The sequence below is a fragment of the Lissotriton helveticus genome, chromosome 7, assembly GCF_964261635.1.
Source record: "Lissotriton helveticus chromosome 7, aLisHel1.1, whole genome shotgun sequence".
In the NCBI taxonomy this organism is placed as follows: domain Eukaryota; kingdom Metazoa; phylum Chordata; class Amphibia; order Caudata; family Salamandridae; genus Lissotriton; species Lissotriton helveticus.
The window spans coordinates 68,347,620-68,491,798 of NC_136068.1; the positions used below are offsets into that span (position 1 = coordinate 68,347,620).

The 144,179-nt window shown below is 44.6% G+C and overlaps 1 protein-coding gene across 1 annotated transcript; it reads right to left on the reverse strand.

Annotated features, from left to right (window-relative positions):
- Positions 1 to 3,877: 3,877 nt before the first annotated feature.
- LOC144768077 (solute carrier family 2, facilitated glucose transporter member 1-like) lies at positions 3,878 to 65,091 on the reverse strand. Its single transcript, XM_078651464.1, has 10 exons — positions 64,040 to 65,091; positions 47,631 to 47,729; positions 41,130 to 41,290; positions 40,775 to 41,015; positions 32,780 to 32,942; positions 17,450 to 17,637; positions 14,944 to 15,048; positions 14,246 to 14,347; positions 13,633 to 13,836; positions 3,878 to 7,747 (listed from the first exon to the last, which is right to left on the reverse strand). Exons 1-10 carry the CDS (start codon positions 64,061 to 64,063, stop codon positions 7,511 to 7,513), a joined length of 1,524 nt encoding a protein of 507 aa, XP_078507590.1. The 5' UTR covers positions 64,064 to 65,091; the 3' UTR covers positions 3,878 to 7,510.
- Positions 65,092 to 144,179: the final 79,088 nt, after the last annotated feature.

Here is a 144,179-nt window from a genome sequence, read left to right on the forward strand (position 1 = left end):
AGCGTGCTAACATTCTGAATTTATGGCAAGTAGAAAACTGAAAGTATTTCCTACTGAGGAGACTGTAGTAAATGAGGAAATTAGGAAACTTCATAACAAATAAGTCTCCCAAGATGACCACCAGAGACAAAAGAGCCCAAATGTAGCACAAATATCCCCCAGATGTAGCCAAAGTATAGCCCAATGACAGAATGTCCCAGAGTGTTCTAAAGAACAACTAGAGCGATAACAGTCTTACTTATGACAAAGGTATGGCACACCTTAAGTCATCTTGATTGGAATGAAGTGGTAACACTTAAAACATTTAATTTGCAAAGGAACAAAATGAGGGGGTTCATTTTGCCATAGAAATTATGATTAGTGCTGAATAAAGAAAAATTTGCGCACATTTTGACTTCTCAAATCCTCTTCTATTTCACTAAAAAAATTCTGACTGAAACATGCACTTTGAATACCAGCAGCAGACTTCCCTGGTGAGCACTAGCTTTCCTACAGTGATCTAATGAGCAACTAGAGTGCTAACATTCAGAATTTATGGCAAATGTGTGACACATCTGAATGCCTTCTTGATGGAACCAAAGTAAACAAGCATTGGAAATGCAATAGATCTCGCCCTCGTTTAAGTTAAAGCCATTCTGTTTGTAATGAGGTGGCTTTTTAGCTTAGCTTTTATTAGTATTTTTCAAACTTTCATGTAAATAACATGCATATGTATGCATATATGTATATATGCATTTATATTTGTATTTATATAGATATGCAGATTATATATGTTTATATATGTATGTATATATATATACACATACATATATACAAATGCATATGCATATAGATGCATATATATATGTGTATATGTGTGCGTGTAGAGAGAGGTAGAGAGGTAGAGGTGTAGAGGTAGATGTGTAGAGGTAGAGAGGTAGAGGTAGAGAGGTAGAGGTAGAGAGGTAGAGGTAGAGAGGTAGAGACTAGTAGAGAGAGAAGTAGAGAGAGGTAGAGAGGTAGAGAGTAGAGAGTGAGTAATAGAGAGTAGAGAGTGAGTAGTAGAGAGTAGTAGAGAGAGTAGCAGAGAGTGAGTAGTAGAGAGTAGGAGAGTGAATAGTAGAGTGAGTAGTAGAGAGTGAGTAGTAGAGAGTGAGTAGTAGAGAGTAGTAGAGAGTAAGTAGTAGAGAGCAGTAGAGAGTGAGTAGTAGTGAGTAGTAAAGAGTGAGTAATAGAGAGTGAGTAGTAGAGAGTGAGTAGTAGAGAGTAGTAGAGAGTGAGTAGTAGAGAGTGAGTAGCAGAGAGAGAGAATACAAGAGAGTAGTAGAAAGTGAGTAGTAGAGTGAGTAGTAGAGAGTAGTAGAGAGAGAGTGGTAGATAGTGAGTAGTAGAGAGTGAGTAGTAGAGAGTGAGTAGTAGAGTGAGTAGTAGAGAGTGAGTAGTAGAGAGAGTAGTAGAGAGTGAGTAGTAGAGAGTAGTAGAGAGTGAGTAGTAAAAAGTGATTAGTAGAGAGAAAGTAGTAGAGAGTGAGTAGTAGAGAGTAGAGAGTAGTAGAGAGTGAGTAGTAGAGAGTAGTAGATAGTGAGTAGTAGGGAGTGAGTAGTAGAGAGAGAGTAGAAGAGTAATAGAGAATGAGTAGTAGAGAGTGAGTATTAGAGGGTAGTGGAGTAGTAGAGAGTGAGTAGTAGAGAGTAGTGGAGAATATTCCAAAGTTTGTCACAGCACCACTTGCACAAGTCCAATCAAATCATATCACTTAGAGTCTTTATTGAAGCGCTGAATCTTGATGTATATTCAAATGCTTTTATTTTCCTTAAGTTTATGTTCCACAGCCAGCCGACGCGTTTCGTTCTGTACAACAAAACTTCTTCAGGGCGTTCTTATTTCCTTCAAGTTATGTCGGTATCCTGTTGTCATATAACTAGATATTTCTTCCAAATGTTAGACGAGTCGTAAGTACATTCTTATTCAAAGTGACTAGGTATCAATTTTACCCACACAATTCTGGCAGACTTGAGTAATTTATAGCATCCTCAAAGTCAGTCTTTCAAAAATTTCAAAGTATAGGACATGATAATCCAAATGTTTCTCAAGAAAAGTCATTTTCAATCGTTCGGAATATCGGCGTTTGGGCAGATATGACCCACGGACACGTTTTATGACTTTTCTTGAGAAACATTTGGATTTGGATTATCATGTCCTATACTTTGGAATTTTCGAAAGACTGACTTTGAGGATGCTATAAATTACTCAAGTCCATGGATACTGCTGAAAAACGCCCCCAGCAACACCCATTGCACGCCCCTTTAACGCAGGACACTGCGTTAAAGGGACTGATATTTATCAGGCAGGATTACACCACAAAAAGTGGCTTAGTCCTGCCTGATAAATATCACTCAGTCTTCTGCGCCACCGAACGTCACAAAAAGTGACATTCCGGAGGCGCAAGGGGCTCGTAAATAAGGCCCCATAGGTTTCACACTCGTTATAGTTAGGAATTAGCATTTAAAAAACCTTTGAAATTCACTGAAAAAACCATAGGGGTCACACCAGTTATAGTTAGCTGGACATTTGACTCATACAAAACCATTGAAATTCCCCGTTATAGTTAGTTGTACTCACTGTAACTCGCGCGCCCGCGATCCACTGCTGATGATGTGACATATTACATCATTCATGACATGGTCAGTGACATCACTGATGACATCACTGATGACATCTCGAATGACATCACTGATGACATCACTGATGACATCATCCAGTGAATGTGGTTTGCTTTGATATTTAAATATGTATTATAAATACACTACTTTGCATTGAAGAATGAGTGGATATATAAATATAAATGTGTGGATGGTGGATTTAGTAACAGTGTCATTGCTTGTTTCCTTGACTAATTTGTAGAGTCTCACTATATATAATGTGTAGGTACTAAACTGTGTGAAAGTCTTTATTGTTTTGTCTTAATTGCTATGTTAAAGACTATATTTGTTATTGGTTTCTTAACTGAGTATTTGTATGGGTAAATGAATATCCACGTGGTTTGGTGGGGCAGGGTGTGATTGCCAAAAAATATGTGAATAGTTCATTCAGTAGGTATATGAGGTTAAGACTACATGTTATAACAGTTGTTTCAGTGAGTGTATATGTTTATGGGTGTGGTGGTGATGAAATATTTCTCTCAATGGTACATCTCCATTAAACTTGAAAAAAAAGGCAGTGTATGTGACAGTTATATCTAATTAAGTGTGCCTAAGACTTAGTGATTGTATGAGTCACTATATGGATAACTGTATACTTGTAATCGTGATTTTATAACACACTAAGTGTGAGTTACTATCTATATAAATAGATGAAGTGGTGTTTGTATAAGTGTGTAGGTGAGTAAATGTAAGTATAATCAATTGTTTGCATAAGTCAGAAGAATGTCTTTATAAGTGAATACAATGGGTGCTGGTGTGTAATGTTGAAATAGGCGTACAAGTATATTTGACAGTGTTCTGTTGATTATTCACTGCATATAACACTGAATCTATAGGTAAGTGATTAGATGTGTGTATAGTTCTATGAATAACTGAGTGGGTGTTTAGAAATTTCTATTGGTGTGTCAATGGTTTCAAATATGGTACTTTCTATTTTACAGTGAGTGATGAAAGATTATACTAGTGTGTGATGAGGTGTATTTGATTCTCACATGGATGATGTCATCAGTGATGTCATCAGTGATGTAATTTGAGATGTCATCAGTGATGTCATCAGTGATGTCACTGACCATGTCATGAATGATGTAATATGTGACATCATCAGCAGTGGATTGCGGGCGCGTGAGTTATAGTGAGTACAACTAACTATAACGGGGAATTTCAATGGTTTTGTATGAGTAAAATGTCCATCTAACTATAACTGGTGTGAAACCTATGGTTTTTTCAGTGAATATAGATATAGATATAGCTATGGAGAGATATATACATCAAGCAAAGTCCAACTGTCCTCCCCCTCTTCTGACAACGGATTCAGGCGGCTCTCAAAATTTCACTTATAGTTCTTTGGTAAAAACAAAGAACAGTTGCAGACACATTTTGAGTATCTGCAAAGGTGTATTTAATGTGAACGGTGGCTCCCACTTGAAGTCTGTCTCACTGGCCTGTGAGAAAGACTTTGGCCGAAACGCGTCGGGCGAGAGCCATCGTTCAGATTAAATCCACTTTTGCAGATCTCACGGTTTGTCTGAGACTTTTCTGAGTAATGAAGGACTATAAGTGTAATACATATACATTCATACATATAAATATATTTCTGTGTATGTGTGTGTGTTTATATATATAAAAAATATATAGTCTATGTACATGCTATATGCATTTGATACAATACAGACATTACAGGTTGAAGTAATTCACCAGTGTGAAGTCATTGGGTTGCAGAAAATGTAACTACTGTTGCCAAGAAGGAGTTTCTTTTTCAGGTTCCCCCCTTTCTCTCTGCGTAGTCACTCTGCAAGGATCTTTTTTAAGGTAGAGTTTACATTAGGTCATTGTTTTCCATTTCTTGTGCCTTCTTGCAGATTGATTCATTTAGGAAGAGAGAAACTACAGCTTACCAGCTCAAAGACTAGCCTCCCATTGTGCTGGGTTTAGTTTGCTGTAGTTTGTTGAATACAATAAAAAGAAGAGTTATAAAAAAAACATGGAATTAGTTCAACAAGGCCCCATGGCATATTAACAATGCAGCTTTCTGACATACCCCCAAAACAACCAAGAATATTTTGCCTTACAATCAACTAAGTGCATAAAATATTCATTTTATCAGCTATTTTCTTTGCAGTTTGTGAGCTCAAATCCTTTGAAAAATGTTATTCTAGAATTATATCTTTACCTCACCTCGTTGAACATGCACCAGCTCTTTTTTTATAAATTAAAAACAGAAAAATTATAGTTGTTACGTACACATTTTTGTTGTTTTCATTTCTTAAATCATATTGATAAATGTATGCTAAATTGGAGATCTTGTTACCAATTACACTTCTAAAAAGTCATAGTGCCCAATTGTAACAACATTTAGAAGAACTAGTTGCATAACGTAGGATTGCGCACATTAGCACCAGCAGATTTTAAGGCACAACAAATACAGTGGAAAGGTGTAGTAAAACATCACCACCATTTAAAGATGAAAACATACTAGCACCCAGACTAATTTATAGCATCTGATTCAATATCTACATTCTACAAGTCTTGTGTTACAACCTTCTAGAAGCATCTTTCACTACATTACTTGCAAAGAACAAATATTGAACTTCCTGCATTTCATCAAATGCATTTCACCTTTTAATGGCTTGGTGGACTTCACTACATAACTCTTTCTCACTCACATCTCTTGGAGACTGACTTTGAGCAACTGCCTCTCCTTGAATATCAAATAAATATCCAAAGAACCCTTCTTTTGGAGGAAGGTCTTATTAGTGGGACAAAGGGCTCACAATTGTACACATTTGTGAAATTTTAAAATAAATTGGTGGAGCACGCTCCCCATTGGCCACCGAAGCGTCCAAGGCCAGAGCTGACCTTTATACAGAAAGGAATCTGTTCTAGATAATATTCAGAATACTCTCTCAGATCCTCACCAACGCTTTCCTTTGACTTTGAAATTTAATTGAAGTATTGTAAAGATTACTTTTTAAACCCCTAAATTTAAGGTTTTGTTTCCCTGAGAAGTGCTGGATTTCATTGGCAGACATACACCAAATTTAGGCGCAGGTGGTATCATCTGCTCAATTTTCTGCTTTCTTGCAACTTGACCTTAAACTCAGTCCACACTGGAAGAAGATTCCATGTAGTGGGGTGAGGTTCGGATCAACAATTTACAGAGCTTGAAGATTCTCTGCCACTTGCTATATTTGGTTAATTAGAGTATTACAATTAAAAGGGAAAATATTCCTGAGTCTGTTTATGAAATAATAATGAAATCAGCTAAATTGTGCTCAGATAACAGCAACTTTCTGGTGAATTGTATGTAAGTGTGACTGAGTTACATCTTCATTAATAAAAGAAACATCTCTGGTTGCCAGAATGTGGTAATAAACATCAAGACCCGTAGCTACTAAAGTTTTGACAGGCGTTCATGCAACGCTAATGAACGTAGTTTATTAACACAGTTAATAGACACTATGGGGCATATTATCAAGCAAGGCAATAAAATTATCGCTGCTTTATCGGCAGAAAACTGCCGATAAAGCGGCAATAATGGGCTTGATAACATGCTCTATGGAATTCCAATCGAAGCCCATGTTAGATGTGAAGGTCTGTGCATTTTAGATCTCTCTTCAGGATTTCTTGAACATATATATTTTTATGGCAGTGATTGTTTATGTTGTCAAACTGTTTGTACTGTGCTAAGTTCCTTAAAGAGGAAATAATATTACATGGATAATTGCCTGGCATACATACATCACAGAGTATTTTCAGAGACCAAGACAGCTGCAAGGAACATATGCAAAACTGTATTACATACACACTAGCACAAACACCCCCTACACACACACACACAGAGAGACACGTAAACACCACAGACAGTTAAAATATATCCCTAAATCAGAGGGCACCAGAAATAAGGCAATAGGCATTGCAAATCTGACTATTGACCAGCAGTGTGCTAAGAGAGTTATATTACTACACTGTTATATTGATGCCAATTTCAATCAGCTCTTTTCATTACATCTTCTCCTATAGGCGAGCTGACGAAGTAGGGAGTCGTAAATCAATGCCTCACTCTGTCATTGTAATAAAGCAAAGACGTCTGGTTCCATGCGCCGTAAGTACTTAAGATCAATAAACACCATTAACATTACATCATAAAAATAAAATGATATATATTTTGCAATAAATCAAGTTGAGATCTCTTTCTTTGCAGCTTCATGTCAGAGGAGTTAGTTGACCAACAGTTGTGGCTTTGTTTTTTATCGCCATTTGTATGGAGATTCCAAATCTCTTGCCCTCTGACAATTTTCACAAGGGTGAATGGATGACACCTGCAATCGATGATGTCAAATGCAGTTGTTTTGCATTTGCTCCAACAGATAAATCTCATTTCAAAGGTGCCAACAAGCATTTGCCTGGGAACAAGGCAATCTACACTCTTGGAATGCTGCCCTGCTTCCTTAAAACCCTTCCGAAGCAAAATTTGGATCCTGAGGTTGTTTCTTCTCACTAGTGTTCTTTGTGTCTTCCAGGAAAACATTTCTCTTCTTAAATAGGCCGCAGGGGTCAGAGGAACTGTAAATTTGCCATCACATTCAGAAGCTCTTTTTGACGGATGTATTTGAGATTTGCCCAAATCAGGCAGGAAATCTGTCCCACCCTCCAGAACAGAAACATTTTTAAAGTGTTACATTGGACACTGAGAATTTGTTCTGAAACATGTTGTAATGCATCTTTTCCACCACCAGCCATTTTGATAACATTATTGCAACCGAACAAGTTCCAGCCATTGAAACAAGTCTCTACAACTTTGATGAGGTCATGGTGAGTAGTGCCTCTTCTCACACCGGTGGAGGACATGGTGGCTCCCCATTTATGGCTGGATCAGCTTTCTTGATGTCTGTCAGCTCCTCACCGGGACCTTTCTCCACAGGTTGTTCCGCTGGGCATCTTTCAAAGTCCCGGGAAATTTCTTCAAATGTCCGTCCCTTGGTCTCTGGGACTTTGAAGAATGTGTAGATGAAGAAGATGAGAAGCAAGATAGCGAAGATGATGAAGACATAAGGGCCACAGCCTTCCTGTTTGATATTAAAGAAAAGAAGATGAAACGAAGTAAGCATGTTTGCATGGTGAGGGCGGATTTGCACATTTTATAATAGTTGTCCACCAAGGGTGACAAACACATACTTATCCAATGTTAATAACGAGGATAGGGGAAAATTTGTGGTAGTAGGGAAAACATTAGACGATTCCCCACAAGATAAAACAACATAAATCTAGCTCTCACTAATTTTACCTAACCTTGGGCAATATAATGCCGGCAGGTTGGAGAGGGTTCTGCAGGTCAGACACAGGTGCATCCTCATTTGGCATGCATTAGTAAATCCAAATTCAGAGACACACTCAAGGTATATAACATGGCATCAAGCTAATCCCAACCCACAACTGATGCTAATCACACAGCACACTCATGACTATTCTGGAGAACATTTTGAAGGAAACTCAATTTTTGACCCAAAAATGACAGTTATCCAATTTCATCAAAAGGCTCACACTTCATTCACAAGCACAGGAAACAATTGATGGGCCATCATTCTTTAGCTCACTTCGCCACCCCAGTTTGGACCAAGCCATATATAAATCAGTCTTGGCCCTGTTCCTCATGGGAACAGTCCACCCCGAATTGCTAGACCAGGTCTTCCCTAGTCAGGAAACACACACTGGGGGTGAATGCTTGCATTGTTTAGCATTCTGTCCATCCTTTGTTCCTTTTGCTTTTGTTGCCCTAAGTGGGAAGGGTATGCCCAGACGTGGGTCACATGCTCACTGCACCACTGGATTCAAGCTAGCCCGGATGATGAGGGGTGAAGCCCCGAAACTGGTCCCAGGGTGCTTGTTTCTGGTCCAGGGAGGAGCTGGCTTGGCAGTTCGGGCTGGACTGTTGCTCTGCGCTGAGTCCCACTTTGTTCAACCTGTATGTGAAACCGCTGGCTGCTGTCGTCAGACAATGTGGCTTAACCATGACATCGTATGCCGACGACACGCAGCTGGCGGTGACACTCAGTGGGGACCCTGAGGTGACGGCGCCCAGATTCCGTGCAGGACTAATAGCTGTAGCAAATTGGATGCGTAGCAATTGCTTACAGCTAAATGCCAAGAAAACCGAGGTCCTGATTCTAGGGAAGCAGGCGGAACTTTGGGGAGATCAGTGGTGGCCTCCTGAATTGGGGGTGTCCCCCGTCCCAGCGGCCGAAGTCAAGAACTTGGGGGTCTGGCTGGATTCCAACCTCTCTTTTACCAGCCACACAAAGAAGGTTGCAGCTACCTGTTATGGTATTCTGCGAGGACTGAGACCAGTCCTCAAATTCTTCGACCCTCCTACTCGGCAACTGGTGGTCCAGGCCTCTATTCTTTCTCGGCTGGACTACGGGAGTGCACTGCTGCTTGGAGTTAACCAGGCTGAGGCTACTAGGCTGCAGAGGGTGCAGAATGCCGCTGCGCGGGCCATTGTTGGCCTCCCGAGACGCTGTTCTGTCTCTGCAGTCTTGACCTCCCTTCACTGGCTGCCAGTCAGACAGAGAATCAAATTCAAGGCTCTCTGCCTGACATTTAAGATCCTGAAACTCTCTTCGCCTCCAGCCCTTGTGGGCCTTGTCTCCCTTTATGTCCCCACGCGGTCTCTCAGGTCGGAATCTCTTTTCTGGCGATTAAGCCTAGGTTAAGACTGAGTAGGATGGGAGGTCGCTCCTTCTGTGTTTTGGCGGCTGGATTGTGGAACTCCCTCCCTGTCCATATTCGTGCCCTAAATAGCCTGACTCTCTTTAGACGCGCTATAAAAACCCATCTGTTTGCCTCCGCTGACTGATTCCCTTTCTTCTCAGCATTGATCTGTTGTGCTGTGGTTCTTGACCAGGCGCCAGGACGCCCCTTAGCTGGGGCAGCTGTGCGCCTAATAAAAGTTATTAACATTCCGAAAAGACATGCATTATGGCTTCCTATTACCCTTTATTTAGATGTCTGTGCCAAACGACCTTCTCACTTACCCCCCTCTCAGCAAGAAGTTTCAAAGCCCCCTTGAATAACCTTTTGTTCCTTCTCTTTCTTTAGCATTTAACTTCCCGCACGTTTTGTATTATATCCCATGTTACATAGCCTCTGTGAGTGTACAGTTTAATTGACTAGCCTCATTTGCTTTTTATTTTTCTTCCTTTTTCTTTTTCCTCCCCTGCATTCTTTATCATATGATATTTATTGTGATAACCTAGTTTATTATCCTTTTTGATGATGATGTATTTCATTTTGCTTTTTGTAATATCAACTTTGTTTCTCCTAATAAAACTCTACTTGAACTTAAAAAAAAAAAAGTTATTAACATAACATAACATAACATAACATAACATGAGACACAGTGTCAAGGCTGATTTACATATGGCTGGGTCCAAACTGGGAGTGGAGTGGTGAGCAAAAGAAAGATGGATTAAACCCAGATCCTTGTGACCGGAGATGAATGTTTGCATTACTCAGCATTCCGTCCATCATTTGTTCCTTTTGGCACCTTTCATTCATGGCAGCTTTAAAGATCTTTGTTGTGCTTTATATTATCTCCTTGCTTCCTGCTCAGCCAGTATGTATGTGATGTCAGTATGGAATGTTGAATGATGGATGACAGAGTGAATAGAACGTTAGTGTGCCTGGTGTGGATGTGGAATGACAGTTGATGAGAGAGGGCTGAGCAGTGAACATCCTGTTCCTGGTGGGGTTTTTATTCCTGTTCATCTTACTTGAAATAAAGAGCTTCAAGAATCTACTGACCATTTATCATTTCATACACTACATTTTGGCGACGTTTGGAGAACTCACAGCGTGCTACATCCTATTTACAAGGTACCTTCAAGCAGTACTACCCTAAAGAGAAGAATTCAATTAAGGTAAAGGACTTTTATATTACTAAAGTTTTCCCCAAGCTACCTGGCACTCCAAAACCCCACCAGTGACCCCGAAATCGGTCGCCCTAAACTCTCAAGTGCCAGATCTAGTTCAAAGTCACAAACCCAATGAAAATTGTATGACATTTAAATTAAAAGTACTATTAAAAAGAATGCATAACGAGTAAAAGACTATTAAATGTCAAGTACTACTCTGACACTCGCTTACTTACTAACAAAAAGAAAGGAAAAAACGAGTGGTTTTCATTTAAAATTCAGTTTTGAGGAAACCTGGGAGGAAGAAATTATAAAAGAGTGTCCTATAAGGAAAATACAGTTTGCTGCAACTTTCCATTGGAAAAACGGGTGATTTCCATTAAAAAATTCAATCGAATGGAAGTCTGAAGTTAATTTAGTAACAATAAATGAGCAATCTTACTTTACTCCAACTGCCAACTGCCACGATCTTTGCGCACGGAGAGATCCTTCCACTGAGAAGCCATCCTGCTTATGATGACGTATGAGAATTTTGCCTGCGTCTAGCTGTTGCTGTGTGTCGAACAAGAGGTCGTGAGGGGTACGTGAAACGTCATGACGATCCTTGCCAGCCATCTTGATGTTCGTCTCCATAGTGACAGAAAACAATGCTGCGCCACCCACCTTGTGAAGCGCGTTCTTCTGACTCTCTGCCCGCCTTGGTATTACTCAAGACACAGATCACGTTCTTCTAACGCGCTTCTCCTTGTTGGATGGCAGCACGTCTTCATGCTTGATGCCAATTACAAGCTTGCTCTCACAGGGCGAGGTAAATGAAGCGAATGAACACTTTTGAGTTTCTCGACATTACACGGTGAGAGAAGCGCCGGTTCCTGTTACTCTGTGCACAGTGATTTATTTTGTACACGGACCTCTCCAGTCTTGAAGTGTCGCAGGAAAGAACAAACGTGGCAGGTTCCTCTTTAATAATGGAACCATAATAACAGAGAAATAGTTATTATATGTCTTGGGTGGAAACATATCATTTTCGTGCTGTTTGGTTAGTTTTAGATTGCTTCAGTTAAGGTCTTACTGCCATCTTCTGGATTTAGTTAGTACTACACTAGATATTATTTCAAAGAGCTCATAATTATACATGGAGCTCATACTCATAACTACCTATATGTAATGTTTTAGAAATTTCAGCAATTTAAATAAGACTGTAAAGCTTTAGTAACAGATACAGTTATATCACTAAGACTGCAGTGTTTATAATTCATACACCAATTCATTTTGAGCTGATTTTCTGTTAATAGGGTTGCAGTGATGTTTAAATTATTTATACAGCTATGTTTGAATAATGTATAATGCTATTTACGTTAGTGCTTTGTTTAAAATAATTCTTCCAACCATATAGTAGGTCTGCTATTCTACGTTCATTATTATTTTACAAAATTTTATGCAAGGTGTTTTTACAGCTATTCTTATAATTTAGTAATCCAATAGTACGTATTACGTTTTATGCTTCATACAGTATTTCGAATATGTGTTACTTAAAATGTTTTTACACTAATTCATATAAGTATGTTATATATTTATGCTTTATACAACAATTCAGGTATGCATATGTTTCGTTATATACTTAGTACAGTGCTTCAAGCCGGTTTTACTTTCAATGCTTGGTACAGCAATTCGTATGAATCTGTATTACTCTCAATGCTTGATACAGCAGTTAGTCTGTATTGCCTTTATGATTTAATTTATTATTGTTATTTACATGTTACGAATTTAATACTGCAAATTTAGCTTCATGATATGATGCTTCTTGTTATTGCTGATACTTAAAGTTTAGAGGTTATTTTCTTCGTAGGGTAGTTCAGAGCTGGTCTCTATACTTATTCAGAGTGGGGTGTGCGCACGCCCTTCCTACTGTTTATACCCTACATAATCTTTTTACTTAGCTTCAGCTGTGCCTTCTTGGCAGTGGTTATTCTATACATACATTGGTATTGTTGCAATTTACAATTATAATGTTCCCAAAGGAAGGGGATGTGTTCAGCTATATTTACTTAGGATATATTTAGCCATATTTACTTAATCTATTTCATTCTAGTTTTAATTTAAATGTACTTATATATTATTTGCTTAGGTTGTGTTTACCTATATTTACTTAGTCTATTTCATTCTAGTCTAAATTTAAATATGCATATATATTGCAAATTTTATCTTTCGCAATGTATTATATTATTGTGTTTATTTTTCGTTGGAGAAAAGGAGATATGTTGTGCTTTATATTATCTCCTTGCTTCCTGCTCAGCCAGTATGTATGTGATGTCAGTATGGAATGTTGAATGATGGATGACAGAGTGAATAGAACGTTAGTGTGCCTGGTGTGGATGTGGAATGACAGTTGATGAGAGAGGGCTGAGCAGTGAACATCCTGTTCCTGGTGGGGTTTTTATTCCTGTTCATCTTACTTGAAATAAAGAGCTTCAAGAATCTACTGACCATTTATCATTTCATACACTACAATCTTCTGAAGAGACCCACATATAGCAACTTCAAAGTTACCTCGTGGCTATTTAATTAATTTCCCAATATGACCCACAAGGCAAGGGCAAACTTGATGCAGTTTTGCAGACCACTTGAGGCGCTTCTCCATTGACACCACAGTTAAGTTTCCACAGAACTGCATGTTCTTTGAACAACTGGTCTCTCCTTTTACAGAAAGGCTGTAAACCCACTGACATCCACCATTGCTTTTAGTTCATCTGGTCTCCAGGTACATGAACTCCAAGTACCTACTGGCTGCACTCACACTGGCTGTAAAAGGGCTCTCCCAGAACTCATTGGCTGCACTCACACTAATCACAAATTGAGCAGTGCCATTATGCATTTGCTCCACCACACTGAATATATTCTCAGCTATCCTATTCCTCTTGGGAAACACTAATAGTGACACAAAGCTTAGATGCCCTTAGTTTTACAGGTTTACAATAACAATAAATACACATTCACAGTAAGTGAGAACTCTTTCCAGTTTTTGGAGAACACTGGCTTACCGCTGCATATTGGAAAAGCATGGCAACAAGAAAGTTGGCAGTCCAGTTGCAACATCCAGAGACAGCCATGGCGATTGGCCGCGGACCTTGGCTAAAGAGTTCTGCCACAATGAACCAGGGGATCGGGCCAGGTCCAACCTCAAAGAAGGCCACCAAGCCAAATATCGCCACAATGCAAACATAGCTCATCTGGAAGATGGTCTCCTATTGAAAGAATTGAGAACAACAGGGCATTTTAATAATTCAACGTGGAGGGAAGCAGGATACAGTTTATGAACAACAGGTGAACACACAGGCACACCTCCTGGTGTATCACATCAATCTCAAGTGAATGATGACTAATCCCCAGGAGACCCACCTCTAACTACCTTTGTACAGCCATAGCCCTGTATGTTTTCCCTTGAACCCTTTGGGTATCAACACTAACAGCATCGATTATAGGGTCAGGCCTTTATACTCTAAACTCAGATCTGACCATTAATGATTGCATATGATGCTGTGCCTCTTATGTTATCTGCTTCCTCAGGCCTATCATGCATATTGCTTTCCCCAGCCTAGCCTTCCACTGTATGTGGGTCAAGCAGGTTGGTGAGGTGGATCAAGGAGGCCTCACCTTGAGTTTGAGTGCAATGGTCATCAGGAGGGCACAGAAGAACATCCCACCAAGTCCTGTCAAGTGAAGGGTACGGCGTCCTGCTCGCTCCATCAGAAACAGCTGAATGTAAATATTTAGGAAAAAGACAAACAGGTGTATACAGCATGAATAACTTATGTCAACCCAGACAATACCATATCTTGATGCATAGCTGCCAAGTTTCCAATTTGGAAAAACAATGTATTGACTCAGTTAAGTAGCTCTGAAAATGGAGAGACGACCTTTACTATGCATGAGTTTCACCGCGGTAGGTTTACGTTTCAACGACTTGCGCTGGAGGGCGCTGTAAGCTAAGGAATAGTGCGATTTACTATCCAACACCTTCCCTACTGTACGTAGACTGGTGTTGGAATAGTAAATCGTACTATCCCTAAGTTCAGCGCCCTCCAACGCAAGTCGTTGAAATGACTTGCGTTGTAAAACCTGCGTTGTAAGATACCGCGACCAACATGACCGCGTAGTATCGTCATACATTCCTGAAAATGCGTTCTTCATCTCTTCAACGCTGCAGTCTTTCTGACTACTTTATGGATGCCCTTCTTTCAATGCACCTTTTTTCAATGAACTCATGGAACTCTTCTTCTTTAAGCAGCCCCAACCTTTCCCCGTCATTGCCCAATGGAAAAGATACTGAGTGATTTACAAATAGGCCTCACCGAGACAACAGTGAAGAAAACATTGACAGCTCCGACTCCAATGGTTTCGTAAACTGGGTAGAGAATACCGGCATCTTTGAAGATCTTTGTGGAGAAGTTGAAGACCTTAGAGAAGAGAAAGAAGATATACTGGTTTTCAAGAAAAACAGAACCTAAATCCACATTTTTCATCAATAGATAGATTTTCTGACGCTCAAACACGGCCATAATGCAACCACTCCACTAGTTTGATGTCAAGGAAGAAATGTCATATCTTAGGAAGTGCACTATCAAATCCTATCGCCATTTGTCTACAAATCGTTCAGACTGCTTGAGTTATGGGCTTGAACAAACGAGAGCCAGTCTTAAATGTACAAGGTTTACAACTCAGAGATCTTAAGACCATGGATTGGCAAGAAAACGGCATGTTATTTTTTCCGAAAGCTCACCCTGCTTCCTAACATTCTGTCTTTACATTGATATTGCACTAGTCCCAACTGTGCCTTTTTTAGAAAGATGTTAAGGTCAGTCATCCTAAGGAAGCTGCTGTCAGTTAGGGTACTCAGTACTGTTGTTCTTTTGAGGCTATAGCACTTATGTTGGCCAACCTTTTAGAGGTAGGGGAATAGTCTTTATCATCACCAAGAGGTCTTTATTCGATTTGCATCATAAAAGACAAATACATAAAAAAAACAGTTCATACGCTTTTACATGTAAGATAATAAATACGTTACATTTTAAAACCGTGTTAAGAAAAGTATTACATTTTAAACAATGATATACAAGAAGACCCCTTACTACATAAAAACAATGCTATGTTGGAACTAAAAGTCATAAAAGCATATACAATGGGAACTTCATTTACCAAGATTGTGAATACGGATTGACCAAGCCCAACTCACGAATTTTGCTACAATAGGGGGGGAAGTATCAGTTTTAAGAATCCTAGTCGCTGCAACAGCAGATCTAGTACCTAATAAGCGGCAGACTGGTAAAAGCCAAACTTTTCTGGGTAACAAATACTTAGGGCAGCAGAAGAAAAGGTGTTCAATATTCTCTACTGCTGTTACACAGAAAGGACACTTATCGCTACCACCAGTTGACCAGGAGTGCGTAAGCCCCCGCACGGGTAGCGAGCCTACTCGTAATTGGTGATACAGTTTACGATCATTTGGCTTAGTAATTAAGTCCCAGTAGGCTTCATATTTAGGGACATCCTTTACAACCAAAAATTCCAGTGACATGGTAGGACCAACAACCATAGTGGATCTCCTCTCAGCGATCCAATGCCAATAAATATCTTTAAGTGCCTTTTTTGATGGAAAGGTAGCACGTGCTGGATCAACCCATAACGCCTCCAGGCGCAGATTTTTCAAAAGCATCCTGAGATGAGAGAACCAGGGAACCCTATGGGACCCTTCAAGCCCCCTCACCTCAACGATGGCCTCAGCAAACTGGGTTAATTCAGGTGTAGTCCACAGACGACGCCAGAACGCCAGTGGTCTATACCGTACCACGACCTCGATAGATTTAACACCTAAGTCAAGCTGCAGGGGTAAGCAAGGTGTTGATTGTGGAAGACCAGTTGCCATTCTGAGGAACCTATTCTGTGCCACCCTCAGAGTGGATAAATCACTATACCCCCACAGTTCTGCACCGTAGATAGTTGCAGGGATTATCTTGGAGCCATACATTTTTACCAACGGTGCCAGGGGTTTAGTGAGAGATTTTGCGTGCTCCTTCAATAAGGCTCCCCCAAGTTGAGCATGTTTCAGGGTCATAAGATCCAATTGGGGTTTCCAGCTCAAGTTCTCACTTAATGTGACACCCAGGTATGTAAAAACCTCCGTTTGATCCAAAATGGCTCCGCTCATCGACACCTTGGCCTTCACGGCCTTGGGGCCTCGCAGAACCATAAATTTGGTCTTTTTGACATTCACCTCTAACTCATGCTCGCTGCAAAAACACTCAAAACGGGCCAGTGCGGACTGAAGGCCCTGCCTCGTTTTAGAAATAATAAGAGTGGCGTCCGCGAACATGAGGAGGGGAATTTTCCTTCCAGCAAGGGAGGGGGCGTCCGTTGGATGGTTAGAAAAATACTTAGTCACCCCATTAATAAACAAGGAAAAAAAGGGTGGGGGCCAACACACACCCTTGTCTAACCCCCTTGGCAACTTTAAAACTGTCAGTGACTTCCCCTGGACCACCCCATCTTACTTTGGCATAGGTGTTTGAGTGCAGATTGATCAGCAGCGCCACCAGTTCTTTGGGCATGCCCAAATCCAACAAGACTTCCCAGAGCTTTGTCCTGGGCACTAGGTCGAAAGCAGACCTAAGGTCCACAAATGCCGCAAACAGCATAGTCTTTATAAATTCTTTGTATGCATTCAAGTTAAACTAAGTGGCTAATTACAGATAGTGTTCAGCGTATATATAGATGTGTGTTTGGCTTGGTGTGCCTCAATCTAGCAAGAGGAATAGATCTTCAGGACCAGCAATGCGGTGTATATTTTTGGATAGGACTTACAGCATTGATACCACACAGCTGATGTGAAAGCTGCAGCACTATGGCAATAAAGATGGGTTTCCGGTACTTGCTCAGGCGGAAGAGCTGGATTATAGACACTGGCTTCTCCAGTGACATCTTGGCACTCTCCTCCTTCATCTCTTGGATGTCCTTTGATACATCGTCTGTGCCACGAAGCTTTTGCAGTACTGAGGACAAGATGGTAGAATGAAGATGAATTGATGCGGAGGCTCTCATGCAAGGAACATCAACTTCTCCCTTTCTACTAACTCCATCTTACATGTCCTAGCCAATTTTTTCACTTGCAATGTCATATTATCAGAAGTTCTACCACCCATAATAATATCACCATGATGACCAGAATACCAAATCCCCCCTATTTTTTAAACAGCTCACAGAAGCCCCAGCACCATCAATAATCTTCAAGAAGTTTCAGAAGCCCTATCAGAAGCTTAGTCCTCCTCCACAGTCATCCACCACATACTTGAAGTCCAACAATCCTCAATAGTCTTGCTCTCAGTGTTAGAAACAAACCCAATTAACCTCCCAACATGCCTCTGAAACCCCATTACAGTCAATAATGTTACAACATGTGTCAGAACAGAAGGCCCACCAGATTTTATTATCTTTGATAAGTCATGGGAACCCCCAACACCCTCAATCTCGGGACAGCCCTCAGAACCCACCCTGCCATACTCAGTTATCTGCTGAGAGGCAACAGAAACTCTATCCCTCTCAATAATCTTCCAAACGTTATGGGCTACCTGTCCACATTCAAACTTTTCAAATAGGTATCATAACTACAATCACACTGAGTAATCTCCCATCAAGTTTCAGGCATTCTCACACACTCGAAAGATGTCCAAAAGGTCCCAGAAGTCTGACTCGATTCAATAACCACCAAATGAATATATGACACACCACCACCTTCAAAAATTCTCCCATGAAGCACCATCAAATCTACCACACTCAGTAGTCACCCAATAGGTAGCAGAAGGCTGACTGCCTTAAATTGTTTGCCAACAGATTTGGAGGGTTCACCACTCAAAACAATCTCCAAACAGTCATCTGAAGCCTACCAACCTCAATAATCTGCCAGTAGATTTCAGATACTCCACCACCCTCCATAATCTCCAAGGTGCAATCAAAAGCACAGCCACCCTCTACCAGTGGCTACCAGGAGCCCCAGTACTCTTAATGATTACCAGTATTAGGTCTCTAGAGAGCCCAACACAAGATGGCCACACCGTAGTGTAGCCCTGTGGACCAGTACAATATATATCCATACAATATCCTGCATCTATGCACCAATCTCAGCCGTGAAACCGATGCCCTGTGCTGGTGGTGACTTGCTGTACGGGAGGCAACAAAATAAACATGCCCTAAAGGCGATGCCGCTCTGATAGACCCGCCTAGCCTCCCTGCAGGCTCGCTACATGGCGGCGGCGCCGTGCTGAAAGACAAATCATTCTGCTTGGTGGCAACAGAGCTAAACCTTGTAAGTTGTGCCGCTGCCGATAGACTGCCCCCTGACTGACCACTTCCCGGACCTGACAGGTGAGCTGTGGGAGGCTACGGTGTGAGACACTGGAAGCACGGGGATGGGGGCCCAAAGAGTGAGGCCTGGCTTCCACTGCAGGAGCCGACAGAGCCTGGTGTCCTGCTGTTGGACTGAGTGGAGGAGGTGCTGGCGCAGCGTGCCGCGTATCCTGGGGCCTATAGCCGGGGTCCAGACACTGCACCTCTTAGACATTGCCAGTGGGCTGCGGGCTGCACGAAGCTGAAACTACTGTGAAACGTCAGAGGATCCGCATTCTTGCTGCACGAAGATTGAGCGGGAGCTGTGCGTAGAGCTGCCTTGTCAGATTTTTGCAGCCTATCGCTCTGACCAGGAGAGAGACGCAGGGGAGCAGGCTGACTCCCTGTAGTGTGCTGCTGGGGGCCCGACAGGAGCATACTGCATCCAAGGTCAATACTGAAGAGGATTTGGGCCAAGAGGACATGTGCAATGGTTAGTGCATTTTTTGGGGGTTTGAGGACATTGCTGCCTTGGGCGTTGCAGAATGAACTGCTGTGGGCCCTCCGTGATATTGGACGGCCTTGACTGCAGTATAGCGCAATCCTTGGGCACCACATGCACGTGTTGAGTGTCCCCGCCTCCTTATCTGCTGCTTGTGTACTTGGCGGCCCTCATTGTGGTGTTGTTGGAACAGTACTGAGCGAGTTGGTGGTGGCTGCACTGGGGGGACTGGCTGACTAGGAACACTGGGCCCACTTGCTGCCATACTGCGCTGTCCTACTATATCCTGAGTTGCTGCACTTCCCAGATATCGTCACCCAGTGATTTTTTCTCTCCCCTCTGCCGGGCCCCTCCTCCCGCCATGGGAAGACAGATTAGCAGAAATCTCGCCTCACCTTTGTGCAAGCTGACCCCGCGGGAGACACTATAGAGCTCTGAACAAGAGGGGCCGTCACAGACAGGCAAAATGTTGAAGGCTATGCTGTTGGCCATGCAGCAGAGCTTACAATCGATTAATAACAAAATCGATACCTTGACTCTCAGAATGGATCATATGGCAACCAAACTTGACAAACAGGCGGTGTGCATAACTGAGGCTAAGCAGCATATATCCACGACTGATGATACACTCCAGACCACGAGAGAAACTTGTCTCAGCATGGAGAAGGTGATAGCAGTTATCCAGGCTAAAAACAAAAATCTTGAGGTGTGCTCTTGCAAAAACAATATACGTATTATTGGCCTACCAGAAACCACCAACACGGTGAGGACTGAGCTATTTGTTGAACAACTGCTGTGTGATGTCTTTGGTGCTGATCAATTCCCTCTTATGCTTATTGTGGAGCATGCCCACATATTCTTGGGGACACGGCCAGCTTCGGGGGGGCCCCCATGCCCTGTCATTGCGCGGCTGCTGAATTATCGTGATCATGGCACAGTGCTCCGCCTTAGGTAGATAAAGGTCTATAGCTTAGTCAGTCAGACTATTGACATGAACAGAAACAGGTCTGAAAGGATTAATATATGCCACCCCTACTGGTTGACTTCAGATTAAATCCCATAAACCAAATTTTAGACAAAGCTAATGAAAATTCATGTTATTTTATTTAATGATAGTTTTTTTCTTTTTCTGAGAGTATTATATAGATTATAAATCTCTTATTTTAATTCCATAGAGTATATCATAGTTAAAAATTCATATCAACAATTAAAGAATAGAAAACAGTACAAACAAAACAATAGACATAGATTGATGGAGACAAAGCGGTAGATGGAACAGGGCGGTAGATAGGACAGTGCTCCGCCTTTGCAGGAAAAAAAATGTATCCAACATCAGGGCAATGAGCTTGCATTTTTTCCCGATTGTACCTCGGCAGTCTAGGCTGCAGGACACAAGTTTCCACCTGTGAAAAGTAGGCTACAACAGACTGGTGTAGGTTACGCTGTGATACACCAACAAGGCAGAACATGGACATGAAAGACGGGCAGAAGATATTCTCAACTCCACAAGCAGCCTTAGACTTTTTAAAGAAAGCAGGAATGGACTATCCCGCTTCATCATACAAAACTGCTTGACTGGTAATGGGGTCTAATGGAAAGGTTGGAGAGGGGGTTGGAAACCATGGGTTTGCCTCTCACTGTACATTGTCATGACATATTCATGGCTTGGGTCACTGTCTTGCGTGTTTGAGATTCTGACTTAAATGATATGGGGTGGGTTGGATTCCTTCTCATCCCCCTCCACGAGGCAGATTTCCAGATCTCTATTTGCCCCCCAGAGGGAACACCTCATATACCTATGGGGGCACTTTGTGCATTTTCTATTTCTTGGGGAAAATGTTGTTGTTTATTGGCAATGAGACATTTGTGTACCTGGGGATGTGCCTTTAGCAAGTTGGGGATGCTGAAGTGGGAGGAGGGAGGGAATTTTAGTTTGATTGCAATTGTCCACATAATGTGCTTAAAGGGTGCTCTGTTAAGCCTTGGCTCTCACAATAGTCGCATCTTAGAGTTGACAGACTGGAGACATGAGTGATAACACTGGCCCCACTGCAGCTCCACTTACCCTTTTGTCCTGGAACTTTAGAAGTCTGAACAACCCAAAAAAACAAGACAGGTACTGGCTTATTTAGATCACCCAGATGTGCATGTCTCATTTCTTCAAGAAACGCATCTTTTGGACTATGCAGCAGGTGTGGTGGGTGCACGTTGGGTGGGATACTGCATGGCCTCCAATTACTCCACGTATGCTCGAGGGGTGATCATCTTAATTAAGCAGGTGTACCATTCGAACTTGTACATTCAGAGGCTGATGCTCACGGACTCTCTGTAATCGTTCAGGGCTGCCTGTGCAGCATCTTGGTCACCATGGTGAACACCCATGGGCCAAACATGGATGATTCTGAATACTTTGCACTACTCTGGCGACGGGTGCACGGCCGCCTTGCCCGCTATGACCTTGCTGGGGGGGGGGGGGGGGTTCAATGTATGCCTTGATCTTCGACTAGATTGGTCAGCCACGACGGGTGGGCAAGGTAAACGTGCAGCTCAGATTATGAGAGATGACATGTTGGAGTTTGGGGTGGTGGATGTGTAGTGTGTCTGGCACCCGGAGGTATGGGAAGGCATATACACCCGTGAGTTCAAGGCTTCTGGTGTCGCATAGATTATTGGTTAACTACCAGGGAGGTTCAGACCTGCATGGGGGATGTTCGCCATCTTCCCAGAACAATATCCGACCATACGCTGGTACACTTGACACTGCCCATTCCTGCCCATATTCCTACGCAATTCTGCTGGCGACTGCAAACCACAGCTATGTTAGACACAGTGGTCCGGGGGGGGGGGGGATGTCTGAAAGGCTATAGTGGAATTCTTTCTCCTTAACACAGACTCAGTTGAGTGCACGGGCACACTGTGAGAGGACTTCAAATCAACCATTAGGGGTATCTTCCTTGGGGCACAGGCAATTATACTGAAGGATATACAGACTCAATTGTGGAACACAGAGGAAAAGATCTGAGGGCTGGAATGTGACTATGAAAAGCACCCAAAACCTGGCGGCTATTCGAGAATATGTAACTGCATACAATGAAATGGGAGACTAGGAAGTGCACCACTCGTCGCTCAGGCACGTGCATACAGGGAGGGAAGCAGACCGAGCCGCGCTCTGGTACTAAGCTTAAGAACCCCAGAGCACATTCTCATGTTCTGAATACTGCTAGGTCAGATGGTGCACCATGCTTGGACTCCCCGTCCATCCTTTCAGCATTCCCAGATTTTTATACCGATTTGTTTGGCTCTCGAGGGTCAGCGAATGCCAGTAACGTAGCTTCTATCGCCCACTATCTCTCATTAATACTGACACCAAAACGTTAGTCAAATTACTAGCAATCAGACTCCAGCCCTTACTTACTAATATGGTCCAGCGGGACCAGGTGGGGTTTATACCCACCCGCGAATCTGCTCAAAATCTTTAGAAGCTATTTGCTGTATTGCATTACCTAGATCCCTCTGTGAGGGCTGTCACGGTCATGCTGGATGCTGCTAAGGCACTTGATTCTATTGCCTTGACTTATCTGTTCACAATATTGCAAAGAATGGGAGTCCCCTGCTTTTATCAGCTGGATACAGCTGTTATATACAGTGCCAGTTGCAAGGGTGCATGTTAACAGTCTCATCTCAGACCCTATCTAGATCTACAGGGGAATGGACCAGGGCTGCCTCTGTCGCTGATCCTCTTTCAGAAAAGGGGGTGGTGATGAACAGAGTGTCTGAATTAAGCAGACCACTCTTACCCAGTCCAAAGATCAGGGCTTGATCCATCACCGTTATTTAGCTCACTGCCCCATCCCAGCTCAGAACCTGGCTATATGCAAATTAGTCTGTCCTTGGCCCAGTGCATCATGGGAACAGGGCAGACCAAACTACCAAGCCAATTTTTCACCAGAAAGGAGACAAGCTTCCGGGGACCGGTTTCTGCCATTTCAGGCGTCGTCGGCCCGGCTTGCTTGAATCCTGATGGAGCAGTGAGCAAGGGACTCATGTCTGAGTATACCCTGCCACACCTATAGTGGCCAAAAACGATTCAGAAAAGGGGGTGGTGATGAACAGAGTGTCTGAATTAAGCAGACCACTCTTACCCAGTCCAAAGATCAGGGCTTGATCCATCACCCTTATTTAGCTCACTGCCCCATCCCAGCTCAGAACCTGGCTATATGCAAATTAGTCTGTCCCTGGCCCAGTGCATCATGGGAACAGGGCAGACCAAACTACCAAGCCAATTCTTCACCAGAAAGGAGACAAGCTTCCGGGGACCGGTTTCTGCCATTTCAGGCGTCGTCGGCCCGGCTTGCTTGAATCCTGATGGAGCAGTGAGCAAGGGACTCATGTCTGAGTATACCCTGCCACACCTATAGTGGCCAAAAACGATTCAGAAAAGGGGGTGGTGATGAACAGAGTGTCTGAATTAAGCAGACCACTCTTACCCAGTCCAAAGTTCGGGGCTTGATCCATCACCGTTATTTAGCTCACTGCCCCATCCCAGCTCAGAACCTGGCTATATGCAAATTAGTCTGTCCCTGGCCCAGTGCATCATGGGAACAGGGCAGACCAAACTACCAAGCCAATTCTTCACCAGAAAGGAGACAAGCTTCCGGGGACCGGTTTCTGCCATTTCAGGCGTCGTCGGCCCGGCTTGCTTGAATCCTGATGAAGCAGTGAGCAAGGGACTCATGTCTGAGTATACCCTGCCACACCTATAGTGGCCAAAAACGATTCAGAAAAGGGGGTGGTGATGAACAGAGTGTCTGAATTAAGCAGACCACTCTTACCCAGTCCAAAGATCAGGGCTTGATCCATCACCGTTATTTAGCTCACTGCCCCATCCCAGCTCAGAACCTGGCTATATGCAAATTAGTCTGTCCCTGGCCCAGTGCATCATGGGAACAGGGCAGACCAAACTTCCAAGCCAATTCTTCACCAGAAAGGAGACAAGCTTCCGGGGACCGGTTTCTGCCATTTCAGGCGTCGTCGGCCCGGCTTGCTTGAATCCTGATGAAGCAGTGAGCAAGGGACTCATGTCTGAGTATACCCTGCCACACCTATAGTGGCCAAAAACGATTCAGAAAAGGGGGTGGTGATGAACAGAGTGTCTGAATTAAGCAGACCACTCTTACCCAGTCCAAAGATCAGGGCTTGATCCATCACCGTTATTTAGCTCACTGCCCCATCCCAGCTCAGAACCTGGCTATATGCAAATTAGTCTGTCCCTGGCCCAGTGCATCATGGGAACAGGGCAGGCCAAACTACCAAGCCAATTCTTCTGATCTTTGGACTGGGTAAGAGTGGTCTGCTTAATTCAGGCACTCTGTTCATCACCACCCCCTTTTCTGAATAATTTTGTCCACCTCAAGCGTGCAAGGGTATACTCAGATGTGAGTCCCTTGCTCATTGCACCATCAGGATTCAAGCAAGCCGGGCCAACGACGCCTGAAATGGCAGAAACCGGTTCCCCGGAAGCTTGTTTCCTTCCCAGTACAAGAATTGGCTTGGTAGTTTGGTTTGCCCTGTTCCCATCATGCACTGGGACAGGAACAGACTAATTTGCATATAGCCAAGTTCTGAGTTGGGATGGTGCAGTGAGCTAAAAAACGGTGATGGATCAAGCCCTGATCTTTGGACTGGGTAAGAGTGGTCTGCTTAATTCAGGCACTCTGTTCATCACCACCCCCTTTTCTGAATAATTTTGTCCACCATAAGCGTGGAAGGGTATACTCAGATGTGAGTCCCTTGCTCATTGCACCATCAGGATTCAAGCAAGCCGGGCCGACGACGCCTGAAATGGCAGAAACCGGTCCCCGGAAGCTTGTTTCCTTCCCAGTACAAGAATTGGCTTGGTAGTTTGGTTTGCCCTTTTCCCATCATGCACTGGGACAGGAACAGACTAATTTGCATATAGCCAAGTTCTGAGCTGGGATGGTGCAGTGAGCTAAAAAACGGTGATGGATCAAGCCCTTATCTTTGGACTGGGTAAGAGTGGTCTGCTTAATTCAGGCATTCTGTTCATCACCACCCCCTTTGCTGATCCTCTTTGCCCTCGCTCTGGAGCCACTGGCTTGCATACTCAGGCAGTAACACGCAGCGGTAGTCTTGCGCTTTAGACTTTACCCGCTGGTGATTCGTTATATGCCAACGATTTGACTGATCTCCTGAGGCGGAAAGCCGGGAGCGCGACTTGCTATTTTTTTAACATTTGAGAGTCACGATTGTTTGTGTATTTTAACTCACCCCTCTCCCCCTCCTTCACCTCTCAGGGCACTTGCTTGCTCCTGACCAGGCTGCGCAGCCGATTTCAGCGCTGCCGCGGAAGCTGCACTAAACAATTCTTGCCGCCATCACCGGCAGTCACAGAGGCCACGCCCCTTCCTGAGGCCACGCCCCCCGCCGAACCCACATAAAAGGCGTTGATTACAAACGCCGTCAGATTGACTGATCTCCTGAGGCGGAAAGCCGGGAGCGCGACTTGCTATTTTTTTTAACATTTGAGAGTCACGATTGTTTGTGTATTTTAACTCACCCCTCTCCCCCTCCTGCACCTCTCAGGGCACTTGCTTGCTCCTGACCAGGCCGCGCAGCCGATTTCAGCGCTGCCGTGGAAGCTGCACTAAACAATTCTTGCCGCCATCACAGGCAGTCACAGAGGCCACGCCCCTTCCTGAGGCAACGCCCCCCGCCAAACCCACATAAAAGGCGTTGATTACAAACGCCGTCAGATTGACTGATCTCCTGAGGCGGAAAGCCGGGAGTGCGACTTGCTATTTTTTTAACATTTGAGAGTCACGATTGTTTGTGTATTTTAACTCACCCCTCTCCCCCTCCTGCACCTCTCAGGGCACTTGCTTGCTCCTGACCAGGCCGCGCAGCCGATTTCAGCGCTGCCGCGGAAGCTGCACTAAACAATTCTTGCCGCCATCACCGGCAGTCACAGAGGCCACGCCCCTTCCTGAGGCCACGCCCCCGCAGAACCCACATAAAAGGTGTTGATTACAAATGCCGTCAGATTGACTGATCTCCTGAGGCGGAAAGCCGGGAGCGCGACTTGCTATTTTTTTAACATTTGAGAGTCACGATTGTTTGTGTATTTTAACTCACCCCTCTCCCCCTCCTGCACGTCTCAGGGCACTTGCTTGCTCCTGACCAGGCCGCGCAGCCGATTTCAGCGCTGCCGCGGAAGCTGCACTAAACAATTCTTGCCGCCATCACCGGCAGTCACAGAGGCCACGCCCCTTCCTGAGGCCACACCCCCCATCCCCTGTCCTCTTTCCATAAAATATGTGCCTCTTTCGGACGCGCAGCGGGCGCGCGGTTTGCGCGCCGAAGGCAAGCCCGTCTGCGCCCGTCCGCGCCAAGGTAGCGCCTTGTACCAGCTATGCTGCCAGTTTCGACCTACCTGCTCATAACCAGCTACCTTCTGGCCCTCCCTATTCAAGAGAGATTCTCATACAACTTGGTAAGCTACATGCTGACAAAGGAACTTTTTCTCTGCTACACACGGCCCTCCCACGAGCTGATTTTCTGGGCGATGATTTATTAAAATGTGGGCTTCTGAATGTGAGGTCCCTGCCTAGGCACAGCACTGAGATCCAGCTATTGATTGAAACTCATGAATTAGATATTCTATTCATGACGGAAACATGGACTCGTCCTGACTGCCTGGTCGACCCCGGCTTTGCATGCCCTGCTGGGTTTAAATTTGTACACACTCCTAGGACTAGTGGGAGAGGTGGGGGGGGGTAGGTGTGATTTTTATTGCATCCTGTAATATTAAGGTCTTTGTTTTAGATCCAACTGAGGGCATTGAACTTTTAGGCTTATCAATTCAGGCCCACTCCGGGACTATTGTTACCGGGGTACTGTGCTATCGCCCCCAGGTGCGTTTAGCCTTCAGCAACAACAAACGCTACTGGCTACTCTGACTAACATCGCACTTTCCCATCACAAGCTGATTATTCTTGGGGACTTTAATCTTTGGCGCAATGGCGCCCTTGACTCAGGTCTTCGCAATTTATCTCATTCCTGCGAAAGCTTCGGCCTCTCCCAGTTGGTTACTGGAGCAACCCATAAGGCAGGACACCTTTTAGACCTGCTGTTCGCGGCTCCCCATCTGGTGGCGATGGGGGAAACCTTACCTATGGTGTGGACAGACCACTCACTTGTCAAATTTTTCATTCACAGGGACGGTGGCCTTTACAAAGCGCCTGTGTTGACTCGGAAATTTAGTTGCCGAGATTGGAGAGCCCTTACTCGTCTGCACTCCCTTGGTGAAGTGTTCCAGGTGGAGCAACTCTTTGATGAGGACAAGCAAGTAGAGGAAAATTACACCTCACTATGCTCCGGTATCACAGCTACTCTTAACGTTCATGCTCCTCTAAAAACTCGCAGCTGTAAGGGTAATGACTCCGCCCCCTGGTTCAACGATACCTTAAAAAATCTGAAGCAGGGTTGTAAACAAGCCGAGAGAAGGTGGAGACGGGATTACATAGAAACTTTTAAGGAGGCGTGGAAAAACAAGGTTCGTGAATAAAGGATCCTGATTAAGAAATCAAAAGCTGAATACTATTCCTCTATGATTTGTAGCTCCGCCAATAACTCTAGAAGCATTTTTAATATACTGAATAGTGTTACTAACCCCGAATGTGCCAAAAACGCCATCATCCCGTCCCAAGAACTCTGCGAGAAACTTGATGTATTCTTTAAGGAAAAAATTGAACACATTATTAGGGACCTGGAAGTCTCTCCGGTTTCCGGCCCTCTTTCCAACCTTAGAGTGGGGTCCCTAGTGGACCAGCTGGCGCCGGATGAACTTTTACTTGAGTTCCTACCTCTTACGTACGAGGCCTTTAGTAAACTAGCCAGTGGGATTTCCTCCGGATCCCCCCTAGACCCTGTTCCTCATAAGATTTGGAAGGAATTTGAGAAGGAACTTTTCCCTACACTCCATCTAATCTGTAATCAATCCCTGGTGACTGGTACCGTTCCAGCTCAATGGAAGCGGGCGCTAGTATCTCCTTTGCTAAAAAAGCCCTCTCTCGACCCAGATTGTTCTAAAAACTACCGACCCATCTCCCTGCTACCGTTTCCAGCCAAGATTGTTGAACGGTTGGTCAGTAACACCCTTTCCAACCATCTGGAACGTCATCAACTTCTTGATGTTGATCAATTTGGTTTCCGGCCTGCCCACGGAACCGAAACCGCCCTAATCACCGCTATGGACGAGCTTCAGAGACGTGCAGACAGAAAGCAGGCAGCGTTTCTGATCCTGCTTGATATGTCTGCCACCTTTGACACGGTGAACCATAAGATTCTGCTGAAACGGCTATTTGAGGCGGGAGTAAGAGGGTCGGCGCTGCAGTGGTTCCACTCATTTCTGCAAGATAGGCAGCAGGCGGTGTCTATCCCCCCTTTTCAGTCAGCTTTTACTCTGATTTCACATGGGGTTCCCCAGGGCTCAGCAATCAGCCCAATCCTTTTTAACCTTTATCTTCGACCCTTTATCACACTTATCAAAAGTTTTAATATTAAGATTGTCAATTACGCTGACGACACGCAGATGATCCTGTCCTTGGAAGGTGAGGATTCTACTTCTGTGGAGGTTTTCCACAACTGCCTGCGTGACATACTTCGTTGGCTAAAGGACAACTCCCTCCAATTTAATGCGGGGAAGACGGAGGTGCTCGTCAGCGCTGTAACTAAGATCCCCTGGCCACTCCCAGATAACTTCTGGCCCCCAGAAACAGGGACCATAGTCCGTCCGGTGGAATCAGTTCACAATCTGGGGGTCATGCTGGATCACAGGCTCAGTATGGAGACGCATATACAAAAGGCCACTGCCTGTTGTTTTACCATCCTCCGCTCCCTAAGGAACTAGGCAGCTTCGTTCTTCTGAGGCCAAGCTTGCAGTTGTTCCCAGATTCAGGAAAGTCAGAGCCGGAGGCAGATCCTTCGAGGTTGCAGCTGCCAGACTCTGGAACACGCTCCCGGCCGACATTAGGCATACCACTCAACTTCTCCCATTTAGAAGGATCAAAACCTGGTTATTTCCTACGATAACCGCCTGATAATTCACATCCCTGTGATCATTTCCTTCCTCATCTGATCTAGTCAGCGCCAGGATGCCTGCAATGGTGGTAGTGCGCTTAATAAATTCTTAAAATAATAAATAATAAATAAATATGGTGCTGTATGTCAGCGACCCAGAGGTTCATTAGACCTAGCTCATACCTGAATATTTGCAAGCAGCACTCTGGGCTGAGCATCAATTAAGGAAAGTCATATGTCTTACCCCTTACTGTCACCACTGCCCAATACCCTATGGAGTTTCCTCTTCAGTGGTGTCTTTGAGTTTGGGTACATAGAGATCCAGACCTTGTTGTGAGGTATAATTACGGCAGGACGATCTCCCAAATGGAGGATCGAGTACGGAGGTGGTCGAGATTGCCTGTATCCTTAGCAGATCTGGTAGGAGTGTTAAAAATGGTGATATTGCCTCAGCTTCTGTACATGTTTATTAAGGCCTTCTTCAAAACACTACAATCCACCCTTATATTGCTGGTCTGGAAAACCGCGGCGAATAGCATGGCGTCAACTCACACTTCCTTGTGACTGGGGAGGGTTCAAGGCCTGAATCTCCTCCTTTACTATCTGTGAGCTCAGGCTTAGCATGCACACTACTGAGTGCACGCCCAATGATATACTCCACACTTGGTGATCAAGCATGATGATGCCTATCCTATGCCGCTCTCATACCTGCTCATGCGAGGGGGGATAGAGCTGCTACCGGGTAGCATTAGTACCATCAGCTGTATTCTGGGGGCTTGGCAAGCACTTTACAGGTGAGCAAGTAAACATCCTCTCCATGCCAGATGCATTCACTGGCTTATCACCCTGCCCTGTCCGTTATGCCTCAGCCGAAGGTGTTGTCGCTTTTATCGGTGGTGGGACTCTAAGTGATGGGGGACGTATATCCGGATGATCACTTTGTTAACTCTCGGATCTGCCGCAGAGAAGTCGCCGCTCGTCTTTCTTGCACTTTACTTATATGAGGTTACGGGATGCCCTGCATGTACATTAGCCATCCTTTCCCCAGAACCTCCTAATTTGCAGTTACTTCAGACTCTGTTGACCAGGTACACCCTTATCACTTGCCCTCTACGAAGAGGCACAGGCTGATGAGGTGTAAACCACCAGTGCACTATTAGACAAATGGAAGGCTAGATACATCACTCACCGAGTCTGATTGGACTTTTTGCTGTGCATTGATTGGGTGGCTCACTGCCAATGGAAATTTGCGTATTATTCATTTCAAATTTTTGCAGCAGATGTACTATACGCCTACACAGCTGGTCAGATTTGGGCTTAGACATGAGGACAAATGTGAAAGATTTGGCGGGCCAGGTGCTGACTTCCTACACTTATCCTGGGGTTGCCCCCCTAGGACCAAATTACGTAGACACTGACTTCTGTGACGCTGGAACCTGCACCCTACAACCCACGCTCATCTGTTGCTTTATGTTAAGCCTCGGCAGCCCTTTAATCGCAGGGTGTTTGCTGTTACTCTTTCGCTAGCTAAGAGACGGGTGGCAATTAACTGGGGTGAACAAACATATCCAACACTGGAACAATGGTTCAGAGATGTCGCCTACTGCAGAAACCAATTGGAGACCTATGCAGAAGAATTGCCAAGCACCTCACATCCAAGGACTTTTGGGCACCCATGTCTGCATAACTTTTGACATTGACTGAGAAGTCATAGGTGGGGTATGTCCCAAGGTATGATGAGAATGTTTCCTAATGTCAACACTGCCTGTGCTGTTTTTCACTTGTTATAACGCGCAACAATGTACGAGTATGTAGCTATGCCATTTACAGGGCTGTTCCGCAGTTGGGCAATTGTGTCTTGTTGTTTTCTGTATGTTTTCTAACAAAATATTTAATAAAAAGCTATTTAAACAATGATTACCAATAATTATCAGAAGTCCCAGCACGCTTTTTAACACACCAAAACGTTGTCTGACCCATACCACCCACTACATTCTGATACATAACAGGTGTCCCACATCCTAAATAATATTCTGACATTGGTGCACCCCACCATCACATTCAGTAATCTCTTGACAGTGTCAGAATCCAAACCTCCTTCAACAACTCCTGACAGCACCTATACCTCTGCTTCCTTCACTGATATACTACAAGTAGTGCAGCGGCCAGCACCTTCAAATACTCTAATTACAGGTATCTGAAGCACCACCACTCAGAGTAATCTCTGGACAGAAAAGCCCAATTGCTTTCAAACGTCTTCTAATACACCTTCGATAATCTGCAGCCGGCGGTCTGGAGCCCTCCACTTTTAGTAAACCGCATAGTGGTCCAGGGGTCTGCAACCTTCAACAATTTCCTGACAGTAAGTCTGCCTTCCTGGATAATCCCCTGACAAGGGTCCAGTGCTCCAACACCCTTAATAATCTGGGTAGTTCAGAGTCCTTCCACCTTCAATCGACTCTTGACAAGGGTCAGGAAACCCACTACCTACGATAATCTCCAGATATGGGTATCGATAAGAATTTAACAGCAAACAGCTGAGTTTGTAGTTTTTTACTGTTTTGGCGAGCTCTAGAGATCCAATTTAGATTAGGACAAAGTTTCCCTATTTTGATGAGACAGTCCTGTCTCACAGTAGCGGCTAGTGTTCTCGAAGAGTGGGGAAGGGGAGAAGGGGTCGGGGGACGACAAAATTAAAATTAAAATGAAGAAAAAAGTACCGGTAGCCGGCCCCATCGCGCACTTCCGCTCCTCTCACCCGCAGGCACAAGCTCCCAGACTCCACTGCGGCCAATCCTGAAGCTGCTCTCATGCTGCTGGAAGCAACGTCAGGATTGGCCTGAGCGCTCTGAATTTGGGCTCCCAGTGTTCCTGTTGTGTCCAACACGGCAACGCAGCTCGGGTTGGAGACAGCTTCAGTGTGCATGATGGTTTGGCCGGCCTGAGACGACCAGCCAAACCATCATGGGCACTGACAACTGTGCCCACCACTCCTTCTGCAGCCTGTCCTCGCCCATGGCCCTGACCCAAGGACTCGGCAGGAAAGGAAAAATAAAACAATAATAAAACGAGTCTTGAGGCAGCCGACGGGGGAGGGGGGAGATGCTCTTCTAGAAGCAGTTTGTTCTTATGGCCTTCAGCTGTGGCCCACCTTTCTGCCTGGAGTTTGACAGGGGCACTGCCCATAGAAAGAGACTGAAAACCTCACGTACTGGCCTGTGCTCGCTCTTCCTCCTTCTTCATGATGAGCAGGAACCGAGGGCTCTCCGGGCAGAAGGGCAGCAGAGCGATCTGTATGAAGGCCGGGAAGACAGTGAGGGCCACAAGAAGGGGCCAGAGGCGCTCAGAGCCCATGATGGCATCCATACCGAAGACCTGCGGAGAGGATGGGCAAGAGAGGGAAGGGGAGGATAGGGGGTAGGGGGGTAGAGGGGAGGGAGGAGGTAGGGGGAGGGGAGGGGAATGGGGAAGGGAGGGGAAAGGGGAAGGGATGGGGAGCAGAGCAGAGGGGATGTAAGGAGGCGAGGAAAGGGTGAGGGAAGGGAAGGGAAGGGAAGGGAAGGGAAGGGAAGGGAAGGGGAAGGGGAGAGGCAAGGGGAGGGAAGAAAAGGAAAGGGAAGGGGAAAGGGAAGAGGAAGGGAAGGGGAGGAGTGGCGAGGGGGAGGGGAAAGGGAAGGGGAAGGTAAGTGCAAGGCAGCATGAGATTAGATAAAGGTCACCAGAAGATGAGGTGAAGGAAGGTGGAAGCAAAAAAGGAGGAGAATGTAAGAAAGTGAGGGATGGATCACGGAAGGGATGGGGTATAAGGAAGAAGCTCAGATGAAGAGAGGGTGGGAGAGAGACAATTGGAGGGAAACGATGAAAAAAGGAGGAGGACGGGGGAGAGTGATGAAGTAAGGTGAATCAATTGGTATTATTGGCATTGTTTGATACTCCAAAGCTCTCATATTTGACAAGAACAGGGCACCTGCTGCTCACTTTACCAACCATGACAGAATGAAGTACTGGTTCAACATCAGGGGGGACTAGTACCTGTTCCAGGTTTCACACTAATCTCTACACCAGGTATACGTATCCACTGTCTTATTCTCCTGGCATTCTCTTGTTTCTCTTGCTCTATCTTATAACTGTCTTTTCCTTAACAAGTCTTCAGAAATATTTTCCATGTGTAGATTATTGCTTCAAGATTCACAACAACCCCTTGATGCCCATCTGCTTCCTCTTCCTATCACAGAGCTCGGTGGGAGTAGTATATCTAGAGAGAACAGGAGAAGCATTACATCCCTAAATTACATGCAGGCAAACCATTTTTTATTTTTCCCCTCTGATATCTTTTTGGTGATCTTTGAGCTCCATAAATACCATATCACTAACCCAGGGGGCTGATTAACAAAATAATTTAATTTAAAGTCTCTGGATGCAGAGGAACATATCTACACATGGCTCAAGTCACAAAAACAAGAGAGTACTTCAGGAAGCTACCACTGTCACATTTGTACTAAGATTACTCATGGAATACCTTGATAGAATCCATTTTCACTTGAGCAAATATACATATTAAAGGAGTTGCTGAGTATTTTTTCCCTGAAAAAGATTTCTCCATTTGAAGAAACTTCTTTCCCTCCACCCCAATCAAATGTGGAAGTGTTCCCTGCCCTTTCCCACCCAGGAAAGGGGTTCACTCCTGCCAGAATATTGTTTCTGCTTTTCTGATGGGCTGCCCTTTCAATAAACAGGAATAGATCCCTCTCTCAGAACTATCCAGATTAGTTTCTGTAAACATTCAGAATAACTGTGAACGGCCTGTGCATCTTCTGCCTGCATTTTGTGGTTCAGGGAGACATGAACAGCACAAACTCAAACGGTTTGGTGCACTCACTCAAGAAATTCATCCTTTCTCCAGCCCTTCTTGTGAGCAGATTTGGACTTTTTTTCAAAATAAATTCTGCATCACAGGGTGTGCACTCTGAATATGGACCAAGAATATCGATGTGACACAATATTGAGGACACAACATTGAAAATAAAATATGGACAGATAAGTATTAAAACTTTCTATGCTTACCTCCACATATACGTACCTACGTGGTACATATATATCTTCAAGGTACGTGAATGTGGAGTTAGGAATATTAAATCTATACTTCTCTATATGCACTGACCTTTTCGATATTTTGTCCCTCAATATTCTCTCCGATATTCTTGTATCACAATATTCTGGGGGTCAGTGTTCACTAGTACAATCGACTACTATACATTTCAATTCTCCAGCTTGAAACTGCATGGCAGAATATGGCCAAGGACCAGCGAGGCTGTTATCTATGCCATACACATGACACAACAATAGAACACTTAGGGCTAGATGTAGGTAAAGCATATTTACCGACCCTTAAATACCGAATTTTACCGATTCGGTATTTAAAAGTCGGTAAATATGAAGGGGGGAGATGTAGGGAAATCCAGATGTTTATTTACCGAATCGGTACAAGTCGGTATTTACCGATTTGGTAAATACCGACCTGTAATGCTCCATTCATTCCTATGGGCTATGAAGCCCATAGGAATGAATGGGGCATTACAGGTCGGTATTTACCGATCGGTAAATACAGATTTTTGGCAAGGGTGCAGGGGGTGTCACTTTGACACCCTCTAGCACCCCCAAAAAAGGTTCGGGGGCCATATGGCAGGCATACCTGCCCTAAGGGCAGGTCTGCCTGTCATATGGCACAGGTGTGCATGCGCACATTTGCATGCACACCTGAATCGGTATTTCACCATCAAATTGAATTTGATGGTAAAATACCGATTTCTAAGGCCTTGTGGGACTCATAAGAGTCCCACCTACATATCGATTTTACAGATTCTGTAAATATACCGGTCAGTAAATTTACCGACCGGTATATTTACAGATTCTGTAAAATTACCTATCGGTAAATTTACAGAACGGTAAATTTACCGATTCTGCCCCCTACATCTCAAATGCCTTTTACCGGTCGGTAACGGCCGAATTCGGCCGTTACCGACCGGTAAAAGCCTACCTACATCTGGCCCTTGATTTGTCTGAATCCCCATTTACATGACCTGTGGAAGAATATTTCCCATCATCTTCTAGAGTATCCGGCATCAAGACAATCAAGAGTATCCGGCATCAGGACAATCAAGAGTATCCGGCATCAGGACAATCAACAGTATCCGGCATCAGGACAATCATGAGTATCCGGCATCGGGACAATCAAGAGTATCCGGCATCGGGACAATCAAGAGTATCCGGCATCGGGACAATCAAGGAAGTCTGCCATTTTTGTTTTAAAGGTTCCTCCCACAAATCAATATGGACTGTTATGAAATATTTTGAACTGCTTCAAAATTACTTATAGAACTTTTTTTTCAAAACATCTTTGTTGACAAAATGGGATCATGATGCACCAAATCGTGAAGTTATGTTTATTTTTTTAATGAAATCTATCTGAAGGTTTGTAGACCTGTCATCCTTGGCATGGTATCCTCACAGACTTTTTTACCTTCACTCCTATTTCCTATGCTAAACTCAGCATTAAGGCTCTGGGCACTTTACCACTGCTAACCAGTGGTCAAGTAGTTGTGCTCTCTCTCTATTAAAGGTGGTAAAATTGACCTACAACCGATTGGCACATTTACTTTACTCGCAAATCCCCAGTAAATAATACTATCTCAGGCTTGCCACTAAAGACTAGAGTGCAGTTTAAAACTGCCATTTCGACCTGGTAGAAAAAACCTTTTGCCAGGCCTAAACCTGCCCCTAAGGAAGGAGGGCAAGGTTCATAGTGTAGAGTGCATAGTATTTAAAAAGTAGGACATGGGTGCTTAAGCTTTATGTGTCCTGACAGTGACAAACTCCTAAAGTCATTTTCACTGTTGTAAGGTTATCTCTCCCATAGACTAACACTGGGTTACCTTACCGCACTTAATAAGTTATAACTTCAGTTCGGGAACAGACAGAAAAACACATCTTCCAATCATCTGAAAGGTAATTTAATATCCTCTTAAATTGTAAAGTCAGTCTCTAAGTCTCAATTCTGAAAATGTCACTTTTTTTAAAGTTGGTATTTTTCTGATTAAACCAAATGTGGCTTTCTACCAGTGTCCTGGGTCACATCAATGTAAATTGCTGCTCTGCTGTGGGTTGTGTATTCCTTCCAGACATGGGGACAAAACGTAATTGATTTTATAAATCTGTAGTGTAAAATAATATCATAGAATACCATCTGCTGCTAAGTAACAATCCTCCATCACTTTTTTGCTAAATCTGTCAAGGACCCTGGCATCACACACTGTACTTGCAATTGTTATGCTCCATCCCACATTCCATAAAACCCATGTGAAGATGTCATCTTTCAGCCAGCACCACAGGGCAAAACTGTCATTTGCCTTTTTTACCAGTCAGTGCCAGTCAGCATCTCTCATTCTGCAGCTGTATGATGTATGGCCTTTTTGTTAAGTTTCCAAGTGCAATCTTAGGCGACATGTTGGATGGTAAGCACTATGTACGCATATTTTGTGCATTTGAGTGCTGTGTAAATCAGAGAGAACTTTAGTTTGGGACATGTGCAGGAAATGCTGCCTGAGGGTTCCAATCAGGCATAATGTCTGAGTAGAATGCTCACTGCTTGAGATCACTCGGTAAAGCAGGGTAGTTGCAAAAGCTGGTTGATGAGATCATCAGAGACTAAGGCAGCTGAAGCAGAGTGGCCAGAGATGGGAGTTTGCCTGTTTGTGAGACAGAGGATTATTATTTGTGGTGGATGGCTCTATTCTTGTTCGGGTTGGGTAAAGGTTTCATTAATTTAAACTTGAGCTCAACTCCTTGTAGCTATGGCACAGAGCAGACAGGCTTAACTTAAGGAAATGTGCAAATCATGTAGAAGTATCAAAACACTTAAAAAGTCAAAAACACAGTGCAATAAAAATCCCACTATCATTTACAAAAATAGAGAGTAATTTAATGAACAAATTAACACTAAAACTACAAAAACCCAATAAAGGGGAACGGAGCTAGGAATGACATTTTTAAATTAAAAATAGCACCAAAAAGTGTGAAGCTCCAACCATGGTCGTCTGGTTTTTCTTGACCAGTACCTGGGCTTGATTTAAGGCAGACCTCAAGGGAGCATGTCAGATAGAGAAACAAGGTTTGACCCAGTCAGAAGCTTTACCTTAGGCCTTAGGGGGTCATTACGATGGCGGGCAGACTTGAGTCTGCCCACCATTGAGGTGGTGATTGGGACCGCCCACCTGTATGGGGTGGTCCCCCATGTGAAATTACGATGCAAACGCCACTGTGGCTGTCGCATCTTGCATGTTTACTATTGCTGTGGGTGCTGCTGGTTGCAGCACCCACTGCAATAGTAAAAATGCATGTAGTGCCTTTCCCTGTATTACGTGGCAGGCACCACGTGGTGCCTGCCTCTAAGTGCAGGAAATGCAGGGGGGTACCCCCCCAGTGCACCACTGCCTCCCCCCAACACAAGGGGGGGCCCGCAACAGGCCCCTGAATCCGTTTCTGCCTGACATTTTAAGGAGGTGACCGCCGCAAAATGACTGGCGGAAAGGGATATCGTAACCCCTACAGCGCAGTGGCTGCAAGGCACCGCCGCTAGGATTTCCTATGTTTTGGTTCTGCAAGGCGGGCGGAAAAGGACCGCCTTGCGGAACAGTGGTGGGTGGTCTTTGCGACTGCCACGCTGCACTGAAGATTCCCCCGCCACCCTAATTTGGTTGGCGGGTAATCCACGAACGATGGTGGAGGGCCCGCCACAACACGGCTGGTGGTAGAGTGCCTTCCACCATCGTAATCACCCCATAGTCTCTGAACTGGAAGTCAACAATCCTCAGCGGGAAAAAAAAGCAGGCTGTGGTCGAATAAAGGATGCACGAGGCCGGATAGCTGTTGGATGAAGCCCCGGTGAAGCCTTTGACTTTTGGTGGGTAAGCTCCAATCAGGAATAATTCAAAATACACATGCAAGGAAGGTCCCTCATCAGTCAGATATTTTTGGCTTCATCGCTCAGCCTAGATTTCTGCGTTCGACCATAGTCACTTTTTTGGAGTTTGGATTTTCCAGCACAGCAAGACTGCTGGAGGTAACCAAACAGGGCTCTACGAGGCCAGATATCTTCTCTGTGATGTCTCGCTGAAATGAATTTTTTGCTGCAGAAAAGCTCTGAGTGGGAGCAACCTAATTCTTAGGGCCAGTGGCAACGCACTGTCGAAAGAGTTAGCACGTTTGTCGCAGTCCAGATGTCTTTGGAACCAAAAGGTTTCTAAGTCCTAGGCTTTTTAGGATGGTGGCAAACTCTGACACAGCCAATGGTCCCAGGACCTCAGGAACATCACTTAGGTGTCAAAGCAGCAGATACCACTAGCAGGGACCAAGGCAGGTCTAGTTAGAACTTATCAGGTTCCGACCACAGAGGTGTGGCCAGGGGAATGATCAACCCTGCCGCTGTGGTCACTTCAAACCAATTCTGGGGCATCTCCTCCCACTGAGATTGGTGCCTACCTGACTGGGTAGACAAAGGAGTGCCTTGCCCAGGTGTCAGATAACATTTGCCTATGACAAGTAAGGCTTATTTGAAGTTAATGACATTCCTGAGCGCAGCCCAACTGGTCATCCTGCCAGAGGGGCAGAATTACAGAACAGCTCCCCATATCCAATGGCTTTGTCGTAGCTGTGGGAACAAGTTCATACCTCATCAAGAGGGCAATTCAGCTCCTGGGTGACCTTTAAAGCTCATGTAAATGGGCTTCCAGAGGCTTTAGGAACGGAAAAGGTAGCTTTCTAAAAGGGGCTTTTCATATTTGTCTTACAAATCTGACTTTATCAGTGGATTTGGCTTGTAGTAAAGAATTTAAGCACCCCAGTAATTCATTTTATAGCTGCTACCTAGCTGGTGATATGTATTCTGATGCTTTACTATGGAACACCCAACTGTACTGAAAACAGCTTTTTGGCTCTTTTCCTTGGAAGGACATGTTTAAAATTAAACCTTTACATGTCCTACTTTTAAATATCATACTCTCTCCCTTACTTCCCATAAGGTCTGAGTAGGGGTGACATATAAATATTTAAAAGGAGGGTTGAGGCCTGTCAAAAAGGGGTTATTTTGGAAGTGAGAATTTTCTGTTTTATAACTGCACAGTCAGGCTACAGTGGTAGGCCCTCAGTCATGTTTGCACTGTCACTGTAACGGGTTGGACAATGGGTGCTGCAGTCCGTTTGTGATATTTAACTGACATGTCCTGGGTGCACTTTGCACCATACACTAAGATTTATAGGTAAGTTACATTGGCCAATAAGGAGTATAGCCAATTTCAACATGTTTAGAGTGAGAGCATATCCACTGGGGCGTGGTTACCAGAGTCCCATTGCACACAGTAAAAAAATAGCAGCATCAGTCCGAAATTGGGGGTAATCATGCAAAAAGAGGGATTTTCCTACTCTTTTGTTCCACTTCAGAGAACACAACAGCATACAATGTCCCTTGGGTAACTTGACATGGCTGTGATTTCTAGGTCCCCTTTTTCTGCAACTTAGGCCAAGGACCTTCAGGCACTATCTTTTCCCAAGAGGAATGGTGTCTGATATATAGTTAGATGAATAAAGATAGACTGGAGAGGAACAGCATTCTGGGCGTACCCCAGAACTACTTTTGTTTGCAGCCAATGTGGCGGTCGACAAATGCCCAACTGGACCTGGTTGTATCGATAAATGTGTATGGGGAGGGCATAAAAGAGATTAGAGTCTGAGTAAGCTCCATTTCAATTAAGGTATCCTGGGTCGTAGAATTATCAAGGGAATATTGATATGAAGCACTGCCATACTGTAAATATGCGTTGATAACGTGTTTGTTGAGGGCTTTTTAGGATCCTGGGGCAGCTCCAATGAAGGCATGTGGCCCACAGATCCAGATGGGCTTGTGGGAGTCAAAAGTATCCCCAATTTTGCTTCTGATTTTCCATCCTACCAAGTCCCGCAGGTACTGTCTCCTTGCATTCAGTAAACCACTGCAAACACATTACACACTGCCCTACCAACCATTGTCAAATAATATCCTCGCATCCAGGGCCTCAGTATTCCACCTAATTCAAATTCTTAGACTTCCATTTATTTCTCCTGTCTTGCTATAAAAAACCTTCCCTATTTCATAAACACCAAGCCTGCTTTCTTACCTGTGCGATCAGGATGCCAATCACGATGGCCAGCTGGTGGAGAGTTCCAAAGGCACCTCGAAGGCTGGTGGGTGCAACCTCCCCAACGTACATGGGTACAAAGCCTGTGCTGAGTCCGCTGTAAACACCAATGATGAAGCGCCCAACGATGAACATTTCATACGTGCGGGTCAGTTTGGAGAAGCCCATCAGTGCCCCGCTAATGATGGGCAAGATGTTGGCCAACAACAATGAGTTCCTTCTGCAAAGGCAAGAGTAAAGAAATGGGTGAACACAGGACAACTATGGGTCCCCCAGGGTGGGATAGAGTTTGAAGAATACATGCGTCAGCACAACACAGCCATCAGTCACTCACCTTCCAAGCCTGTTGGCAAACAGTCCCACGGAGAGGGCTCCGACCATGCCACCAACGGGAAAGATAGAAACAGAGGCAGACCAGAGAGAGGTCAGGAAGTTGTGGTCTATCCATTTGTGGTACCGGGCCATGTACGTCTCATTGTAAAATTTCTCAATGATCTGAAGAGAATAAAGAATGCACAAGATTTAGTAACTCCATGCCCCAGAGACAAGGGGCATGTGGAGAATTATACCAGGAGTGTTTTGGGGTCTCAGTACTGAAATAGCAGGAGAGTCACAACTGTGGTGCATGAAGTGGACAGAAAGAGTATTCAAGCACTAGGAAAAGAGAGAGTCATACCATAGGACAGGGTTAGAGAATATGTGCCTAATTTGTGCCGGCGCTTCCCGGAGCTTGGCACTGGCACTTATCACCAGCACATTTTTATGACATTCCACCACATGGTGATGGTGTTTGTGCAATTTCATGCAAAGCACATCAGCTGCATGCTTAACAATTCAATATACATTAAAAAAAGTATTACCAGTGCATGCGGCTATTGTTACAGCTTTGGGTGATGTGGAATAGATCAAATTGTTACTTTTGTAGGAATTTGAGGGTTTGCAGGTAGTGTAAGTAGGGGCATTTAGCAGCACTGGCAGGGACAGTGTCAGGTGCAAGCTGTAGTGGGCTTCTGAGAAATATCCTGGGCCCTGCACTGATTAGAGTGCTTAATGTATAGACATGTAAAGATCCTAGTCCTGGATCAGTGGGAGTGGGTGCAGAACAAGAAGGAAGAACACATGTAGCAAAGCAAAACACCTGGAAAAGCACTAGGTTTACTAGGTTTCATCAGGGAGGTGTACTTTAAGTCCCTCTGAGTTGGCAAGCATGGGACCCACCATTTGGCCATACCAGTGTAAATCACTTAGAAAAACACAACATGTTGGTTTGAATTACCCTTAACATTTGCTACTTGCTCTGGGGAGGGAGATTCTGGTCCTTCTCTTTTGCTCACTGTGCTGTTACAGACATGGATCATTCATATGCGAACCAGTCTTGGATCCACCCTATAGCTACAGTCCTGCACCCACTGCATGGCCATATCCCCCCTCATGGAAATAATTCTAACTCCAGACACATTTCAGCTTTCTTGGGTCTTAACGGGTAAGGTACAGCAAGCTTCTTGCAGCTCACTATGGGGAATATGGAGCAGCTTTTGGAATGGCACCTAGATATACTCATTCCACTTGGGACAGGTCAAAGGAGAAAGCAAAAGGGCGTGCTGTGGGTGGGCTCTTGTCTTGGAAAAGGCAGGGAGTCTGCTCTTGACCTGAGCAAAAATGCTTAAAAAAGCTGGACAATTCTCAATTATTTGTTTTTATTAGAAGAATTGTCTACTTTATTACTCAATAGGGACTCCAACTCCAGCGCCACACTGAGACAGTCTTACTTGAGGTATCCGACATCTTTAAATTCACCTTGCAAATGTGCTGCCCTTATTGTTCTTGATTTAACCTCATCCTTCTGTACTGTCTCTTGTCCAATTCTCCTCCCGGGTATGGTGGAGCTAGGTATCACAGGGCGGGGCTGGAGTTGGATAAAATCTTTTCTGGGACAAAGAGAGCAGCATGTCTGGCTGCCACCAGACTCTTCACTTAGCCCCACATTGTTTAATATCTATCTATCACCTACAGCCTAACGCATTGAGTCTTACGAGATGATTACTGTCTCCTATGCAGATGATACCCAGTTGCTCTTTACGTTTGATTCCACCATGACTGACATAAGTCACATCTTTCCTTCATGTCTGGTATAAGCGTTGAACTGGTTGAAAGAGAGCCATATACAATGCAATACAGATAAAAGAGAGATTCTTCTCTTTGGGCCACCAAGTATCTATTCGCCTTCCCACCACCAACTCTATTAGCTAAGAACCTAAGAGTCAGGATTGACGACAGGCTCTCTTTTCACTCTCAGATCCTTTCATTAACAGGCACCTGGTTTGCGCTGCTGCTTTCCATTATAAAGTACCTTGATCTTCTCCCTCTGGGAGCACGCAGGACAGTTGTCCATGCATTAGTAGCTGCCAGGTTGGACTATGTAAACATCTTGTACCTGGACACCCCTGATAAATAGATTAAAAGACTGCAGATAGTGCAAAATGTACCTTATTCTGGGCATTCATAGATGTGAATCTGTCACTAGGCGTCTTCATGAACTGCACTGGCTCCCAATTAGGAAGCGGGTTCTTTTAAAGGCGTTGTGTGACCACAGTGCTTGATAACAGGACCCATCATTATCATCCCTCCTGCACCCTCATGTCCTTGTCAGCACTCAGAGTTAGAGTACCACATTTTAGGAAAGTTAGGTGCACATACTGCTCTTGTTCGGTGCTGCCAAGTAAGGAATGGAAGTCGATTCCCCACTGTTTAAAGCAATCTCTCAAAAACTTCCATTCTGGAAGGCTTTCAAGACCAGTCTCCCCGCTTTGGCCTCAGGCGATGTAGTAATGTGACCTTTGGTTGTCTTTAGTGCAGGGACACTGTCTGAGTAGCTGAGCGCGTCACAAATCTTTCTTTCATTCATTCATTCATTCAGGTCTGGAAAGTGATGCATTAGACCTGGCTTTAGTTGGGCAACTTCAGCAGGTCTTGACTTGTAAGCCTCGCCTATAACAGCAATTCTGAAACTATGTTGCCAGGCAGAAAAAGAACTGTGGAAGTCTTAGGGGTCCTGGCAGCAATGCATTGGCAGAGACGTGTGCATCTCAGTTCTACAATAGTAGCAATAATGCAGCTCGGGTTTGAAGTGCATTGGCAGAGCTTTCTGAGGGCCCTAATAATAAACTTGTTGGTCAAGACTGAGGTGTGTTTGGGTCTCATTATTTCTCAGGGACTTGGGAGACGTATGAATGGGATTCAGTGAGGGAATATAGGAGGGTGCTGTTGGTCAAGACTGAGGGGCTTTGACAGAGCTGTGTTTGGGTCTCAGTATTCGTCAGGGGCCTTGCCAGACATGCGAATGAGTTTCAGTGAGGGAATAGTAGAGGGTGCTGCAGGTCACTACAGAGGTGCCTTGTTGGGGCTGCAGGGGTGTAGCAGAGACCCCGAGGGTTTCATGTTTTGAAGGGGCCCCCCTCACCCTCTAATCCCTGGCCCTGCATGTCTTGCATAATGCGTGCAATGGCATGGAATAAGAAATAGTTAAATGCTCAGGAAAAGCCACTCTACTTTACCGAGCAGGCCCCTGCAGCGTAGGGGGCAACCATTCAGAGGGCCCCCTATTGAGCCATTTCTGTAGGAGGTCCCATCATTTTTGGTTGAGCCATTGTAGAGCTTTGTTTGGGTCTCAATATCCAAATAAGAGGTTCTCCGAAGATCCAAACTGAGGTGCATTAGTGGACCTGTGGATCAGTCTTAGTGCTGGTATATCAGTGGTACTTCAGCCGGGGACTGGACTGCTTTGGCAGGGCTGTGTTTGTATCTGAGTGCTGAAATCACAGGGGTGATGCAGGTTAGGCCTGAGGTTGAGCTTGGCGGGGAAGGTCAGTCGATGAGTGTCAGAGGTGGAATGATGGGGAGCTGCTGCTGCGTGTCTGGACTGAGGCTCATTGGACATCGGCTGCACTCGGTGGCTTATCTATCATGACAGAGGGGCCAATCCACTGAACTAATCTGAGATAAAATCCTGAAGTTACTACTTTTGGTATCCACAGAAGGCATTTAGTAGTAGTAAAGTTAGGACTCCTAACTTTACTACTAAATGCCTTTTGTGAAAACCGAAAGTCGTAAAGTTAGGATTTTCTCTCAGTTTAGTAGTAGTAAAGTTAGGAGTCCTAACTTTACTACTACTAAATGCCTTCTGTGAATATCAAAAGTAGTACATTTACGATTTTATCTCAGACTAGCAGCCCATCCCGACCTTGTCCGGGAGCAATCAGGCTTCAGGGCCCCCGCCCGCCCGACATTGTCCGTGGGTCCCCCGGAGTTGCAGCCCGTCCCGACCTTGGCTTCAGGGCCCCCGCCCGCCCCGACATTGTCTGTGGGTTCCCCGGAGCCTTACATCATCCGCCGCACCTCCCCGCGCTCCTGAGTTCACCGGTGCGCCGCTCCTTGCCGCTCCTCCCCTCTCCTCCCCGCCTGTCCGCCGCTCCTCCCAGCCTGTCCGCCGCTCCTCACCACTCCTCCCCGCCTGTCCGCTGCTCCTCCCCGCGCACATGTCCTCCGCTCCTCCTCGCGCTTCTGGACGTCGCTCCTCCCCGCGCTCCTGATGTCAGCACGCACGTCGCGGCCGGCGCTACTTCCATGGGACTACTTTTTTTTTCTCGTAAATTTTTTAAATAACATATATTTTTTAAATGTATATAGCCTATGTCAACCTGCACACCCTGACAATGTCAATGATGTATCGGGTGTGTGGATTGGCGCTGTGGTTCCCGAGTTTACCCGCCTCAAAGGTTTAACGTTCTTCCTTTATAATAGTAGTATAGATTTCCACGCCAGTTCTTTGAAATCTTGCTTCCCGTTCCTCTGTTTTCTACCACATTTAGTAGGAAATTTGTCTCTATTAGTTAAATAATCACTGCTAATGCCTGTTCCAGACTACAGGCCATAAGTTTGAATCCTACCAAGGCCAACACAACCTTCCATCCTTCCGAGGACAGTCTACTGAGAACCATCAAATCTGTGAAAAGAAGAAATCATTGATAACAGCACTTTAAAATGACAAAATGGTGGTATGGATAGCTAAATAAAAATAAGTTGGCATTATTTTCTCTCCCACAATCTCCTGTAAGGGGTTGAGCAGATTCTCCAAGTGCCCTCAACTCAGGGCCATATATAATAATGCTTTGGGAATGAGCGACTGTCACTACCAGTGTGCCCAAAATTCTTCAATGGGTGGCCCCATGCAGCTCAAAGACTAATGACGATCTCGATATCGATATGGGAGACTCGGTGTACCATATCACATTCTGTAGGGGGGGGCAATCATTTTGCACTACGCCACTGGCTTTCCTCTCAGTGTAATTGTGTTGTGGGCTAATCTCCCATCACTGCTCAGTGGTCTGAGAAGATTAGTCCTTCCTGCTCAGTTGCAGCAGGGGGGCGAGCAACAGCTGTGACTGCATGTTAGAGTCTGTGGTTTGCAGTATAAACCCCACACCCAGAAAAGTGACAGGAAAGAGCGGTAACACCTCTGCTGCTACAGACGGGCATTATGAAGATCACACAGTGCTATAGTGTACACCTGGACAGTGAATTTCGACCATGAAAATGTTTTCTTCGCCCCGATTGCTGCTGGAAATCAAAATGTCCGGGGAGCAAGTGGGGCATAAATGTTCATACATTTAAACATGCGCACAGCTGCCTGAGGGGTACTAATTCATTAGGCCCAGGGCAGAACCATTTAATTATAATCTGGGTTAATTGAACTACGTGGCGAGGACGATCATGCCTCAGAGTTGACTTCATTTGATGGCAAGAAAAGGCAAACTATGCAGCATAATGCATCGCATTTTGTGATAGTATTACTTCGTTATTACAATTCTTAACACTGTCTGCGCGTCGGTTTTACTTCATTAATAAAAGTTTAACACCCTGATATAGCAATATTCAAGAGAAAGGTGACCAGTCAAACTTTGTGAGGGGCCTTCCATTGCACTGCAACTTGTAACCACACTTTTAGTCACTGTTGATCGGTGTGAGCTACAAACAAAACATTCTTTTTGTTAAAATCTTCAGATTATGCAGCAGTTGATGGATAATGTGGCAAATGTGGCAAACGACACGAAAATAGCATGAGTGCAGTGACCATGATTATAAGCACTTGCACAGGAAGACTCTCCTCAGACCCCCCAAAACGCGAAAAGAGGTGTGCAGAGGGAGGCCTAGCTACGAACCTTACCCGAGTTTTGGAAAAAGAACAGCGAAGCACGTCTTTTCCTAGAAGCAAAACTCATGTGCTCTACTCCCATTCTTGTAGTGTTGGGTCAGGTAAGAGCAATGAGTGGTTAGATGACTGGATCTACAAATCATTAACGTGTCCTACACATTTCTTCTTCCGCCATGAGTACTGCATACATTCAAACGGAGCTCCCGGTGTCTGCAGGAACCAACAACACGTCATTAATAATTACGGCGCAGAGGCACAGCACTGATGTCAGCACGCACGTCGCGGCCGGCGCTACTTCCATGGGACTACTTTTTTATTCTCGTAAATTTTTTAAATAACGTATATTTTTTACATTTATATAGCCTATGTCCATCTGCACACCCTGACAATTTCAATGATGTATCGGGTGTGTGGATTGGCGCTGTGGTTCCCGAGTTTACCCGCCTCAAAGGTTCAAAGTTCTTCCTTTATAATAGTAGTATAGATTAGTTCTGTGAATCGGCCCCTGGGTTCATAGGGGAAGTACAAATCTAGAGTGAGGTGCACCAACAGAACTGTAAACAAATAATTTTGGCAATCCTTGTAACATTCAATCCCAGAAATGTCCCCCATCCCCGCTCTCACCGACTGAGGTGCGTTGATCACCCCGGTGTTGTAGCCATATTGAAAAGAGCCAATCACAGCAACCGTCACAGAGAAGACCAGTGGGCAGGTGATCTGTTTCTGAGAAAGAGGAAAAAATGTGTTGAGGATTTTAAAAAAACAAACACCGGAACATATCTGAAAAATAGAAGAAGGGCTGCAATTTTACATCAACAGAGGCGCTCAGAAAGGCGTCTATGACAGATAACCACAGAGAATGAGGCATTAAGTAAATAAATTACACACAATTATTAAACCAAGAATCAAGCGTGTTATTTAAATTGCTTTCTGATAAGAGCTGCCATCTAGTCCTACCTTGGATCATAAAAACGTGCAATCCTCATGTTCAGTCCTCTATCTCTGAAGAACAGGATCCATGCTAAATTTGTCAAATCCACCTCAACAGGGTAAGAAATTGGGTTATTGATTTACGGGGATTGGAAGCCCCACTAAGGCAGCAGTCACAATCCTTGTCAGGGTAAACCACAAAAATCACTAAATTAACCTATGCCTAACCCTCTGGTAGCTTGCCACAAAAGCAGTTAGCCATTACTTAGCGGTAATGAGTAAAGTATCTATTCAGCACACAAACAGTAATAAAGAGAACGCACAACACAAGAAAACTTCCAAACCAATTTAGGAAAACACTGTAAAGTTTAATAAATACAATGATACCAAAATAACAAATATCCAATCAGTAGAACTCGAGATATGCAATGTTTAAATTTTAGATAGGTATAGCGACTAAAAGCACAAAGCGTCAATCACATTCATTTGTTCATCCTAGACCGGGGAACGTCACAAGTTCAGGCCGAACGCAATGGAGCGCGTAGTAGATAAAGGGACCATGTTAGTACCTCTAAATAAGTTACTATCTCAATCTCTGGAGTGAAGAGTTCAGTTCTCAGGCCTTAAGAAGCAGGAAGAGTGTCACAGATGGTCGTCACTATAGTATAAGAGCAGAATGGCCGGCGCGGGTTGCTGTACTGCAAGGAGATAGTCAGATGTTGTGGACGGCCATTGCACAAGCTTCACGTTGGTGGTTGCCATGGGCTGTCTTTGCCGTTGTGGGAGCCGGCGGAACCCCTGGTTGCTACCGAGCCACCCCGAGACGCACCCACGGACCCTTCATCTGCCAGTCCTGCAAGTTCTCCTGCACCCGGACCTGCACTGCACCAGCGTCCACCAAGCAGAACACCAGCAGCAACCACCTGAAGTGCATCCTGCTCAACACCCGCTCCGTCCACAGACACGCCGTCGAGCTCTGGAACCTGCTCGACACCACAACCCCAGACGTCGCCTTCCTCACGGAAACCTGGATGAACGCCTCCTCAGCGCCCGACATCGCCATCGCCATCCCGGACGGCTACAAGATCATCCGGAGAGACCGCGTCAACCAGACAGGAGGAGGCATCGCCATCATTCACAGGAACACCATCCGCATCACGACCAACACCGACGACACCATCGCACCCGCCGAACACCTGCACTTCCAGATCCACGTCAACCCCAAGACCACCCTCAGAGGCACCCTCATCTACAGACCCCCGGGACCACGCACACAATTCAGCGAGGACATCGCCGACTTCATCAGCCCGCTCGCCCTCCCCTCAGCCGACTACATCCTCCTCGGGGACCTCAACTTCCACCTGGAGAACAACGACGACCGCAACACCACCACCCTGCTGGAAAACCTCGCAAACCTGGGACTCAAGCAGCTGGTGACCACCCCCACCCACCTCGCCGGACACACACTCGACGCCGTCTTCTCATCCAGCATAGACATCGCCTTCAGCCACGCCACAGGACTCCACTGGACGGACCACAGCTGCGTCCACTTCACCTTTAGAAGAACGACGACCCACCACCACCAGCAACAGGTTGCCCGACGAAGCTGGAACAAGATCACAGCCGACCAGCTCGCCGCTTCCCTGAGTCAGCACCCTCCCGCCAGCTCAGCGAACCCCAGCCAGGCCGCCGACAACCTCACGAAGTGGATCAGCAACTGCGCGGACGAACTCGCCCCTCTGAGGACCCCGCCCAGCAGACCCGGCAGCAAGAAAGCCCCATGGTTCACCGACGAACTCAAGAGCTCCAAGAAGAACTGCCGAGCCCTCGAGAAAGTCTGGAGAAGGGAACAAACACCGGACAACATGACCACCCTCAAGCTTGCCACCCGGAAGCACCACCAACTGATCCGCGCCACCAAGAAAACTGCATTCAAGGACCGACTGGACAACAACTCACACAACTGCAAGGAACTCTTCAACATCGTGAAAGAGCTCTCCAACCCCAACGCCGGAAACAACGACATCACCCCATCGCAAGACCTCTGCAATTCCCTCGCCTCCTACTTCCACAACAAGATCGCGGACATACACAACAGCTTCAGCATTCAACCATCGCACACAACGACCGCTGCAATGCCACCCACCACCACCCTCCGCGCCTGGACTCCGATCAGCACCGATGACACCGTCCGCATGATGAACTCCATCCACTCCGGATCTCCGACCGACCCCTGCCCTCACCACGTCTTCAACAAGGCCGACGCTGTCATCGCACCCCACCTGCGGGACATCATCAACACCTCCTTCGACACCGCCACCTTCCCGGAGAGCTGGAAGCACGCCGAACTCAGCGCTCTACTAAAGAAACCAACAGCGGACCCCACCGAACTCAAGAACTACCGCCCCATCTCGCTCCTCCCGTTTCCAGCCAAAGTCATCGAGAAGACCGTCAACAAACAGCTGGCCGCCTTCCTCGAGACGAATGGATCCCTCGACCCCTCACAGTCTGGCTTCCGAGCCAACCACAGCACCGAGACCGCCCTCATCGCTGCCACCGACGACATCCGAGCCCTGATGGACAACGGAGAAACAGCGGCCCTCATCCTCCTAGACCTCTCCGCGGCATTCGACACTGTCTGCCACCGCACCATAGTGCAGCGCCTCAGCAACGTCGGAATTCAGGAGAAGGCACTGGAATGGATCGTCTCCTTCCTCGACGGAAGAACACAGAGAGTCCGTCTACCACCGTACAAGTCAGAGGCCACCGAAGTCATCTGCGGCGTCCCTCAAGGATCCTCGCTGAGCCCCACCCTCTTCAACATCTACATGAGCCCCCTCGCGCCCATCGCACGCCAACACAACCTGAACATCATCTCCTACGCCGATGACAACCAGCTGATCCTCTCCCTGACCAACGACCCCGCCGCTTCCAGAGCCAACCTTCACGAAGGGATGAAAGATGTAGCCGAGTGGATGACGACCAGCCGCCTGAAACTGAACTCAGACAAGACGGAAGTCCTCATCCTGGGCTCCTCGCCCTCCGCCTGGGACGACTCCTGGTGGCCCCCCGCCCTGGGCACCGCACCCAAACCGACAGACCACGCACGCAACCTGGGCTTCATCCTGGACTCCTCCCTCTCCATGACCAGACAAGTCAACGCCGTCTCCTCGTCATGCTTCAACATCCTGCGCATGCTACGGAAGATCTTCCGGTGGATCCCCACCGAAACCAGGAAGACGGTCACCCAGGCCCTCGTCACCAGCCGACTGGACTACGGCAACGCCCTCTACGCCGGAACCACCGCCAAGCTCCAGAAGAGACTCCAGCGGATCCAGAACGCCTCAGCCAGACTCATCCTTGACATCCCCCGACGCAGCCACATCTCCGGACATCTGAGAGACCTGCACTGGCTCCCCGTCAACAAGAGAATCACCTTCCGTCTCCCCACCCACGCACACAAAGCCCTACACGATCTAGGCCCGAGCTACCTCAACAACCGCATCAACTTCTACGCTCCCAAACGCCACCTCCGATCAGCCAGTCACGCCCTCGCCGCCATCCCCCGCATCCGAAGAACGACAACAGGAGGAAGGTCCTTCTCCCACCTGGCCGCCAAGACCTGGAACTCCCTCCCGATCGACCTGCGCCTGACCCAAGACCACCTCTCCTTCAGGAAGAAGCTCAAGACCTGGCTGTTCGAGCAGTAGCAGCACCCCCCCCCCCCCCCCAGCGCCTTGAGACCCTCCGGGTAAGTAGTGCGCTCTATAAATGTCCTTGATTGATTGATTGATTGAGAGGTGTGGCGCCGCAGCCAGGGCGACTAACGCTGGAATCTGGGGATCAGGGTTCGATCCCCGGCTCCGGCGGCAGGTTAGCCCAGCACCATGTGACTCTGGGCAATAGCTCGCTTAATCTTCCCGACGGCCCCCAGCGCCTAGAGACCCTTATGGGTGATTGTGCGCTTTAGACATGTGGATTATTATTATTATTTATTATTATGTTGTGCAGAGTGCAGATCTGACATTGCCGGTCACCGCTGTGAGTCGCTCCACCAGGGCTTAGAGTTGGAGGTCATCGCGGGCAGCAGAGCCTTGGCACGAAAGGGTCCTTTCACAGTTGCAAAGAGCTCCAAACTTCAGGATTTCTCTTTTTCTTGTGGAAGCATGCACCCTGATGCCAGCCAGGGGTTACAGGGCCTGGAGAGGCATCTCCCTCGTGGGTGTCAGGGAATCACTCTAGTTGAGGCCAGCAGGGCTCAGGCAGGTCCAGTTGCAGCAGATCAGCTAGGCAGTTACAGCTAGGCCTCTGGAGCGTGTTGTGTCCCTGAAGCTCGGAACAGGAGGTCAGTCAACTGACCCTTGGATTCGCCCAGGTTCTCCTGGGATGAAGAGAGCAGGTTGAGTTTTCCTTCTTAGAGAGCAGTGTAGGCCTCAAACAGCAGGGCAGTCCTCTGTGGGAACAAGACAGGCCTCAAGCAGCATGGCAATTCCTTGGTAGCAGCAGGGCAGTGCTCTGGGGGAAAAGTCAGGTTTCAAGCCACAGGAGAGGCCTCTGGGGAACAAGGTGGCCCTTCTTCTGTAGTGTCCACATGTCCAAGAATGTACTGAAGAGGTGTTCCTGTGAATCCAATATATGTATCTGGTTCCAGCCTTTGAAGTGGGGGATTGCCTAAGCTACCTCAAAATTTGGTTCTGGAATGTTCATCCAATTTCCTGTCAGGGCTCCAAGAAGTCTGAGGTGACAAAAGCCAGAGCAGGCCTACTGTCAGATTCCTTTATGTGTACAAGAGGCAGAGCCCTTTGAAATGTAATTGGGGCAGGGCACGGCTCTGCCCCCAGCCATCCTGGCCAAAATGCCCATCCTGCCCACATCCTGTCCATTATTGTTCACTCCCAGGGCCTAATATGCATTCTTAATTAAGCCTGTAAACCCCGTTCACAGGTTTGCAGAGTCAACGTCAAGTAGGTGAGCGTGAGCAAGGAAAATACACCTCCCGGCTAGATTTCTCAACGCAGGCAGTCAGATTTCTCAATGATAGTGGTTGCGTATGTTCGCGACCGCTCGCATTGAGAAACCTTCTGTTCACGTTGAGAAAGGTGCCGCTCGGTTAGAAAATCTACTCGAGTAGCAGAAAGAAAGTAGCGCCTTCTTGCGCTGCGCATGCTGCCGTTTGCAATGATTTTCCAGCACAGGACAAACGCCTGGCGCTGAAAATCACAGTGAACAGCATGACCCTAACGCACTTTGCTGTTTGTGGAACTTTGCGTAGCGCGGCTGAGTTTTTTTGTCACTTTGCGGAGTTCCGGGTAGCGGAACTCTGCGAACTCTGCCCAGGCTTATTCTTAATGGGGGAGCCATTTACAGGGCCAGGCAGCTGGAAACTCCTAGAGGACCTTAGAAACTTTTAGGAAGGAAAATGGCGTCTTTCTAAAAATATCCAAAAGCAAAGCACGGTTCTCTTGCTCATGGCTGTCACACTGCGAACATCGGGAACATATCCCACCAAAGTTACCCATTCATCCCGGTATTCCAAAATTCACCAGTATTCACTTGCTTACACCAACCATATTTAGACATTTTCTTGGTATTCTTCATCACAACAGAGACAGCGGGAATCAATCGGCAAACTTTATTGAACTTTCCAATACCGACTGTATGCCATTCTGGGCTTTGTTATTGTTATTGTTATTGTTATTTTAATTTTATACCGCGCCTAATCACCTGCAGGTCTCTAAGCGCCAGGAAAAGATGGTACAAGACAATAACACAACGGAATAGAAGCAGAGAGCAGCACTCAGTTATACCATGCTCAGGCTTCTCCTGAACAATAGCGTTTTTAGGCTCTTTCTAAATCTTAGGAGGTTTCCTTCCTCACGCAGCCCTCCGGGCAAGCTGTTCCACAACTGGGGAACCAGCACTGAAAAGGCTCTCCCACCCTTCGTCGCTAGCCTATAGCGCGGGCAGGTCAACAACTGCGAGTCCGAAGACCGAAGTGTTCTCACCGGACAGTACAGCTGCAGGCGCTCTTTAATGTAGGCTGGAGCCATACCATAAATTGCTTTATGAGCTGTACACAAACTCTTAAATTCCACTCTTTCTTTAATTGGAAGCCAATGTAGGCTTTGTAGTAAAGGAGTGGCTTTAGACCTCCTCGGGAGTCTAAAGATCAATCGGGCAGCGTCATTCATTAAGACCTGAAGCCTAAACAATGTACTTAAAACCTAAACTTTGTACAATGATACGCTGAAATTGATCACAGAATAATTTTTGAAAAGGGCACGGAGTTTTTTATATCCATTGCATTTCGAGCACCTAAGGCTCTTTGTCAGGAAATTCTAAAACAACAGAAACAAAAGCAAATGACATGAACAGTTACACTGATTGGTCCTAAATAATGCGTGCATATACATTTAATCTAAAACTAGTGTAAACACATAACCCCCTTCTTGCCCCCTCTCATACAAATCATACACCTGACAAAATAAAGAACAATCACTGCTCACACCCAAGCCCCAATTACCCAAACCAAACTAACTATGCCTGTTAAATTCATTCTCACCCTTTCAAAATCCTCATACACCCCGTCCCTCTCACTAACCACCAAGCACCTCCCTCCCTCTCACCGAACCCCCAGTGCTATTCTCTAAAACGAGGCATCATGTGCTCATCCTTTTCTCCATGAACCCAGTCCCTCCTGTCATCCTTCTTCTTAACCCCATCTCTGCTCTTCTCCCTTGTGAAAAATGGCAATTAAAGTTTTTTTAATCTAAATTCCGATTTTACTAATAAAGAGTATTTTAAATTACAATTCATTTAAGTCTAAACGGCATATCTCTACCTGCTCCCAATCCAAATGTAGCCCTTAGTAAATGTAATAAGGTTTCCCAGAGTTAGTCAGTGGGAGAGATAGGTCTTGTAACAGTGAAAAACGACTTTAGCAGTTTTCCACTGCCAGAACAGGTAAAAGATAAACACACCTTTCATTTTAAATATAATACATCCTTATAGTAGGAGCTTTTAGAGCTTACTTTAGTGGTGACTTATAAGTATTAAAAAGGAATGGTTTGCCAAGTCAAAATTGAAGATTTAAACTGCACTACAGTCTGTATTTGCAGGCCTGAGACGTGTTTTAAAAGACTTCTTTAGTGGGTGGCATAATGAGTGCTACTGCCTACTAATAGCATTTAATTTACAGAGTAGTACCATATACTAGGGACGTATTAGTAAATTCAATGTACCAATCAGGTGCAGGCAAATTTCACATTGTTTTAGGGAGAAGGCACAAGTACTCGAGCGCGGGTTAGCAGTGGTAAAGTGCACAGAGTCCTAAAAGCCAACAAAAAAGAATTTAGAACATATGAGGGGTTAAGGCAAATATTTAGGGGGTGACACTGCAGAGAGGGCCAGGCCCAACAGAAACAAGGTTGTTTTGTCTCCCTTGTGGACTTGTTATGTTAAGCTGCCCCCCCATTCACCCATCAACAGCCATAACAGCTCTCCTTAAGACATACGAAAATGAACGCTGACTATGTCTCATAGCAGGGGGAAACTAAGTGATTTACCCAGAATCACAGGATGTTGAACCGATGTTCAGACTCAAACTTGATTTCCCAGCTCCGAGGTCGACAGCTCTGGCCTCTCCTCACTTTCACGGTTAGTAGTTGGTTCTGTTTTAGGAGGCGCTAACAGGAAAAATGGGCTGGTGCAAGCTGGCTCCTGACGAGAGCCTCTGCACTTACGTTTTTTACAAATTAACCATGGGCAGTTTGTCATTCAGAAAAGGGTATAAAGAAGGAGCTGCCTTGCAGGAGGCGGCCATCTTGTCATTGACATGGGACATTGGATAATGACAAGATGGCCGCCTCTTCCGCGGAGCATTTTTGTCTGAAGCCTCTAATAATGAACGTTATTTTTCCTGGCAAGAAAAGAAAACAACAGACAACTAACAATACTCTGATATCTACTTTAATAGAATTATCAGGATTTATTTTAGATTGTCCTTTCTATTCTTCATTTTGCTTTGTGTGTAATCCCCTTGAAGTTTCTACCAGCAGAATAGATGAAGGTACATGTTTCGTGTTTGGCCTCCTCTCTGGGCCCTTCCTGATTCCGGACAGAAGCCGGTAGGTTTTATTTTCTTTCCTTAAGATGTCCAAAGAAACTAACTACATTGTATTGGGCTCAGCACTGATGACACCAACACAGACGTATATTTACAGATGGACAAATACTTATGGATTACAGATATCTATCTATACTAATATAATAAAGAGAGAGCCCAAAACTTTGAGGCGGGTAATCTCAGGAACTACAGCACCAATCACAACACCCAATACAGCGTTGGAAAGGGCAGTTGCAGCAGAAGGACATAAGCTATGCAGACGCCCACCATATACATTTAAAAGGTAAAAGAACCGTGCCAGCAAAGTAGTCCCTTGTGGGCGTGTCTGCGTTGTGCTGTGGGCGTGTGCTGGGGGCGTGACAAACGCTGGGGGCGTGTGGTACGTTCCGCCCTTCATGCCATGTCTCATATCGTGTGCTGTGGGCGTGCGCTGGGGGCGTGGGCGTGTGCGGGTGCGGGATTACGGAAAAAAAAGCAATCGTTATGACCAATATTTCATTGTTTTTCTTCCCAGGTTCAGTACATTCCAGCTCCGGGTGTCCACCCTGCTCCCTTTAAATACCCCTGCACCCCATAATCATAACCCACCCTTACTCCTTAAAACACCCCAACACCCTTAAACACTAACCCATCTTAACCCTATAAATATACCCTGTACCCCAAAAATCCAAACCTATCCCTAAACCCTAAAAATACCCCTGTACCCCAAAACCCAAACCTAACCCTGAACCCTATAAATACCCCTGTACCTCAAAACCCAAACCTACCCCTGAACCCTAAAAGAACCCCTGTACCCCAAAACCCAAACCGAGCCCTGAACCCTTAAAATACCCCTGTACCCCAAAACCCAAACCTACCCCTGAACCCTAAAATACCCCTGTACCCCAAAACCCAAACCTAGCCCTGAACCCTTAAAATGCCCCTGTACCCCAAAACCCAAACCTAGCCCTGAACCCTAAAAATACCCCTGTACCCCAAAACCCAAACCAAGCCCTGAACCATAAAAATACCCCTGTACCCCAAAACCCAAACCTACCCCTGAACCCTAAAATACCCCTGAACCCCAAAACTCAAACCTAGCCCTGAACCCTAAAAATACCCCTGTACCCCAAAACCTAAACCTAGCCCTGAACCTTTAAAATACCCCTGTACCCCAAAACCCAAACCTACCCCTGAACCCTAAAAATACCCCTGTACCCCAAAACCCAAACCTAGCCCTGAGCCTTTAAAATACCCCTGTACCCCAAAACCCAAACCTACCCCTGAACTCTAAAAATACCCCTATACCCCAAAACCCAAACCTAGCCCTGAACCCTAAAAATACACCTGTACCCCAAAACCCATACCTATCCCTAAACCCTAAAACTACCCCTGTACCCCATAACCCAAAACTATATCTGAACCCTTAAAATACCCAAACACCCCAAAACATATACCTCAGTACCCCAAAACATATACCCCTATACCCATACTTACCTTATCCAAACATTTTTAAAAAACATGCTTTTACCATGCATGCATTTACAACGAATTTCGTTGTAAATGTATGCATGGTAAAAGCATATAAAATGTAATGCCATGCGTTATAATGGCATTGCGGAGTCATTGTACTTTCGTAATGAAAGTATGCGGAGTGATGGTATGCGGAAAGAAAGTTGCGGAATAAGGGGTGTTTACCCTCCCCCGGTAAGTACATTGGTGGCACAGCGGCCCACATCTCCATCAACATACTCATATTTTTTCACCACCGATTTGAAAAATGCACAGGTCTCTCTCATTGATGGCCAGCACCGACATACACTTTTAGACACACCTCCCGCCACAAGTTCTAGAATTGCGAACTTTAGAGTTGAGGAGCTACGTTCGAATCTCGGTATCAGCTCAACATCCTGTGATTCCAGGCAAATCGCTTTGTCTCCCCGTGCCTACCACAAATGAATGTGTTCTTCTGTAATGTAAATTGTGCTCATGCCATGTTGTCGAGTTCGCGCTATATAATAATGCAAGGAAAGATAAAGTAGGGAAACTCGAGTTCACACACTACTGAACGCGCACTCTTAAGTGCATCAGCAGTGCACTGGGAATCGGAGCGTTTCACAGGACTGTCACAGATAAGAAATGCTATCAAAACGAAATCCTCCAAAACAATATACTACTGGCCGGCAGCACTTCATACCCGGACAACGTCGGAACGGGCTGCTAGTCATCTTATAAAGGTTATATAGTCTACTCGCTGCTCAATCATTGGTCTCTGCATCCTAAAGACATCTCCATTATGAAAAAGGTGCCAACTGGCTGCTGTCAAACCTCGAAATCTGCTATGATGTGAGGTGACATGATATGATGTGATTGATATGATATGATATGACATGAATCAGCACGATATGAGATATATCATATAATATGATTGATATGATATGATGTATGATTGACATGATATATGATATGATATGACATGACATAGAACCCGACATGATACGATATGAGATGTGATGTATGATGATATGATACACTCAGAAATGTTTAATTGCACCAGACGGTGGCACCGCAGGAATGTCTGAAAATCCAAGCATGAGAAATTGAGGGCCCTGCTTAGATTTTAATGACCAGCTACCGAATTACATGTGCATTAAACTTTATCGCACTTTTTATATGGCGGATGGGGTATCTGTCACGTATTGACAAGTACCCTATCCGCAAAGCTCTAAATTAAGCCCTAAGTCAGCACAGCAGGGAACAGGGATCTTTATGGAAGCGCCATAGGTCAGAGGTGAGAGGCAGAGAAAGAGGCAGTAAATTCAAAAGGGTGACCCAGAAGACCACCCTCCAACCACTCCTCCGGGGGAAGGTAAAACAGCCCACCCCGTCCTACGCTCCAGACCTTAACAAGCATTTGCAATGCAATAGGTCTCGCATATGTAAGAGTTTGAGCTATTGGCATGTGAATAACAATGCCTTTCATTTATGTATGATTTTAAAACAGATAACTAAAAGGCATTGTCATCTACAATACCAATAGGTTAAACTTTTGCAAATGCGAGTCCTATTGCATTGCAAATACTTGCTATAAAAAATGTTTTAAACATTAGGAGAGAGAAAGAAGCTATAAGAGAAAATAGTGCTCGGAGGCTGTAACTAATGCCTACTGAGCATCATAACGGGGTGTCGCCATGGGAGGTTACAAAACGAAACAAGGCTGCACTAAGGAGGGACTTCTGACCCTTTCAACCAATGAACAGCCACAAATTACAGTGGACAGTGACACAAGCCAATGAAAAATGTGGTCGGAGCTTCAACTCCCTACCTCAATACAGCATGCCTCACAGTTTTTTTCATTTAAAAAATCTTTATTCGAATTCCAAGAATTCATAAAAGCATGTCACATTTATACAATCTAAAATCCGTATAAAAACTTTGCAAAATAGGCGTTAGACAGTTATAAGAATCAATATACAGCAGAAAATCAAGGATTATCCATCATTTTACGGGCTCGAACAACAACTCACAAGAAAGTGCTTGTGCGGAAAACTATTTCTTTAGTGTCCAAGGACAGCAGCATCTGATAAGATTCCCCCAAAGAAAGGGGTCTATGTTTTTTAAAAAACGGAGTTAAAAACCATTTTACATATTTTAAATAATATTTACAGAAAAAGAAAAAATGCAAATCATTCTGGGAGCTCACTCCATCACAAGGGCATGGTATATATTCTAAGTTTGACCAATATCCCAAGGGAATACTCAAGAGCCATCTTACGGTTCCCACCCTTAATCGAAATATTAGGCTTCTTTCCCAATTTGTCATTGGCAAAGTGAGATATAGTGATAAGGGATACCTGTACAGCTCCTTACCCATATAGTTAGAGACTGTAGATTTCTTAGATTCCTTGTTAATCCTATCTGAGTTATAAAGTGCATATGGTGCTTTTTTTAAATCATTCTTAAGTGATGGGTCAACTCTAGTTGGTTCTAAAAAGAGGTAGTCTTTGTCCACACTACATAGACTCTTATAAACTCCTGAGACCCAAGGGATATCCATTCCTTTCTCACACTTGAGGCAGTCACTTATGATTTCTTGCGTCAGAGTGGCTGATTTATTCCTCCAAACAGAAAGCCAAAATAGCGCTGGTCTTGCCCTAATGAAATCACAAATGAAATTTAGATTTAATTCCCTATGGCAAATGTACTCAGAAGGAGAGATCGGTACACCCAGAAGCTTCCTACAAAAGCGATTTTCTTCCTGTAGGATGCACCGATTTTTTGCCAAACCTCATATCTCGGCCCCATATGTAGCCACTGGGACACATTGTAATTTAAAATGTTTTAAGATAACTTCAATAGCACCTGTTTGCCCCGGACGGGGGAGACTAAGAATTGAACTGATGGCCTTTGAGAACTTGCTCGTGGAGTGGGCCATATGCACAGTCCATGAGCCGTTCGTAGCAAAGACCATCCATAAATAGGGGAAGGTATGGGTGGAAATTAATCTGTCATTCCCCACTAGTATAGAATTTAGTTTGCGTTTCCCTGGCCCACATGACATAATAAACGATTTTTAATAGTTCACGCGTAGGTCCAGACCATCCATGTACTGTACAAAGCTTTTGACCAAAATACGCAGAGAATTTGGGGTGCGGCCCATAAGGACCGCATCATCTGCGTAAAGCAGTACCGGTAGTAATTTTCCGTTGATTTTCGGGACGTCTGGAGTCGATTGTTTCAGGGAATTGCTCAGCCCATTAATATAAATAGTAAAAAGCAGGGGTGATAAAACGCACCCCTGTCTAACTCCTCTTTCCACCCTAATGGCACCAGAGACCTCCCCACCCATGCCCGGGCTCGACCTAAAAAAGGTGGATTGCTCTATGTACATTGGAACAGCACTGGAATTAAGAGTACATTGTTAAATCCACAGCCTCTGCTATCAGCCTAGTTTCAATGTGCCAACAGAATACCACACACAACTGCAATAACTTAGAACAGAAAGTAAAATGCATGCACTCCCCGAACCTCCACCCCGAAACCCCAGCTTGTGATGGACAGACTGCCTCTCCATCACTGGGGGTTGTCAGATTTCACAACAATCATGGTGGCATATGATGTAAAAATATATTATACGAAGACACCCACTGTGGGAAAAAAACTTGTTTTTAATTAGAACATTAGTGCTAGAATTATAACCACTTTGTTTACAGATAAACTGTCTCATACATATCCATTAGGCATACTAACGTAAATACCTGACTGGTGGGTTCACATGCTACGCCCATCCCCTGGCAGCCTGCACAGTCTGAAGCAGGGCCATGCCCTACAGAGATACCTTGAACTAACCTAACTTATCAGCTTCCATCTACAGCCTGGTGAGTCAAAGAGGGAGGGAAAGGGGTGAGATGAGGAGAGAGGGCCAGGGGCAGGCAGATGAGGGAGAGGTGTGAGGAGAGAGGGCCAGGGGCAGGCAGATGAGGGAGAGGTGTGAGATGAGGAGAGAGGGCCAGGGGCAGGCAGATGAGGGAGAGGTGTGAGGAGAGAGGGCCAGGGGCAGGCAGATGAGGGAGAGGTGTGAGATGAGGAGAGAGGGCCAGGGGCAGGCAGATGAGGGAGAGGTGTGAGATGAGGAGAGAGGGCCAGGGGCAGGCAGAGGAGGGAGAGGTGTGAGATGAGGAGAGAGGGCCAGGGGCAGGCAGATGAGGGAGAGGTGTGAGATGAGGAGAGAGGGCCAGTGGAGGCAGATGAGGGAGAGGTGTGAGGAGAGAGGGCCAGGGGCAGGCAGATGAGGGAGAGGTGTGAGATGAGGAGAGAGGGCCAGTGGAGGCAGATGAGGGAGAGGTGTGAGGAGAGAGGGCCAGGGGCAGGCAGATGAGAGAGAGGTGTGAGATGAGGAGAGAGGGCCAGGGGCAGGCAGATGAGGGAGAGGTGTGAGATGAGGAGAGAGGGCCAGGGGAGGCAGATGAGGGAGAGGTGTGAGATGAGGAGGGAGGGCCAGGGGCAGGCAGAGGAGGGAGAGGATTGAATGCTGTCGGCAATTTTGTCAAACACCGGCAAACTGCTGAATAAGAGAGCGTGGGCGTCTGCTATGAGAGAGGGGCGAGCAGGGAGGGGGCAGTAACTGCTGAGGAAAGCAACTGAGGCAGAAGAGGAGAGCAGGGAGGGGGCAGCAACTGCAGAGGAAGGCAACAGAGGCAAAACAAGGAGAGCAGGGAGGGGGCAGTAACTACTGAGGAAAGTAACAGAGGCAGAAGAGAAGAGCAGGGAGGGGGTAGCAACTGCTGAGGAAAGCAAGAGGCAGAAGAGGAGATCAGGGAGGGGGCAGTAACTGCTGAGAACAACAATACAGGCAGAACTAAAAAGGAGAGCAGTAGGGGGCAGTAACTGCTGAGGAAAGCAACAGAGGCAGAAGAGGAGAGCAGGGAGGGGGCAGCAACTGCTGAGGAAGGCAACAGAGGCAAAACAAGGAGATCAGGGAGGGGGCAGTAACTACTGAGGAAAGTAACAGAGGCAGAAGAGAAGAGCAGGGAGGGGGTAGCAACTGCTGAGGAAAGCAAGAGGCAGAAGAGATCAGGGAGGGGGCAGTAACTGCTGAGAACAACAATACAGGCAGAACTAAAAAGGAGAGCAGTAGGGGGGCAGTAACTGCTGAGGAAAGCAAGAGAGACAGAAGAGGAGAGTAGGGAGGAGGCAGTAACTGCTGAGGAAAGCAAGAGAGGCAGAAGAGGAGAGCAGGGAGGGGGCAGCAACTGCTGAGGAAAGCAAGAGGCAGAAGAGGAGATCAGGGAGGGGGCAGTAACTGCTGAGAACAACAATACAGGCAGAACTAAAAAGGAGAGCAGTAGGGGGCAGTAACTGCTGAGGAAAGCAAGAGAGACAGAAGAGGAGAGTAGGGAGGAGGCAGTAACTGCTGAGGAAAGCAAGAGAGGCAGAAGAGGAGAGCAGGGAGGGGGCAGCAACTGCTGAGGAAAGCAAGAGGCAGAAGAGGAGATCAGGGAGGGGGCAGTAACTGCTGAGAACAACAATACAGGCAGAACTAAAAAGGAGAGCAGTAGGGGGCAGTAACTGCTGAGGAAAGCAAGAGAGGCAGAAGAGGAGATCAGGGAGGGGGCAGTACCTGCTGAGGAAAGCAACAGAGGCAGAAGAGGAGAGCAGGGAGGGGGCAGCAACTGCTGAGGAAGGCAACAGAGGCAAAACAAGGAGAGCAGGGAGGGGGCAGTAACTACTGAGGAAAGTAACAGAGGCAGAAGAGAAGAGCAGGGAGGGGGTAGCAACTGCTGAGGAAAGCAAGAGGCAGAAGAGATCAGGGAGGGGGCAGTAACTGCTGAGAACAACAATACAGGCAGAACTAAAAAGGAGAGCAGTAGGGGGGCAGTAACTGCTGAGGAAAGCAAGAGAGGCAGAAGAGGAGATCAGGGAGGGGCAGTACCTGCTGAGGAAAGCAACAGAGGCATAAAAGGAGAGCAGTAAGGGGGCAGTAACTGCTGAGGAAAGCAAGAGAGGCAGAAGAGGAGAGCAGGGAGGGGGCAGCAACTGCTGAGGAAAGCAAGAGAGGCAGAAGAGTAGAGCAGGGAGGGGGCAGCAACTGCTGAGGAAAGCAAGAGAGGCAGAAGAGTACAGCAGGGAGGGGGCAGCAACTGCTGAGGAAAGCAAGAGAGGCAAAAGAGGAGAGCAGGGAGGGGGCAGCAACTGCTGAGGAAAGCAAGAGAGGCAGAAGAGTAGAGCAGGGAGGGGGCAGTAACTGCCGAGGAAAGCAACAGAGGCAGAAGAGGAGAGTAGGGAGACGAGAAACTAATCACGGGATAGAGGGTCAGACATGGGAAATGCAGAGAGAGTGGGAGCTGCCTGGTTCAGGAAGGGTGGGGGATCAGGGGCTGCAGGGGTTCTTATGGGGCAAGGAGCAGAGAATCAGGGAGAAGGGTAAATGCTGAAGGGAGAGCGAGAACAAGCAGAGAGTGACCACAGGACCCACTGCTGGAAGCTGCTACTACCATACCTTCTTGGGCTCCAAGGGGGTCATGGCCTCCTTTTGTCTGCAGGTGATCACACCGTCTCAGGTTCAGGTTGACTATGGGGGTCACTGGTGAGTCCTGGAATTCTGAAAGTAGATTTGAATCCAATGATTGATGCTTCTAGTTGTCGGTGTTCTTAAGTAATAGTGATTTAGATGGTGCTAAGTGGCCAAAAGCTTTAACGCTGCTGTCAATATGTTCTGATGGCCGACCAGTCCTGAAAATTAGGACTCAGTTATCCCGGATGTTGTCCTTTCTTCAAGTTGTCCAAGATTGCTAATGACTTTGTTTTAATTGATCCCAGTTCAGTGTTGGCTGGTCCCAGTTATGTCTTGGTTGATCCCAAGTGAGTTTTAGGTAGTCCGGGAATGGATGATGGTTTGCACCGGTTGTGTGCACATGGATGCCAGTTATGTCTTGGTTGGTCACAGATAAGTATTGGTTGGAGCCTGTTGAGTGTTGTATGGACTCAGATGTCTTGGTTGGTCCCAGTTGAGTGTCAGATGGTCACAATGTCCTCAAATCGTTGGTGTTTATGTCTTGGGTGGTGCCAATTTGCTGTTAATTCTCTGTGCTGTTTTGCCAGGTTCAATCTTGGTTAAACCTAAGTGGTAGTTAGTTAGTTTTTTTCTATATATTTTTTTCTAATTGGATTTTAGTTGGCTGTTGCCAGTTGTGTGTTGACTCGTCTTGATTGTGTGTTGGTTGATTCTAGATGAATAGTGACTATTGGATTTTCCTGGTTCGGCCTTGAGTACGCTCTTCATTGTTCACAATTGAGTGTTGGCAGGACCCTGTTGTGTCTTCAATGTTCCGGGTCCAGGCTTTCTTGGTCTCAGTTGACTGTTGGCAGGACTCAGTGTCTTGATTGATCTCAGTTGAGGGTTAGACAGACCTGTTTTGTATTGTTTTTTCCTGCTTGATGTGTTGTTGATCTCAGTTTAGTATTGGCTGGTCTTGATTGAGTCTTGGTTGATGGCAGCTGAGTGTTGGCTGCTGCTGATGAGTCTTGGCTGTTTCTGACGCCTGTCACTCCCTCGTCTTCTCCTGCCACTCTCGGTTTGTACTGGTCCCTCCTGCTCTCATATGTACCAGCAGGGTATAGGGTGTTGTACTGGGAGGTGTCAGTGACATCAGAGTGCCAAGCGCTGAGCACGTCCTCTCCAAGAGCTGGTGTTGTGCAGCTGCACGGATGCTGTTAGAAAGTGGTGTGTGCAGGGGCGTAACAAACACCCCCGCAGCCCCTGCGGTGCCGGGGGGCCCCTAGCTACACAGGGCCCCCTCTGCAAAAGTGGTAGGTGATGAGGTGGCCCGTGTGTCTTTAGGCTGGTGCAGATCCGTGTCCTGCTCTGTCTGTATCTTCTCCCACCTCTCTCCCTGCACACTCCCTTTCTCAATCCTCTCTCCTTTCTGCCTCCTTCTTTGTGTCTCTCTCCAGTGCTTAATTTGTAAAATATGAAGTCCAGGTGCTCAGATTTTTGTCTTGAGGCCGTAACTACTTTTCCCCAGCTCCACCCACTTCCTCCACTGGCTCCCACGATTAATCATACGTATGTCAATCCGCATATAGGAAATGTTACATAAGCCAGGTCCAGAGGACTACAAGGTGTTGGAGTGACATGTCATCCATATGGGTAGGCAGTATAGATTAAGACTGCTTGGTCTGGAGAAGCATAAACTCTGAATTGAAAATGGAACACTATAATTGGAGGTTCTCTTTAATAATGAAAATTGATTTCTACCAAAATTAACCCTTTTGCAACATTAATCTATGCTCTAACCTATACTTTGCACTGTGCATGCAGTTCTTTGACAACAGTTAATATATTGTTCTAAATTAGGATTTTTAACATATAAACTGTAACAAAAGGATGTCTCTTAGAAAAGCAGTAACCCACTGACCTATTTACATTATGTGCACTTTTGATCTGCATGGTACACATTCTTTACAGCAGGGATATTAACCCTCTGCGCTACCTACTGACGAGTCAAAACCTCTACTAGACACAAGTCCAATTGCTCTCCATGAAGAACATTAATCACAGAGTTATCGTGACATCTGTATTGTTTCTTGGAAATTGCTGGAATCAAGGAACTCAAACCCAGCATTCCCTGAAGCCAGCACCCAGTTTAATGAAACCAATTAAATACTGGGGTCACAGTGTTACTTCACCGTGGCACAGAGAGGGTGCAACACTGCTGCCAGTAAACCCAAATTCACCTCTACAGCAGGCACTGCATGTGTAGATAGTGTTTTGTGAGGACTGCGACGAGGGCAATGGCAGAAACAAAGTGAAAACATGCCCACGGCAGAGGATGGCGCTTGAGCAGCGTTTTGCTGAAATCAGTAGCATTCACAGGGACTCGCTCAAGACACTGGTTTGGCTGCTGGCGCAACTGGTATTTCAACCTGAATCATTCATGAAAAAACTGTGAATACAGAGTGAATACTGATTGGGGTGTATGCCAGTTTCAGCAAACAAATACAGCTAAGGGGTGTGTGTGTTGTGTCGTGCTCTTACTACTGGTGAAGCTGGGATCCTCATCTAGATTTTAACTCACTGATCTCTAGAATCCCAGGTCAGGCCAACTGAACCTTTTTCCCTGTCTTAGAGCGTAGAGAGAAGATTTCTAATGTCATCAATTTTAACAAGCTTACACCCAAAAATCCAAATTGTACTCAAGGGACCACTGAATACAACTGTAGTTTTAGAGGTTTATTACCAATCCAAAAACAATTGAACATACAGACATCTCAACAAAAGATTCAGAAAATAGACAGGCACTAATACAAACATGCAGGAGTCTCAGACGACTCAAGATAAAAATCAGAGTCAGTTCAAGAAGCATTAGGCATGCTATGATCGAGAATGCAGGAAGTCTGGACTGCATTTAAAGAAAAGGAAAAGAACTTGGTTAGACTGTCCCTACACTCACTCTAAGGTGACATCCCTACTTAACATCGCAGCCAGGTAAGAATAACGGTGTCAGCAGTGAAGACTTCCTAAGAAGTACTTTCACCTTTCCCATAAGTAACCTCAGCTACCGAACTCATTCTAAGATGCTCCTTCTTACACCTTACCCTTCCTGAAACTCACAACTACCTACATCTTGCCTTCCCCAAAGTCCACTTTCCCTAGTTCTGTCTATTCCCTCCTAACTTCCTGTCTGCTCTCCTCTGACTCTGCCACAATATCTCTCCACCCATGGGGTGCTGTCCCTAATACAAAACCCCAAAAGCAGTAGGTACGCCCCGAAGCACCCCCCCTCTGGCAGGTACGGATCTTCGGATTTTTCCAGTATGGCACCTCTCCATCAAGCGTCCGTTGGAGTGCCCTTGGATCCCAGGCACCTTCTCCACTGAATGTTGCACTCCCAAATTCCTTGGCGGCTCCTCTGCACTCGCGCCTACCATCCTAACTCCTAAACAATTGGATCTTTCACCCAACGAGGCCCATGGCCTTGCGCCTGCAGGCTGAAATACATGAGAACAACCTTGCAAATATTCAAAGTTAGAATTCAATATTCGCTGAGGACAGATTTTTCTGGGAGAGAGAAAATCATTCCTGTTCGACTAAGGCTAACTAAAGACATTACAGTTAGGCCTCTACTGGCTTCAGCATCTCCCAGGCCTTTGCACGTTTAAATGCATTTCTAACATGACATGACATTACATTTTCTCACTTTAAAACATTAATTCTATTTTCAATATAAGCAGTGGTCCTTTCGTATTAAAAGCCTATGTAATCCACTCATTAATAAGCACGTATATACTTCAATAAGACACATCATTGCTAATACGACATTTCACCTATGATTTACATTTCTTCGTTAAGCAAAGCATCACAAATCTATCAAAAGCCCTACATTAGTTTGCAAACGTTATAATTCTATTTTCTACATATTGCACTGATCCCTGGCCTAACATTACATTTCTAAACTACATTAGGCAAATCCTCTAAATATGTGGGTGCTGACTACTCAGGATTGTGGTGCACCCGTACAATTTTTAAAACAGCATGGCTCTCTCACTACGGAGGTGACATTTGTTCACTAGAATGAGCATCACTCTGCTACCGGCGGGTGAAGGGTGCACACCGTACCCCACAACAACAACCACACCACTACACAAACATCCTGAGCCAGGAGCACGACGCTTGATGACGTCAAAAATAAACTTTCAACAGGAACATTGGGGAGAACAGGGATTATTAAAATACTGAAACGAAAGTATATGCGAAAGAGATCAAAACGCACTGAAAAACTGCATTTCATGCAGGACAACTATGTTAACGATCATACAGAAAGGGGTTACGGCAAAATTACAAGGACCTGCCCCAGAGCGTTGCATACGCTGCCACCGGCATAATTGCTTGGACTCTGTTTACCAAACCCAGTGACTGACACCACGTTCAATAAAAAGCAGCGTTAGTGCGGGTACTTACTGGTGGTACTGCCTTCATTAGGCCTGCTGCTGCACACACACTGGCTGCTTCAGAAACTACAATACATCGTACTGAACTGAACTGGCGGGGACTCGTGCAGTGCGTGGGTGCAAGCTTTGGAATTTTGAGGTTACGCACACACACGCTGCTGCAGCCGCCCCTACCCCTCAGAACCAAATCCTGTCCCATGAAGGCCCGCCCACCGGCAACACTGAGCTGAAGTCAACCACGGATATGGATTCATCATCGGCTCAGCACAGCAGCACTCTTCAGGGACTCGGGAGACTGTGATAGTGTGTGAACTACACTGAAGTGAGTCTATTGTATAATGTGACATATCATGTGCAGTTGAGTCTATCATGTGAGTTGGCAGTGGCCCTCATGTGTAGACCAGGCCCTTAAAAATAAGTGCCGGTGCTAATCACCGGAAAGCACCGGCACAAATTAAGCACTGCCCCTGATCCTCCAGTTCAATGACCCACACCCCTCCAGTGCACCATCATTCTGACTTGCAGCACCCCTGATGCTCCAGTTCACTGACCCACACCCCGCTAGTGCACCATCGTTCTGACCTGCAGCACCCCTGGTGCTCCAGTTCACTGACCCACACCCCTCCAGTGTGGGAAACATCCTTTACGACAAAACGTTTACAACGCGGTACCATTACCACGCAGGTTTTACAACGCAAGACGTTACAACGACCTGCGCCGGAGGGCACTGTAGGATAGGGAATCGTTTAATTTACTATCCAACACCTTCCCTACTATCCACGGGGAATGGAGTTGGAATAGTAAATTAAACTATTCCACTATCTAGCGCTCCCCCAACGCAAGTCGTTGTAACGACTTGCGTTGTAAACCCTGCGTGGTAACGGTACGCATTGTAAAAGCACGCATTGTACCGTCATACATCCTCCAGTGCACCATCATTCTGACTTGCAGCACCCCTGATGCTCCAGTTCACTGACCCACACCCCTCCAGTGCACCATCATTCTGACTTGCAGCACCCCTGATGCTCCTGTTCACTCACCCACACCCCACCAGTGCACCATCATTCTGACCTGCAGCACCCCTGATGCTCCAGTTCACTGACCCACACCCCGCCAGTGCACCTTCATTCTGATCTGCAGCACCCCTGATGCTCCAGTTCACTGACCCACACCCCGCCAGTGCACCATCATTCTGAGCTGCAGCCCGCTCCCTGCTTTGCTAGAGCAACAGTGACGCTGAGCTCTGTCAGTGCTCCTTAGTCCTGGTCTGCAGCTGCTCCTATGTTTCGCTTGCACCCGGGACCGCCTGGACCAATTAAGGTCATTCTTGAGGTAGTCAAGGCCAGCACAGTCATCTATATGGTAAAATTGGGGGATGCAGTTAGCGTTTCACCATATAACTATTTTAATAAACAATGTTTACAAAACTCAGAGGCCCGCATCTAATTTAAGTGTTTTCTTTACGTTCGTGTTCTTATAATGAAACAACCTGCACTACAAGTACCACATATGAGGGAAAACCTGCACTATGTGAGGTTCACACATGGGCCTGGGAAGCCTGAGAGCTGTGAATAACCTGTCGCCAAAATGGCCTGTTAGACAACTTTGTTTTGGAAAAGAATGCCAATATATTCCCCTCCAGTGGTCTTACTGGGGAGGATCTGAGGGGCACAACGTGCCCATACTCTTTTAGTTTTAAAAAAACAGTTCTCCTACTTTTACTTAAAAGACAACTGTCCAGGGCCGGTTAATTCCAGAGATACTGGGGAAGCTGTGATGTGTGTGCTTCTAAAAGACAGTTATAAAAAATGCTTCCTGTTAGACCTGGCATCCTTGGTGGCATCCTTGGTGTGGGTTTCCCCTGTATTTTTGCCTCTGCCTCATGTATTTGTACTGTGTGTTGGCCTTTTTTTTGCTGGTCTAGATGCTTTGGGCACTTTGCCACTTGTGTTCAGTGCCAAAGTGTGAGTGCTCCCTGTGTAAATTGTTGTCATGGATTAGTGGTTCCATAATTAGCTTATTCAATTTACTACTAAGTACCTAGTACAGTGTGCTCTGTGTGCCCAGGGCCTGCAAATCAAATGCTGCTAGTGAGCCTGCAGCACTGATTGTGGCCCACACAAGCAGCCATGCAAAGGGTTCTCAGACCTGCCATTGCCATGTCTGTGGGCAGTTTAGTAGCACGCACTTGCCAAGCCCTAACCATGCCCTTTCTTACATGTGAGTCACCCCTAAGGTAGGCCCAAGGTACTCCTGTGGTCAGGGTGAAGTGTAAGTGAAAGGTAGAACATGTACTGTTGTGTGTGGCATGCCCTGATAGCGAAATACTGCAAATTTCATTTTTCACTATTGAAAGGTTATCCGTCTCGTAGGATAGAATGGGGAGTTTACTTATAACATCTTATAAGTGTAACAGCCCATGGCAACAACATAGGAAAGTGGAGTTTGGTATGCCTGAACTCAGGATATAAAGATGCATTTTTTAGCAAGGAGGAATTTTATATTCTGGTTTTGAAAATACCACTTTTAGAAAGTGGGTATTTTCTTGCTTAGCCATCCAGTGTGCCTCTGCTAGGTTTCTGTATTAACTGTCTGGCTTTGGAGTGAACGGGGCAGGGGATGTGCATTTGGTTCAGACATCCACTTGGAAGGTGTGTCGTGTCCTGCCAGGGTGAGTCAGGGCTGACCTGAATAGACCTGTGCTGCATTTTGAGTAGGGGGAGAAGATTTCCCTTACACCTGAATGGACCTGGTCTGCCTTGGACAATGCTATCTCCACCTCCTGCCGGGAAGCTGGGCCAGAGAAGACAGAACTAGTTTTTGCTGTGCACAGACAGTAAGTAAGTAATATGTTTATTGTGCAGTTAATTAATACCGTTACAAAAAGATTGAATATAATTTATAAACAGTAAAACATCAATTTAAAATAGGTTTGTGACCACGGTTAAAAAGCACACTTTAAGATCACGGAACGGGTCCACTCCTCCGGCCTTGAGAACCCCGTAGTATTGCCCCGCTAGTGAAAGTTTTGGCTGAAAAAAAAGACATGCTAACAGATGCATGTATATAGTGCGTAGTCCCATCTCAACGTTCATTAGTTTATACAACAATAGGCTATTGTTCATTTCCTTTGAGGCTTATATGTGCAAATAGTGCTTAAAATTGTATGCTTAAAAACACAGTAACAGATGTGAGCACAAAGGATTGACTGGTCATCGCCATCTCTATTCCAGTACAGCTTCATCGTTGATCCGATGATGTCTGTTTTAATCGAAGGTCCGCTGCAGTTAAAATTTCACCAGATTGCAGCTTAATTGAATATCTTCGCCAGAGAAGCTTGCAAGTACTGCTTGTCGGCGCGACCGTATATGATTTTTGTTAAAAGTTGCTCTAAGTAGTGACCGGCGTTCCCGCATCAGCTCTGGGCAGATGGTTATAATATGGACTATGTCTTCCTCTCCTTCCCCGCAGAGGCGGCACGTTGCTGGCTTTGGCGGGCGCAACCATGGTGGCAGATGGTATGCTGTTGGCAATAAACCTAACCTGAATTTCAAAAACTTCTCTTTGGTGGCTTTGGAGAAGTTAGCAAGTAGGTAAGCTTGAGGAGACGCTTTTCTGTAAGATTGAATAGTGAGCCAGCCATGTGAACGCTCCGTCAAAGCCGCTTTGTCCTGTATATTGGACTCTTTTTTGGCAATGTTGTTCACAATTTTTTTGACGCTTGCCATGGTCGCCGATGTTGCCCAGAGTTGCCGTACCCCCAGCTGGTCCAGTGCAGTGTCCAGGAAGTGTCCGGCTGGGCAGGTTTCTATGGTTTCTACTTCTCTCCACAAGTAGAAGTTTAATGTTTCCGGTTGCCCTTTTTTGATCTTGAACCAGGTTTTAACAAAAGCTCCTTTTCTATCTAGCTCCTGCCTTTGCATCCCAAATTCAAGCCGCATTTGTGCAGGAGATGTGTATCCAGGCAAACCATATATTATTCTCAGCGCCCTAGCGATGATGCCATTCAATGTTTCCGCGTCCCTCCCTCTCATGGCTTCACTTCCATATGTGATTGATGGAATACGTTTGGCCTGTATCACCTTGGTCAGAGGGAGAAAGCTTGGCCCGGCGGTTAAGTTTTTCAAGTTCCTTAGTGCAATCGCTGTTGTTAATCCCCTCTTTTTTATTGCCTCACATTGCGCTTTGTAGTTGCCTTTGCTATCAATAATGACCCCCAAGTATTTATATTCTTGTACGACTTCCAGCTTAACTTTTGCCAGGTGCTAGTTATACTTTGTCTTTGTTTTCCGTTGATTTACGCACATGACTTTTGTTTTATCTTGGTTAATACTTAGTCTATTGATATCTGAGTATTGCAATGTAGTGTCCAGCAGGCGTTGTAGTCCTATGGGTGTCCAGCTGATGAGTCGTCTGTGTATAGAATATTGGATAGTTGACTACCTCCTAGCTTCGGGGCATGCGCGTTAATTCCATTGAGTTGGGTTGAAATCTCGGCCATAAATAGATTAAAAAGTGTCGGGGCAAGTACGCACCCTTGTTTTAGTCCAGAGTTTGTATTGTAGAGTAGTCTCCAGCCCCCAGCTTTACTTGTACCCAGGTGTTGCTATGCAAAAGGATTAGTTGTCTCAAGAGTAATGGAGGGATACCTAACGTTTTTAATTTTGCCCACAGAATATTTCTGTTAATATGATCAAATGCTGAACTGTAATCGATGAAGCAGATGTATAGAGGCTGTTTGTTTACAAGTGCGGTATCAATCATTAGTGAAAGGGCGCAGATGTTAGTAGCAGTGCCCATTTCTCTACAAAATTCAGTTTGATTATAGGGTATTGCTTTAATTTCTGTGGCCCATGTTGTTAATTCCTGTAAGAGTACCTCGGCATAGTATTTATCCCCATTGCCCAAAAGAGCTACCAGCCGGTAGCTCTTTGGGTCACTCCTGCTACCTTTTTTATAAATGGGTGAGATTATTGAGCCCCTCCACGACGATGGTATTATTGATGTCTGCAGGATTTTATTGAAAACCCACAGAGAGACAGGCTCTGACACCAGAGAACAAAGAGAAATGGGCTATAATTGTCGGGGCTCAGACCCCTGAACTTGAGATCATTTCTGGAACTCAAGAGGAACCTCTGCCAAGGAGAAAAGCTGAAGGAGTACTGCTGTTTTGCTGTGTGCTGTTTGGGGTTGGCCTGCAGTGGCTGTTTCTACTAAGGAGAGGATAAAGACTTCTCTTTGTGCTGTGTCTCCTGCTTGAGGAAGATCTCCAGTGGCTTGAAGGAGAGCTTCCCTGCTGTTTTGAAGCCTCAGCGATGCAAAGACTTCATCACCAGCTCCACTGAACTTTCTTGCTGGGAGTTCTGACATGCCAGGAGGTGTCTGTTTCTGAATTGGGCCTCTGGAGATTGTTCCTGCTGGTGGGAGCTGGAAAAGAAATTCAACTACAAGAAGCATGACTCATCCGCACCTGCTTCCCAAACATCGCTGAAGAATCCATTTGCGCTGCATTGAGTGCACCAATCTATGAAGTCCGATGCAGGCCCAGCTGTGCAGCTGCAAGAGCGAACGCATCATGGGACCGTGGCTGGAAAGACCAAAGCAGCACCGGTGCCACTGCTGTTTCAAGAACCAGCGCATCATCGATCCCCATGCATCGCACCTGGGCGTCAAGTCCACAAGGACATCGGGGCTGCAGTAAGAAACTGACGCATCACCTCCCCTGCGTGGCTGTAAAGATTTGATGCTTCACCTTCTCTAGAGTAAGGAACCGCTGCTTCACCTTCCCTGCATGTAAGGAACCGACACATCACCTTCCTTGTGTCTGTTTTTGTTTAGGATTTTGACGCATACAAGATACTTAGGGGCCCATTACGATGTCGGGCGGATTGCCACCGCCGGTCTGGTGGAGGCAATCCGCCCGACATCGTGTCCAGAATTTCCCCCCGCCACATTAGTATGGCGGGGGGACCGCGGTGGACGGAAAGACCGTCCGCCGCTTTTCCGCCCCGGTCGCCTTGCGGCCGGAGCGGACAAGGAATAATATGGTGGCGGTGTCTAACAGACACCGCCAGCCATATTATCATGGGGTGTAAGTGATGCCTTTCCATGGCGCGATGCCGCCACTGAAAGGCATGCGGTCTTAACTTTGGGGGCCCCCCTGCAAATGCGTGCATGCATTCATGGCATTGTGGCGAATTTCGTTGCGTGCACTGCATTGCATTTGGTGATGCAGTGCGCGCAATGAAATTCGTTTTATTTCTTTTTATGTGTACTTACCTGTTAAGGTCCGTAATCCTTACATTACTACCTCCCACCCTGCCCCTCCCCCTCCCCACGTCACCGTCCCGCCGGTACTCCCACTACCGGCCGTGGCTGTAGAGAAGTCTTCCATCTGGGGGTAGATTCACCTGTTGGGGCTGCGGGAGTCTGTGCTGCAGCGGCCCCGTCCCTGCTGGAAAACTCATTTCCATTGACAGGCACATTTTGTTCCTCTGCCAGATGTTGACGTGTCCGAATTATATGTAATGACGTTCCCTGCTGAGCCACTTTTTCTCAGATAAACATCTCAAACTGGTTGAGCCTCTCCTGGTTACTCAGGACTTGATGATCGCCTCATTAATTTGTTGGCCCGTGTACATTTCCAGCCTTCCAGCATTTATTTCCACACAAAGCACCTAGAGGCGAAGGCGCTGCATAAAGTATGAACAGGCGAAGGTGCTCCGTGTATTCTGAGAGCCCTAGTTGCCTTGCTATGGACTCGACTCCCAGAGCAACTGCGGGGAGTAATCCCAGCTCCCCCACTCGGCCAACTGTGCCAGCTTGGGCCAGTTGTGTGGTCATAGTGCCAGACAGTTCCTTTTCTCTGCTAGGCGATGGTGGCCAGATGTCTTCTTTGGGGACCACTATCCTTTGGCTGTGTGTAGGCATCACATCAGCATGAAGCTGTGAGGTTGAAGGGCTGGTGCTGTAGATACTCCTATCCCTAAGCCTGTTTCCCCTTTCTCTTCCCTCACTTTTTCCAGTTTGGCTTTTCACCCTCTAGGTTAGAGCACCGGATTTAGCGCCTCGGAATGGGAACATTGTCAAGCTGTGGCTTGTGACTGTCATGTAGGCATGAGGTGTCCCCTCGAGGGATGCTCTCCTGCAGCATCACTGTTACCCGCTAGAGGGCGTCTATAAATGTGGCCCCTCAACCATGTACACTTCAGTCAAGAAAGTGATGCCCTCAAAAGGAGTGTTTTTCAGATGTCTGGCTTAAGCATAGAATACACAATCCTTTCAACAAAGCTTGTTCCCTCGGGTTTGCCTTGAAAACACCCTCCAAAAATGCTCCCTCTTCACAAACGCTGAGCGCCGAAAATGTCAACAAAACTTTTCTTTGGTGAAATCCAACTTGCTTGAACTGAATAATTACTTGGTGTTGGTGAAAAGTTGTTTCAAGAGTAACACCGTGCCCAACTGTGAGGACCTGGTGAAGGCCTCCCTTTCATGGAGCAAGGTGGGAAACAACATTTTTTGTATACCCCTTGTGAAATTAACTTTCCATAAGAGTAATATGTACTAAATGTGTGGTTTTGAAATTAACCAACATAGAAGAGAATGCACACACAAATACACCTGGGATACTAATTTGCATGGAATTGCCAAGCATAATTTATTAATTTATCGTATACTGTGTCATAAAGAGTACGCATTTGTCGTAATCTAGTTGAGAATTACATGAATGTGCTTTTGTCTGTTTATTTGTGGCATAAAAATATGAAGATTGGTAAGTCAAATCACACATATGTGTTGCTTAAAGCTAGGTAAATACTAACCAGTATATCATTAGAAAGGGGGAGGTAAACAGAATGGGCTTTATTTCGTAAATGTACGTTTATTTTGTGTTTGTTTCTGTAATAGTTCCTAAATTGAGGCCTAAATGAGCCAACAAAGATGGATGCTGACTGAACTTCCGAGATGGCGGTAGAAGGGCGCATGCGCCAAATCGGAGATGCAAGCTGCCTGTGACTGAGCAGTATGGGTCAAGGACAGCATGGCTTACTTCATGGGGCCCAAGCCAAGTTTGTTGAAGTCAGCATGTTGACTCGTGGGAAAAGTACATCAACTAACAATTTAAAGAACACTTCGAAGGAAGTCAAAGTTTGGACAATGGGATGACTATTTTTTTCGTGACCTAAGGATGATTCCGCACAAATTAAACAGTAAAATGATGGGGTGATGCTCATTCAATGCTAAATTGACCAATCACGGAAATTCTAGGACTTAAGAGTTACAAATTTAGATAGATAGGTTAGTGAAAAAGGGTATAAAAGAGGACATTTGGGACATTGAGAGAGCTCATCTTTTTGACCTAATCTTTGCGCCCCGAGATGCTGTCGGTCTGCGCAATTTTTCCAATGGCGCATGGACTTTGACATTTTTCTGAACTTTAACTTTTGAATGGGTGCGAAGTCCTTGAAGCGAGAGAGAGAGACAGAGAAGTTTTCGTTATGAACTTTTCCATTCTATGCTGATGTCTGCATCTCTATATCTGGGTAATATGTCTCTGATTTATTTTTCAAAGCTGTAATGCTAATAAATTATTGTTATTGAAATGTAACTTTTCTTTCAGGATTTATTTGCATAACGGAATTATTTGTCCTTAAAATAAAACGTAGAGATCATGCTAGGACATTAAGGGGTCCATCATGATGTCGGGCAGATTACCCCCGCCAGACTGGCGGTATCCACCGCCAGCCTGGCGGGGGCAATACGCCCGACATCCACACTCGTTTCCCCCCCCCGCCATATTAGTATGGCGGGAGGGACCTAGGCGGACGGAAAGACCGTCCACCGCTTTTCCACCTCGTATACTGTGTCATAAAGAGTACGCATTTGTCGTAATCTAGTTGAGAATTACATGAATGTGCTTTTGTCTGTTTATTTGTGGCATAAAAATATGAAGATTGGTAAGTCAAATCACACATATGTGTTGCTTAAAGCTAGGTAAATACTAACCGGTATATCATTAGAAAGGGGGAGGTAAACAGAATGGGCTTTATTTTGTAAATTTAAGTTTATTTTGTGTTTGTTTCTGTAATAGTTCCTAAATTGAGGCCTAAATGAGCCAACAAAGATGGATGCTGACTGAACTTCTGAGATGGCGGTAGAAGGGCGCATGCGCCAAATCGGAGATGCAAGCTGCCTGTGACTGAGCAGTATGGGTCAAGGACAGCGTGGCTTACTTCATGGGGCCCAAGCCAAGTTTGTTGAAGTCAGCATGTTGACTCGTGGGAAAAGTACATCAACTAACAATTTAAAGAACACTTCGAAGGAAGTCAAAGTTTGGACAATGGGATGACTATTTTTTTCGTGACCTAAGGATGACTCCGCACAAATTAAACAGTAAAATGATGGGGTGATGCTCATTCAATGCTAAATTGACCAATCACGGAAATTCTAGGACTTAAGAGTTACAAATTTAGATAGATAGGTTAGTGAAAAAGGGTATAAAAGAGGACATTTGGGACATTGAGAGAGCTCATCTTTTTGACCTAATCTTTGCGCCCCGAGATGCTGTCGGTCTGCGCAATTTTTCCAATGGCGCATGGACTTTGACATTTTTCTGAACTTTAACTTTTGAATGGGTGCGAAGTCCTTGAAGCGAGAGAGAGAGACAGAGAAGTTTTCGTTATGAACTTTTCCATTCTATGCTGATGTCTGCATCTCTATATCTGGGTAATATGTCTCTGATTTATTTTTCAAAGCTGTAATGCTAATAAATTATTGTTATTGAAATGTAACTTTTCTTTCAGGATTTATTTGCATAACGGAATTATTTGTCTTTAAAATAAAACGTAGAGATCATGCTAGGAGATTAAGGGGTCCATCATGATGTCGGGCAGATTACCCCCGCCAGACTGGCGGTATCCACCGCCAGCCTGGCGGGGGCAATACGCCCGACATCCACACTGGTTTCCCCCCCCGCCATATTAGTATGGCGGGAAGGACCTAGGCGGACGGAAAGACCGTCCACCGCTTTTCCGCCCCGGTCGCCTTGCGGCCGGGGCGGAAAAGGAATAATATGGTGGCGGTGTCTATCAGACACCGCCAGCCATATTATGATGGGCATTGAAAGGCATGCGGAGTCCCCCTGCGGGGGCCTGTTGCGGCCCCCCAGGGACTCCGGGGGGCGTGGGGGGTGCACATGGGGGGTACCTATGGTACCCCCCTGCATTTCAATACACAACATGACAGGCACCTCGTGGTGCCTGTCATGTTGTGCATTGAAATGCACATCGTGCATTTTTAGCATTACGGAATGCTAAAAATGCAGGAAGCGCCCACCACGGTGGCGGGCGCATCCTAATCTGTAGGACGGGACCCCCACCCTCATGGCGGGTGGTCCCATGCACCGGTAGGATGACTGGCGGACAATGTCCGCCCGTCATCCTAATGGACCCCTAAATCTCTAAATAAAAATTAAATAAATGGAGAATTAAGCAGGTCTTATTGTCCTTTAGTTAACTTTTACTAGCAGATTCCTGTTAGGTGGTCGGATCATTATGTGATAGGATTTACAAAATTTATCGACACAATGTATTTACACTTTTCTACAGGAAAATCAGTTAGTAACTACATAAAACAACTCCATTGATCTGTTTCGCTAAAACCAAAAGGATAGTTCTTCAATCACACAAGAATTCTGTATTTCCAGTAGACAGCGCTTACCTCTACTCTACCACAGAATTTTACTTTTGCCGATAAAGTAGTGTTGGATAGCGTAGGGGTAAAAATTACTATTCCCACTCTAGTGAGTTTAACAGTACGGAAAGTAATGATTTAATACATTAATAAAAATAGATATCTATACCAATAAAAAAATTATTAACAATTTAATATTATGTAATAATTAATCAATTAGAAATACAAATACATATTAGTTATTAAAATTAATTACATATTCATAATTAACAATTAATTAATTTTCAATAACAAAAACTAATTAATAATGAAAATGAATACCAATTAATAATTAATTAACAGTAAATTAATTATCAATACACAAAAGTATTTTTAATATGTAATTAATTACAATTAAATTACTTCCCACCCTATTCCCCTACAAACCCACAATCCGCTACATAAAATAAATTAATACAATTATCGTAATCATCAATTAATGAATTATTACAAATGAATTACGAATTAATAAAAATTAATTAACAATTAACAATAAATTAAAAATCAATACCAATAAATAAATAAAAATTATTTACTTAATTACAATTAAATTACTTCCTGCCCTATTCCCCTATACACCCACAACACGCTATGGAAAATAAATTAATAAAGTTAACATATTTATCAATTAATCAATTAATAAAAATTAATTACCAATTAAAAATTAATTCAAAAGAAACACCAATAAATAAATAAAAATATGTAATTAATTACAATTAAATTACTTCCCACCCTATTCCCCTATGAACCCGCAACCCGCTACAGAACTAAAATGCAAAATTAAATTAAAATAATTTGTAATTTTTAAAAATCAATACTCAATTTAATATGATTGAATTACTTCCCACCCTATTTCCCTATAAACCCACAACCCGCTACAGATTTAAATTAGGCATAAAATTCATTACTTATAATAAATTACAAAGATAATATGCACTTTTCACACATATACTAACATACAAAACACTTTAAAAAATTCGATATTATTAGAAATTAGATATATTTTAATACCTATATTATATACTTCGAAATTATGACTTTCTATATTTTAAAAATCGATATTATATTACTTACCTTCATTTCAATATTTTTCACCACTATATTCTGTCCATTCGATATTTTGTCCATTCTATATTTTGACTTCGATATTATGGCTATTCTATATTTTGTATTCGATATTATGTCTAGTTACCGTTGTTTGACATAGTAGTACCAGCAGATTTACGGTCAGAGTGTAAGAAAATCGGTGGACTGGTCAAAAGAGGAATACCCACGAGATAAAGTGACAGGTGCTCCTGGACCTGAAGTGATGCGAAAATATGAGCAAGTGATAGTGTTTTTGAAAAATAAAATTCCACCAAAAGAGACAGATTGGGTAAAAATAGACAGGCCAATACAAGAAGCCAAAGAGTCAGTACATGCATTCTATGAAAGACTGTTATTGGTATTTAAACAGTACAGTAGATATGAGGAATTAAATGAAAAATATATGAGTTACTTTGTATATCGATTTGTGTTTGGATTGAGACCAGAAATAGGGGATAAGATTAAGCATAATTTGATGGGATGGCAATCATGTTCCGTGGACGAGGTTCTGAGACATGCAAAATACTATAGTGATGAAATTGAAATAAAACAAAGAAAGCTCAAAGAGAAAGCAATGTGGCCACAAGTAAAGGTTGCAGAACATCAAGTAGCTCACTTAGAACATAAAATTGCCGAAGGGAACCAAAATAGAGTGAAAGGAAATTCTAGCAAGCCAAAATTAACTGGAAATATAGAAGAATTAAAGAAAAAATATCCATGTCATAATTGCGGTAGGATGGGACATTGGAGAATAGAGTGTAAGTATCCACCGAAAGCTAATCCAGAAAATACATCATTGAATCCGCAGGTGCAGAATGAGATAATTCAGCAACCATCGCCACAGCAACAGGTAGTTAATCCACAGTGGCAGGTGCCACAACCTCCACTTCCTCACAATGTAAACTTACAGAGATACAGTACAGAGACAGGGTTTTGCTCAGGAGATCAGGTAACAAGAAATACTAGAGTGCATGTGAGTCCGCAATATTGGCTGAAAGAAGACGGAACCGAGTCGGATGATAGTTTCTGATGGTGCCTGAGAGAGGGAGAAGAGTGCGTGCTTGGCGCTACTCTAGAGGTAGATCAGTCTGTTCCATATGTGAATGGAAAGGTGAATGATGTAGATGTGACTTTCCTAGTGGATACGGGTGCTACCCGTTCTACTGTTAGATCAGTGGAAATTCAAAATCTTCCTCTCTCGGGTGAACATATTCAAGCTGTAGGTGTAGCAAATCAGCAGATTAAAACATCCTTAACAAAAACCAATTGAGATAGAGATTGGAAATTTCAAAGATATGCATTGATTTGTAGTGCGTGACAGTAGTCCTGTAAACCTCCTTGGAAGGGACATACTGTGTAAAATGAACCGTGCCTTTTATTGTTCACCGGATAGCATAGAGCTCCAAACTCCAGATGAGGATAGTCTGTATAAAATGACAATGACATTAATTGAGGCAGAAAAGAACAGCATGTTTCCTGTGTTTGATTGAGAGAAAATACCTGATGAATTGAAGAATGTAGTCAATGAGCAAGTGTGGAATTTTACAGGAGAAGATATTGGTTTGATGAAAAACGTAGATCCTGTAAAGGTCTGCGTGAAAGAAGGAATAAGTTATCCGAATATTCCTCAATACAAGATGACAGCTGAAACAATTGAAGGAATAACGCCAGTAATAGAAAAAATGATTGAGCAAGGGATTTTGATAGAAATAAAAAGCAGCCTTTGTATTTCACCAATAATGGGATTGAAAAAGCCTAATGGAACTTTTAGAATAGTATAGGACCTGAGACAGGTAAATAAGATAGTTGTTCCATGTTGTCCAACTGTGCCAAACCCAGCAGTAATTTTATACCATATTCCACATGATGCAGAATGGTATACAGTCTTTGATCTATGTAATGTGTTCTTTACAGTTCCATTACACCCTGAAAGCCAACCAATATTTGCGTTCCAATTCAAAGATCGTACTTTAGCATGGTGTCGAATTCCTCAGGGGTATACTGAAAGTCCCTCAATCTTTAATCAATTGTTAAAAAAATCATTAGAAAGTATGAGACTACCTGGAGAATCAGTTTTAGTGCAGTACATAGATGACCTGCTATTGGCATCGAAAACGAAAGAAGCATGTGTTTCAGACACTGTTACATTGTTAAATCATCTGGCAGATGAAGGACATAAAGGGGTCCATTAGTCCGCCCCCCATCCCAGTGCAAGACGGACCGGCCGCCATAGGTGCGGCAGACCCGCCTTGACAATTAGGATGCGCCCGCCACAGCGGGCGCATCCTGTATTTTTACCATTGCGGCGGGCGGTGCCGAAAGCGTCGCCCGCCGCAATGGTAAACATGCACGTTGTGCATTTCAAAGCACAACATGGCAGGCACCGCGCGGTGCCTGTCATGTTGTGCTTTGAAATGCGGGGGAATACCATAGGTACCCCCCATGTGCACCCCCCACCCCCCGGACTCCCTAGGGGGCCCGCAACGGGCTCCCGCAGGGAGTCTCCGCATGCCTTTCCGTGGCGGCATTTCCGCCACGGAAAGGCAGTGGAAAATGCCCATCATAATATGGCTGGCGGTGTCTGATAGACAACGCCACCATATTATTCGTTTTCCACCCTGGCCGCAAGGCGACTGGGGCGAAAAAGCGGCGGAAGGTCTTTCCGTCCGCCGAGGTCCCCCCCGCCATACTAATATGGCGGGGGGAAACGAGTGTGCATGTCGGGCGGCTTGCCCCCACCAGGCTGCCGGTGGCTACCGCCAGCCTGGCGGGGGCAATCTGCCCGACATCATAATGGGCCCCAAAGTGTCACAGTCAAAATTACAATTTTGTCAAAAAGAAGTACAATATTTGGGCCACAAGATTGCTAAAGGAATCAGACAGATCACTTTATCATGATACAGGGAATGAAACCTCCAAAAACACAGAGACAGGTGAGAATGTTTCTTGGAATGGTCGGATACTGTCGACAATTGATTAGTGGGTTTTCACTAATAGCTAAACCTTTACAGAGATTGACAAAAGCAGATGTAAAATACCCAATACCTCTGAACAAGGCAGAACAGGAAGCTTTTGAGCAGCTAAAAACAAGTTTATGTGAAGCACTAGATTTAGGAATGCCAGATTATGAAAAAGAGTTTGAGCTATATTGCAGCGAGAGGGAAGGATGTGCTTTGTCAGTTTTAATACAGAGACATGGAAAGCTGAGAAAGCCAATTGCATACTTTTTTGCTGTTCTGGATCCCGTTGCAAAGGCATTGTCGGGATGCTTAAAGGCCGAAGCTGCTACAAGCATGAGTATTGAACAAAGTGAAGGTATATTGATGGGATTTCCGTTGAGAGTCTATGTACCTCATTCGGTGTAGATTCTCCTCACTAGAACTAAGACACAGTACCTTAATAATACCAGAATGACAAAGTATGAGAAGACAATTCTAGGTGCAGACAACATTACAATCTCAAGATGTGTAAATGTGAACCCATCCCATCTACATTATTACCTGATGTCATGAATGTGGAAGTAAGAGATGATGTGGATCACAAATGTCTGGATGTACTAGAATATTGCACCAAACCAAGGTCTGACATCAAAGATGTACCTTTACTTGAATCTGACTATGTGATGTTTGTGATGGATCATGTCTGAGAACATATGGGGGGTACTGAGCGCTGCATATGCTGTTTGTACTGTAGAAGATGTCTTGGAAGCATCCTGTCTGAAAGGAATCCGTTCAGCTCAAATTGCAGAATTATTTGCTTTGATTCGAGCATGTGAGTTGGGAAAAGAAATAAGGATCACCATAGTGACTGACAGTCAATATGGATTTGGGGTTGTCCATGAATATGGTCAACTGTGGTCCCAAAGAGGTTATATGACTTCGGGAGTATCCCCCATTAGAAATGCTGAATTTGTGAAAATGTTGATTGATGCCATTCAATTGCCAGATAAGATGGCTGTTGTTAAATGTGCAGCTCATAAAAAGGGAGATAACTACATTACACGCGGTAATAAATTTGTGGATTCAATTGCAAAATACTGTGCAAAATATCTTGCATCTATTAATCGGGATAGTCAAACTGAACATGTTTTAAGCCCTTTGATGCTAACAACAGTAGTAGAGACATGGCAGGAGGTAAAAAATATGCAGGAAGAAGCTAGTGAAGAAGAAAAAGATAATTGGTTAAAGGCTGGATGTAGACAAAGAGAAGATGATGAAATCTGGGTTTACAAAGATGAAAGACCAGTAATGCCAGATAACATGATCTCAAACAAGGCCCAAATGTATCATGGTCAAGCTCATATTGGAAGAGACGCTATGATCAGATTGTTTAGACAGACATGGTACAATCCAAAGTTTAGGATGATTGCTGAAAAGCCTTTGTCAAATATGCCTTGTGTGTCAACAACTGAATCCAAGAAGAAAAACTGTTGTGAGTCTGGGTACCATAGGACGGGAGAGAGGTCCATTCACCAGAATGCAGTTAGATTTTATCGAGCTTCCTCCATGTAACAGACTTAGGTATGTACTGGTGATCATTTGTTTATTCTCACGATGGGTTGAAGCATTCCCCACTGGGAGGAATGATGGAGTGACTGTTGCCAAACTCCAGTTACGTGAGATAATATCAAGCTACGGTTTCCCAGTAACTATTGAAACAGATCGTGGATCATATTTTCACAACGAGCTAATGCAAATAATTTGTGAAGCACTGGACATTCATCAAAAGTTGCATTGTGCTTACAGACCAGAAGCTTCAGGGGTGGTTGAACAAGTAAATGGAACAATAAAAAACAGAATTGCCAAAATGTGTTTGGCCGCAGGACTAAAATGGCCCTACGCACTGCCACTTGTTCTAATGACTCTGAGGAGTACTCCTGACAGAAGAACAGGATTAAGCCCACATGAGATTTTGATGGTAAGGGTAATGAGACAAGCATTTGTACCTGTTGATAAACTGTTGAACATAAATGATGATATCATACTGGATTACTGCAAAAATCTGTCTGACGTAGTAACTTCTGTGTTCCATCAGGTGGGAACTGAGTCACAAACAAAAGAGAAACATCCAGCTCATGATCTAGTCCCTGGAGATTGGATACGGATAAAGGTTCACAGGAGAAGAAATTTTCTAGTGCCTCAATGGCAAAAACCACAACAAGTCATTCTGGTTAGTACCACTGCAGTCAAGTGTGCTGGAATCAAAAGGTGGGTGCATGCCTGTCACACTAATCGTGTGTCAGAGCCTGAAAATCTGCAGGAGGAGGATGAAAGCACCACTGATTCAGACACTGAAGGTGAACAAGAAAGAGATCCAGATACTGAAGCTCGACCTATTCGTCGACATCTGGAGATATCAGATACTAGCTCTGCATCAGAAGGAGAAAATGAAATTGTTGGAATACCAAATATTGAAGATCGATCTGTAAGTCGAGATTTGGTAGAAACTGATACCAGCAAGGACACTGAGCAAAGTGAAAAGAAAGCTGGTAATTCGGAAAATACTGAAGGACAGTCTGAAAGCTCTGAAAGCAGGAACCGAAATCTCGAAACTGGTGAAAAGGAAATAACGCACGATGAGGATGAGCTTCCAGGTACCAGCTATGGAGAAGTTCCTAACAGAGTCAAAGAACTGACCAGAGACAATTTAAATTCCGAAAAAGAATCAGATCCTGTAAAATTCATTATAAATGAAACTATAGAAAGATCTGAAACAGAGACAGATGACAGTGATAATGAAGCTGAATTGAGGAGAAAATGAACTTGGAGAGTTGAGCGAAACACTACTGAACCTGAAATAAAAAGAGTAAGAAAAGGAGATAATAGGCCTAAAGAAATTGATGGACTGAAAATTAAACTGGTTAATACAGCATAAGTGCAAGAGGGTCAAGTAAATGAAATAACCAGTCAAAAGGAGTTGTTGGTAAAAGAAAATAGAAGTTGGACAATGGCCAAAAAGAATGAGAAGACCAAATCAAAAGTACAAATCACCTGAGTGTACCTACATGGTACTGCCTCCAATAGGAGAAGTAAACAGCAGCCAAGAGAACTTGCATAGCCAAAGTGTTGAATAGGAAAGTGAATAAAACTGTAACATAAAGAAAGGAAAATGATTTCTAAGTGTAACGGGGAAAAGAAAGGGATATATATATATATATCCAAATGAAAGCTGTAATTGAATTTGAAGGAACATTGTAAGTAAAAACAAGGTTAAAAAGAGAACATTGAAAGTTAAAGGATTGAAATATTTGCTGTGTAAAAAAAAAAATGGCTACTAATGAAGTAACTAGATCCAAATGTTCTATTTTTAGAAAGTGGTGTCGAATGTGATTAATTTGTACTGGAATATTGATGTTGATATGGTTAATTCTTGCTATTGTCATTCGTTTTACTCCTGACATTGAAAAACAGAAAACAAATGAGAGTTTGAAAGATAAAAATAATGATTTGAAAAATGAGAAATTGCATATATATAGACTTGAAATTCATCAAGATAATTCGCTCAGCGATTTTTCAAAAAACCCTTTTTCAAAATTATTGTCTGAATATGTGAGGACAATGGATGCCAGCGACTGTCACGTTTGTGTAAAGCTGCCTGCATCTGTGTCAGAAATTGTGACCTACCACCATTTACTGCTGATATGGAGTAACTTGTAGTGTTATATCATGTCTATTTTATAGATCTGGAAAATTAGAATATTAATTTTCTGATTCCGATGATGTATTTGCAAAATTGAAAATTGTTGCTGAACTAAATCAAATTAAGCCTGCTAAAGTGTTTGGAGAATATTTTTTAGAAACATAAGAATTGACACATGATTATGCTTTTAAACATAATTTGACTTGTAAAATAGGAAATGAAGAAAAAGCTTTTTTGAATATGGTAGAAGAAAGGCGACAACAATATTAGAGACGAGTAAAAGTAAAACAGACTAAATCTACAAAATGGAAATTTTCAGATGATAATATTGAAGGACATAATGTGAATGTGGCTATAAGCATAGATACACCAATGTTGGGGAAATTATGTATTCAAAGAGATAACACTGTGTATGACAATTACTTTGTGGATGCAAGTCAATGTGAAGATACATATATTATCAAAGGGGGATGGGGATTTAAAGGTGGAAATGACCCCGTTTTTCCTGGAATTTATTAACAAAGCTTATTATAGGTTACCTGACTATTGGTATAGTTCATGTTATATTGGATTGGTCTTTCCAAAATGTTTTCATGTTGACAGAGGTACGAATGGAATTCATGAAATAGTTAAACCCCTAAGTCGTAGAAAAAGAGAAAGTGTAATTGAAATAATAGGCGATGTTTTTGGAGCACTGATACCAGCAGTAGGTATATCATTTAATGCAAACCGAATTAGAAAATTGTCAACAATAGTAGACAGACTGTCAACAGACACAGCTGGAGGACTTTTAATGGTTAATACTGAAATGTTTGCTATGAGAAGTATGGTAATGCAAAATCGACTTGCTATAGATATAATTTTGGCAAAAGAAGGAGGAGTCTGTGGAATTTTAAAAGTACAACACTGTTGCACATACATTCCTGAAAAGAGTCAGAACATTGAGAGATACATTACCAATATTACACAATTGCATAAAGAAATAGAAGTATAATTTATTAAGCCCCTTGGCTGCGGGGTTAATTTTTCCACGGTGCAAGGGGGGGTGTGGGCGCGGTGCCGCTGTGCTCAGGATGGCTCCTGGCCGTCATGAGTCACAGTAGACGTGTTCTCTTGACGGCCCGGAGTAGTCCAAACTCCGCACACTGATTAATTCGCCCGCACACGGGGAATTAAACGCTCGTGGGCAGAGCGGCAATGTTCGGACGGCTCCCGGCCGTCATGAGCACATGGCTACCGTGAGCACGGAACAAGTTAATTTATCGTATACTGTGTCATAAAGAGTACGCATTTGTCGTAATCTAATTGAGAATTGCATGAATGTGCTTTTGTCTGTTTATTTGTGGCATAAAAACATGAAGATTGGTAAGTCAAATCACGCATGTGTGTTGCTTAAAGGTAGGTAAATACTTACCGGGATATCATTAGAAAGGGGGGAGGTAAACAGAATGGGCTTTATTTCGTAAATTTATGTTTATTCGTGTTTGTTTCTGTAATAGTTCCCAAATTGAGGCCTAAATGAGCCAACAAAGATGGATGCTGACTGAACTTCCGAGATGGCGGTAGAAGTATGCATGCGCCAAATCGGAGATGCGAGCTGCCTGTGACTGAGCAGTATGGGTCAAGGACAGCGTGGCTTACTTCATGGGGCCAAAACCAAGTTTGTTGAAGTCAGCATGTTGATTCGTGGGAAAAGTACATCAACTAACAATTTAAAGGACACTTCGAAGGAAGTCAAAGTTTGGACAATGGGATGACTATTTTTTTCGTGACATAAAGAAGACTTCACACAAATTAAACAGTAAAATGATGGGGTGATGCTCATCCAATCACGGACATTCTAGGAGTTACGAATTTAGATAGATATGTTAGTGAAAAAGGGTGTAAAAGAGGACATTTGGGACATTGAGAGAGCTCATCTTTTTGACCTAATCATTGCACCCCGAGATGCTGTCGGTCTGCGCAATTTTTCCAATGGTGCAGGGAGTTTGAAATTTTTCTGAACTTTAACTTTTGAATGGGTGCGAAGTCCTTGGAGAGAGAGAGACAGAGAGGTTTTCTTTTGGAACTATTACATTGTATGCGGGTGTCTGCGTCTCTATATCTGGGTAATATGTCTCTGATTTATTTTTCAAAGCTGTCATGCTAATAAATGAATGTTATTGAAATGTAAATTTTCTTTCAGGATTTATTTGCATAACTGAATTATTTTTCTTTAAATAAAATGTAGCGATCATGCTAGGAGATTAAATCTCTGAATAAAAATGAAATAAATGGAGAATTAAACAGGTCTTGTTCTCCTTTAGTTAACTTTTACTAGCAGATCCGTTAAAGAGATGAATAGTGGGTTATTTTAAAATTCTTCTTTTAGAAAACCATGGTATTAGAAATAAAACTGCAGTTGTAAATATTGTATAATGTTTAGTTTAGGCACTCCGCTATAGCACCGTGTGAGTGAATGAAAAGTAAGAGTGATGGGCCCAGTTGTGAGAAAATAGTAAATAGCTCCGTGGGTTCAGGTGATGTGTGGTATATAAATAAATAATACCGGATCTAGGTTTGACTGGACATAGCAATAACAGATAGCTCAATAAATAAGAGTCAAGATTCGAGGTAGTAGGAGTTTGCAGGTTTAATACAGCATAAAGGACAGGAACAGGACAACCTGCACAGGAATGGGATGGCAGAGCCCGGCAGCTGCCGGGGCTGGATCTGGGATGAGCGCGCTAACTTTAATAACAGTACACAAGCATATATACTAAAACAGTTGCATTACAATACATACAATAGGCGGAGCAGTGGGTGTGGTCAATAGCAGTCGCGAAAGATAAGGGTGAAAGTGGGTGTAACAGGAGGCGTATACATAGACATGTGATGTAAACGTAACAGAATATGTCATAAATGGGACGGAAACATGGAGGGGGCTACCTAAGGAGCCAGGACCTCTAACCTAATGGTGCGCACAAACTGACAATGACGTGTTACTAGGAGAAGCTGGGGGCTATGAACTCTGTACTAGGAGCAGAGACTGAAGTCTGGAGAGTCAGGGCGACATGTACCTAAACACTATCTAGTATCTGATGTTTAGAGAACATGTTGATATAAACTAAGAGTCAGGAGGGGAGAGGCTAACAGACTCTAAGACTGGAGCATGCATTATTCTACATGTAGTGCGTGATGAAGAATATTAAATGACCATAAATACAGTATTTCTCTTACATGGAGACGTAAAGGCTAGACGATGACTGAAACTATTGATGCGATTCAGTAGTTTAGGAATGCAGAGAAGGAGGGCTGAACTGATAACTAGAATCATAACATACTCTTGGCAGACTAGCAGGCAGAGCCAGGCTGAACCGGGCACTGTGAGGCAGGAAGTAAGTGAAGGGTCAGGAACACAGGTGGGGGCTGTATCGCTCCTCAGCGAGGGCTCAGGAGACAGGAGCTGAATCTGGTGTCCGGGCCCTTTTGAGGCCTAGAAACGGGGACTTTACAATGAAATAACGTGCACACTGAGAAACGTGGCAACGTAACTTTACATAGGCCTGATATTCGTAGTATTCACGAGAACTGGGAACTGGCATACTAGGGATGGACACAACTGTAATTGCGTCTTTAATCAAACATGGGGAATACATATGCATATTAATCATGCACATATAACATAAGATGGGGAACACGTAGGGACACAGAACATGGCAAAATTTACTTTTCCACATTCCCTCCTTGTCACTACGTTTCCATCAGGAAACATCAATATTCATGATACCATCTATCATTTCATACAGTATCATTTGCTCGTCTCGAATTTTCTTGGGACTGGATTTAGAACGGGACTTGGGACTAGGAATACAAGAGGTAGCACAAATGCCACAAATCGCAGGGCCACATTGTATACAAAGGCAACAACTGAATATGATTGCTACTGCAATACCTAGAAAGGACAATACTTTCCATCCCCAGGCGGAAATCATATTCCAGAACCAACCGGACCATGTCCAGGTGCCTGGATCTTGGTGTAACATATGGGCAATTTTATGGAGTCTGGTTATAGCTGAATAAACAGACGGCGCGTTATTAGGAATGAAAATGCAGCAACTAGATCCGATGACTCTACATGCCCCGCCCCTATCGGCCAGTATGACGTCAAGGACGAGACGATTCTGGAGCACGACAATTCTCATAAAGGATTGCTCCTCGGTTAAATTACCTAGAGCAGAAGTAGTCTCAATCACTACTGCTTCGAGTGTTCTGGTTAATCTACGTATCAGTTTACTATTCACAACAGTACCTAAATAAGGGAAGACACCTTTATTGATATCTATATATTGTTCTAGAGCAGTTTCAGTATAATCGACAATCGGGAGGTCTCTCTTGTGTCTGATATGTACTAGGTGGGAATTCCTATGGTAGTCAGGTGAGGCTAGAAAAACTGGTGGCAGTAGGAAGGCAATGTAACAGGTTCCCTCCCAATCGAGGGGCAGACGAACATATGCGGTCTGACCACAAACAAAATAAGAATGACGTGAAGCTTTAAAAATAGATTTCCCACTGTCACTATACTTGACAATAGTAGTACAATCACTATGTCCTATATGTACGGAACCATTCTTTCGGACACATAATTCGCCTTTGACTGGTAATACTGACATAGCAGGGAAGTCTGGAGTAGTATCAGACTGAACATTCAGGACCATAAAATTCGAAGAATAATTACCTAAATTATAAACTTCATTTTCTAGATCTAACCCTGTTCTGTGGGGAAGACCTTGCTTGTCTGGAAAACATGTACTGTTAAGAAAGGACATATCATTTGAAGATGACGTTAACGTGGACCATGCTCCACACGAACCATTATGTGAAAATGGATAAGGAAAGAGTGGCAGAACTCCCTTCGGTGTCTGGAAAGGGGGGAGTCGACCACACACCCAACAATTAGTGGCATTGCTGGTCTGGTGTGAATAATGTAACATGCGGATAAAGGAATTATTTCGCATAGCAAGACGATAAGATAGTTCATGAGGAGGCAGATCACTAAACGTGTGCTCTACTGTAACAATAGAAGACTTATTTACATGAGAAACTGGAAAACACAAATAAAATGCATAACCTGTGCAGGTAATCATGAGGCTGAAAAACAATATGAAACTTAGAAAAACGATACATCGGATTGAGTTTTGACTAACTCTCTCACTATGGGGGTCTATTTTATACATGTCAGAAACCGGTCTAACCGTTTCACCTAGGGGAGGACTTAGACAATCAAACTGGCTGACTTATTTTACTAGACCTTAATTTTAGCTTATACTCCTGTTGCGGAGTTTTCTCTAACAGGGAGGGATTTGTATCATAGTCTTTTGCGGGACAGTCCTTAAGAATAGTACTTTGGCAATCCTTAAAATCCTCGGAAATGTTCTTGGAAACAGTCTTTAATCCATAAAACTTTTTCACATGAGACAGGTGGACCCAGCCCTTCCTGCCTTCCAGCTTGACGGCAGTACGGGTGGCCAGGAGGACCTGTTTTGGCTCCTTCCAGCGAGGCTCCAGCGGACTTGAACGATCAAAGTTCCTCACAAGAACCAAACTTCCGGGAACGATTTCATGCGGTGCCACCTCGGTATTGTCTGGAAATGCGGCAGAAACCTGTGAACGACAAGAGTGTAGGGCAGACATCAAGGAAGCTAGGTAATCTGTCAGCATATTACTTGAAACATCTGTAATACTTCGGGGTCTAGGTGTACCCCACATATTAGGGGGGCGGCCGAATACGACCTCGTACGGGGACAGACCTGATCTGGAATGTGCGACCATGCGCATATAAAACAGAGCGACTGGCAGAGCTACTAGCCAGTCCACACCTTTCTCTTTACATATTTTGGCAATGCGGATTTTCAGGGTCTGGTTATGTCTCTCTACAAGACCGGCTGCTTCAGGATGGCGTACACAATGGAACTTCCACTGGTACCCTAACAACAGGGAGATGTGTTTCATGAGCTCAGATGAGAATGGCTGGCCGTTATCAGAATATACGACCCTAGGGAGTCCGTAACGGGGGAAGAATTCACGAACCAACTGCTTGGCAGTGGTCGCGGCTGTGTAATCTGGAACTGGATATGCCTCTGTCCACCTGGACAAAGCGCATACAACTACAAGGACATACTTGAAACCTCGACATCGCTCCATCTGAATATAATCCATCTGGAGGACCTCAAAAGGGTGGTCAGGGGGCTGAAATCCACCTTGTTCCACCGGGACACTTTTACCTGGATTGAACTGGCAACATATCATACAGGTACGGACTTTCTGCTTGGCTGCAGCTCGTAAATGCTTGTTGAACCAAATGTTCTGGATACTGTCTAACATAGCTTTTTCTCCTAAATGTGCTGGACTATGTGCGGTATTGATAATGACTTGAACCATAGAGTCGGGGAGAAACCATGTGGCTCTACCCTTCGTTACCCATCCCTGGTCTGTCTGGACCCCTCCTTGTTCGGACCATTTCTTAATTTCATCGGGAGTAGCATGTAACTGGATATCTATGACATCTTGAGTAGGGTCCTTAACTGTCATACAAGTAGTCGGAGCTGGAGTATGTGTCTGTGTTGGATTAACTGAAATGTCTGGAGTCTGTGCTGTAAGCTTGGCTGTGCGATCTGCTAGATCATTACCTTGGGAAATAATGTCAGTAACTTTCGTATGTGCTTTGCACTTCATGATAGCAATAGATGCCGGTAAATGTATGGCATCTAACAGAGCTTGAATAAGGAGACCATGCTGAATCTTGGTTCCATGAGAAGTCATGAAACCTCTCTCCTGCCAGAGCACTCCGAAGTCGTGTACAACTCCGAATGCGTAGCGTGAATCTGTATAAACATTAACTTTCAGGTTCTTGGCGTGTATGCAGGCTTGTGTCAGAGCAACTAGCTCTGCTGCTTGAGCAGACAGGGAGTCAATACGGTGTGTTTCTATAACTTCAGTGTCAGTAGTCACTGCATACGCGGCTACTAGTTCTCCTGTACTTGTTCTCATACATGAACCATCCACATAAAGTGTCAGGTCGGGATCTGGTAATGGAATATCTGTCAGATCTTGTCTTGGCTTAGTCATAATATTAACTACTTCCACACAGTCGTGTGTGGCAGGATTCGAATTAACTGACGGTAATAGTGTAGCAGGATTTAGAACGTTGCAGCGTCTGATTTCTATGTGTGGCTGGAACAGTGTCAGTTCATAACCTGTTAAACGTGCAATTGTCAAGTGCTGAGTCTGTGTTCGATTTAAAAGAACTTCCACGGAGTGTGGAACTTGTACTGTCAAGGAATGTCCTAATACTATGGAATCACTTTGTCTGATAGCTAGTGCTGTGGCTGCAACTGACTTGAGGCACGCAGGCAGAGCCTGGGCTACAGGATCTAGTGTGCTCGAAAAATAAGCACAGGGCTTGTATTGTCCTGCTTGATCTTGTGTGAGAACAGATAATGCTGTACCTTCGCGTTCTGTGACGAAAAGTGTAAAAGGCTTACTGTAGTTCGGTGTAGCTAGAACTGGAGCTTGGCATAAAGCTTTCTTTAACTCATTGAAACTAAGTGTATGTTCAGATGTCCAAGGGAGGACAGTCGATACGGCTGCCTCCTGTGTCGTTAACTGTATTAGTGGTTTAGCTAGAAATGCATACTGAGGAATCCATTGTCTGCAGTAAGAAGTAAGGCCGATAAAAGCACGTACCTCCTTCTGTGTCTTGGGCTGAGGAAGACTCGTTATTAACTGGATACGGTCTGGTGTCAACTGCCTACCCCACTTGGACAGTAAGTGGCCTAAGTAGATCACTTGCTGGACACAGAATTGAAGCTTCGAAGGGGACACCTTGTGCCCCATCTCGGCAAGAAAATACAAAACTGTAAGTGATGCTTGCTCGCAAGCACGTTCAGAACGGGCTGTGATCAGTAGATCATCGACATACTGGAGCAGGGCAGTGTCTGTTGGCATGTGAATGTTGTCTAGTTGTCTTTTAAGTGCTTGACTGTAAATACTAGGACTTTCCGTGAAACCTTGAGGAGCTCGTGTGAACATATAGCTCCTTCCATTTAAACAAAATCCGAAAAGAAACTGGCTGTCTGGATGAATGGGGACACTGAAAAACGCGTTCTTGAGGTCTATGACTGTAAAAAATGAGGCTTCGGAATCAATGGCTGTCAATAGGGAAGAGATATCGGGGACAACTGGGTACTGGGGAATAATACATTTATTGAGTTCTCGAAGGTCAATCACTAATCGATATACTGGGGGTGCATTTGGATCAGTACGTTTCATGACTGGAATGATCGGAGAATTACATACATTGGAGTTAGTTTCTACAACTACTCCTTGAGCCATGAGCTCGTCAATAATTTTGGATAAGGCTGCTACAGCCTCAGGTGGCAATCTGTACTGTCTGATTCGTGGTAACACTACACCTGGTTTGAGAGTCACACGATGGGGTGTGATTTGCATGAAACCGACATCAGTTGGACCTTGCGCCCATAGATGCTGCGGAACATTGGACAATCTTGGATCAAAATCTCGTAATACATAGTGACCCTTGAAGTCACGTAGAAACAGTCGTATTCCCTCTGGGGAGCAGCAAATAACTGCACCTAATTCTTTCAGTGTCTTAATACCTAACAAATTTTCTGGACATGACTTCGTAAGTAACAGATCAGTAGTGCGGGACAATGGACCTACTTCTAGAGTAACTGGCTTTGAAATCTCATTTACAATAGGCTTTCCTGAAAATCCAAGGGAAATATTTCTAGAGCCTGAGAGCGGAGCCCCTGGAACTTCGGCGTGACTGATGGTCGTCCTACTTGCCCCTGTATCAATCAGAAACTTTCTGTCTTTCCCTAGTACTTGACTATGAACATAGGGACCTTCTTGATCTACAGGAATCTCGATGAGAGGCAAGCCTACCTCCCTCTCTAGGCTGTTTCATGAGTACTGTTGGTATTCTGGATACTCAGACTGTGCATACTGGTACATCTGCTGTGTAACATGCTGTGTTGCAGCAATAGGCTGCGGTGCTGGAACTGTCTGTTGTGCATTCTGTGGCTGAGAAGTCTGTGAAACTTGTTCTTGTCTAGGCGGACGTGGTCTTTCTTTAGTTTTACCAGTAGCTATATTGTGTTTCAGAACTGCACACTCGTTTATGAAATGACCTGGCTGTTTACAATAATTGCAGGTCCCTTTAACGGGAGCTGCAGGATGACTGGCTTGATTCGGACCCCTCTTCTGACTGTCTTGAGGAACAGATTGTGCAACTAGTACTTTCATTTTCGTGTCTTTCATACGTTTTCTCTCGTGTTCTTGCTCTTCTCTGATTCTATTCTGGTGGTACTGGAGCATCTGTAACATCTGGGACGGGGTACTAGCTTGCCATGTACTTTCGACTTTCAAAACTCGATTCTTAACTTGTGGACTTGAATTCTCGACTAATTTAGTAACAAAAAGATGAGGGTATGACTCACTACTCGTCTTCAAGCCACTGTTTATAATAAAGCATTTCTCAAATCTAGAATAAAAATCACTAGTGTCTTCGTCTTGTTTCTGTTTACAGGCTGAGATTGCATCCCAGTCTTCCTTTTTAGTGGCTAATAATCTGGGCAAAACTTGTATTAACAATTCAGGTAATTCTTTACATTTCTCTCCAAGACCGGTACCTGGTACTCGTATCTTATCTTCAGCTTCTAGAACTGCCCAATCGATGTTTTTCTCTCCCACCTCCCATTCTTTTTCCTTGAGTTTTTCGTATACCCCTGCGGGCAACAGGACCTTTAGCATTTTAATAATATCTGGATACGTGTATTCTCCCATACGGAGCATGTCTTTTAATTCTCGGTGGAACCCTGCTGGATCTTTGTCATGACAGGGAATTAATTTCTTCATTTCTAAGAGTTCCATCTTTGTAATCGGAGTGTAAACAAACACTCGTTGCATTTCACCATCTGCTGTCCTGACTGGGTGTACTTCTCGTAACGGATTCTGTCTGTCTATGTAAAAGGGTTTACTTTCTGGAGGTGAGACATGAACAAAATGCGGGTTCAGGAACGTTCTATATTTGTGGCGCTGTTCTAGAATGACACTAATTAAATCGGTACCTAAACCTTTCCATCTATACTGGAGTAACTCGTTCAGAACATCATGTAACGGACCTGGATCAGAATGTTGACCCTCATACAATGTGATGAGGTGCTGGATCATATACATACCCACCAGTCGTTGCTCGGCTGGGGGCAGTTTCAGAAACATTTGTGCCACTATTTCGTCTGGAAAAGTGGTAGAATCAGTAATCCATCGGACTGCTGATCGGGCTAGTTCTTGTTCATGCATAGTACTTAACTCACTATAACCGATTCGTGATTTCAGAATATGATCGGTAGCTTGAAATACTTGTTCTAGAGAACCTTGTTCTGGTGCCGGGTGAGGAACAGTTTTCTTGCGTTCTAGGCGTAAATGGCGGTCTGGAAATCTAGATTTTCCTACATACGCTATTCTGGCGGGATTCTCGTCGTCTACCTCTTCAGTAGAAGAGTCATTCTCTTTCTCGCTTACTTGTGCTGCTTTACGTTGTTCGTGTAACTTTATTATTTCCTTACGGATTCTCTTGTACATACTCTCTATACTACTGATAGTTCTGTGTTTACCCTCGGCTATATTATCACTCCACCTTGTCAGGATTCTCATTTCGGCCGGATCTTTGGTCGGATAATCTTGTTCCCTTATTAAACAATTAATCAGAAACTTTAATAGCATGAGCTGGATCTCAGCTTTCCTTTGGGACATGGCTTCACCAATACTTTCTGGATCATCCCCTGTACGGATGAAACGATATATTCTGTCTAGATCTTCTTTCATATTCGGTAGGGTGTCCAAATACCCGGTCACCCGTCTTACACGGATGGAATATATAACCGTACTATCATCACCTGCGACTGGATCATAGCGGCATTCAGTAAGAGCTCGTCGGATATCTGCAACGGACTTATATTTGGGAGTACACTGTAATGCACATTCATGTAACTCGACTAACGTTAAACGTTGGTGTGGTGGCGGGGTACCAGGAGGACCTCCTCCTGCGGCCCCTAAACTGGAATCGTCGACTGATACTCTTCGTGCTGGCAGAGTGGCGGGAAGTTGTAATGTAGGCTGGACCGGGGGTACCGTGGCAGGTACTCCGGTATCTGGAGGAGCAGGATTTACATTATTTACAGGAGCTGGCGGAACAGGATTTGCATATTCTGGAACCGTGTCGTCCAAGTAGGACGAGATGAAAATATCAGCTGCGGTCGGTTTGTGACGTAGCTTGGTCGGAACTAATGGTGGCGGAAAATTACTGGATGCCTCTGGGGTCGCTTTTGGCAAGCCCTCGGCAAGAAGAGGATACATACCCTTAATAAGGGCATGCCTCTGTCTATCTGACTGTTCGGTTTTGACTCGTTCACCTATCTCGATTAATTCCCTTTCTTGGGCTCGTTCTAAGGATTCTCTACTTAATTCTGACTTTCTGATTTCTTTTTCGGTTCTTTTATGAGATTCTTTGCGCCATAACTCGATGGCATCTTTCTGTGACTGTCTGGCTTTCTTTTTCCATAATGCTTCTTCTACTCGCATAATGCACTCGGCATCCCATGTACCCGATATGGGCCATCTATACTTTTCTTCTAACTGTTTGGTATACTCTACCCATAAATCTAGATACAATATGGCACTTATGCCATGCTTCTGATACATAAAATGACCTGGACTGTCCCTAGGCGGGACAGGAACTGCTTCTTCTAACAGACTTTTTCTAGTTCTTAACTGACGTAGTCTGGAAAATAACGGCATGACTGAACTGTAATCTGGACACAATACAATACACAATGAACACGATAATACAATAACGATAATTACACCACTTTCATACCACGACATTAAAATACATGAAGAACATTTAAAATAACAGTTCGAACAGAACACTACCTGGAATACGGAAAACAGAATACATGAATTTTCTCGAGAACAGAACTGACTAGGACAGAAACTAGATGCACTGCTGAAACAGTACGAAACTTACCGGTCTCATAAAGAGACACGTCAGGACCCGCATCCACCGGAGTGGACACTTGGTTTTGGGATCTGTGTACCACCAAACCCCACGGACCAGAGACAATTAGATTGACCCTGTCTAGATACTACCCCAGCAACGGTACTCACCGGGCAGCAAGAACGGAAGGCCTCGGACTGGACTGGACTGCTTTGACGCCGGACAGACGGACTTCGGACTTCTGTTACGGGTGGGCCTCCGGATACCTCGGACCTTGGACTCTCGGCTTGGGCTCTGGTCGGGACTCGCCACGTTCCTCCACCGCCTCGTCTGGATGCTGGACCGCAACCTCCGTCTCCTCCGTGGGCCTGAGGGATACTTGAAGCAGAAATATCTGCACGTGGCCGGTATGGTTCCGTCACGGCTGCAGAGGGTCAGGGGGCATACGTGGCTTCACCGGCGCGTGGGGAAAGGGCAAGTCCCTGTTCGGGCGCCATTATGTGGTATATAAATAAATAATACCGGATCTAGGTTTGACTGGACATAGCAATAACAGATAGCTCAATAAATAAGAGTCAAGATTCGAGGTAGTAGGAGTTTGCAGGTTTAATACAGCATAAAGGACAGGAACAGGACAACCTGCACAGGAATGGGATGGCAGAGCCCGGCAGCTGCCGGGGCTGGATCTGGGATGAGCGCGCTAACTTTAATAACAGTACACAAGCATATATACTAAAACAGTTGCATTACAATACATACAATAGGCGGAGCAGTGGGTGTGGTCAATAGCAGTCGCGAAAGATAAGGGTTAAAGTGGGTGTAACAGGAGGCGTATACATAGACATGTGATGTAAACGTAACAGAATATGTCATAAATGGGGCGGAAACATGGAGGGGGCTACCTAAGGAGCCAGGACCTCTAACCTAATGGTGCGCACAAACTGACAATGACGTGTTACTAGGAGAAGCTGGGGGCTATGAACTCTGTACTAGGAGCAGAGACTGAAGTCTGGAGAGTCAGGGCGACATGTACCTAAACACTATCTAGTATCTGATGTTTAGAGAACATGTTGATATAAACTAAGAGTCAGGAGGGGAGAGGCTAACAGACTCTAAGACTGGAGCATGCATTATTCTACATGTAGTGCGTGATGAAGAATATTAAATGACCATAAATACAGTATTTCTCTTACATGGAGACGTAAAGGCTAGACGATGACTGAAACTATTGATGCGATTCAGTAGTTTAGGAATGCAGAGAAGGAGGGCTGAACTGATAACTAGAATCATAACATACTCTTGGCAGACTAGCAGGCAGAGCCAGGCTGAACCGGGCACTGTGAGGCAGGAAGTAAGTGAAGGGTCAGGAACACAGGTGGGGGCTGTATCGCTCCTCAGCGAGGGCTCAGGAGACAGGAGCTGAATCTGGTGTCCGGGCCCTTTTGAGGCCTAGAAACGGGGACTTTACAATGAAATAACGTGCACACTGAGAAACGTGGCAACGTAACTTTACATAGGCCTGATATTCGTAGTATTCACGAGAACTGGGAACTGGCATACTAGGGATGGACACAACTGTAATTGCGTCTTTAATCAAACATGGGGAATACATATGCATATTAATCATGCACATATAACATAAGATGGGGAACACGTAGGGACACAGAACATGGCAAAATTTACTTTTCCACAGATGGGTTTATGAAGAATTTTTTGAGCCGCTCTGCACCACCTTCCAGCTGTGCCCCTGTTGGAATGACATTCTTCTGGACTCTGATTTTTTTTCTGTGATAATAGCAACAACCCAGTACCATCCGCACAGCCCCCCATCTCTTGGATGTGCCCCAAGAACCAGACTTCCACACTGTGGTGGTGGACTTGCCCTGGTCCTCCGGTCGCGCCACCAGAGCTGCTGCATTAAACCTCAGCACAGCTGTTTTTTGGCCAGATGAGGGAGACTTACCAATTCCTCATTTGAGTCAATTAATTTAGCCTCCAGCAACTTTGTCAGGGTGCCAATTTCCTGGGCAATTAAGCTCTGCATCCTGGCTTTGATACCCCGAAACTGGTCCGAGGATGCTTGTTTCTGGTCCAGGGAGGATCTGGCTTGGCAGTGCGGGCTGGACTGTTCCCATGAGGAGCAGGGTCAAGAATTATTTGCATATGGCTGGTTCCAAACTGGGTTGGCAAAGTGAGCAAAAGAACAATGGATTAAAACCAGCTCTCTTGACTGGAGGTGAGTGGTTGAAAAGTTTCAGCTCTCCGTCCATCATCTTGTTGTGTTTGCTATGTTCACCCTACGTGGCCAAGGGTATGCCCAGATGTGGGTCCCTTGCTCGCTGTTCCACTAGATTCAAGCTAGACAGGTTGATGAGGGGTGATACCCCAAAACTGGTCCCAGGCTGCTTGTTTCCAGTACTGGGAGGACTTGACCCAGCGGATTGGGCTTAGGACTGTTTTGCATATGGCAGGGTCCAAACTGGGGTGTCATAGCGAGCAAAAGAACGTTGGATTCAAACCCAGATCTATTGACTGGAGGTGAGTGGTTGAAAAGTTTCAGCACTCCTTTCATCATCTTGTTATATTTGCCTCATTACTTTTGAGCCCTCGGCCTAATGCAGCTCTATGACTATCCAGCCTCCAGCACGTAGCCCTGTGGATTTTCAACCCATCACATAGTTACTACCAGTGCTTTACATGGGCAGCTCCTGTCCGGTACTGAGTACCTGCACTTATTTAATTTGAAGGGGATAGAATCTGGATTTCTCAGCACAGCTGCAATACATTACAATGGATGAGTACCAGCACTTCTCAGGAGAAAACAGGTATTCTAAAGAGAGTACTTGCACTCATCAGCACAGCTGCAGTACATTGCAATAGAGGAGTACCAGCACTTCTCAGGAGCAAACAGGTACTCTAAAGAGAGTAACTGCACTTCTCAAAACTGCTTCAGTGCGTTGCAATGGATGGATGAGTAATGGCTCTTCTTAGGAGCGAGCAGGTACTCTAAAGAGGAAGTACCTGCACTTCTCAGCACTGCTGCATACATTACAATGGATGAGTTCCGGCACTTCTCAAGAGCAAACAGGAACTCTAAAGAAAGAGTACCCGCACTTCTCATCACAGCTGAAGTACATTATAATGGATGAGTACCGGCCCTTGCTCAGGGGTAAAAAGGCACTCTAAAGAGAGAGTACCCGCACTTCTATTTTTTCATTTAAAGCACTGTTAACTACAGACCTGGGACCATTAATACCAGTTCTACATTCTGAGTATTCCTGCTGAATCCCCCTTGTTTATCCTTCCACATTCTGCTCGCCTTCAATCCAAGCGATATAGTTGGTGGGCGGAGCTAGCTACGCACGCCTGCTATAGTTTCCTTCCGGGGTCTTTTTACTCTGAATCCTGATGATGACCCCGCATCCTTAAGGGATCGAAACACCGAAGCCTACTGTTACAAACCTATGCTTTCATCCTATTACTGCATACACAGGGGGCCCGATTCACAGAACTAACTTAAGACAAAATCCTAAACTTACCACCATTTTGGTATTCACAGAAGGCACTTACTCATTTTGGTTTTCACAGAAGGCACTTACTCATTTCGGTATTCACAGAAGTTAAGAGTCCCAACTGTAGGACTCCTAAATGCCTTCTGTGAATACCGAAAGTCTTAAAGTTAGGATTTTTCTCAGTTTAGGAGTAGTAAAGTTAGGAGTCCTAACTTTAGGACTCCTAAATGCCTGCTGTGAACACCAAAAGTCTTAAAGTTGGGATTTTTCTCAGTTTAAGAGTCCTAAAGTTAGGAGTCCTAACTTTACTACTCGTAAACTGAGAAAATCCCAACTTTAAGACTTTCAGTATTCACAGAAGGCTTTTAGGAGTCCACCGCCAAAGTCAACCTCCAGAAAGGAATGAGAGACGTTGCAGAATGGATGAAGATCAGCCGTCTGAAACTGAACTCAGACAAGACCGAAGTCCTCATCCTCGGACCATCTCCCTCCGCCTGGGACGACTCCTGGTGGCCCCCTGCCCATCGCACCCAGACCACGCACGCAACCTGGGCTTCATCCTGGACTCCTCCCTCATGATGACCAAGCAAGTGAACGCCGTCTCATCATCCTGCTTCAACACCCTGCGCATGCTCCGAAAGATCTTCCGATGGATCCCCACCAAAACCAGGAAGACGGTCACCCAGGCCCTCGTCACCAGCCGTCTGGACTACGGGAACACCCTCTACGCTGGAACCACAGCCAACCTCCAGAAAAGACTCCAGAGCATTCAGAACGCCTCAGCACGACTCATCCTGGACATCTCTTGCCGCAGCCACATCTCTGCCCACCTGAAAGACCTGCACTGGCACCCCGTCAACAAGAGGATCACGTCAGACTCCTCACCCACGCACACAAGGCTCTCCACGACATGGGCCTGAAGTACCTCAACAGCCGCCTCACATTCTACACACCCACCCACAGGCTCCGATCCGCCAGCCTCGCCATCGCCTCCGTCCCACGATTTCGGAAATCCACCATCGGAGGAAGATCCTTCTCCTTCCTGGCAGCCAAGACATGGAACTCCCTCCCCACTCACCTAGGGCTGACCCTGGACCATCTCTCCTTCAGGAAACAACTCAAGACCTGGCTGTTCGAGCAGTGGCGACCCCCCCCCCCCTTCCTCAGTGCCTTGAGACCCTTACGGGTGAGTAGCGCGCTATACAAATTTTGTTGATTGATTGATTGATTGAAAGTTAGGACTCCTAACTTGTGCCTTCTGTGAATACCAAAATGAGTAAGTGCCTTCTGTGAATACCAAAATGGTAGTAAGTTTAGAATTTTGTCTTAAGTTAGTTCTGTGAATCGGGCCCAGGGTGTGTACCTTAGAATTCATCCTGATTCACTTTTATTTTCTTACATTAATCTCTGTGTGTCTCATTTCTGAGAACGTTTGTTCTCAGTAGCACCTTTAATTTATGATTTCTGTTGATATTATTTTGCTATGTTTTATTAATACATTTCATTTTATTATTTAATTTAATTTGTTTTATCCTCTTCTTGATAGGAACCATTGGTCTTTGGCATATACTGGCTGACAAAGACAACAATAATCTCCTACACCCGAACCAATCTGGGTTCCGACCTAATTTCAGTACCAAGACAGCTCTTGTGGAGGTCTCCGAATTTCTCAAGGGCACTCTAGACAAAGGAAGAAAGGTCTTTCTGATTATGTTGGTGTTATCGGCGGTCGTCAATACTGTCCCTCATTCTAGACTCTTCGCTCGACTCCAATAAATTAGAATTGGCAGTACAGCTCTGAAGTGGCTCACTTCTTTTTTGGAGAAAAGCACCCAGGAAGTCTGGATGCCCTCTTTCTCCTCCAAAGTTCAAGACTTGCTGGTCGGCATGACCCAAGGCTCTGCTCTCAGCCCTACATTATTCAATATCTATCTTATGCCAATAATCTATGTTCCTGGAAAGAAGTAATTTTAGGTAGCAGTCTACTGAAGTCGCATTCCAAATTGCTGCAGTTCAGGATGTCTCTTGAAAATTAACGTTGATGAATTGTTTGATTTTCATTCATTGTAGTAGCTTGATAGAAATTGATGGTGAGATGTGACAATTGAGGTAAGAGGACGGCTGGTTTTACTTCCGCTGTAACCCCCTTGGATATTCTGGGTCCACCCTAGCACTTTCTTGTAGTCTAGTTGTGGGTGAGTTCAGTTCAGTAGGGGATTCACGTGGAGTGTTATGCTATGCGGCATTGTCTACAATGTAAGCTCAACACACCGATCCAGCGACCATCTCCAGCCTGTGTAGATCACCAGGGCCAGCGGTGTCACAAGGTCACCACATTCGGTACATCGTGCCACATCAAAATCATTCTTCAATGGCAATGATAACCTCATTCTACTGGAGCAAATTACTGGTTTATGTACATTAAGGGCCTCATTATGATGTTGGTCGGAATGCATTCCGACTGACTCCTTGTCGGAATCTGTTCCGATCGAATTGGGTTCAGCGAGTCTGACCGACTGATTAAGACTTCCATGGGAGCCTGTGTTCCAATCAACAACACAGTCTCCCATTGAAACAAGCATTGGCATAGCCAATAGGTCTCGCTTTTGGGACCTTATAAGTATTTAGCTATGCAGCACAATATCCTTGGTGCAATAACATCAACTTTTGCATGGCTAAAAACGTATAAGGTCCCAAAGGCGAGGCCTATTGGCTATACTAATGCTTGTTTTTAGAGGCCAGGCATGCAGTTTTAAATGTAGGCTGGTAAGAAAGGTGCCAACCCGAGGCGCAAGGTCTAGAGAGAAATAAGCTAGGGAGAGAGGTGAGTTATAATGAGATAGCACAAATAGAAAGGTGAAGCACAGAATGACAGGTCAGGTAAACAAAGTAGTGAGGCAGAGAGGCAGGTCGAGCCGGTGGGATGAAAAATAGAAAGATATGAGAAGTAGAGAGAAAAAAGGTGCAGATGAGGTAGGGCGATGAGGTTAATACAGAGAAAGGGCGAGGGAGAAGTAGAGAATGGTGAAATAGGGAGAGAGCGAGAGAGAGACAGAGGTATGACAGATGTATTAAACGAGAGAGACATTGGAAGCAGAGAGAGTGAATGGAAACAGTGAAGGAGATAGAAAGAGAGATGAAAGCAAAGGGAGTGATAGATGGAGTGGAAGAGGTAGAGAGAGCATTTTAGAGAGAAAGAAATCAAATAATGGGAAAGGTGAGGGAAAGAGGACATCAATAAAAAGATAGACATAGAAGGCCAATAGGTGAGGTAAATTGAGAGGCTAGATAGTGTATGAGAGGTGGTGTAGAGAGAGATGAGGCAGTGAGTTGTGAGGCAGAGAGAAAAATGAAGACAATAAGGGGTCCATTACGATGTCGGGCGGATTTCCTCCGCCAGGCTGGCGGTGGCCACCGACAGCCTGGGGAAGGAAATCCGCCCGACATCCACTGCCCAATTCCCCCCCACCATATTTGGATGGCGGGGGGACCGCGGCGGTGTCAAACACCGCCAGCCTGTTTTCCGCCCCGGCCGCATCATGGCCGCAACATGGAGTATCATGGTGGCGGTGTCTGTTAGACACCGCCCGCCATAATACTATGGGCATTTACAAATGCTTTTCGGAAAGGCATGCGGAGACTCCCTGCGGGGGCTCCTTGCGGGCCCCCTGGGGGTCCGGGGCTTGGGGGATGCACATGAGGGGTACCTATGGTACCCCCCCGCATTTCAAAGTGCAACATGGCAGGCACCGTGCGGTGCCTGTCATGTTGTGCCTTGAAATGCACAACGTGCATTTTTACCATTGCGGCGGGCTGAGATTTCAGCTCCGCCCGCCGCATTGGTAAATATACAGGATGCGCCCACCTGTGTGGTAGGGGGGAACTTAATGCCAATATGGGGACCCCCGCCCGCCATCCTAATAAACCCCTAAGTGTTCAAAATAGCTGCTTTTGTCTCAAAGATTGTCACTCTTACCAAATAAAAACTTGGCAAATATAGTGTGATATATTTTGCTCCATTCACTTGTTGTGGTGTCAAAATATTGATTTGAAGAAAATGCAATTTGCTACATTCCTTGTTATGCATGCCACAAAAAGAAACAAAACACATTTGTGTATCGTGTTTAATGATGCAATGAGCTTAGCAACACTTACTTGGGGAACACATACAGTTTACATTATGCATATTTTATTGTTTCTCAATGTATTTACAATTGTAGGCACAACGTGATGCAGTGATCTGCCTATTGTTTCACAAGGTTTGGCCAGTTGCCGAAGTTGGGATTAGAACTCCGGTCCCGAGATTCCAACGGACACTATTTTGAAGGGTTGGGCGTTAATATCTCCCAAAGTTATGCCATGCTGTAGACATCCTTGTCAGGTTATTGGCAGATACGTTTCAGATATTGAGGCTTCTTTAAAAAAAAAGTCTTTGGGGTGTGGAGGGCATCCATTTCATAGGATTGGCATGGGTCTTGGAATTCAAACCCCTTCCCCCTGGGAAGCAGCAGAGTCATTAGCATTGAAATGTATGTTAATGAGACCAAGGTGTGAAAGATATTTTCTTGCATATACATGAGCTAATTGCATTACCATTTAAGTATCTCTCCAGTAGCTGATTGCATGTCAATAAGGGGAGGAGAAACACACGACGGGAGTTATGTAAAAAAAAAAAAAAATGGGAGGGGTGCTGTAAAGTCATTAGACACATGCCCCCCATTTCCTTTAGTCTTGAGCTGTTACCTCCTCGCAAGACGACGGGGTGAGGACATTTAGGGGCATATTATCAAGAAACGGCGTTAAAATTATCACCGTTTTAGCGGCAGAAAACTGCTGCTAAAGCGGCGATAATGGGCTTGATAATATGACCTTGAGAATTCCAATAGAAGCCCATGTTCTGGTGTCAACATGGGCTTCTATTGGAATTCTCTACGCCATATTATGAAGCCCATTATCGCCGATTTACCAGCAGTTTTCTGCCGCTAAAACGGCAATAATTTTAACGCCGTGCTTGATAATATGCCCCTTAGTTTCCATGGCCATTGCCCTATTTCTTGCAGCATGTAAATACGATGCATTTGAAAAGCCATGCCATATTTACCCAACAAGTGTTTTCAGGCAATGCAGTACACACCACTGCAAGAACTTTAATGATGCAGAGAAGAAAACACCACAAAACAATACAGCGCCCTTTTATCTCTGCACCGGCTGCTTTGTAAACATTTGTATTGAATGACAATTAAAGGCTGGTGCTGCTTACAAAAGTTCACCGTTTCGGAAACCTCATCAAATGCCTTGCAAGGTGCTGTTCTTTTACTCTGAGAGTTCAGTTAAGCTAAATACAATGCACGGCAGCACCCGCTGCCCACCCATTTATTCTAGCGCATCGAAATGTATCCCGCCATATTTTAGCGCTTTACACAATATTTAAATAAACAATGTGATTGGTGACTGGTACGGCTGCTTCCCACCTTTGCTCTATTCCTTTAATAGTCTTCAACTTAATATAAAAAATGGTAGGGGCATATTAGCAAGAACCACGTTAAAATTATCGCCTTTTTAGCTCATCTAACCTGGGCTTCTATTGGAATTCTATAACGCATATTAGCAAAACCCATTATTGCCGTTTTAGCGGCAGTTTCCTGCCGCTAAAACTGTGATAATTTTAACGAGGTTCTTGCTAATATGCCCCGTAGTATGCAAACACTACTTCTTGGCCTTACGCTGGATAAAATGGAGAACAGTCACAGTATCAGAGGCACAGACATTCAATGAGTGATGTTGGTGCTAAATCCATTGTCCTAACTGGTTTCTGCAGCAATCGCGCCACACTATTATCAGCCACGCTTGTAGGGCTTCCAAAGTCATACTGGGGAACATGCTAAACAGAGGAGGTAGTGGCGTTTGCCTCGCTGCCTCAAATGAATCCTAAAACAGATATTATTATGAATTTTCCAAATCAAGCAAAGACATGTCCATGTCAGAGGGGCAGAAACTATGCTGTCCAGAAGCTTGCTTCGAAATATATTAATGGGCAATGCTGCTCAGGGTAAGCAGCCTTTGTTAACCGCTGATGTGATTCTACCAAAGCCAACTCGGCCTTTCATCTTTCTGGTACTTATATGCTATCTTTAGACTTCACAACTTGAGCACCGGCAATTTGTGGCTATTTTCAAAATGAGAAAGTTATGTTGTGAACTTCTGTGCAAAAATGTAACTTATTTTCATTTGTTTATCTCCTCTGTATGTTGTTCAGTTAAAGCGACCATGACTATAGCTACCAGAATGCCGAGCTTTCTTAAAGAACAGGGTTAGAAACTTATTGTCCTGGAGAAAAAAAAATATGATAACCTTAAGCTTTGGATTAAAGATGCACTTAACTGCATAAACATGCGAAAATGGGGAGGCATTATTCACTTTTAATTTGTTTTCCTTAAAAATGTAACATTTTCAAATGGCCTAAAATGATCATCTCTGTATTTCAAAGTGTTATGTTATTTTATTTTGTTTATAAAGCGCTCAAATGCCGTGTGGTGCCTTGGCGATGCCTTGAGAGAAGGGGGAAAACGGAAAAAACATGAAAGAGAGTAAGAAAGTTTATTTTTTCTGGGTAAAGAGCCATGTATAAAGTGACTGCAGGGGTCGCTCATCAATGAAATTCAGGTTTAAACATTGTTTGCAATATATTGAGTTGCATCGCAGTTTCCGCTTTAAAGAGTCATAGATCAATTAAAGGGAAGGCCATTTCGCTTTTTTTTTTATAGATATTATGCTTCCAAACATATTAGATACAATATATAAACCTTTTGGAATGTTAGCGAACTCTAAACAGAGGTGGGGTACAATTACACTGTGTATATTCAAGGATATTCGATGTTTCCAAATCCAGAGCAGGTAAGATTGTGCCAGTGATTAGGCTTGTTGGAAGCATTAAAATATCCATTGTATTACAAATAAATGGCAGGCTCCTAGCTGTTTGTACCACGCAGGCGCGCAATAAAGGTGGGGTGTGTGGGGGTGTGGTGGTTGTGTTCTGTGTCTGCCTGTGATGTTAGAGTTTGATAGAGCTATAAGGCTAAGCGGTGGGTAGTTGTCCTGACGGAAGTTGCAGGTTTGTATAGATTTGCTGTCACTCTCTGGGCCTTTCGCACATGACAGAAGTTGTCTAAAGCCCAGCAGGAAGAGGCCGCTTGCCAGGGTGAAGTGTTATTTGCCTCCTGGCTGGGTACATAGGCTTCTCTGTAGCCATACGGAGATGCGGTGTGGGGTGCACACGTTACCGGGACTGATGGCAAGATGGATGGCCCATGTCATTGTCAGTGCAGTCAGATGGGTTCAGCTGCTGATAAGGCGGGGCGGCTGCTTTCTCACACTGAGCGATGTTATTTCTCTCAGTAGTTGGAAACGGGCCCTCTCGCTTACAAGTACACACTGATTACGAATTTCTGAAACCGATAGGTGATTTTACACAACCCCTGAAGGGCAACAAAGTGTCAGAAATGCCTCCAGTGTGACGGAATTAAACATAAAGATACTGTGCGCGTCAATTATGCTTCAACCTACTCCTTGCATAAAAGTAGAACAAGCATTGGCCGCGCTGCAGTAAAAGTAACGCCGCACGGCCGTGAAAGCGAAAGTCATCGCGATCACTCTGAAAGCAAAAGTGATCGCAACCGCGATGACGCACTAAAGCACGCTAGGGATGCACGCGCAGCAGCGCACGCTTGTGCGCGTGACAGTAAGATGGTGGCGGCTTTGGTAGCACTTTTAAAAGCAGCTACTAAATGTCTCGGCCAGGACAGCACATGCGCTGGATCAGGCGAGACCTAAAAAGGGGTGGTTGTGGAAAACCTTGAACCCTGTTGCAGGCACTGTGCATGGTTGTAAAGAGAGGTCCCATGTGTACCCCACGGGCCCCAACCGGAGGCAATCGGGTGAAGGGGGGGCCGGCTACGGGCCCCCAAAGTGAGTTTCCGACAGTCGTTCTATGTCAGACTGACCGATTAGGAAAGGCTGTCCGAATCTGATATCGTAATACGTCGGTCAGAAACGTGGTCCGTAGAGCTGTACAATTCAACTCCGACCTTCTTTCGTAATCGGAGAGTCGGAAATGTTTCAGAGTCGGTTGGAAAAATGGGTTCTGACATGGGTTAGGGAAATCTGAATGCTGTTCAGACCCTTTCCAACCGACATTGTAATGAGGCCTTAAATTGTTAAGGGGTACATTACATTAATACTGTATTTTTGCTATAGAGTCTTTTGGGTAAAGTTTTTGTTTCTTTGAGTTGATTCTTTTTTTCTATCTTTTGGAAACAATATTTAAGAAAACTTAATTGTAATTTTCTTCCAAGATCAAATCAATATAATTTGTATCCGTGTCGAGGGACCCCTAAAAAGAGTGGGGTCCAAATGCCGGTGCCTACTTTGCCTATTTGGGAATCCGGCACTACATTAATGTTCAAAGAAATGGGAGATTAGGTGACAAAAATGAAATCACTCAAGGCATGGCTATAAACCACCTGTAGATTTTTTATTGTCAAACATTAATGCTTAAATCTATACAGTACTTGGATTGCATTTAAAACTTTGGAATAACTTTGCAAACAGGTTCATAGGATTCACAGACATACAATGACAATGTTTACTACAATAGTCCTTATCACAGATGCACCCGGACAGACAGGACTGAATCCACAAACACAATAGAGCTTGTGTTAAGTTGGAAGGATTTAAGAGGTTAATGCTCTCGCTTTCACCTACATTTTGAAACACTGTGCACTGTGGCGTAACATAAGCCCCCCACAGCCCCCAAGCTGCCAGGGGGGTGCCCAAGCTACACAGGGCCCCATTAGCAAATGTGGTAGGTGATGAGCTGGGGAGGGGGGCCTACAGTTACTTTGCAGGGGTCCCTCAAGTTTCCTTATGTCACTGACTTTGCACTGTGGGAAGTATAGTGCAGACTGAAGACTGGGAACCTCTGCCCTACAAACCTGAGGCGGGGAGTTAGCTGCAGCCATAACAGCCATGGCTCTAAACAGCAGCAACAAGCAAAAAATAACTCCAGTGGTAGAACTGTCTTTACAATGCTAAGGTTTCACAGTCTCATCCCTTCTTCTGCATACCAAATAATACTCCCATGCAAGCACTAGTCATTATGATCCATCATTGCCACCAAGAGGATGTCATGTTCGAGGCATGTGGGCTGCTGAATTTATATCTATGCATAGATCGCCGCCTAGTGTTGGGTCCGGATGATTGCACATTGTTGTCCTGGAAGAGACTTCGAAGAATCACGAGATAGGTGGCTCCTCCCTGGACTACAGTGCGCATGGGCATCCCCTCCATGCTCAGATTGTTTTTTTCCGCTATTGGGTTCGGATGTACTTCTTAACTCACGTTCGGAATCTGTAATAGTTACTCTTTTTTGAGGCCAAAAGGCCTTAGGGGCGTCGGTATTGTCTTTCGTTCAGTGCTTTTCAGCTTTCCCGTACTTTTCACTCGACTTCGGAGGACTTTTAGTCTTCGACGCCAAAGGCCCGTCGACGATCGACGATGGAACGGAGCCCGTTCAAGCGATGCCCCGTCTGTAACTCTAAATATCCACATATCGACGTGCACCCGGTGCGCAACACATGTCTCTCGCCGGACCACGACGAGGCCAGCTGCATGGCCTGTTCGAAGTTCAGGTCGAAGAAAACTCTCCGCCTTCGACGCGCTGCACGACAATCGGCGCGTGAATCGGCACCAGACCCTGAAAACATCTTCGGTGGTGACGACAGCGAAAATGTGCAAGAAGACAACACGGAACACTCGGACCCCGCATCAGAGCAAAACTCCACCTATAACGAGGACGAGGCACAACTCTACGTCCAAGATGAAGACATCATCGAGGTAGCAGACGACGCACTACCCCTTGGAGCCGTCGACGACGACTCCAGCGAGGAGCTAGGCCCAACCGCAGTAGCGGGGCCTCATACAGACTCTTCCACGGCTCTGGTCGAGGCATCGCCAGAAGGCCTTAGCCAAGATCTCCAACCCCGTTCTCTAGTCCCGCTTCATGGCCCGACTAAGAACATTTCCGAAGAGCCATCGGTCGAAAGACCACTCTTGGTGGACAAAACGAAACAGAAAGGAAAAGACCCAAAATCGAAACCGAAACTGTTGGACACAGCCTTCGGCTCGAAGACTTCGGAGCCATCCAAGTCAATAAGGGTGTTCCACCCCTCGGAGTCGACAGGCGGTGTCGAGCCGAACATCGGAGCCACAAAAACGGTGTCTGCCGTTAAACACGTCACGCTCACGTCGACGTCGAGGCCCAGCTCCAAAGATGGTGACCCTTCCAAAGGACTCAAGGCCAAAAAGGCCGTCGATCCGAAGGTACAGAAGCCACAACTGGTCAAATCCTTCGAGCCGAGAACGACCAGCAGCTCGAAGGACCAAGCCTCCGACACCAGCTCCAGCGTCCCCGCTCCGCGGCAACGCGTTGAGTCTACGAAAATCCACAAGCACGCGGACCGATCGGAGCCCGTAGGCTCGAAGTCAAAGTCTTCGACGCAAATCGGTCCGTCACCGATGCCTTCGACGCCTATCAAGTTCGGTCTCCCCCCAACGGCTCGACCTAAGGCTGTGCAACTACAATCAACTACCGAATCATCCAAGTCAGCGTCAGTAGCCGCACCCGACCACCCTCGGACCAATGAAGTTCAGTTTCAGCCACCAAGCTACAACGAACAGTCAAAGTTGTACCTCGACTCAGAATCAGGCAGGCTCACCGTTTACAAATGGAAAATCAGGCCTGAAACACCTATGGAGCCATACAAAATACCACTCAAGAAAAAGAGAGACTCTACTACCTCTCCAATTCTTTTTGAGCCTATACACACTTATAGGCAGAGATATTCCTACTCACCCACTACAGTCACTGAGGATGTGGAGGAAGGGGACAATGAGGAGCAGTTTAACTACCACATGGACACGGATCAAGATGAGTCCCAGCCATGGGCTGACACTGTTGACCCTGATGAACCTCACACCACCCCCGACACTCAGTCATATGCGGTCAAAACTTCCCCTGCTGAAGACACTGCTGCATTCAACGCACTCATTGAAAGGGCAGCGCATAACCATAACGTAGATATGCACGCTGACCCTGTGGAGGAGGACTTCCTTTTTGATACATTCTCCTCATCAGAAAGATCAGTAAAAACTCCACCTATGCTCAAGGGTGTGCTCAAACACGCAAGTGACATTTTTAAAGAGCCCACTAAGGCAAGGGTGGTGAACCCAAGAATTGAAAGGAAGTACCGGCCTGCGCCCGTGGACCCTACCTACATCAAGGGCCAACTCCCACTGGACTCCTTAGTGGTGGCTAATGCTCGCAAGAGAGCGAACTCGCAAACAACGGGTGATGCTCCTCCTCCGGACAAAGAATCCAAGATCTTGGAAGCCTCTGGGAAATGTGTGGTAGCTCAGGCTGCTAATATTTGGATGATCTCCAACACACAGGCCCTGTTAGCAAGATATGACAGGGCACACTACGACACTTTAGAGCAGCTCCTTCAACACCTTCCAGATACTTATAAGGAGGGAGCAAAAATGCTTATACAGGAGGGCAAGTTAATCTCCAACGCGTCCATTAAGTGCGCGTTGGATGCAGCCGACACAGCAGCTAGGGCCATTAACACTAGCGTTATGCTAAGGAGGCATGCCTGGCTCCGCATCTCTGGATTTAAATCAGAAATCCAAACTAACCTGCTCAATCAGCCAGTAAACCCTGACTTCCTCTTTGGTCCAGAAGTAGACACCACTCTTGAGAAGATTAAAAAGGACACTGAAACTGCGAAATCCATGGGGGCTCTACAGTCTCAGCAGTTCAGGGGTGGTTCCTTTCGTCGCTCCGGTAACAGGGGAGCCTCAAGAGGACAAGCATCGCAACAAGCCCAATACAACAAGGGAGGCACGCAAACCACCTATAACAAGACCAATAGATGTGGATACCGTGGAAACAGCACCAAAGGCAGGGGTCGTGGAAACAATAATGCCAGATCCTCCGCCACTAACAAGCAGTGACATCTTGTCACTGCCCCCCGCCCATATAACACCGGTCGGGGGGAGACTCCAGCAGTTCCTGCCAGTCTGGGAAAGCATAACAACAGACAGGTGGGTGAGACAAATTATACAACACGGTTATTGTCTAGAGCTCACTTCCACTCCACCCAATATACCCCCAAGGCACCGTCCTATGTCCGCAGAGCACATGCACTTATTGCAGCAAGAGGTCATCTCCATGCTGCAAAAAGGGGCCATAGAGATCGTGCCTGTAGAACAGCAAGGAACAGGGGTGTACTCTGTACTTTTTAATCCCAAAAAAAGACTGATCCCTCAGGCCCATCCTAGACCTCAGGCCCCTAAACCACTATATCCTATCAGAGCACTTTCACATGCTCACGTTACAGCAAGTTCTGCCGTTGCTCAGGCAAGGAGATTTCCTAGCAACCCTAGATCTAAAGGATGCCTACTTCCACATTCCCATTCACCCCAGTCACAGGAAATATCTCAGGTTCACCATCAACAACCAGCATTACGAGTTCAAGGTCCTGCCTTTCGGGGTCACTACAGCCCCCAGAGTGTTTACAAAGTGTTTGGCGACAGTGGCCGCGCATCTTCGGAGACAGCACATCCATGTCTATCCGTATCTGGACGACTGGCTAGTACAAGCAAAGTCGGCCCAGCAGTGTGCCAACCACATGGCCCGCACAATCCACCTCCTACACAGTCTGGGTTTTCCCGCAATTACCCAAAGTCTCATCTGCAGCCCGCACACGTACAGCAGTACCTAGGCGCAGAGATAAACACGCTCGCTGCCACAGCGCACCCCAACTTAGCCAGAGTCAACAGCATGCAGGTGCTGATTCAGAGATTCAGGCCACAACATTCACTCCCAGCACAGGTGTTCATGCAGCTAATCGGCATGATGGCCTCCTGCATCTTTATAGTCCCTCACGCGAGGCTACACATGCGTCCGCTTCAGGAATGCTTAGCACGCCAGTGGAACCAGGCTCAAGGACAGCTAAAAGACCTAGTGTTGGTGACCGGTCGTGCATATAAGTCTCTGCATTGGTGGAACACACAAAACCTTTGCAGGGGACGACCGTTCCAAGAGCCTGTACCACAAATAGTACTGACAACGGACGCATCTCTCCAAGGCTGGGGGGCGCATGTCCTCCATTATACAGTGCAGGGTCTAGGAACACCGCAACAGCAGAAGATGCACATCAACCTACTGGAACTGATGGCAATCTTCATGGCGATGAAGGCATTCAAGTTGCATCTCTGCAACAAAGTTGTGCTGATCCGGACGGACAACATGACTGCGATGTATTACATCCAAAAGCAGGGGGGGACACACTCTCCACAATTGTCACACGTAGCACAGTGCATGTGGAAGTGGGCCATTCAGAGGAACATGTTCCTCATGGCGGAACACCTCCCGAGCAGGGACAACCAGATGGCGGACCTGCTCAGCAGACACAGCCATCAAATGCACGAGTGGGAGATACACCCCTCGGTGCTCCAACCATATTTCCAGCGGTGGGGTCATCCAGAGATAGACCTATTCGCCACACACGAAAACGCAAAATGCTGCACCTTCGCCGCCAGGTTCCCACACCCGCAGTCTCAGGGCAATGCGATATGGATGAACTGGTCGAACAGATTTGCGTACGCCTTTCCTCCAGCTCCACTCATACCGCTAGTGGCACGCAAACTGAGACAACACTCCATGACGCTCATCCTGGTTGCTCCAACGTGGGCGAGGCAAGCGTGGTACACCACGTTCCTAGAGCTTTCCGTGGTTCCCCACGAGTGCCTCAGACTCACACCCAGTCTCCTCACTCAGAGCCACGGAGACATTCAGCACCCGGATCCGCAGCAGTTGAGCCTTGCAATATGGCTCCTGAAGTCATAGAGTTTGGCTACTTAAACCTGCCCCCTGACTGCATGGAAATCATAAAGGAGGATAGGCGTCCTACCACAAGGGCCTGCTACGCGGCCAAATGGAAGCGTTTTGTTATCTATTGCTCCAATAATAACATAAATCCGCTTGATGCTTCCACGCAAAACGTTATAAGTTACTTGCTGCACCTAAACAAGTGTAATCTAGCGTATAGTTCCATCAGGATACATTTAGCGGCAATGGCAGCTTATCTTCAAAATAGACAGCACCTATCCCGTTTCAGAGTGCCAGCCATTAAAGCTTTTATGGAGGGACTAAAAAGGGTCATTCCTCCAAGACACCCGCTTTCGCCTGTCTGGAACCTCAATATAGTCCTCACCAGGCTCATGGGCCCACCATTTGAGCCTCTTCACTCTTGTAAGATACAATTTCTCACATAGAAAGTGGCTTTTCTGGTGGCAATTACATCGCTAAGACGAGTTAGCGAGTTGCAAGCGCTCACTATTCAAGAGCCCTTCATTCAAATACATGCTAATAGGGTTGTGCTGCGCACCAACCCTAAATTCATGCCCAAGGTAGTGTCACAGTTCCACATCAACCAAACTATTGAACTACCTGTATTCTTCCCAAATCCTGATTCAGTGGCAGACAGAGCACTGCACACACTAGATGTCAAGAGGGCTCTCTTGTATTACATAGACAGGACTGAGGATTTCAGGAAAACTAAACAACTGTTCGTTGCCTTCTCTCCACAGCACAAGGGCAACCCAATTTCAAAATCAGGCATAGCCAGGTGGATTGGTAAATGCATCCAAATCTGTTATCAAAAGGCTAAACGCACGTTAACAGTTCCCCCAAAAGCGCATTCCACACGCAAGTTGGGGGCAACCATGGCTTTCCTAGGTAACATCCCTCTAGAGGACATATGTAGAGCAGCCACATGGACCACCATATACACATTCACCAAACACTACTGCGTGGATGTACAATCAAAACAGCAAGTTGCTGTAGGTCAGGCTGTTCTCAGAACTCTTTTTCAGACTGCTGCAGCTGGCACGGGCAACCGCCGCTAAGGAGGGTACTACTATTTATTCTATGCATAGATATAAATTCAGCAGCCCACATGCCTCGAACGGAATATGCTACTTACCAGTATGCATCTGTTCTTGGCATGTAGGGCTGCTGACATTTATATCGCCCGCCCTTCTCACCGGTGCCTGTCGCAGCTGTAGCATTCAGCATTCACATACTTAATCTCACGCATGGTCATCACTTGCTATATCACACTCCATCTCTGCCACAATGGCGAAAAACAATCTGAGCATGGAGGGGATGCCCATGCGCACTGTAGTCCAGGGAGGAGCCACCTATCTCGTGATACTTCGAAGACTCTTCCAGGACAACTATGTGCAATCATCCGGACCCAACACTAGGCGGCGATCTATGCATAGATATAAATGTCAGCAGCCCTACATGCCAAGAACAGATGCATACTGGTAAGTAGCATATTCCTTTCAAGCCCTGCCATAGAATGTTGTGTTGGGTACATGTATCTCCCATATATCCCCCTTCCTCTAAATCATAATGTATTTGTATTTATATATTTATATCTATTCTCTATATATGAATATATAGATATAGATATAGCTATATAGAGATATATACACCAAGCAAAGTCCCAATGTCCTCCGCCTCTTCTGACAGCGGTCTGTAATGGATTCAGGCGGCTCTCAAAATTTCACCTATAGTTCTTCGGTAAAAACAAAGGGCCTGATTCACAAAACTAACTTAAGACAAACTCATAAACTTACTACCATTTTGGTATTCATAGAAGGCACTTACTCATTTTGATATTCACAGAAGGCACTTACTCATTTCGGTATTCACAGAAGTTAGGAGTCTTAGCTTTAGGACTCCTAAATGCCTTCTGTGAATACGGAAAGTCTTAAAGTTAGGTGAATACGAAATGAGTAAGTGCCTTCTGTGAATACCAAAATGGTAGTAAGTTTAGGATTTTGTCTTAAGTTAGTTCTGTGAATCGGGCCCAAAGAACAGTTGCAGACACATATTGAGAACTGCAAAGGTGTATTTAATGTGAACGGTGGCTCCCACTTGAAGTCTGTCTCACTGGCCTGTGAGAAAGACTTTGGCCGAAACGCATTGGGTGAGAGCCATCGTTCAGATTAAATCCACTTTTGCAGATCTCACAGTTTGTCTGAGGCTTTTCTGAGTAATGAAGGATTATAAGTGTAATATATATACACATTCATACACATGTATATATTTGTGTGTTTGTGTGTGTGTGTATATATATATATATATATATATATATATATATATATATATATATATATATATATATATATATATATATATAAAATGTATATTCTATGTACATGCTACATGCATTTGATATAATACAGACATTACAGGTTGAAGTAATTCGCCAGGGTGAAGTCCTTGGGTTGCAGAAAATGTAACTATTGTTGCCAAGAAGCAGTTTTGTCTTCAGGTTCCCCCCTTTCCCTCTGCATGGTCACTCTGCAAGAATCTTTTTAGGTCTCGGACTATGCAGCGCATGCGCTGCTCGTCAGAGAGATGCTGTATACAGTATAGTGGGAAAAGCTCTGCCCACTTTCTGTCTATCTTTGCCGAATTCCTAAATGCTGCAATCTGATTGGTTTTCCTCAGCTTAAACCCGCCTCCTGACATCCACCTCGTCATAGTTCTCCTTCCATAGGTATCAGCCCCATTACTTTTAAAACTGTTTTGTTACCCTGCCGCCTCCCTTCCCTCCTGCAGTCCCTCACTTCTCTGCCCACCACAACCCCTCCACCCACTCCTGTTCCTGCATTCTTGGAGCCCATAGTTTTATTTACAATGCAATAGGACTCGAGTAAATACGAGTCCTATTGCATTTGTAAATACTTATTTTCCCTCTGATTTGCTGGCTTTATGCGCACTCTATTTTGCCTGACCTGACCCTCTCGCATGCGTGCGATGCTGTACATCGTACGCATGCGCGCCAAAAGTCTGCTTCACACTCTTGTTACTTTCTGTTTCCCAAGTGCTACTGAAATTCGAAGTGGAAGTGCCATGGCCAGGGGTGAAGTCGTGCACCTCGTGTTATGGCTCGGGCCGTCGTCCTTAGTGTGCCGTCGAGGGATTTTGGGCCTGGGTGTTTTGAGGGTAGTGGTATGCCTCTGCCCTTAGCATTGTGTGCTGAATGTAAAGATGTATTGTGTCTTTCCCCAGTCTGCGGCCTGTAATGTAAACAAACTGAGGACCGCACGAAGTCTCGGTGCCCTGTTCGTTTCAATTTTGCTGTGCGTTGAGTGTAGCAGTTTAACGCCTTAACCATGGCGGTTATTCCGCTGCGTTGTGGGCGTTCTAATGAGTGGGTGGGGCTGCGTCGGCCGTTGGACGTGCGCAGCACTGGGGAGGGAGTGCTCACGACGGCCAACGGCCGACGGCAGCACGGAACGGGTTAAAGCGCTCTCTTAGTTGTTTATAGATAGTGCTCGAAAATTTGTGGTGTTCTGCGTTATTAAAAGCCTAAACATGGTTATGTATTGGCAATATGTCGTTAGCAAACTGCTGTTGTCTGCGTCCAATGCCAAAGTTAGATGTTGTTCGTAGCTCCTACCCTGTTTTGATTTGAAGCACCCACCCATATGCTCTTTGAGAAGGACGCTTCACTTTCATAACCATTCTACTCTGTAGTGGGTGTTTATACATATTCTACTTAAAGTGAATACTTGTTTTGGAGGTTCTTTTAGACAACAGATTGTTTATAGTAAAACATTTTTACAATGCTGAGTAAGTAGATTGTAAGACTTTTGCGTTTTTTTTTACTGCAATTTGTTTTCTTGTGTTAAGCTTTCGGGACAGTTTAGTTTTCATCGAATGCACCTCAAATTAACATTATTTATCAGATTAAACGCCGTTGGAACTTACAGCTGTCGTTAGCAGCAAATTACCCTAGCATCAAACGTCTTTGTAATAACTAAGTTAGTCATATTTTTTCTAACATCACGCACACAACCAGAACGTTCTACTTCTTATTTAAAACAAATATTGTATCCCCTCTCTGAGGCAACGTGTAGACCATTTGCGGGGAACAGCGTTTACAACGCAACTTTTACAACGCTGTGCCTTTACGACGCAACTTTTCAACGCAATTCGTTACAACGACTTGCCCTGGGGGGCGCTCCAGGATAGGGAATAGTTTAATTTACTATCCAACTCCTTCCCTACTATCCGCGGGGACTGGAGTTGGAATAGTAAATTAAACTATTCACTATTCAGCGCCCCCCAATGCAAGTCGTTGTAACGACTTGCGTTGTAAAAGTTGCGTCGTAAAGGCATGCGTTGTAAATGCATGTGTAGTAACGACATCCCCATTTGCACAAGTTAGAGAAGCCCCACTGTGGGAGTAGTTAAAAAAAAGGGTGAAAATGTTTTTTATATATATATATATATATATATATATATATATATATATATATATATATATATTACCTACTGGCGGTCGCCAGTAGGTATATATAGTTAGGATTTTTTCTCTATGGGTTTTTTGAAAATTCTATGTCTAATAACTTTGGCGTTTGTGGACGGAATTGGCTGAAATTTTCAGGAAAATGGCACATTTTGTTTCTGAGCAGCCCCTGAAAATTTTGGGGGGGTTCGTCAAGGGGGGGCCGAGAAAAAAGGGGGGTCCCAAAACGTGTTTTTAACATTGAGTTTTCCATAGGGCGGTTGGCCTCACTTTTAGCCCGAACGGCTGAATGGATTTGCACGAAACTTGGCAAAATTGTAGGGACTGGTAGCCCGATGTGCCTTTTGTAGGTCTCAATATATGTGCTCCAGTGGATTTTGAGAAATTAACGTTTAAAAAAAGATATATATCTGTAACAGCGGACCGGGCAGCGCTCTGGTTCGCGGACTTTTCGCGCAACGGAGCTTTGTGAAGCGAAGCTGATTGGTTCTCCGGCGTCTGTCAACATTCCAAACAGTCCGTAGCGGCCGCCATCTTGTCTCTCGGTAGGATCGAGAGACAAGAGGAGGTCAAAACAAAGGGGGAAATAACTATAAGGGGGCATAGTAGATCCTCGCTGACCCCCTAGGTTTGATGTGGAGGTTTTAAAAGGGCCCCGCGGGGCAAAAAATAATAATAATAATAATAATCGAACGGCTGAATGGATTTGCACGAAACTTGGCAAAATATTAGGGACTGGTAGCCCGATGTGCCTTTGCTAGGTCTCAATATATGTGCTCCAGTGGATTTTGAGAAATTAACGTTCAAAAAAAGATATATATCTGTAACAGCGCTCCGCTTCGCGTAACGGAGGTTTGCGAAGCTGATTGGTCATTCTGTCACTGGGCTATAGTTGGGCTACATCTGGCTGATATTTGGGCTACATTTGTTTTTTTGTGTGTCTGGCGGCCATCTTTGGGCTACATTGGGCTACATTGGGCTTCATTGGGCTACATTCGGCTAATTAGCAAATAGCTCATCGCAAACTAGGAATGGTAAAGAATCGCTATTTATTCCTTAAAGTTCGCTATTTAGGAAATGCAAAAAACTTTGATGATACATATGGCGGTTCATCTCTAACAAGATAAGAAGCATAGGGATACATTTATGATGACTGGCGCATCACCAGGGATGTGTTAGTCATTCTGTGCCGCTGTTCCGTCACCTATGGTGTGCTGCATTTACAATGCGGCGCATCATGGGGCAAAAACAGCACAGATGCGTGATGTATCTGTGCCGTAAAGGTGGCGCATTGCTGGAGTTGTATCGCAAGTGTGATGAAGCTCCAGCAAGGGTCGGGGGTGCCCCTGTCGCAGGGTTTCTGTTCTCACACAGAACTGTGGTCAAAGGATTGGAACCTCGGCGAATGCATTGCTGGAGTTGTATCGCAAGTGTGATGATGCTCCAGAAAGGGTCGGGGGTGCCCCTGTCGCAGGGTTTCTGTTCTCACACAGAACTGTGGACAGAGGATTGGAACCTCGGCGAATTAGGGTGTCCCAAAACTCACGTTAGTAATCAAAAACTCCTTAGCAAGCTAGGTACAGTGTCACATTGGATATAACAAACTCTCAATGTTTAGACAATCCAGAATATGAACTTATAGTACCTCAGGATACGTGGAACTCATGAACAGTCGGTCGTTATAGATTTCTTAGAAACCAGAACATGGAGTTAAGAAGAACAGATGTGTATTTGAAATGTTTATTTACTAATGCCGTCTTCTCAGGCGTAGTACCTTAGATAATAAAAGTACACATATTATCAGTAGCAAATTACTAGTACATAAAAAGTGAATGCTGATAGTATGTTAACATGCTGTAAATGAATAAGAGTTAGCAACACTTATAAGCAGCCGCGGGCCATGGAGGGAGTTACGGTGAGGCAGGGAGGCGGGGAGGGGGAGAAGCAGGGTGGAGAATACAAGTACACATATTATCAGTAGCAAAATTACCAGCATAGTTACTAGTACATAAAAAGCGAATGGTGACAGTATGTTAACATGCTGTAAATGAATAAGAGTTAGCAACACTTATAAGCAGCCGCGGGCCGTGGAGGGAGTTACGGTGGGGCAGGGAGGCGGGGAGGGGGAGGGGCAAGTTAGAGAGGGCTCCACCCTGCTTCTCCCCCTCCCCGCCTCCCTGCCCCATCGTAACTCCCTCCACGGCCCGCGGCTGCTTATATCTCACCCTCCCTAATACACATATTATATTATTTGCTAAGAAGGTCTCTTTGTGTTGGTTTAGGGCGTGCCCATACTTTAGTGTCTTAGATTTGAAGGAATCACATCAGCATACACCAGCTCTCTCTTCATGTGAACCGCATCAACTGTTGTGTATGTGTGTTCGGCAAAGCAATATAAAACCCGCCTCATGCCCAGAATTGGCAGAAGTTGCACTTATGTTATGAGTATGAAGTCGTGGAGATCAGACCTCATAACAATTCTGTATCGTGTTGTTCTTGAAACTTTAGCACTCGCTGTACAGATATAGTTTAACAAGTAAAGCAGATAGTAGACCAATAACATATTATTCTCATGTAAACCACGATGAACTACTAGGTGGAAAGCTAAAGCAACAACTAAGTGTCGTGTGCAGAAGTTGCAAAAAAGGAAAAATGGCGTTTAAACCGGTAATGAGCCCATGCTAACTTAACACGGTGTAAAGATATCCAGGACCTAGATGACACCTCCTCATGATCCGGAAACGAACTGAATAAGATAATAGAAGTGCCATCTCATGAGAGCAGATTGCAAGTTTATATGTGGACGGTCCGCAAGGTAAAGCATTAAAAACTAGGAAAATTTAATGCTAAAGAAAAATAAAACAGCCAAGTACTTTATCGAGTCTTAAGCCAATAGGCAAGGTAAATAAAAAAAACTTGACAAATAAGTCAATGAATTGTCAATGAAATGCTAGTACTCAGCATATCAAACATGAAAAAGGTCTATGACATAACTGTGTATGCAAAATAAGCTGCAACAGCCTCCAATAGGAAGTCACCGTCTTCATCCGAAAACAGTTCAGCCATCCAATTTAAAAGCGGAAAAGAACATACGTGCTCTCCCAGCACCGGATCCTCTATCACCATCAGAGGACAGCTCGGTGGGTTTTCAAGAAAGCTCTGTTCCAAGAAAGACTGTGCTGCCGCCAGTAAATTCCAGGGACCAAGTAGTCCATGCATCAATGCCACAGCCATAATCCTTTCGCCAGGACAAACCAACTCGTGAGTAATGATAGGAGTCATCAGCTGATTAAAGTCGACGTCAGGAGAAACCGGTCCGCAGAGACACAAATCAATGGCCCAATCGAAATCACAGGTCAGGCAGTGAAATACAGGCTGGACACAGGTGAAGTAGGAGAATCGAAAAGATAATCCATATGCCGTGCTTAATATCGCCAACGGCATTGTGCCATAATATTCTAGCATGCGATTGCGGAACAGTGTCAGCAGCTGCAGGGTGGGAGGTTGCATAGGAGGGACATCCATATTTAAAAATGTAAAAAAGCACAAGAGCGTCCGCTGGTAATGCAAGTAAAAATGCCAATCCACGAACCAGAGTGCAGAAAATAGAATGAAAGGAAGCAGGGATGACTCCAAAGATTTTCTCAAATGAAGTCACGAGACCACTGGTAACAACTTTAAAAAAGTGCGCCAGGGACTTTGTGGAGGATGCGTTAAAGATAGTCGGAAACATGTTGCTGAAATTGAAAGGCAAATCTTAATTGAAAAGGGTGTGCACCTCTGTACGGGTGTTCGCTATGTGAAGTACGAAAGTTTCACGGGCCGAACTCAAGGCCACCTCTCTCTGAGACAAAAGAGCTCTTATTCTTGCCATGCCGTTGAAACGTGTCCCAAGGTTGGTATTTGTGGCCAGATTGAAAACTCCCTATGTTCATGTGTGGGAGGAAATAGAACATTTCTGCAGCAAATAACCCGTTCACTTACTGTTACGATAAAAGGAATACTTTTAATTAACTCAGAACAATCTTCATTATTGAGCATCAAATAACTACCATTTTCCAACAACTTGAACGTGGGGATGATAGCAGGAACTGGCGTGCCTTGCAACACGCAAGCCATATTTGGTCGGTGTTTGTTGCATGAACCGTGTAACTGTATGTGCCTACACATTAGTGAATGATCTGGCGTCTCAGTGCATTCCTCTCCATTCAGATAAACTTCTTGATCATCTTTGAAACATCTGTATGTGTATGGAAGCGACCAGACCTCATGAAGAAAAGCACTACCTAAAGGTTCATAACGACCTATTGGTATATATTTCATACAATTTGAAAACTTATATAAAGCAAAAGGCAGCGTTATTAAACCGTGGATAAGGCATGTTGCCAAAAAACCCGCAATCCTCTGCTGATGATGTCACTGAGCATGTCATGAATGATGTAATATGTGACATCATCAGCAGTGGATTACGGGTAATGGTATCTCTAGTTTACTCCCTTATAGCTGTCTTTCTTTTAACATAAGTGTCTGTTTCCTTCCCTTATACTTACTGTTTTTGGTTCGCTTCCGGTTCGCGTACCGGTTCGCGAACTGGGAAGCGAACTAAGAGAAATAGAGGTTGGCACAGTTCCAAATATTGTACCAATTTTTTAATAACGGGGAGGTAGTTCTGAAAAGAACTTTTTTTTTATTTTTTTGAACATTTTTTTACTGTTTTTGAATTTTTCGGAACAGTTTTATATTTTTTGGGGTTTTTCTTGGAGGGGGCAATGAAAACGATTCATTGTAAAGGGCTCAACAGGAGCAACAAAACAAAAAAAAGAAGTATTTATTATTTTGGGCGTTTCGGACAAACTTGCATATGATAGTCAATAGCTCTGTTGATCAGAGTGATGCTTTTTTCTCCGTAGGAAATGAATCCATCGCAAAATGCGCAGATGTGTTTTACATCACCAAATCTCATTTGTATATTTGGCACCATCTCCCTGCCCTCTGGTCCCGTTACTTCCGGTACAACAGATCTTCTGGCCATAATAGGGAGATTATCTAGGTCGTTCCGAAACTGTGCAGCACTGTAGTTGTTAGGATGCCACCTAGTCATATGGCGATGCATTGTGTAGTTTCCGAAACTGTATTTTTTGTCGGTCCCTCTGGACAGTCTATCTTGACATATAAGGCAAGTTACGTATCTTGCATTTACTTTTTTCTGACCTTTGGGAATTTTAAAAAATTGCCAAATGAAGTTTTCTTTCCGGTGAGACGTCCTGGGCTGCTCAGGCAAAAACTGCCTCTCTTCGTGCTCATCCTCCTGTTCCTCCTCTTCTTCTTCTTGTTGAATTATAACTTGAGCAGGTGGTCCACTCTTCCTTGGATGTGGTGGAGGTGGTGGGGAAGCACCAGCTGAAGCTACTAAAGAAGCCATTGCTCAGTGATCACAAAGGGTCTTTCTCTCACAATGATGAAAGTCAGAGTGAGGAAAGAAGGAGGGATTTTCATCATTTGGGAAAAACAAGAGTTCTCAACCAATCAAAAGTGTTCATTTTAGATTATATGACCTAGTCTTACATCATTAGGAAACCAAAAGTGAAATGAACCAATGAAAAGTGTTATTACCAAGTCACATGACTTGCTGTGTTTACGTTAAGCGCTTTGCAGGGCCTCCCGGTTTGCTTCCAGAAACCTGCGCTTTGCGACTCGCTTCGCGTACCAGTTCGCTAACGTAGCATGTCATATGACGTATCACGCGACAACGTGAAACGTCATGCGGACGGGAGGCGTCACGATGTTGTTTTCTAACGCGGCACTTGCGGTAAAGAAACGTTTACCGGCTCGCGGTCTATTTCGCGGCATCAAGGTCAGCTAACGGGAAGCTTCCCGATTCGCGAAGCGGGAACGAAGAAAAAAAAATATTTAAAAAAAAATTATTCATAAACATATAAAATATATTTTTGGATTTAAAGAAGAATACATTTTACAGCTACAGATATTAGCTGTTAAAAAACCAATGAAATTCACTGAAAAAACCATAGGTTATAGACCATATATAGTTAGGAATTAGCATTTACAAAACCTTGAAAATTCACTGAAAAAACCATAGGTTATAGACCATATATAGTTAGGAATTAGCATTTACAAAACCTTATTTTACTCACACAAAACCATTGAAATTCCATATATAGTTAGTTGCACTAACTATATATCGCGCATCCGCAATCCACTGCTGATGATGTCACATATTACATCATTCATGACATGGTCAGTGACATCACTGATGACATCACTGATGACATCTCAAATGACATCACTGATGACATCTCATTTGACATCAATGACCACATCACTGATGATATCATTCATGTGACAATACAATGCATCTCCTCACATTTTAATATAACCTCTGTTACAACCAGTGTTAAATACAGAGTATAATTTTTGAAACCATTGACACACCAATACTAGTTACTACATACGCACTCACTGATTCCTACGTCTACACACACATTCACTCATTCATCCATACAATCATTCATAGATACAATCACTCATCTTTACAACACTATCATATGCACTCATACACCTATACAGACATTTACACTCTGTTGCTCATCCATGGAGTTACTCACACACCTAGTCAGTCATGCAAAGAATCAATCACACCTCCATTTTCTAATCTATACAGTTAAACATAGAGCACCTTACATTTTCAAACATATACTAACACATACTTACTCTCTTATACAATCACTGATACAAGTACACATTGATCTGCACAGAGTCACACACCTCCCAACCAGCCACACACACACTCAGTCTCCCATACAAATACTTGGCCAACCAATCAATAACCCATATAGCCACTCATATAGCTACTGATCAACACATGCAGCAGCTTGCACAACAACAGACATACTGATGCAAACTTTCACACAGTTTAGTCACTAACCTATGCATTCAGTAGGACGCATTTAATCACTCACTCATACAGTCAACCACGCACCTACTAAAACCTTCATTCAGACACTTATACATCTACTCATTCTTCAATATGTAAAACATATTTTAACTTTACAGAAACATACAGTCACTGGATGTTGTCATCAGTGATGTCATTTGAGATGTCATCAGTGATGTCATCAGTGATGTCACTGACCATGTCATGAATGATGTAATATGTGACATCATCAGCAGTGGATTGCGGATGCGCGATATATAGTTAGTGCAACTAACTATATATGGAATTTCAATGGTTTTGTGTGAGTAAAATAAGGTTTTGTAAATGCTAATTCCTAACTATATATGGTCTAAAACCTATGGTTTTTTCAGTGAATTTTCAAGGTTTTGTAAATGCTAATTCCTAACTATATATGGTCTATAACCTATGGTTTTTTCAGTGAATATATATATATATATATATATATATATATATATATATATATATATCTCAGTCTGGGCTATTTGTGTCTGCTTGCTTACATTATTAGCTCCTCTATACCGAAGGGACCATCCTCCAGATGGACAATTTGAACCAGCTCCATAATACACGTCTCCTTTTATTGGGAGTGCGTGCAACGCTAGACATATTGGACGGTTATTGGACCTTATCAGTGATGCAAATTGTGATCCTCTTTGGAGGGCTAGTAGCCCAGGATTTAGGCGTGGGAGAGGGGGGGTAGGTCCTGCCCTAGACAAATTTGCAAGTAGTTGGTACATATTTCTAAAGAAGCAGATGGGCTGAAAAAGAGTTGCCATTTAACGACTGTGATTACCAGTGGCTCACGTTTGCTTTTGGTATGTGCCTGTCTGCAGGCAGTAACCACTTGGTGGGAGATTGAGTCGCGCATAACAGCAATAATATTACTCTTGGGGTTGGTCAGAGGGGCAAGGAAGTGATTGAAACTCGGACATATGCCCTGATTACTTAAAAGTAATCTTCATATAGCCTTATAGCCCGCTGTAGAGGGCTATACCGGCTATTAAATGCCCTCTCCAGTGTTAAAGGCCCCGAGCCGAAGGCGAGGGCCTTTAACAAGGGAGAGGGACTTTAATAGCCGGTATAGCCCAGCTACGAAGGGCTATAAGGCTATTAGAACATTCTGCCACTAGAGGGCAGAATGTTCTTACAAAAAAGAACAAAGCCTTATGGGAGCGTGAGGGGATTGGAATCCCCTCAGGCTCCCTGAAGCCTTTGTTCACAGCCACAGCTGTGAACAAAGAATCTTTGGAATGTTGGAGCTCCAGGCTTATACCAGCCATTATAAGCCCAGAATACTCTATTGTTTTCAATGGAGCTCCCAACATTGCAATGTTCTAATTATCCTTAACGCCTCTGTTGCAGTAATTACATGTGAGGTGGATTCCAGTACATGTCAGGACAAAAAACAATTAGAAGTGCAAATACCGTCGACATGTCCAAATAAGGGGTGGTGTAGGCATATCCTAATCATCAGCCCTCCTGAACTTACCAAGTGACAATTAAGCCTGGAATTCCATGGAGGTAGGGTGGGCTATAAGGATCATGCAGATTACTGGTTACTTAGTAACCAGGGTGTTATCCCCACCTCTTTGTCATTACATGTGAATAGGCCGAAAGATATTACACATACAAGAGTTGTCTGTCTTTGGGATACACCAACCCTTTAATAGTGAAAATAAGTATTACAAGCATGAAACCAAGTCTTCGGTTATGGCATCACTACTTCCAAACCCTTGTGACCAAAACCTTAATTTGAAATTTCGTATCCTGATTCCTGTAATGTTTCAGAAAGTGTGAGGTAAATTACGTGTACACTATGAGGCAAAGAAGAAACCTTAAGAAGAGGTTCTGGGTTAGTGCTCAACAAAATGCCATCTTGTATTACTCTCAGCCCAGTAGGCTTATATAATAGGGCATACAGTTCTATAACTATTCTAGCCAAAGTTATTACTACTACTACAAAAAAAACTTTGAATGTTAGTCATTTCGAATTGGCTAAGGTAATAATTTTAGGTGAAAATCGTGTAAAGGCTTAAGGACCAAATGTAACTCACAGGGTGAGAAGAAGTGCAGAATGACAGGTCTGGAAAAAGAAAAGCTTTTAAGAATCCCAAATCTTAAGCTTTCATTCTTAGCAAAACCTCCCCCAAGTTGCTCATTGCACTCTATTTGCGTGGCAACTGACAACCCTTGTTGAAACTACCAAACATCAATTGAAGGATTGGTTTAATTTCACAATTTAGCAAAGAACTTTTTCGCAGAGCACCATACTTTTTGAAGATTTTCCAATGCCTTGTTTAAATATCAATTGTCAGTCTTTTGGCATTGCAGCACTTATGTGGGGGGAACAACCTTTACAACGCAACTTTTACAACGAAGTACCATCACAACGCAACTTTTACCCCGCAGGTGCCATTACAACGCATTCCATTACAACGTAAGTATAGGTATGGTAAGTATTTAATTTTAGTATGTATTTTTTTAAGTTTTAAAAATGTATTTATTTAAAATAATTATAAAATTTTAAATACATTTAATATTTTTTTTAGTTATAATTTAATTATATAAATTAATGTTTTAATTTTTTCATTAAATTTATTTTAGAATAGTAATGTTTACCCCTACACTATCCAGCACTTACCCTACTATTACACCCCCCTGGAGTTAGAATAGTAATTTTTACCCCTACACTATCCAACACTTACCCTACTATTACACCCCCCTGGAGTTAGAATAGTAATTTTTACCCCTACACTATCCAACACTTACCCTACTATTACACCCCCCTGGAGTTAGAATAGGAATTTTTACCCCTACACTATCCAACACTTACCCTACTATTACACGTCCCTGGAGTTAGAATAGTAATTTTTACCTCTACGCTATCCAGCACTTAGCCTACTATTACACCCCCCTGGAGTTAGAATAGTAATTTTTACCCCTACACTATCCAACACTTACCCTTCTATTACACCCCCTTGGAGTTAGAATAGTAATTTTTACCCCTACACTATCCAACACTTACCCTACTATTACACCCTCCTGGAGTTAGAATAGTAATTTTTACCCCTACACTATCCAGCACTTACCCTACTATTACACCCCCCTGGAGTTAGAATAGTAATTTTTACCCCTACACTATCCAACACTTACCCTACTATTACACCCCCCTGGAGTTAGAATAGTAATTTTTACCCCTACACTATCCAGCACTTACCCTACTATTACACCCCCCTGGAGTTAGAATAGTAATTTTTACCCCTACACTATCCAGCACTTACCCTACTATTACACCCCCCGGAGTTAGAATAGTAATTTTTACCCCTACACTATCCACCAATTACCCTACTATTACACATCCAAGGAGTTAAAATTATTAATTTAAATTTATTTAAATAAATTAAATATTAATTACAATTATTTATTAAATAATTTTTGTAATTTTATTAAAATTAAATTAATATTAAAAAAATGTAATACTTACCTATACTTATGTTGTAATGGCATGCGTTGTAATAGCACCTACGTTGTAATGCCATGCGTTGTAATGGAATGTGTTGTAATGGCACCCGCGGGGTAAAAGTTGCGTTGTGATGGCATGCGTTGTGAATGCATGCGTTGTAACGTCATACATCCCTTATGTGGCCTTGAGCATACTGCAGACTATATTTTGTTGGTTTACCCAAAAAAATATAGGCCGATGTACGGGTAAAAGGTAAAATAAGGCCAATGTACGGGTAAAAGGTAAAATAATGCCGATGTACTGGTAAAAGGTAAAATATAGGCCGATGTACGGGTAAAAGGTAAAATAAGGCCGATGTACGGGTAAAAGGTAAAATAAGGCCGATGTACGGGTAAAAGGTAAAATAAGGCCGATGTACGGGTAAAAGGTAAAATAATGCCGATGTACCGGTAAAAGGTAAAATATAGGCCGATGTACGGGTAAAAGGTAAAATAAGGCCGATGTACGGGTAAAAGGTAAAATAATGCCGATGTACTGGTAAAAGGTAAACTATAGGCCGATGTACGGGTAAAAGGTAAAATAAGGCCGATGTACGGGTAAAAGGTAAAATAATGCCGATGTACCGGTAAAAGGTAACATAATGCCAATGTACCAGTTAAAGGTCGGTGTCCAGAGCAGCGCCTTGGCCGCCTCCACTGGTGGTCACTGCACGGCCCGGCTGAGCAGGCAGCCGAGAACACAGCTGTGTGCCCAGGCAGCAGAGCACAGCTGTGTGCCCAGGCAGCAGAGCACAGCTGTGTGCCCAGGCAGCAGAGCCATGAGTGCAGCAGGGGCTTCCTGTTCCAGAGGAGTTCAAGGGCTTAGAGTTGTACAAAATAGATACTTGTCCAAGGCACTGGAAGATCCACAGTTCTACTTCTCGGGTAAAAAAACAAAACACCTGTGCCATTAAGTATCATGTAATGATGTCATAAATGATGGCACGTTCTCATTGAATAAGAGGTGTGATAACAGCTCCTCTAATTATGCCAGAGCGCTCATTAATTCAGGGTCTGGATTCTGGCGAGGCTCTGATGATGACACCTTTCTGATTGTCCTCGACTCGAGGCATGCCAGGGCTCTGCAATGTCAGATCTGTGCCCTGCCTCCAAACTGAACTTTTTTTTTTTCTTTCTTTCTTAACACATATTTCGGTGATATTTTTAAAGCTCGAAGTAGCACTAAAATGGCACGGCATAAGGGAAGCAAAACCCCAGCAGAGCTTGTTACCTCTACACTCGACAACTACCTTGTTAGAGCCGTGAGTGTCATTAACAAACAAATCACTAGAACAGAGCGGCGACTTTCGCTTGACTTAAACAGTTCATTAGTAATGCCCGCAGCGCTATCAGTAGCTGTAGAAGAAAACAGGGAAAATACCACTTCTAACATGTCCATGTCGAGCCGCCTATAGTACTAACCATTACACCCAATACGTCAACCCCGGGATCGCCCGCCCCAAGAACAAGAAGGGGATATAGGAAAGCACAATATAAGCGAGGCACAACTAATCAAAGTAAGGGTGTAAAAAAGTCATCTGGTAATGTTATAGTAACAGATGACCACATAGGCAATACCAGTGTAGTAACACTAAACAACGTACAGCTCGAGGGACTAGTGAACCTGTTTGTGGCTAAAATAGAAGGATCCATTAGACCTCTTTCAGATAGATTGGACAATCTTTGTAGCGAGGTCAAAAGATTAGGGGGTGAGATTTCAGCTCAAAAGGAACTGCTAAAAACCCGTATGGATACCCCTGGCAATCTGGCAGTCAAACACAGCAACAGATGAAGAGGATATCCCTGGCAATCTGGCTGGTAATACAGTAACAGATGTAGTGATTAAATCTATTGCACAAAGTAATAATGGGAAGCCTCAAACTCACAGTTCTAAATCTTTAAGGCAAACCCCCAATGCAGGAAATAGTAAGGCAGTTTCTGATTCAAGGGGGGAAATAGGACGCCATAATATCCAGCGCAGTAGGGCTATTAATCTACCGCCTGACTGCGCGCCGTATGTGGCAGTATTAACCAATGTCCCACCCATAAACGTAAATGTGCCGTTAAGCCAGCTAGAGACACACGATTCACTCAAAAATAAAACCATCTCTTGGCTAAATCGGGAATGTGGGTTCCCGGTGGAACTTTCTAACCAGATCCTCACCACCAGAAGAGTCAACTGGATAGGTAATACACACAACAATATCAATGGGGATTGTGTCATTATAAACTTTAAAAACCCACACTTCGCTACTACCTCCCTGATAAGAGCAACATCGTTACCTTATAAAGACCAGGGAATTATATTACGCCCGCTTGGCTACGTTTATAGCCATTTAATGCGTCAAGCTAATGGTGACCCTAATAGGGACAGAGGCAGTAATATTGATATATCTAGTAGATTTGAAGTCCCAACTTTTAATCGGTTTCAATCTCTGAGCAGCCTAGAAACTAATGATTGACTCGAGCAGGATTACCATGATTTTGGTGAGGAGATTTTTTCCAGGAAGGTTGGGGTGGAGAAGGACAACTCCGGAAAGCTAGAGACCGACCATGTATTTGAAAATAGTAATGATGATGGAAAAATTGGGGACAATTTAGGAGTCTTGGTGGAGATGCACGTACCCGACTATAGCCAGGATGAGGAGGATGTGGTTGGACATACTAACACTGAAACAACTGAAGGGGACGAATCGGGTGGGATAGTTATTGCCCAGATGACCACCACGTTAAACAAAGGTAATCAGTACCCGCACTGTTCCATCGCCAGCTGGAACATTGCAGGGCTAGCTGCTAAAGGCGATGCCCTGGGATGGACAGAGTTTATTAAGTCGTACGACATTATCTGCCTCCCGGGAACCTGGTGTAAGGAAAGGGTTAGTTATGCCGGCCACATTTCTTTTAACTTACCAGCGCTAGTTTCGTCATCTAGAAGAGCCAAGGGAGGCCTCTTGACACTGGTTTCTGTAAACCTCCCTATAACGGTGAAAAGATATCTGACGGTTGGGGTTCATTCCCAGATCTTGTGGCTATACCAGAAACAGGCATGCAACATTTTAATAATAAACTTTTATAATAATGTTTTTGATAGCACGCGGCACCAAGTCGTGTTCGACTTGGAGACCGCTTTAGATGACTTAATTGCAGGGGCAAATGTTGTTTTTGATTTTATTTGGTTAGGTGATTTTAACACTTCCATCTTTCCTTTGTCTACCTTGGGGGCTTGTGGGGTCAAAAACAATCTTGAGGAAGATGACCTGCTCTTCCCGCATAATCATCATGGGGAGTCATCGAATAAAATAATGGCGGTCTATGACCTAGAAATCCTGGCCTATGCTAAGGATGAATGTGGTGACACTATCCCTACATTCACTGGAAGAAATGCTAACACAGTAATTGATCATATATGTGTGTCATCTAATATTATTCCACTGTGTAAGGCTCCTAAGGTTGTTGATACCATGTTAAGCGACCATAATTGTATCACCATTGAAGCTACCATTCGGAAAGATAGGTCTCTACCAATTGTACGTTCTGTAATGAATATTGAACCTCACAGACCCAATGGTGTAAGAATAAGATGGAAGGGTGAAAAAGCTGACGGGGCACTAAAATCTATTGTCAAAGGGTGTCGTGGAGAAATTAACGCTATCTTGGAGAGTGATCATGAAGCCGCCGATATTGTAAGGGATTTTTTAACTATCAATACATTTATTGATACTATCTTTACTAATCATGGGCGCAAAATCCGTTCCGCTCGCGAATTTTTGGCAAATTCGCGATCCGCAAATTCCCGCGAATTTGACGAAAATCCGCGAATCTGCGAGCGGAACGGATCCGGGGGGCAAAAGTTCAAGCTTCAAGCTTGTAACCATTTTAGAACGGCGCCGGCAAGCTGCCAGCACCATTCTAAAATAGTTACTAAGTTAGCTTCAACAGGAAGCACTAATAGATAAAATGCAGGTGCTCGAGCACCTGCTTTATTTTATCTATTAGTGCTTCCTGATGAAGCTAACTCGCGGGAAAATCAGGTTATAACAAAGGGTGGTTTGATCATACATGTACTGCACTGTTAACAAAACTGAAGCAGGCCTTGGCCAGGCCGCGAGACAAGAACGCGGTTATCCAACTTAGACGTGATTACAAGTTAGCTGTTAAACGAAGGAAGACAGAGCTACAGCAAGAGGCTTGGGAAAAATTAACACAGGCTGCGGAAACCTCTAATTGTACGTTATTTTGGGCAACAGTCAATTGCCCCTTCCTTAAAGACGACATGGCCCCAGAACTTACATCCAATGTCAATATGGTAACCTGGGTAACCCACTTCTCTAATATTTTTAACATTGATAAACCGCATGGTGATACCGCTGGACATCACCATTGCTGAGGTCTTACAAGGAATTAGTGTAAGTAAAGGGGGTAAGGCCCAGGGACCTGACGCGGTTCCCATTGATGTGTATAAAACCGTTCCCGCGATGTGGGGGCCCGTGTTAGCTAAAGTCTTTAATGCTGCAGTATGCAACGGAGTCCCCCCGACCTGGGAGGAATCTATTATAATTCCGATCTATAAGAAAGGGGATAGAGGGGATGTTAAGAACTATCATCCCATATCCCTCTTAGATTCCTCAGTCAAAATTATGAGCAGAGTTTTACTGGTAAGGCTGGAAGAATGGACAGAAGATAACGGTATTATGGCCAGCACCCAGTACGGTTTTAGGAAAGGGCGTGGAACCCTGGACCAGTGTTTAAATCTAAAACTTCTCATTGGGAAGTATACACAGGCCAAAAAGGGCTCTCTCCACCTCTGCTTTGCAGACTTAAGTAGCGCCTTTGACCTGGTAGATCATTCGATCCTCTGGATGTAGTTGTTAGAAATGGGGGCACCAGAAGGCATAGTCTTTTTCCTAGCACGATTATATGATAACCTTCGTACAAGTGTACGGTACGGTACAAATGGGGAGTGTACCCAAAAGTTTAACGAGGTAGATGCGGTTTTAAAAACAATTAGTGCTGATGCCCCAAAGGTTAATGGTCTAGACGTACCGGTATTGTTATACTCGGACGATGCCGTGTTATTGTCAAGGACCCCAATACGGCTTCAACGTTTGATGGACAGGTTCTCCATTTTTATCAAGGATAGGAAACTACTTATAAACAAAACTAAAACTTATACAATGACCTGTGGGGTTGGTCGTAGGAGACCCCATACCTATTTTATTGACGGGCACAAGGTCCACCAAGTTGACAAATTCTGTTACTTGGGAATTATATTTGCTAAGGATTGTACATGAGTACATGAAATCACCAATGTATGGGCTAAGATGGCTAAAAGTGCCCATGGGGTCTTCAAATTTGCAGCCAAAATAGGGGATAGATGCATCAGGGACATGCTACAGATTTATCAATCGCGATGCTTGTCTATTGCCCTTTATGGAGCTGGGGCCTGGGGACACATTTCCAATAGTAGCCTGCAAGTTGAGGAAAACCTTTTTCTCAAAAATCTTTTGTGTCCATCCAAATCTGCTCCAAATGACTTAACCCACAGAGAGCTAGGGATCAACTATCTGTCTGATTTGATATCTTTAAGGCCGATAATGTTATGGCGTTCGATCTGGCAGAAGGATGAGACATCCCTGAATCGAGCTGTTATTAATGTTTGTCTCTCTGTTGAAAAACATCTTAAGATCCCGTGGTTAAAATATAATATTTGTAGTTTCCAAGAAATTTTTGGTATTAACATTGTTGTTGATCGCTATGCTGCAACAGGAAATGAAGAGTACATTCATGAATTATAGGATAGAGAAGTGGAAGAGAAGGACTGGCCAACTATCCACCTGTATGTTTTATAATAAACTTAGAGGTTACGAAGGGTTTCAATTATATCTTAGCCAAGTGACCAGAGCCTCCCATCGATTTATTTTAACCAGGCTGAGGCTCGGGATTGTACATCATTTGGTGGCCTTTCCGTCTCTTAAAAAACATCCAGTTTGCCCTTGTCCGTGTGATGGCACTTCGGCACAATGCACACTGCACTTTCTTCTGATTTGCAATTTGTACAGAAACTTGCGCATAGCTTATTTAAAACCAATTTTTGTAAAATATGGAGTTCGTACCGTGAATGATTCCATGATACTGCTTTTTAACATGCATCATCCCGATGTTTGCTTTTTTACTGCTACCTATCTTTACAAATCAATCAATGTAAGGAAAAGTATGGTGTTTTAACTGTTTTTAACATATGATCGTTTGTAATAATTACCCTTGCAATCTTCCTATTTGTAAATACTTGTATGCTATTGTCATGTGCTTTTATGGTCATTGTTGATATGCACCGAATAAAGCTTTATGAAATGAAATACCAAACATCAATTGAAGGATTGGTTTAATTTCACAATTTAGCAAAGAACTTTTTCGCAGAGCACCATTCTTTTTGAAGATTTTCCAATGTCTTGTTTAAATAGCAATTGTCAGTCTTTTGGCATTGCAGCACTTATGTGGCCTTGAGCAGACTACAGACTATACTTTGTTGGTTTATCCCCAAAAATATTGGCCGATGTACGGGTAAAAGGTAAAATAGGGCCGATGTATGGGTAAAAGGTAACATAATGCCAATGTACCAGTTAAAGGTCGGTGTCCAGAGCAGCGCCTTGGCCGCCTCCACTGGTGGTCACTGCACGGCCCGGCTGAGCAGGCAGCCGAGAACACAGCTGTGTGCCCAGGCAGCAGAGCACAGCTGTGTGCCCAGGCAGCAGAGCCCAGAGTGCAGCAGGGGCTTCCTGTTCCAGAGGACTTCAAGGGCTTAGAGTTGTACAAAATAGATACTTGTCCAAGGCACAGGAAGATTCACAGTTCTACTTCTCGGGTAAAAAAACAAAACACCTGTGCCATTAAGTATCATGTAATGATGTCATAAATGATGGCACGTTCTCATTGCATAAGAGGTGTGATAACAGCTCCTCTAATTATGCCAGAGCGCTCATTAACGCAGGGTTTGGATTCTGGCGAGGCTCTGATTATGACTGTTGTAAATTGCTCCTTATCAATCATATGTTCCATTGGTATGTTCCTTCCACCCCTTTCCTCAGGAACAGTTGTTGTATCCCTTTTAGAATGTTGATGAGGGAGCTCTCCTTAGAACGCTGTGTGAGGCTTGTTGTTAAATATTTTGTCCACCCTAAGCGTGGAAGGGTATACTCAGATGTGAGTTCCTTGCTCATTGCACCATCAGGATTCAAGCAAGCCGGGCCGACGACGGCTGAAATGCCAGAAACCGGTCCCCGGAAGCTTGTTTCCTTCCCAGTGTAAGAATTGGCTTGGTAGTTTGGTTTGCCCTGTTCCCATCATGCACTGGGACAGGAACAGACTAATTTGCATATAGCCAGGTTCTGAACTGGGATGGTGCAGTGAGCTAAAAAACGGTGTTGGATCTAGCCCTGATCTCTTGACTGGGTGAGAGTATTCTGCTTAATTCAGAAACTCTGTCCATCACCACCCCTTGTTGTTAAATATTTTGTCCACCCTAAGCGTGGAAGGGTATACTCAGATGTGAGTCCCTTGCTCATTGCACCATTAGGATTCAAGCAAGCCGGGCCGACGACGGCTGATATGCCAGAAACCGGTCCCCGGAAGCTTGTTTCCTTCCCAGTGTAAGAATTGGCTTGGTAGTTTGGTTTGCCCTGTTCCCATCATGCACTGGGACAGGAACAGACTAATTTGCATATAGCCAGGTTCTGAACTGGGATGGTGCAGTGAGCTAAAAAACGGTGTTGGATCTAGCCCTGATCTCTTGACTGGGTGAGAGTATTCTGCTTAATTCAGAAACTCTGTCCATCACCACCCCTTGTTGTTAAATATTTTGTCCACCCTAAGCGTGGAAGGGTATACTCAGATGTGAGTCCCTTGCTCATTGCACCATCAGGATTCAAGCAAGCCGGGCCGACGACGGCTGAAATGCCAGAAACCGGTCCCCGGAAGCTTGTTTCCTTCCCAGTGTAAGAATTGGCTTGGTAGTTTGGTTTGCCCTGTTCCCATCATGCACTGGGACAGGAACAGACTAATTTGCATATAGCCAGGTTCTGAACTGGGATGGTGCAGTGAGCTAAAAAACGGTGTTGGATCTAGCCCTGATCTCTTGACTGGGTGAGAGTATTCTGCTTAATTCAGAAACTCTGTCCATCACCACCCCTTGTTGTTAAATATTTTGTCCACCCTAAGCGTGGAAGGGTATACTCAGATGTGAGTCCCTTGCTCATTGCACCATCAGGATTCAAGCAAGCCGGGCCGACGACGGCTGAAATGCCAGAAACCGGTCCCCGGAAGCTTGTTTCCTTCCCAGTGTAAGAATTGGCTTGGTAGTTTGGTTTGCCCTGTTCCCATCATGCACTGGGACAGGAACAGAGTAATTTGCATATAGCCAGGTTCTGAACTGGGATGGTGCAGTGAGCTAAAAAACGGTGTTGGATCTAGCCCTGATCTCTTGACTGGGTGAGAGTATTCTGCTTAATTCAGAAACTCTGTCCATCACCACCCCTTGTTGTTAAATAGTGTGAGGCTAGCAGCGGTGAGACCAGACAAGAAATAAACAGCTCTTTTTCCATTCATCTGTTCACAGTTTATTTCTAACAATTTGGCGACGAGGCTGCGCGGGGGGCAGTTTCTGGTCTTCCCCCGTTACATTTGCGCTGCAGATCAGCCGTGACATCCACTGGAAAAGTGCCGTGATTTATGATCTACGCTTCATTTCGTTCATGATGGTGCCGTGAGTTGATCCTTTTTGTCATTGGCATGTTATTGGCCGCACCTGTGCAAGACTTTGAGTTACAAATGACCTTCGCTGTTAAGTGAATTCCACTTAGCGTTGCAGTTGGGAAAATCTGAACGAGTGTATTTTCCGGTGGTTATTGCCTATAATTTTTGCCACACGGAGGCGCATGTTAACGTGAGCAATTGGTGTGGAGCTGTTAAGTTTACACGGCGTACTGAAAAATTGAGGAACTGATCTTATTCCAGTGTAACGCACCTTTCCTTAAACGTAAGCGTGACAACTAATCAACTAGAACCTGCCAACGTATATGGGTTTCGTTGTGTGACATTGCTGATTAATAGTGGTGTGGTAACCCGGCAGTGTCCGACACATTCATTCAGCTGTTGCGCTCTGGAAATGTGAGAAATCTACGTACGAGGTTCATGCAAAGTGAATCACTCATCGAGCGGCTGTTTTCTGTCAGATTTTCGCGCTATCAGCTGTTCGTGCTGAGGAAAAGATTTGTGCGCTTTTTCATTGCGGCCACAAGAGGGCATTCAACCTTTGGAATTCCATTGCGCTAGCGGTACAACTGTTGGCAGTGTCTATGGAAAGTGATCCATTTATGAGGAATTGCGTAACGAACTTGTGAATAAAGCCTGTCAGAGTCATCACGCTGATAGGCACAGCCTTTGAGTCTAAGATATTTTCTGATTTGTTTCATTTTCGCTGACAGGCACAGCATTTCAGAACCTGCCAGCGAGAAACTATTAACGAATTTTATGGATTGTAAAAGGGTGATTTTGATGCATTTATACTCAAATGCCATATGTTTGTGACAAGAAAATGCAATTAGTCTATGTGGAAATTTAACATGCTATAGTCCATTTAGAGGGTAACTTAACCTAATTGTTGCTTATCCTTCATTGTGTTTACTGTGGGGAAGGTTTGCTTTCGTCAAACTGTCAAGCTTAATTTAGTTAGCTTAGTAAAGCAAACCATAGGAAATATAGGATAATAATCTACAGCGTGTACCAGGAGATTTAGCCAACGCTGTGTTATGGCAACTGCAATGTCAATGTCCCAACCACCACCATTTCTCAATGAGGATGGTGAACCCCTCACTCCTTGAAAGAATTGGGTGAGGGTATTTGAATCCTATTTAATAGCCATTGGTGGTAACAGGTTCTCATCTGTGCGGAAGTTACACATTTTATTGCATAATCTAGGGAAGCATGCTAGAGAGATATATGACAATTTACCTGATATTGTGAGTGAAAGTGGAAGTGGAAGTAGTGATGGTGATGTTCCACCAGATGTATATCAAATAGCTTTGATTAAGTTAGATGCCCAATTTGGTAAGAAGATTAACGTAGTTTTGGAACGACACAAGTTTTTCACTAGGTCACAAGGTAAGAATGAAAGAGTAGTAAATTAAATTGCGGTCCTTAGAGGGCTATCTTCCACTTGTGATTTTGGGACTCTTACTGACTCACTGATCAGAGACCAACTGGTTAGATGTACATCTGATAAAAAGATACAAGAAAAATTGCTAGCAGATGCTCCGGATTTGAAGCAGGCTGTGGATATAGCTAAGAGCATTGAACACACAGCTTTCTGTATGAGTGAGATGAAGGACTCTGTTGATGTAAACCAAGTTTGTGATGAAGAAGTATTGAAAGTTTCTACAAAGAGTGATAAAAGCAAAAGTGTACAGATGGGAAATTCTGTTCAAAGGACTGAAACTCAGAAGTTAAAATATTTCCGTTGTGGTAATCCTAACCACCTAGCAAATAGTATTAAATGCCCAGCAAGATCTGTCATATGCAGGAGGTGTAACAAACGGGGACATTTTACAAAAGTCTGCCATGATATGAAGAAAGATGTAAACCATGTTATCCTTGATGAGGAGGTACCTAGGGGTGACATTGTATTCCAGGTGAATGAACTTCTTGAAATTTCTGACTGTGGTTATCCAGAATGCGAGATATTGCTTGATAACATACCTTATGAAGTTTATGCTGACTCGTGTTCCCCATATACACTCATTAATGAAGCTACATTCAAAGCGAGATCTGTTAACCAAGAGTATGAGGTTTTGCCTCCTGACATCAAACCAGGGGGATACAACCATGATACCATACCATTAGTAGGAATGGTCATTATGCAGATCAAGTTCAAGGATAGATTCACAGTGGGTAAAGTGCATTTAACCAAGAAGGGATCATGTTTGTTAGGGTGGAAACACCAGAAAGACCTGGGCATTAAATTAGACCTCAATGCTTCAGAGCCGGTATATTTGGTTGAACAACCGAGCGTTGGTGCAGAAGTATGTGAGGAGTTCCCAGAAGTATTTTCTAGTGAGTTGGGATAGCTTAAAGGATTCCTTCATAAGATAAAGCTGAAGAAACACTGCAAACCTACTGTGCACAAAGCCAGATCGGTACCGTTAGTTGTGAGAGATTCTCTAAAAAGTGAACTTGAGAAGCTAGAATCCATTGGGGTTATTGAAAAAATTGAGAACTCGGAGTGGCTCGCCCCCATTGTGGTAGCTGCGAAAGGAGGGGGAAAAGGGATTCGCTTGTGTGTGGATCTTAGGGACCTTAATGCCAACATCTGGGTGGAGAGGCATCCTCTTCCCAAGATAAATGAGATGCTCAGTGTGATAAAAGGAGCACAATATTTCACTGTTCTAGACCTCTTGGCGGCATACCACCAGGTTGCCCTTCATCCTGAGTCTAAAAGCTTGACTTCCTTTATAACACCCTTTGGGGCAAACCAGTACAACCGGATGCCATTTGGGTTGGCATCCGCAGCCGCTGTATTTCAACGCATTATGCAGCACATTCTTGAGGGTCTTGGGAAAGTCCTGTGTTTCCAGGACGATATCTTAATTTACGGTGATTCAGAGACAGAACATAACAAAAATCTGAGAGAGGTGCTAAACAAATTAAGCAAGGCAGGCTTTACAACCCAAAAAGACAAGTGCAAAATTGGTGTTAAGTCCGTGACTTACTTAGGTCACACCATTTCCGGAGAGGGGATCAAGCCTAAGACTAGTCTGGTGGACGCAGTAATGTTAGCTCCCGCTCCATCTAATAAAGACGAACTCAGATCTTTCCTGGGTTTAGTGGAGTACATGACCAAATTTGTTGAGAATTTTTCAAGTCACACAATCAATCAATCAAGGCATTTATAAAGCGCACTACTCACCCGAAGGGTCTCAAGGCGCTTGGGGGTGGGGGGTGCTGCTACTGCTCGAACAGCCAGGTCTTGAGCTTCTTCCTGAAGGGGAGGTGGTCTCGGGTCAGGCGAAGGTCGGTCGGGAGGGTGTTCCAGGTCTTGGCGGCCAGGTAGGAGAAGGACCTTCCTCCTGTTGTCGCTCTTCGGATGCGGGGGACGGTGGCGAGGGCGTGGTTGGTCGATCGGAGGTGGCGTTTGGGAGCGTAGAAGTTGAGGCGGTTGTTGAGGTAGCTCGGGCCTTGGTCGTGTAGGGCTTTGTGTGCGTGGGTGAGGAGACGGAAGGTGATTCTCTTGTTGACGGGGAGCCAGTGCAGGTCTCTCAGATGTCCGGAGATGTGGCTGCGTCGGGGGATGTCGAGGATGAGTCTGGCTGAGGCGTTCAGGATCCGCTGGAGTCTCTTCTGGAGCTTGGCGGTGGTTCCGGCGTAGAGGGCGTTGCCGTAGTCCAGTCGGCTGGTGACGAGGGCCTGGGTGACCGTCTTCCTGGTCTCGGTGGGGATCCACCGGAAGATCTTCCGTAGCATGCGCAGGATGTTGAAACAGGATGCGGAGACGGCGTTGACTTGTCTGGTCATGGAGAGGGAGGAGTCCAGGATGAAGCCCAGGTTGCGTGCGTGGTCTGTTGGTTTGGGTGCGGTGCCCAGGGCGGGGGGCCACCAGGAGTCGTCCCAGGCGGAAGGTGAGGAGCCCAGGATGAGGACTTCCGTCTTGTCTGAGTTCAGTTTCAGGCGGCTGGTCGTCATCCACTCGGCTA

Coding starts and splice junctions, on each gene's coding strand:
- LOC144768077 (XM_078651464.1), bottom strand. CDS start 64,063: ATGACCCCCTTGGAGCCCAAGAAG. Junction 47,730..64,039: donor CCCCCTTGGAGCCCAAGAAG/GTATGGTAGTAG, acceptor CCTCTTTCTCAG/AAACAGATCACCTGCCCACT. Junction 17,638..32,779: donor GGAAGAGCGAGCACAGGCCA/GTACGTGAGGTT, acceptor TCTTGTCCTCAG/TACTGCAAAAGCTTCGTGGC.